Source organism: Hemitrygon akajei, unplaced genomic scaffold (genome assembly GCF_048418815.1).
Source record: "Hemitrygon akajei unplaced genomic scaffold, sHemAka1.3 Scf000145, whole genome shotgun sequence".
NCBI lineage: Eukaryota > Metazoa > Chordata > Chondrichthyes > Myliobatiformes > Dasyatidae > Hemitrygon > Hemitrygon akajei.
Window position 1 is genome coordinate 1,042,971 of NW_027332031.1, and position 144,179 is coordinate 1,187,149.

A 144,179-nucleotide genomic window follows, 5' to 3' on the forward strand; every position below is an offset into this window, starting at 1 on the left:
ATCTGCCTGCCTGACCCGAACTGTGGGATCTGCCTGCCTGACCCGAACTGTGGGATCTGCCTGCCTGCCCCGAACTGTGGGATCTGCGTGTCTGCCCCGAACTGTGGGATCTGTCTGCCTGCCTGCCTCGAACTGTGGGATCTGCCTGCCTGCCTGCCCCGAACTGTGGGATCTGCCTGCCTGACCCGAACTGTGGGATCTGCCTGCCTGCCTCCAACTGTGGGATCAGCCTGTCTGACCCGAACTGTGGGATCAGCCTGTCTGACCCGAACTGTGGGATCTGCCTGTCTGACCCGAACTGTGGGATCTGCCGTCCTGCCCCGAACTGTGGGATCTGCCTGTCTGACCCGAACTGTGGGATCTGCCGTCCTGCCCCGAACTGTGGGATCTGCCTGCCTGCCCCGAACTGTGGGATCTGCCTGCCTGACCCGAACTGTGGGATCTGCCTGCATGCCCCGAACTGTGGGATCTGCCTGCCCCGAACTGTGGGATCTGCCTGTCTGCCCCGAACTGTGGGATCTGCCTGTCTGCCCCGAACTGTGGGATCTGCCTGTCTGCCCTGAACTGTGGGATCTGCCTGCCTGCCTGCCCTGAACTGTGGGATCTGCCTGCCTGCCTGCCCCGAACTGTGGGATCTGCCTGCCTGCCTGATCCGAACTGTGGGATCTGCCTGCCTGCCTGACCCGAACTGTGGGAATTGCCTGCCTGCCTGCACCGAACGGTCGGATTTGACTGCCTCACGGCCCCGAACTGTTGGATCTGCCTGCCTGCCTGCCCCAAACTGTCGGATTTGACTGCCTCACGGCCCTGACCTGTGGGATCTGCCTGCCTGCCTCGAACTGTGGGATCTGCTTGCCTGCCTGCCCCGGAACTGTGGGATGTTGCCTCTGTCGGGCGGATCCGGCGAGACTGCCGCTGCCCGGCGGCGGTTTTGCCCCTTCCTACCCATTGCCTCCGTTGTGCGGATCCGGCCAGTCTGCCGCTGCCCAGCGGGGGTTCTGCCCCTTCCTTCCCGTTGCCTCCATCGGGTGGGTCTGGCCGGACTGCCGCTGCCCCGAGGGTTTTCTGCCCCTTCCTGCCCGTTGCTTCCATCGGGCGGGTCCGGCCGGACTGCCGCTGCCCGGAGGGTTTTCTGCCCCTTCCTGCCCGTTGCTTCCATCGGGCGGGTCCTCATCTCTCGTACCCTTCAAGGCCCTGAAATTCAGCACTCCGCGGTGGAGAAAGAAGCCCAGGCCGTAGTGGAAGCTATTAGGCACTGGAGGCACTATCTCGCCGGCAGAAGTTTCACCTTGCTGACCGACCAGCGCTCAGTTGCGTTCATGTTCAGCAACCAACAGCGGGGCAAAATCAAAAATGATAAAATTTTGAGGTGGATAATAGAACTCTCCACCTACAACTATGACATCCTGTACCAGCCTGGAAGGCTCAATGAGCCCCCTGATGCCCTATAACGGGGAGTGTGTGCCAGCGCGCAGCTCGTCCGTGACCTGGCACCCGCAGGAGCACCAGACCCCTACCCCGAACACTCCACGATGACTATAAACCCTGTACCCACTGATGTATTTATATATACCCACGAGACCCCACCCACACTCCCCTCTCAGCCGAGGCCCATGCGCACACCAAGCCCTACGCAGACTCCTCACGACACTCCCATACCGGGCGCCAGGCACACGCATGAGGGATTACTGACGCCCAACGGGCTGGCACCTCAAGTCAGGCCGGAGCCAGCACAACCACCGTCACCGGTGCTACGTAGATCGCAGCGACAGTCTCGACCACCTGATAGACTTAACCTGTAAATATACTTGTGAGAAACATCGCCCCTTGGGGACTCTCTTTTAAAACAAAGGGGGGGTGAATGTGGTAAACTATGTGTATACCTGTCTGGACACGCCCTTCTGCCGACTGCTCCTATGGCTTCTCCCACACACCCCTGTATAAAGGCGATTGGAGGCACTGCTTCTCCCTCAGTCTCCAAGATGTTGTCACGTTTGCAGCTAATAAAAGCCTATCGTTTGCCTCCCGTCTCCGAGAGTTATTGATGGTGCATCAAGGTTGAAGATGTAAGAGAGTTTTCACATGCCCTAGCCCAAGCTCTAACTTGATACTGAAGCACTCCCCTGATGCCGTGACCAATAAGAGGGTGGTACTAAGAGATCAATTTATAGAGGGGATCAGGGATTCTTCCCTCATAAGAGAGCTCCACGGATTTGTGCAGAACCACCCTGAGTCCTCGATGATAGAAGTGCGAGAGGAGGCTCGTCTGTGGCCCTGGGAAATACAAAGTCTGGAAAGTTAGAGTGTAGCAGTAGCCAGGCACAGTGATTGATTCTTAAAGCTCGGGAATCTGAGTCTGTCACACAAGATGACGTCCTTAAAGTAGTCGCAGAGCAGGGCAAAGCCCTTTGTGAATTGACTCGAGCAGTGAAAGATCTCACTGTACAGAGGGAGCTTACGTGCGCTACTAGCAGCAGACAAAATTTACAGCCTAGGTTCACAGAAAATGGGCAACCAATATGTTTCAAGAGTCAGGTGGGAGGGCATTTGGCCAAGAATTGCCCATGGAAGAGGGGTGCAAGGGAAGTGGAGCCTGCATCCTCCCGCCCTCAAGAGGTTGGGAGTCGGGCAAATCGATGGAACCTCACAGATACAGAGAATGAACCGCTATCCCGTGACCAGTTGCTACAACGCATCATAGGAACATGTCCAGTTGCTGAGCTTGAAATAGCAGGTATAGCTGTCCGTTGTCTGTCGAACACAGGTAGTCAAGAAAGCACCCTGACCGAGAGCAGTTCTTTTGAGAACACTTGAATGGAGAGGACTGCTGTCCTGGCTGTTGTCCACTGCTGGCTGGCTTAGTTTAACAGCTGCAAACGGTCTTGATATTCCCTGCCTTGGGTATCTAGACCTGGAGGTTCAAGCAGTGGGCATGAAGATACCAAATTGTAGCTTTCTAGTAGTCAGGGATCCCGTTGGCACCGAACCACCTATCCTATCTATTGTAGACATGAACATTATCAGCCAGTGTAGGCAACTTGTCTTTGTAGAGTTTGACACAACCCTAGAAGGGAAGCTGGATTCTGATTGCAGAGATGTTTTCCAGAAAGTGCAGATGCACACTACTGAAAAGAAAGCAGTAGTCCGAGTATTGGGAAAAGATACTGAGCACATACCTGCTGGATCTGTAGTAACCATTGCAGCTAGCAAGGCCACTGGCGATGCTGGCAGTGATCATAAAATGTTACTTGAGCCACTTAACAGCCCTTTACCTGGAGGTATTGTAGTCATTCCTGCGCTCATTGAGTCTGCTAATCATATAGTGCCAGTACAGATTTTAAACCTCTCTCGAGGGGATGTATGACGCACACCTAGGACCTAGCTGGGTATCCTGTCAAAGGTGGAGTGCATAGATAGTGATCAACAATGTGCAGTAAGGTTTCAGTGGATCTCAGCTGGCATTGATCACGTGACTGTGGGTTTAAAGGAGCAGTGTAGTAATCACAAGTTGAAGTCAATTCTAGACAAGCTCGACATTGGGGGTAGTGAAGGACAACAAGCTCAGCTAAGAGCTTTACTGGTTAAGTACCTGGATATCTTTGCAGTTGAAGAGGAAGACCTTGGGTACACTGACAAAGTCAAGCATGAAATTCAGTTAATTGATGACAAGCCTGTTTGACAGCCATACCGTCGTGTTCCGCCGAATCAGTACAATGAAGTGAAAGAGCACATCGCAAAGTTGTTGAAGAAGGATGTGATTCAGGAGAGCAATAGTGCATATGCCTCATCTGTGGTGTTGGTCCGGAAGGCTGATGGTAGTATAAGACTGTGTGTAGATTATTGGAGACTGAATCTCAGACCAGAAAGGACACGTTCCTGCTCCCGCGTATTGATGAGAGTTCTGATGTCCTGCGGGGTGCGCAAATTTTCTCGACAATAGACCTCGCAAGTGGTTACCACCAAGTGGTAGTAGAGGAGCGTGATAGGCATAAGACTGCTTTTTTGACCCTGTTTGGTCTATATGAATATCTTCAAATGCTGATTGGGGTCTGCAATGAACCGGCGACTTTTCAAAGGCTCATGCAGGCAACCATGAATGACTTAGTCTTCCAAATCATGCTTCTGTACCTGGATGATATTTGGTGTATTCACAGTGTTACGAACCCCATAACTGGGTTACTTACCAGCAAAGATAGCGATGTCCGTTGGAGTCTGGTGATACTATTTTTAACAGTAAAAATACACAATTTTATTAGTAAAAATACACAAAAATAATATCAATGCAAATATACAGATAATATACGTCGTCAATACTAAACCTAAATGTGCGGGTATAATAATAATAAGAAATAAGCTCTATCGTTGTCTAGGGGATAATGAATTGTCCGATGGAAATATAAAGTTCGCTGCAGTTCACACAGGCTGCCGTCGTTTGTTTGTCGCTGTGTTGCAATTGTTGTGGAGAGAGAGAGATAGGAGAATGGGAACAGTTACCGCTAAGTGTTTTGCCAACCTTCCTTTATGATTTCGATCCGTCGGTGTCTCGTTGTTGTGGCCGTTCAAGTGTGACCTCTCCTTTAGCTAAACCGTTCTTCCGTGATGAGCCCGCCACCCAGGCAACGGAGGATGCACATGAGCTCTCACCGGCTTTTGCTATAAAACGCTGTCCCTGGATCTCTAGCGTTTCTCCTGGTGCATCTAAGGGGTGTTCCCCAGACCCGTCTTTTATCCTCACTCACGGGGTCTCAGATGTCAATCAGGTTGGGATGATGCAATCCCTCAACCAGACCACTCTGGTTGTCCCCTTAGGGGATTCAATGAATAGTACAGTACTCAATACACAATTCCTTCTCCAAGAGACGATAGCCGTTATCAGTGGTTCCGTTCCGCTTATGTCAGGAGACATTCCAAACCTTGTGTATTCTGTGTTGTCTATAACAACTGCCTTTGCTGTTATCCTGTGTCTCCCTCATTACTGACATGCTGTGTATCTCTCTCATTTCCTGGGTCTCAGATCCGAAATAATAGCGATCTTGCGATTCTCAAAAAGGAGGGGGCGACTTTGTACCCTTCGGCCCCTCAGAGTTGCTCCACATTTGTAACAACAGACTTTCCAGGAACACTTGGAGAGGCTCAACACTGTGCTTAAGTGCCTCAAGGAGAATGATCTGAAGGTAAAATTGGAGAAGTGTCATTTTCTGCAGTCAGAGGTCAAGTTCTTAGGACACCAGATATCAGCCAAGGGGATAGGCACAGATCCTGAGAAGGTCTTAGCTGTTCAGCAGTGGCCAGTACCATCTACAGTTAAGGACTTAAGATCATTTCTTGGCTTTTGCAGTTATTATCGATCCATCCACTGCATGATGTAGTGAATTTGTTTACTAATGTAGGGAGTCCAAGTAAAACAAACCGGCTGTTACAACAGTCTTGGATGAAAGTCAAACTGCCTTTGACTTGCTCAAAGAGAAACTGACCAGCTCCCCCATCCTTGGCTTTGCCGATTTCTCCCAGCCCTTTACAGTGGAGACCGATGCCAGCAATCATGGGCTAGGGGCTGTGTTATACCAACAGCAGGGAGAGGCAAAGAGGGTTATTGCATATGCAAGCCGGCGATTAAGGAATGCTGAAAAGAATGATAGGAATTATAGCAGCATGAAGTTGGAGCTGCTTGCACTTAAGTGGGCTGTAGTAGAGAAATTTTGTGGGTACTTGTTGGGCTCCAAATCCACTGTAATCACTGACAATAACCCCCCTTATCCCACCTGAAAACTGCCAAATTGGGAGCAGTGGAGCAGGGATGGATCTCACAGCTGTCAGTGTTTGACTTCGATGTCCAGTATCGTCCGGGTCAGAGCAATACTGTGGCTGAGTCGGGAGGTAGGGTCTCGGACAACTCCAGCCACAGTTCTGGGGACTGCAAACTAGAGCACCATCTCCAAATAACATTCAGAATTGGGTTGAAAACAGTTGTTCACAATGTCCCAGAAACATGCGCACCTTTTTCAATGGGAATTTGCTGCTGAATTCTAAATTGTCAGCTCGTTTCTGTTTGTGCACTTTGTGTCGATTCACCCTGTGACTTCCAGTTCACCAGAGAGTCCGCTAGAGAGCACCGACCTTAGTGTGTGATCTGTGGGATGGTGCATGTGGAGACGGTGAACGCTGAGATGGAGAGCACTGAGTGATAACAGGAGTTAACCCTTGCTAATGGCAGCAGAACAATGCCTCAGGAAACTGAGGCGCAGGGTTTGTAATAGTGTGCTGAAACTCAGAGAATTGAGCTTGCGGTGGTAGACATGATCTGTATTCACACTCTTCAATATAGTCATGTAGAGATACAAAGCAGAAATAGGCCTCACAGAGCTCGCACAATCAGCTGCCCAGTCTCATTAATCGTTAGTTTATTAGAGTTATTGAGTCATACAGCACAGAAAGAGGACAATCTGGCCACCAATTCCACGCTGACTAGTGAGTACCCATCCATATTAAACTCCTCCTCTTGAACTTGGCCTATAGCCTTCTATGCCTGGGCTTGTCCTGACATTTTGGCAATGTTATCAGTGATTCAGCTTCCATCCCTCTCTCAGACAGTGTCTCACTTCTCTCTGGGTGCCAAAGGTCCCCATCTGATCGCCTCTAAATCTCTTACTCCTTACCTTTAATTTATATCATAGAAGCATAGAAAACCTATAGCACAATACAGGCCCTTCAGCCCACAAAGCTGTGCCGAACATGTCCTTACCTGAGAAATTACCTAGTGCTACCCATAGCCCTCTATTTTTCTGAGCTCCATGTACCTGTCTAGGAGTCTCTTAAAAGACCCTATTGTATCCACCTCCACCATCGCTGCTGTCAGCCCATTCCACACACTCACCACTCTCTGCATAAAACAACTTACCCTGATATCTCTTCTGTACCTATTTCTGAGTACCTTAAAACTGTGTCCTCTCGTGTTAGCCATTTCAGCCCTGGGAGAAAGCCTCTGACCATCCATACAATCAATGCCTCTCATCGTCTTATACACCTCTATCAGTCACCTCTCATCCTCCATCGCTCCAAGGAAAAAAAGCCAAGTTCACTCAACCTGTTCTCATAAGGCATGCTCCCCAATCCAGGCAACATCGTTGTAAATCTCCTCTGCACCCTTTTTGTAGTTTCCACATCCTTCCTATAGTGAAGTGACCAGAACTGAGCACAGTACTCCAAGTGGGGTCTGACCAGGGTCCTATATAGCTGCAACATTACTTCTCTGCTTCTAAACTCAATCCCACGATTGATGACAGGCAATGTACTGTATGCTTTCTTAACCACACAGTCAACCTGCTCAGCAGCTTTGAGTGTCCTTTGGACTCGGACCCCAAGATCTCTCTGATCCTCCACACTGCCAAGAGTCTTACCATTAATGCTATATTCTGCCATCATATTTGACCTACCAAAATTAACCTCCTCATACTTATCAGGGTTGAACTCCATCTGCCACTTCTCAGCCTAGTTTTGCATCCTATCAATGTCCCGCTGTAACCTCTGACAGCCCTCCACACTATCCACAACAGTGGGGATGTGCAAAGTTGAGACAAAATGCCACCAAACCACCAGGATGTATTGTTATGCTGGAAAACGTTAGGCTGGATCACATGAGCCAGTAGCATCAAACGGGGTCAAGGACAAAATTGTATGGTTGATTTGACAGCATTTTATTTCATCCATATTCTCTTTCATGGGGTTGTCATTGTACATTCAATAACAAATGGAGGCCAAGTGTTAAATTCCACAGAAATGTCAAAATTTTGAAAAACATTGTTGTATGGGAAAGATGAAAGAGTTGAAAGGCATCTAAGAGCCTGATACTGGCTCCCACTGGTACATCCCTTAAAGCATGAGATTACACAGGGAGCGACACTTGGCAGTGTGTTGAGGGCCTCAGTCATGTCCCAGACAGGTGAAAGGAGCAGCAGAATTAAAACAGTTTCTTCTCATATGCAGTTGTTCCTACAGCAATGGCAGCAGAGTTGGGGACACCTACAAGTGTGAAACGAGGGTATGAGGGGTAGAGAAGAGGCATTATCAACAGTTCCTCTTAGGGCATAAGCCACTGTCATCTCCCTGATGTCACAGAATGGACAGCAGGGTTAACACATCTCATGTGGCGTTTCACACAGGGGCAGATTGCACTATCTCCAAACCTGCAGGGAAGAACTTCCAGGGTGATTTGCAAACTGAGGACAAAACCTGAAGGCATACAAGTGTCATTGTATGGTTTCTGACACATAATTCTAACTGCTCCCCCAGTCCTTTCCCGTCCCCACACAATCAAATCACAATCTTTCTCACATGAGCCACGCCCCTGTGTCCCAACCAAGGAGTGTCTTCTTGCCACAGCACAGTGGGTAGTGTTCCTATCTCCGACGCAGCTGGCCCGAGGGTCAAGCCTCCTTTCAAATCACTTCAGCAGAATGTTAGGTTGGGTGCTGCTGTGCAGTACTGGGGGAGCATTGATCTGTCAGTCACAGCCAAAGAGATGTTGAACTGAAGTTCTGCATGCCCGTCCAGTAACAACGGAAAAGCTCCTGGTTCAAAGCTGAAGAGAAATGAAGTTATTTACAATGTGCTGCGTGATATCTATTCACCTATCAGCACCCTCGACATAGAACTGCTGTCTGTGAGGCACAGGTTGCGTGCTGTATCTCCCGCATTTTAATAGCGACTGCACTTCTAGATGTTCCAAGTTTGTGGAAAGTGCCGTAGTAAAGTCAGTTCTTTCTCTTCCCTTTAATGCTTTCCAAACTGGCGGACTACTCTGGTGCCGTGATCCATGTTAATAGTGTTGTTGCCTGAGCTGAAAGATGCTGATTATAGTGCGATCATGTGGCTCCCATAACCAGGCCGTTCAGCAGAATAGGCCGAGTGATGAAGCTGCAGTGCACCTGGGTTGGATCCGGTTGAAAGGTGCGAGGATGAATCCAAAGACTGAATCTCTGTCACCAACGAAATAGGTGCATGTTGAGGGTGGGGGTGACAAGTAGGTGGTTCTCAAAACTCCTGTAACACTGAAACTTCTTTAGGCTGCCTGAGCATCCTCACTTCCAGTTCCTTGGCATCAGTACTGAATTCAATCATCTCTCTCTCTCTCTCTCTCTCTCTCTCTCTCTCCCCCTCTCTCTCTCTCTCTCTCTCTCTCTCTCTCCTCTCCCTCTCCCTCTCCCTCTCCCTCTCCCTCTCCCTCTCCTCTCTCTCTCTCTCTCTCTCTCTCTCTCTCTCTCTCTCTCTCTCTCTCTCTCTCTCTCTCTCTCTCTCTTTCTCTCCCCCTCTCTCTCTGGTACTTAGCTTATTGAAAGAATTCTGCCAACCAAAGGACCACAGCTTACATCTGTCAAGGGAGTAAAAGCAAACAGGAAAAAAGGAAACGCTTTACTTTTCACAAAGTTCCTGACAAGGATCACAGGCGTGGTCTTGATCACTGCAAAGAGAGAGAGAAAGAGAGATTTGTGAGCAGGTTTGCAATCCAGGCCAATATTATTGAAGACCCTTCGTCAGAACAGGGAAACAAAGAATTTGCTTGTTTTCTCTCTTTCTCAGTTCAATTAGAAGAGACTTCAGCTGAAAAAGCTAAGTCTGTTTCTCATTTTGCAGATGACCTGCTGAGTCTTCCCAGCATTTTCTAGTTTTATTTCACAAGTCCACCAACAGGTAGACTTTTGATTTTCATTAACAATTAGTTGTGATGATTACATTACCGTTGGGGTCTTCCTCCCCCTCTCAGCAGCTCTCCAACCTCTAGCTCCCAAAATTCCCCTTATATCAAAATTATTTTAAACTTCGCACAGTGCTTAGACACATGAATTCCACACAAGGATGACGTCTTTGTTAAAAATATTGACGGCTTTGGAATATGTTGGGCATTTAATGGTCATTCTTTGTTTTTGACCACCTTCTGACTTGCGACCAAACACCATACAGACTAGTGCAATACCCCCAGATGCAACTTGCCTATGGAAGCCAAACACCCGTTTCCCCCCACCACCTCCCAATCCGACCCAAAGACAAAACAGCTGACTTAGCCGTTCCACAGGAAAGTTTGCAGGTACAGGCAGATTGGTGTTGGGATAAGAAAATAGTTATCAGGTGACTGGGGGTGTGGTTGTGCCTGGGCAGGAGACTGGTTTCTGGCAACCCACAGGGAGTCCCCGATTTGCAGTTACATTTGGCGTTGCGTTGAGTGCAGGTTTTGCAGCATGCGGTGACATCTCTAGGCCAGAGTTTGCCTGAATAAACCCACATCCCAACCTGTGAGGATGGAGCTGAAATCAGCCCTGGGTCATGTTGGTGCTGGTGGGCGGAAGGCTCTGCCGACGGAATCAGTAGATCGGATTGTTCTTCACGCTGTCAGTGCTTTTCTTACGGACCTGGGATAGAAACTTGGCCAAGGGAATGTTGGATAGAATTTCTGGCATTGAAACAGGCCACTTAGCCCAGCTAGAGAGTCCGTCTCCTACCTTGTGCCCCTCCTAATCTAGTTCCTGATTAAAATTAATGCATCTTTCGAATTCCATATGAAGGTTGTCTGCAAGTGCCTATATTTATAGCAAACATATCTTACTCACCGAGACACTGGCCTGTTGTCCTACACTTTGGCTGCCGCGTTGCTTGGCTTGACCCATGATCTCTGTGCTATTCCTGTAGTCTTTCAGTGCGTGCTGTTGCTCCAGCACCTTCTGACTCTTGACCGGCAGTGGGGGTCTGTTGGGCAAGGGGGCCCACGTGCTTGGCAGGTTGGCACCTGGCTTGGAAAAGTTAGCTGGGGCAGGAGCTTGTTTGGTCTGCGGATTCTCCTGGGCCGAGCTCTTCACCTCTGCTACGGTGTAGGAGTGATTCCGCACCACTGCTGTCTGGTGAAGCACCTGCCAATTTGACTTGGTCAATTTATTGGCAGAGATCTTATCCGCAGCTGCTGGGGCCTCTTTCCTTGGGGGCCAGGCTGTTCCTGGCTCGCTCCTTAAGCCCGCGTTCGGCCTCTGTTCAAATGTTTCATACAAGGGATTACTAATCACCTCCATTGACCTCTGCTCACACGATGGGGTTGGTGGCCTCCTTTGGGCTTTCGGTGAGTTTATTTTCCAGGAATTTTCAGGCACGCTGCTGTTTGGTTAAGAAGCACAGAAGGTGACATTACAACATGAATCAAAGAATGAGTCAATACACACAAAATGCTGCATGTGCACCCGTACAGGATAGTGATTCAAGATCTGGACTGCAACTCCCAAAGAGATACGTCACAGTCGGCACACTTTGCAGTTTTTGTGCAGTGTGTCTATATATTATATACACACACACACACACATATACTGTAATATATAAAATTATATTATAAAGTTTTGTGTACACAATCAATCAAAACCAGATTTATTATCACCGCCTTGGATGACATGAAATGTGTTGTTTTGTGGCAGCAGTACACTGCAAAGATATAATATTATCATCAATCAACACACACAAAATGCTGGTGGAACACAGCAGGCCAGGCAGCATCTATAAGGAGAAGCACTGTCCCGACAAAGGGTCTCGGCCCGAAACGTCGACAGTGCTTTTCCTTATAGATGCTCCCTGGCCTGCTGTGTTCCACCAGCATTTTGTGTGTATTGTTTGAATTTCCAGCATCTGCAGATTTCCTCGTGTTTGCTCATGTTATTATCAATTACTGTACGGGAGACTTCCGGTGGGTGTAATGGAGTAGGTTGCGGTAGCTATGTGCTCCGAAATTATTTGCTTACTTTGCTGTTTAAACCTATCTCGGTGAGAGCACCATGAGTAGAAAACACTAAAAAAAAGAGACTACTTTAGAGACTTTGACTGAAATGTTTCAACAAATGTCAGAGAAACTCGAAAAATTGGATAAACTGGATGACTTGGAATCCAAGTTTGACTTGTTACAGAATTCCTTCGACCTGGTTAAATCTGAACTGAAAACGCTTAATCGGAAACTTGGAAGTATACAGCAGACTGTGAATGACCACAAAGTTCGTATTAAGCTACACGAAGAATCTCTGCTGGTGTTGCAGAAGGATATCGAAGGTTTCAAGAAAATTTCTAAGGAACAACTTAAAAAATACAACGCGTTACTGAAGAAACTTACAGATTTGGAGACCAGGAACCGAAGGTGCAATATCAGAATTCTTGGACTTCCTGAAAAACTGCAGGGTAATGAACCTATCGATTTTTGTGCTCAAATGCTGAAAGATTTATTCCCTGATATATTATCGGAACTACCAAAACTTGAGGGCGTTCACCGAGTTACCCTGCCTAATTGGGATCCTGCCAAACATCGCTCTGTTATCATTCGCTTTTATGACTATCAGATTAAAGAACAGATCCTTCGTGAATCAAGGAAGAAACGTATATTACAATTTCGTGATCAACAGTTTCGGATCGTTCAAGATTATCCACCGGAAGTTCCAAGAGCTAGACAGGCTTTTAAAGAGGTCATGTCTGATCTTTTTAAGCTTGGCTGTCGCCTTTCTCTCAAAGATCCATGTAAACTCAAGGTTACTACTTCAGATAATAAGGTTTCTTGGTTTGCAAAGCCTGAAGAAGCTACAAAGTCTCCATGCTTAAATTCAACCTTGAGTTGTTTTATGTTAAATGTTTTAATTTCAGGTGTTCAATCAAGTAATTGGCGCTTTGTTGTGTTATGAATGTACCACAGCTCTGAGGGGCCGAAGGGTGAGGGACCAGCCCCCTCCTTCCGGAGAATCGCAAGATCGCTATTAATTCGGGTCTTGGACCCAGGAAATGAGAGACAATGCAACGGATTTGACCATTGTTCTTAGAGGCACCTGTGTGAATTGCAACTCTATAGTACGTGCCAGCTATCAGGGACATGGACACCCTCGGGCAATGTGGGGTGGGGATTGTATCACCCTACCTTGATTGACATTTTCAAATCTGCCAGCCATGATAAAACGGAGACTGCAGGAGGCGGTACTCCAGCGACGCACCAGACGGAGACACCATCGCTCATCGCTCCCGTAAGGACGGGAAGCTGTTCGGGAGCCACGTGTGGTTTGGTTCCCCTAGCTAGGGAATCGAGTGGCTGATAACCCCGAAAAGGATTCCGAACTGACAACGGGGAACTCACGTTGCCGATTCCACGATTTGAGTCCAACAGGCTGGCAAGTTTATTTTCTCTCTCCAACCCGTGAACACCCAGCGGTCCCTCAAACAGCTAAAAGCCTTCATGAACTGGCGAGACTTTTTATATTTCCATCGGACAATGGTTTTACCCCTAGACAAACGATAGAGCTACTTCGAATTGTTGATTATTACTATACCCGTGCTTTAGATTGAGTATTGATGACGTATATTATCTGAATGTTTGTATTAACCTTACTTTTGTGCCCCTTTATAAATAAAAATGTTTAAAAATGGTACCATCAGACTTCAGCGGAACTCTCTATCTTTGCTGGTAAGTGACCCAGTTATGGGTTTCATAACAACGTGGGGCCTCGTCTCGAGATTTGATACCAAATTGGGAGGTCAGTGAATTGGGTTTGTAAGTCAAAAAATTTGTATCTGGTACGCGGGTAGCCAGACGGGAAACCAGCAAAGATGGACGTGGATGAATTTATGAAAGACCCGACTCTGGGGGCGCTAGAGGCGGCTACAAAATTAGACTTGGTAAATCTGGCGAAGGGGTTAAGCCTCACAGAGGTGAGGTCATCAATGAAAATGCGGATGCGGTGTAAAGCGGAGGGCGAACATAAGTGGAGATGTGGAGAAAGCGAACCAGCTGAACAACTTCTTCAACAGGTTTGACAGCTCAATCTCATCCTCACCGCAGAAATCCACACCAGGCTTACTTCCCTCACAGGAAAATAGCCACTCACAGGAGACCTTGCCCAAGCCCAGGATTACGGCTGCACAGGTGGAAGGTCAACTGAGGAAGATCTGTACCAGCAAGGCGGCTGGACCGGATGGAGTTTCCCCACGATTACTGAGGGCCTGTGCTACTGAGTTGGGAGAACCACTACAGCGCATCTTCAACATGAGCCTGGAGCAGAGAAGAGTACCCAGACAGTGGAAGACATCCTGTATTGTCCCGGTACCGAAGAAACCACAACCAAAGGAGTTGAATGACTTCAGACCTGTTGCCTTGACGTCGCACGTGATGAAGACCATGGAGCGGCTGATAATACAGAATCTGAGGCCACAAACCAGGCACGCCCAGGATCCTCTTCAGTTTGCATATAAGGAGAAGGTGGGAGTGGAGGATGCTATCACGTATTTGCTGCACAAATCACTCTCTCACCTAGAGGGGGTCAGTTGTGCTGTGAGGATTACATTCCTTGACTTCTCTAGTGCCTTTAACACCATCCAGCCCAAGATCTTAAGGCACAAACTAACGGAGATGGGAGTAGACTCTCACATGGTGGATTGGATAGTGGACTACTTGACAGATAGACCTCAGTATGTGCGGTTGGGAGACTGTAGGTCTGACACGGTGGTCAGCAGCACAGGGGCGCCGCAGGGAACCGTACTCTCTCCGGTCCTGTTCACCCTGTACACATCAGACTTCCAATATAACTCGGAGTCCTGCCATGTGCAGAAGTTCGCTGATGACACGGCCATAGTGGGGTGTGTCAGGAATGGACAGGAGGAGGAGTATAGGAAACTGATACAGGACTTTGTGATATGGTGCAACTCAAACTACCTGCGTCTCAATATCACCAAGACCAAGGAGATGGTGGTGGACTTTAGGAGATCTAGGCCCCATATGGAGCCAGTGATCATTAATGGAGAACGTGTGGAGCAGGTTAAGACCTACAAGTATCTGGGAGTACAGTTAGACGAGAAGCTTGACTGGACTGCCAACACAGATGCCTTGTGCAGGAAGGCACAGAGTTGAATGTACTTCCTAAGAAGGTTGGCGTCATTCAATGTCTGTAGTGAGATGCTGAAGATGTTCTATAGGTCAGTTGTGGAGAGCGCCCTCTTCTTTGTGGTGGCGTGTTGGGGAGGAAGCATTAAGAAGAGGGACGCCTCACGTCTTAATAAGCTGGTAAGGAAGGCGGGCTCTGTCGTGGGCAAAGTACTGGAGAGTTTAACATCGGTAGCTGAGCGAAGGGCGCTGAGTAGGCTACGGTCAATTATGGATAACTCTGAACATCCTCTACATAGCACCATCCAGAGACAGAGAAGCAGTTTCAGTGACAGGTTACTATCGATGCAATGCTCCTCAGACAGGATGAAGAGGTCAATACTCCCCAATGCCATTAGGCTTTACAATTCTACCACCAGGACTTAAGAACTTTTTAAAAGCTATTATTAATGCTTTTTGAGACGGTGATTTAGATGCATATCATATTTTTTTTTACTGAGTTAAGTATTGTATGTAATTAGTTTTGCTACAACAAGTGTATGGGACATTGGAAAAAAAAGTTGAATTTCCCCATGGGGATGAATAAAGTATCTATCTATCTATCTATCTATCTATCTAAGTGCGAAGGGTCATAACTCAGTATTACATTGGGAAGAAGGTGTTTGCAGCTGAGGAGTTGGAAAATATCCCTGAAAAGGTACTAGCAAGTGGGACGGATCAGTTAGAGTTGGAGAAATTAAGGTTGGAACATGAATTTAAAATAAAGCAGCTGGAAGCAGCTGAGAAGGAGAAAGAACGGGCTGAGAGAGAGAAAGAACGGGCTTAGAGAGAGAAAGAAAGGGCTGAGAAAGAGAAAGAAAGGGCCGACAAACAAAGGGAGCAGGCGTTCCACCTAAAGGAGTTAGAGGTGAAACGGGACCAGGAGCTCCAACTAAAGGGGTTAGAGGTGAAAAAAGAGCAGGACCAAGCTGAGGGGCAAAGACAGCATGAAATTCAGCTAAAAGAGCTAGAAGCAGCCGAGAAAGAGAAGGAACGGGCCGAGAGAGAGCAGGACCGAGCTGAAAAGCAAAGAGAGTATGAGGAGAAAGAGAAACAGAGGGAACATGACTTAGAGGTGGAGAAGTTAAGGAAAGAGCGAAGAGATCCAGGGTTAGATGGAGAGGAGAGGTTTAATGTTAGTCGGGAGTTGAGGGTAGTACCTCCATTCGAAGAGTCGGATGTTGATAGTTATTTCTTGCTTTTTGAAAAGGTGGCAGTAAATCAGAAGTGGCCCAAAGAGCAGTGGGTGGCGTTGTTACAAAGTGAGTTAAAAGGGAAGGCACAACGAGCATATGGGGCATTGTCCGTCGGGGAGGGGGAAGCGGAGAATTATGCCAAAGTAAAGGAGGCCATTCTCCGGAGTTACGAGCTAATACCTGAAGCTTATCGACAAAGGTTCAGAAATTTACGAAAAGGGTGGAATCAAACGTATACCGAGCTAGCCCATGAAAAGGGTGTGCTCTTGAACCATTGGTGCACCGCGGAACAGGTGGACGGGGATTATGGGCGTATCAGGGAGTTATTTTTGATTGAGGAATTAAAAGGGTGTGTTCAGGAGGAGATCCGGATGTACTTGAATGAGAAGCCGAATAAGTCCATCTCGGAAATTGCTAGGTTCGCAGATGAATATGCCCTAACCCACAAGACAAAGTTTCCCTCGAATAAAAGTACCCCGAGAGACCATGGGAATGACCAAGAAAGTCCGCCGGCTGAGGCAGAGGTCCCGCCGGGAGCTAGTGGTAAGGTTGAGGGGGAAAGGCCAGGCGGCCTGAGATTTCCGGGCTTGACCTGTTTTAATTGTGAGAAGGGAGGACATATTGCATCTAGGTGCTTTGCTCCGAGGAAGGAGCCAGAAAAAGGGAAAGCAGCGGTCCCTATCGGGTGTGCAGTGGTAATCAGAAAATCGGCAAGAGGGTCCCGGGTAAGCAGAGAACGCGAGGGGTCTGAGATTTATCTGTCTCACAGAACCGTGTCTGTGAGGGAGGGGGACCCACCAATTCCCGTACGGATTTGGAGAGACACGGGGGCAGAGCTATCATTAATTTGCCGTAACGTACTACAATTCGGACCTCAGACGGGTGAGGTAGCCCTGAGAGGAATAGGAAAATGGACAGAAATGGTGTCCTTACATAGGGTCATTTTGGATTGTGAGCTGGTGTATGGATCAGTTGAAATAGGGGTGCCATCAGAATTCCCGAGAACTGACGTGGACGTCCTCCTTGGGAACGATTTAGCCGGGGGTAGGATTTGGTCAACCATGACTATGACCCGCCGACCGGTGCGTGTTGAGGCCCCGCCCCTAGCGTCCCCGAGCTATACCGCATGCGCGGTCACTCGCAGCCTGTCGAGATCGGCAGCTGAGAACGGGAGCAGTTTAACATTGGCCAGTTTTGATTTGGCCGAGACGTCTTTACCGACCCTGTGCCACGAGGATTTAGAGGGTGGTAAAACGAGGAATAGTAATGTGAAAGAGGGTAAGGGAGAGGAGATAGATCGGCCCTTAGTGAAGAGAAAGGTCCTAGAGATAGGAAATAAAGATGAGAAACGGAAAAAGCTGTTAAAAGGTCCAGAGTTGGACATGGATGATCTGTCGGGGGTGGCAGCCCTGTTTGAAGAAGTTGAGAGTTATCAAGGTGTTCCCGATAATGAGATGAAGGCAGTCCTAGATGAAAAGGATGCCACTACCTTGGAGAGGTCTGCTGGGTTGGCAGATGAGGTTGTTTCAGCCCGCGGGGTTGAGTTTACTCCGGAAGGGAGTTGCCCAGAGAGGAACTGGGAGGATCAGGGGAATTTAGAATTTGAAAAGGGTACGGGTATTGAAAGTCTGGAAGAGGCAGATGTCCTGTTTGAGTGTGTCCAAGATGTGGATGCACGTGGTACTGAACCTAGTAATGGAGCTCAGAAAAAGTCTGAGGTATTTGATTCAGTTGAAAAGGAATGCAGTCCCTGTGGGTCAGATGGACTGGGTTCAGTGAAGACAGGGTTAACCCTGGTAATTGGTGGAAGGGAGGGTACCCAGGTGTTTGTACACGAAGGGGTGGTGAACCTTAAAGTGGAACTCGACCATGTGGGGATAAACATTATTATTGAAGGGAACGGAAAGTTTGTAGTTCCCAAATCGAATGAAAAAATTTAAAACCCGGCAGCTCGCTTACAGAGTAAGTCAAGAGCTGCCAGGGCCCCACACGCTATTGTTATTCAAGGATGTGGAGTGAACAGGCAGTACTTGACAGGCTGTCTGGAAAAAGCAGGATCGCTTGCAGATCTTAAATTGGAAACTAATAACATGACGGGTCCTGAAGAGAAAAATAGCAACTTGCTTAAAACTAAAGAATTGGGTAGGAATGAATTAGGTCTGGGATCCGGTGTTGATACGAGAACTCCTATGAATAAGGCAGACGGAAGTTTACCCTGCCAAACTACTCGAGTTCCTCCCATAGAAACTCACCGAAAAAAAGGTGATGGTTAATGGGGGCGCCATTATAAATAGGAAAACTGGCTGTACGGGATTTTGACAAAGCATGTGAATAACAAAGACAACCCCCTTGGAACCTGCCTGTTAAGTTGAAATCTGATGCTACCAGCCTTTAGTCAGGTACAAGAGAAACAAAAAAATATTAAAGAAAGTGCCACTGTACTCGTTACCTGTTTAGATGCTGAATTAAATGTATAACTGTATAGCTCTGTAGTGACATGGAAAGCTTGTGTATTGTGTTAGATTCTAAAATCCTGTAAGACTCTGTACCACTTCGTTTCACCGCTGGTGAAAACGCTTTGAAGAAAGGGGGTGTTATAAATGTACCACACCTCTGAGGGGTCGAAGGGTGCGGGACCAGCCCCCTCCTTCCGGAGAATCGCAAGATCGCTATTAATTCGGGTCTTGGACCCAGGAAATGAGAGACAATGCAACGGATTTGACCATTGTTCTTAGAGGCACCTGTGTGAATTGCAACTCTATAGTACGTGCCAGCTATCAGGGACATGGACACCCTCGGGCAATGTGGGGTGGGGATTGTATCACCCTACCTTGATTGACATTTTCAAATCTGCCAGCCATGATAAAACGGAGACTGCAGGAGGCGGTACTCCAGCGACGCACCAGACGGAGACACCATCGCTCATCGCTCCCGTAAGGACGGGAAGCTGTTCGGGAGCCACGTGTGATTTGGTTCCCCTAGCTAGGGAATCGAGTGGCTGATAACCCCGAAAAGGATTCCGAACTGACAACGGGGAACTCACGTTGCCGATTCCACGATTTGAGTCCAACAGGCTGGCAGGTTTATTTTCTCTCTCCAACCCGTGAACACCCAGCGGTCCCTCAAATGGCTAAAAACCTTCATGAACTGGCGAGACTTTTTATATTTCCATCGGACAATGGTTTTACCCCTAGACAAACGATAGAGCTACTTCGTATTGTTGATTATTACTATACCCGTGCTTTAGATTGAGTATTGATGACGTATATTATCTGAATGTTTGTATTAACCTTACTTTTGTGCCCCTTTATAAATAAAAACGTTTAAAAATGGTACCATCAGACTTCAGCGGACCTCTCTATCTTTGCTGGTAAGTGACCCAGTTATGGGGTTCATAACAGTTGATAACAAGGTTTTTTTGGTTTTATGAAGTCTTTTGCTGTTTTCTGCCTTTATATGGGTCCTCTGATGTTACTTTTATCGCAGCTCTTTTTAAACAATACGTTATATTCTCTCAGTGTTATGTTGATTTTTACCTTCCTTTTAGTAATTTGACTGAAAGTAATTATGTAGGGTGTACATGTAGTAATTACTGGGGAATGAAACTATAGGGTGTTTTGCTTTACCTTAAATTCACTCAGATTTTTCCTATCTTTTGATTATTTATATACCTTTTGGTCTTTTACTGTTTTTCAATAGTATACAATATTCTATATTTCTTATTGCTGGTTTTTGATTTTTTTCCCATTATTTCCTTTTTTTTCTCTCCCTTGAATACCTTAAATTAGTCATGTAGGAATCTATCTAAACAGCTTCCCTTTTTAATTATCTTCTATTTGTTTCTTTACTCCTTTTTTTTGCACCCGCGAGTTTATGTTGTCTTACTTATTGATTTTCCTTATCTGTCTTTCATTTTTTACCGAGACTAATACGTATATTTTCCCATAGTGTTTTTTTTCGTAATTAGCAAACTTATTTACTTTGATATTTTGTTTATGTATATATAAATATTTACAATTGTTTATTAAGCACAGCTATACATATATATTTTCTGGAGCCACTGGAGTTTTGGGTTGGGAACGTTAGAATTAGTCTTCAGCCTCTCTTGGCTGATTTCTCTCTTGGGGGGAGGGAGGGGGGAAATGGGTTCTTCCAGAAAGCTGATTGGATGTTTTTACTGTTTTATTTATCCACTAACTACATGTCTGTGATTACCTTTTATACATTACTAAAGGATACTTGATGGATTCTTTTATTAATATACTCAATTTTAATGTGAAAGGTCTAAATAACCCTGTTAAACGAAATAAGATTTTCTCTTATATCAGGAAACTTAAAACTGGTATAATCTTTCTCCAGGAAAACTTAATTCGTAACGATTATATTTCACGCTTTTTCAAGGATGGAAGGGTATACATTTTCATTCACCCTCTCAATCTAGATCGAGAGGCGTCTCTCTCCTGTTTGATCAGAATGTATCCTTTATTCAACATAATGTAATTTCTGATACAAATGGGCACTTTGTTATTGTTTCGGGTAGTCTTGAGAATAAACTAATCGTATTTGCGAATGTATATGCTCCAAATACAGATGACTCCTTGTTCTTTGAACATCTTTTCTCTTTTCTGCCTGATTTGAATCGGTATTCCTTAGTGATGGGTGGAGATTTTAATTTTTGGCTTGACCCTATATTAGACCACTCTTCAAGTAAAACCCCTGTCACTAATAAATCAGTCCTACTTTTTAAATCTTTTTTATCTCAATGTGGTATTCTTGATGTGTGGCATTTTTTACACCCCAAAGAAAAGGAATATCCGTATTTCTCTCAGGTTCATCATATGTACTCTCGGATTGATTTTTTTTTATAGATAGAAACTTGCTTCCACCGGTATGATCCTGTGATTATGAGATTGCTTTGTCTGATCATGCACCTGTGCTTCTGGCTTTAAGACTACCTGTTTACTCTGTACCAAATAGAAGTTGACGTTTTAACTTATCATTGTTATCTGATAAAAATTTTCTAAAGTTTTTGGAAAACCATATTACCTTTTTCTTTAAAGAAAATTTTAAATGAGATACTGCTGGTAATATAGTCTGGGATACTTTTAAAGCATATATTCATGGAGAAATTATCTCTTACTCTACCTATATAAAGAAAAAAGCTGACAAAGGAAGGTCTGACTTAGCGGCGATAATAAAAGATCTTGATCGAAAGTATGTCCTATCTCCAGATCCAAGCATATATAATAAGCGTATTGAAATCCAATCCAAGTATAATCTTCTGCTGACTTACCCAATTGAACGACAGCTGTTGAGAGATAAAACTCAATTTTACATTCACGGGGATAGAACTGGTAGTTTATTAGCCAATCGCTTAAAATCTTTTACAGTTAATCGTCAAATCACAGAAATGTTTAAAGATAATGGAACTAAGACATCCGACCATTCTGAAATTAACAATGTATTTAAAGACTTTTACCTTAAGTTGTATCAGTCTGACTCTTCTTCAGATGATACCTATATGAATGCTTTTTTCAGTAATATCAACATTCCTACATTGTCTGCTGATAGTCTAACACAGTTAGATCAGCCTATTTCCAATGAAGTTGTGGCTGAGGCTATACATGCTTTACATTCTGGTAAGACCCCAGGACCTGATGGCTTTCCTGGGGAGTTTTATAAAACTTTCACTACGTTACTTACACCTTATTTATCCTCTGTTTTATCAGAGTCCTTTATATCAGGTAAACTCCCTCAATCTTTTTATGAAGCTTTTATTTCTCTTATTCTTAAAAAAAAATAAAAATCCAGCTGTATGTTCTTCATACAGACCGATTTCTTTATTAAATGTTGATGCAAAAATTTTATCCAAAATCTTAGCTCGAAGACTTGAAAATATTCTATCATTTATTATATCACATGACCAAACAGGATTTATTAAAAATCATTACTCACATTTTAATATATGTCGGTTATGGAATGTGATATATTCACCATCCAAAAAAAAATCAGAGTGTATATTATCCTTAGATGCAGAAAAAGCCTTTGACCGGAGTGAGTGGAATTATCTTTTTAAGACCTTAGAAAAGTTTAATTTTGGGCCTAATTTTATTCTTTGGGTTAAATTAATCTATTTGTCTCCTACCGCTCAGGTTATTACTAACTCCCAAATTTCTAAGCCCTTTAAATTACAGCGGGGAACTAGACAAGGTTGTCCTCTTAGTTCTTTATTTTTTGCTTTAGCTATAGAACCCTTAGCAAAAGCACTTCGAGAATCTAAGGACATTTCTGGTATACTAAGGGAAGGTATGTTTCATAAAATTTCATTATACGCTGATGATATTTTACTTTTTATCTCAAACACTGAAACTTCTTTACCTTTGCTTCTTTCTTTAATCTCCCAGTTTAGTTCTTTTTCAGGATATAAACTGAACATACATAAAAGTGAGCTATTTCCTTTAAATGACCTAATGTCATCAAATGCCAAATTTCCGTTCAAAGTTGTTACAAGTCAATTTACATATCTAGGTGTAACAATTACTAAAAACTTCAAGAATTTATTTAAAGAAAACTTAAACCCCTTATTGAATTATGTGAAAAAGACGCTTTCTAAATGGTCCCTTCTTTCTTTATCCCTAATTGGCCGAATTAATTCGATTAAAATGAAGATTCTTCCTAAATTTTTATATCTTTTTCGGGCCTTACCTATTTTTATTCCTAAGACATACTTTGATTCTTTAGATTCAATTTTAACCTCTTATATTTGGAATAATAAACAAGCTCGTTTAAGTAAAGTTTACTTACAAAGAAATAAAGAGATGGGTGGACTAGCCCTACCCAATTTTAGGTTTTACTATTGGGCTGCAAATATAAGGAATATTACTTTCTGGTTCTATTATTTTTATCGTAAAGATTGCCCATCATGGGCCTCCTTAGAAGTTAATTCTGTAAAAAATTCCTCTATTGTCTCTCTTCTTGGATCATATTCTTCTTTTTCAGTAAATAAAACAACAGATAACATAATTGTTAAGCAAACTTTAAGGACCTGGTCTCAATTTAGAAAATGTTTTGGTTTAACAAATTTTTCATTATCATCTCCCATTCTCCTTAATTTTTTTTTTATCCCTTCCATGACTGATAAAGTCTTTAAAGATTGGGATGAACTAGGTATTAAGTGTTTTTGGGACCTGCTTATCTCAGGATCTCTTGCTTCATTTGACCAATTGTCAAATAAATTTGCATTCCCAAAAACACATTTTTACAGATACCTTCAAATTAGAGATTTTCTATGTTTCCAATTAGCTACTTTTCCTATAGGTCCTGATAAAAATTTACTGGACGATCTTTTAAATTTAAAACCTTTTGTTAATGGTTCTATTACCAGTATCTATAACTTGTTGATTGATTCTAGACAAGACTTTTTAGATAAAATAAAAAAAGCTTGGGAGGATGACCTAAATTGTCAGATTTCTGATGATAGATGGAATAAAATTCTTAAACAGGTTAATAAATCATCTTTCTGTGCTCGTCATTCTCTTCTACAATTTAAAGTGGTTCATAGAGCTTACATTTCTAAACAGAAGCTCTCCAGTTTTGACCCGAATGTTTCTTCACTTTGTAATAAATGCAACTCTGCTGATGCCTCTTTAATTCATATGTTTTGATTTCGCCCTACAATTGAAAAGTTTTGGCGGGAAGTATTTCATACCTTCTCACAACTTTTTAGGGTCCAATTTGACCCAAATCCCCTTACTGCCTTGTTTGGTATTATTGCAAATGAAGAGGTAACTTTAAATACTCCTAACCTACAGGTTTTAGTTTTTACCTCTCTTTTAGCAAGAAGAGCAATCTTGCTCAAATGGAAGGAGTCTACCCCTCCTACACATCTTCAATGGCTACGTGATATTATGTCTTATTTAAATTTAGAAAAGATCCGCTGCTCAGTCTTAAATTTGAAACAATCTTTTTATGATATTTGGGGACCTTTCCTAAATTACTTTTCCAATTTATAAAGTTTAACAGTGCATAGACTTTTATGTATATTTTTATCTTCCCTTCTTAAGTGAATATGTCTTTTTTTTCTAATTATCCATTGTCATCCTTCAGCTTTTTTCTTTGGTAGTTGGTAGGGGGTTGACTTTTTTTATATTAAAAATGTCTTTTATGATGTATGACTTTAAATTTTTGATTACAGAGTGCTATTCCTTTAAGTGTTATGCTATAGCATTTTGATCAATTTTATTACAATATATGAAGGTACACAAGTTATGTTGAGATGTATCAATGTGTTGCACTCTGTAAATCTTGTTTTTTTTTCTTCTGAATAAAAATATTGTAAAAAGAAAAAAGAAAAGAATTACTGTACAAAAATATAAACAAGCACAAAATAACACATACAGGAGAGCATTACAAGGTACACAGAGGTTTGGAATAATACAGAGCTATATAGCACATTGTGCACAGACATTATCTAAACACTTGCACAGTTATTTATTGAGATAAAGCATGGAGTAGGTTTTCCCAGCCCTTCAAGCCACACTGCCCCACAATTGACCGATATGATCCCACTGTGGGAGGTCCAAGCACATCTTTCCCCTCCTCCCACTTTTCGCTTTCCACCGGTATCACTCCCTATGCGACTCCCTTCTCCATTCGTCCCTCTTCAATGATCTCCCTCCTGGCACTTATCCTTGCAAGCGGAACAAGTGCTACAGCTGCCCCTACACCACCTCCCTCACTACCATTTGGGGCCCCAAACTGTCCTTCTAGGTGAGGCTGTGGGTCTGTTGGGATCATCTGCTGTATCCAGTGTTCCTAGTGTGACCTGTCTATCAGTGAGACCCGATGTAGATTGGGAGACCGCTTCGCCAAGCACCTATGCCCCATCCGCCAGAAAGAAAAGGGATCTCCAGGTGGCCACCCATTTCAACTCTACTTCCCATTACCACTCTGGTATAAGCCAACACTCCAATCTGCCAGAGGCACACCTTGCGTCAATGAAGTTCGGAACCTTCATCCCCCTGGACACACGGTATCCTGACTAACCCTGAAACTACAGTCTCTCGAAACCTCATCATGTTCTGCACACCACCTTTAACAAAGGAAAACATCCAACGAGTTTTCACAGAAGTGTGGACAGATAAAAGAAGTGACTTTGCTAGGATTTAACATTTCCATTCAAAGAATGTGAGCACCACTCAGACATGCTGGAGGAAGTCAGTGGGCCAATCTACGTTTCAGGGGAACAATCTACGTTTTGGCTGAGATCTTTCATCAGGACTGGAAAGAGAGAGGAAGAGAGTCAATATAAAAAGGTGAGGAGGGGGTGGTGAGTGGGAATGATGCAAGAAGCTGGGAAATGATAGGTGGAAATGACCAAGGGCTGAAGAAAATGGAATCTGCTAGGACAGGGAACCATGTAATAAAGGGAAGAAGATGAGAGAAGGAACTGGTAGTAGGGGTGTCTTGATGATGGGCAGGTGGGGGTGAAGGGAGGGGAAACAGATAGGGTGATGAGGGCCATGAACATCATTTCCCTAATTTCTAATAACCATTCTTCTTGTCCCTTCTATTTTTCCATTATCCCACTAGTTCCTATTACCCTATATTTTTCTTCTCCCTGACTCACGCCATCTGTCCATTACCCAGAGACACCTCCCACCAGTTCCCCTCCTTGCCCCCTTCTATGGTCCACTTCTCTGGCCCTTCGTTACTTACACCCATCTTCTACACCCTTAAGAGTCTCCCTCACCTTCATATCATCCTCCTCTCACCCAGCCCCTTCATCCAGATTTTAACACTGGCTACCTTTCTTTCCAGTCCCAATGAAAGGCCTTGAGCTGAAAAGCCAGCAGTCCATTTCCCTCCATGGATGCTGCCTGACCCACTCAGTTCCTCCAGCATTTTGTATGTTGCTCCCGATTGCCGACATCAGATATTTCTTGTGTCTCTTGCAGAGTACTTGTGCTCTTACAGGACTAGCGTGAGCCTGCTTGCTAGGTTCATGTGGTTAAAACTGCACGAGGTTAACATAGACATTCACACAAAAACAACCAGGAACTTAAAGTTTAGAATTTACAGTCTGAATAAATGATTATGATGGAATTTCGGATTCTGGGCTTAGCAATTCAGCCACTTTGTGATGGTCTTTTATACAGATATTGCTTTTGGCTCTTTTGTCTGTCTTTATGTTTCCTTCTGATCCACTCAATGAATACAATCAAGTGTAAGAAGAAATACGAGATGAGCACGGCTAGGCAATTCAAGATGCACAGCTGCACAAGTATACTAATGTGGAATAGAATCTGTACAACGCTGTGTTCACAAGTACACTCATGTGGGATAGAATCTGTACAATGCTGTGTTCACAAGTACACTAATGTGGAATAGAATCTACACAATGCTGTGTTCACAAGTACACTCATGTGGGATAGAATCTGTACAACGCTGTGTTCACAAGTACACTCATGTGGGATAGAATCTACACAATGCTGTGTTCACAAGTACACTAATGTGGAATAGAATCTGTACAACGCTGTGTTCACAAGTACACTCATGTGGGATAGAATCTGCACAATGCTGTGTTCACAAGTACACTCATGTGGGATAGAATCTACACAATGCTGTGTTCACAAGTACACTCATGTGGGATAGAATCTGTACAATGCTGTGTTCACAAGTACACTCATGTGGGATAGAATCTGCACAATGCTGTGTTCACAAGTACACTCATGTGGGATAGAATCTGTACAATGCTGTGTTCACAAGTACACTAATGTGGAATAGAATCTGTACAACACTGTGTTCACAAGTACACTAATGTGGGATAGAATCTGCACAACGCTGTGTTCACAAGTACACTCATGTGGGATAGAATCTGCACAATGCTGCGTTCACAGGTACACTAATGTGGGATAGAATCTGCACAACACTGTATTCACAAGTACACTAATGTGGGATAGAATCTGCACAACTCTGTGTTCACAAGTACACTAATGTGGGATAGAATCTGCACAACGCTGTGTTCACAAGTACACTAATGTGGGATAGAATCTGTACAACACTGTGTTCACAAGTACACTAATGTGGGATAGAATCTGCACAACGCTGTGTTCACAAGTACACTCATGTGGGATAGAATCTGCACAATGCTGCGTTCACAGGTACACTAATGTGGGATAGAATCTGCACAACACTGTATTCACAAGTACACTAATGTGGGATAGAATCTGCACAACTCTGTGTTCACAAGTACACTAATGTGGGATAGAATCTGCACAACGCTGTGTTCACAAGTACACTAATGTGGGATAGAATCTGCACAATGCTGCGTTCACAGGTACACTAATGTGGGATAGAATCTGCACAACACTGTGTTCACAAGTACACTAATGTGGGATAGAATCTGCACAACTCTGTGTTCACAAGTACACTAATGTGGGATAGAATCTGCACAATGCTGCGTTCACAGGTACACTAATGTGGGATAGAATCTGCACAACACTGTGTTCACAAGTTCACTAATGTGGGATAGAATCTGCACAATGCTGTGTTCACAAGTACACTAATGTGGAATAGAATCTGTACAATGCTGAGTTCACAAGTACACTAATGTGGGATAGAATCTGCACAACGCTGTGTTCACAAGTACACTCATGTGGGACAGAATCTGCACAGTGCTGTGTTCACAAGTACACTCATGTGGGATAGAATCTGCACAACACATTGTTCACAAGTACACTCATGTGGGACAGAATCTGCAGAGTGCTCTATTCACAAGTACACTAATGAGGGACAGAATCTACACAACGCTGTGTTCACAAGTACACTAATGTGGGATAGAATCTGCACAACGCCGTGTTCACAAGTACACTCATGTGGGATAGAATCTGCACAATGCTGCGTTCACAGGTACACTAATGTGGGATAGAATCTGCACAACACTGTGTTCACAAGTACACTAATGTGGGATAGAATCTGCACAACTCTGTGTTCACAAGTACACTAATGTGGGATAGAATCTGCACAACGCTGTGTTCACAAGTACACTAATGTGGGATAGAATCTGCACAACACTGTGTTCACAAGTACACTAATGTGGGATAGAATCTGCACAACTCTGTGTTCACAAGTACACTAATGTGGGATAGAATCTGCACAACTCTGTGTTCACAAGTACACTAATGTGGGTTAGAATCTGCACAATGCTGCATTCACAAGTACACTAATGTGGATTAGATTCTACACCAATGCTTATTTGAATATATACAGGCTTTCAGTCCAGCTGTGGAGTCTGACTTCGGCAGACTGAATCCATTACGAGTGTGCAAAGGCCTCTGAATGACAGTCTACCCAATTTTTCAGCGTAGAGAGTTGCCATATATGGGGATCCTTTGCATTGTTATACAGATCAGGTCAGGTGAAGTCCTGAACTGGGTTTAATTTTTGCCCTGAACATGGATGTAATTGCTTTATTTTATATCTTCCTGATAAATATGAAACATTTTTGAAAATTTGGCGCCCTTATTTACAAAAGACAGGATTAAATATATAGGTGCTCCGAAGATGAAATAATTGGTTATTTGGGGAAAGAAATATATATAGTAAAGTTATTACAAACTCCATGGAGCATGTGGGGATCTTCCGATATCCAGGCACTCTTTCTTTTTTTTTCTTTCTTTCTTTTTTCTATAGGGGTGTTAGGGGGGAGTGGTTAAGGGGAGGGGGGAAGGGTATATACATTTTTTGTTCATATATTTTCTTTTAATTCTGTAATTATTTGAAAACTCAATAAAAAAGTTTATTAAAAAAAAAGAATGAGATATATTCATTGGTACAGAATTCTGTTTTATGCATCTCCTGCCAGCAATTAGAAGAGGGCACTAATTATAAAACTGCACTGTTTATAAATGTGTGCTACCATGAATGACCAGGCTACTATGTATGTAGATTCAATTGTCAGTGATAACTTCACTTGTGAGTTATCAGATATTAATATAAAGCTTGTGTATTTATATACTCCGAGGCCACTTTATTAAGTATACCTGTACACCAGCTCTGTAGTACAAATATCTAATCAGCCAATAATAGATGATGTGAGGAGTTAATTATAGTCCATAGGCTTGGTTATTAATGAACTATAAGAGCTACTAAAGGAATAAGTGAATAATTATTAATGCATTACATGGAAAGTTAATGATAGATTTCAGGGAGAGATATTGGATGATAGGAAAGGTATGGGTTACAGAGAAAATTAGTTTTAGACTAAAAGAAAAGTTCTTTTTATAATATATGAAATTATTAAGGGGCTATAGAAAGAGTTAGTACTGATCTAAAGGGAGGTTTATTAATTGGCAATAAATGCATTATTAGGCACCACAGTAATTAATCGTCTACAGGCAAAATTGCAAATGAACTGCAAGGATAGTAGTTACTGGCTAAATGGAAAACAATGAATGGATTATAAATTGGATTATTATTGTTTATAAAGAGGGTTATTGATTGACTATATAGTTGTTAATGTGTAATAGACAGAATTGTTAATAGCATTGTCAAAAGTATTATCGGGCTATTGGGAAATATATTAATGGGCTACAAGGAGTTATTAATAAACCAAAGAGTTCATTGAACTATACTGAGTTATTAAGTGCCAATTAAATGGCTATTCATGAATTACATGATAACCTGTTAGTGGGGTACATTGTAAGATATTAAAGAGAGTTCATAATGGAATACATGAAGAGTTATTAATTGACCAGAGCATTAATAACAATGAACTAAAATGAGAATTATTAATGAATTACTGGGTTGGTTATTAGTAACTAAAGGGCAAGTTGTAAATGGATCTCATGGACTATATGTTGTGATATTAATGGTGTGCAGTGATATTTATTAATAGACTATAGAAAATGTTATTAATTGACCACATGACAAGTTTTTTTTGGACAATAGGGAGGGACATGAACAGATGATTAGGTGAGTCATTGCTCAACTAAAGGCAGACCTATAAGTAGCCTAGAGGAGAGGGTTCTTAATCAACTACGTGACCATTTATTAATTAAATTCATGGACTGTTATTAATGGACAAGAGGGTGAATGTTATAGTCACATGGATAGCAGGGAGAGTTACTGACAGACTACACAAGGAGTTATTAATAAACTACAGGAAAGATTATTTATAAATTAATTGTTTAATTATTGGGAGGGTAATTCATGAACTACATAAAGAACTATGAATGGGCTACAGGAATAAGTTATGAATGGGATACTTTGAGTGTTATTAATGCACAATGGAGAGAGGAATTAGAGGGAGTAACTAATCAATTGAAAAGGAGATTGTAATAAATAGACTATGTGGATTGCAGAATTGCATGGGGAGTCATTAATCGACAAACGAGATTTATCAATGGATTTTAGGAACAGTCATAATGAATCATGAAGAAATCTTTACCAATTACTTACTCAAAGTCCTTTTTTCATATACTACATGAAAAATTATCACTCAGATGCAGAGTATCATATACAACATGAAAAATTATCAAACACGAGGAAATCTGCAGATGCTGCAAATTCAAGCAACACACACAAAATGCTGATGGAACACAGCAGGCCATGCAGCATCTATAGGAAGAAGCACTGTCGACGTTTCGGGCTGAGACCTTTTGTCAGGACTAACTGAAAGGAAAGATAGTAAGAGATTTGAAAATAGGAGGGGGAGGGGGAAATGCGAAATGATAGGAGAAAACTGGAGGGGAGGGGTGAAGTTAAGAGCTGGAAAGGTGATTGACAAAAGGGATACAGAGCTGGAGGAAGGAAAGTATCATGGGATGGGAGGCCTCAGGAGAAAGAAAGGGGGGGAACACCAGAGGGAGATGGAGAACAGGCAAAGAGTGATGGGCAGAGAGAGAGAAAGAAGGGGGGGAACTAAATATGTCAGGGATCGGGTAAGAAGGGAAGGAGGGGCATTAACAGAAGTTAGAGAAGTCAATGTTCATGCCATCAGGTTGCAGGCTACCCAGACAGAATATAAGGTGTTGTTCCTCCAGCCTGAGTGTGGCTTCATCTTGACAGCAGAGGAGGCAGCACTCAGATACAGAGTATCATTAAATAGTCAGAGAGAGGATCTGAATGAATTATAGATACCGTTATTTCCTGGCTAATGGCTGACTACAAGAGTTAACGATAGGTCTTTTAGAAGGTTACTCATAGATTATAGGGAGGAATAGGAATCTTTATGCAATCCTTTACAACCTTGGCATATGAACCTTTTATGACTTCTTGTGGCACACTGATATTTCATATGGTAGGTTGTTTTTTCATCACTGTTATAATTAAGAATGATCAAATGGGGAGTAGTTAATAGGCTAAAACAGAGCATATAATCCACTATATGGGATTATTGATGAACCACAGGGAAATTACTGGTCGTCCACAATAGAGAGCTATTAAAGGACTACATAGAGATTTATTGAGCGGTTGAGCAGAGAACTATCAAATGACAGTAGGAACTTAAGAATATGATTTTGAGAAAGTCCATAAAAGTGAGTGTCTAGATAGTTCTGGACAAAGAGCTGAACATTCCTGGACACATGAGGTGTTATTAATGGAGAGAAGGGAATGTTATTCACAAATAGCATTGGAATATGTTATTTAACTACAGGGATAATTATTACAAAATGACACAGAGAACTATTAAATGATGATAGGGTTAAATATTAAGAGACACTAATAATACTTAGTAGGGATATAGGGATAGGTATTATAGACTGAAAGGAGAGTTATTAGTGAAATACAGGCTATGGATTATGTTATTAATGGACCAATGGTTGGGGGGGTATTAATTCATAATTGAGAGATGATTAATGGGGTATCTATAAAGTTACTACTTATCTATAGGGGATTATTAATGGATTGCATGGGTAGTTATTAATGGTATATTTGGGGAGTCACTAATTGGCTATAAATGGAATATAAGAAGAATTATTAAAATGCTATATTTAAAGTTATTAATGGAATAGATGGACAGTCCTTAATCATCAATAAGGAAAATTATTCATGATCAAAAGGAGAGTTGATTTATAAATTACATTTTGGGTTATTAAGAGACTGGAGCAATCAATATAGTACAGGTACACTTATAAATGAACAACATGGGAAGTTAGTAATTAGTTATGCAAAGATTATTATTGTCTTAATGAGGTATTAATTGACAGAAGGAGTGGAATGTATATTAAGTTATTATTGGGCTACTGGGAAACACTAATGGGCAGCAGAGAGTCTGAAAATGTTAACTGAGTATACAGGGAGTTATGTTTAGGTTGCAGCAAGATTTATTAATGAAGACCCATAGAATTAGATAGAATGCAGGGAGGGAATGTAATAGATCACTTAGAGTGTAATTAATGGATTACATGGGTGTTATGTAAAGAACCGGAGGTGATTAAGGAGCTTAAGGTAAATGAGTCCTTACGAGCCAGAGATCACAATGTGATTGAGTTCAACTTGAAATTTGATAGGGAGAAAGTAAAGTCAGACATGGCAGTATTTCAGTGGAGTAAAGGAAATTACAGTGATATGAGAGAGGAGTTGGTCAGAGAAAATTGGAGGGAGCTGCTGGCCAGGATGACAGCAGAGCAGCAATGGCATGAGGTTCTGGGAAAAATGAGGAAGGTGTACGACAGATGTATTCCAAAAACAAAGAAATGCTCAAAACAGACAAGTTAGGGAAACATTTAATTGTAGTAAGGGGAAATATGAGGCTATCAGGCAGGAACTTGGAAGCATAAATTGGAAACAGATGTTCTCAGGGAAACGTTCAGAAGAAATTTGGCAAATGTTCAGGGTATATTTGCAAGGGGTGCTGCGTAGGTACATTCCAATGAGACAGGGAAAGGATGGTAGGCTACAGGAACTGTGGTGTACAAAGGCTGTTATAAATCTATTCAAGAAGAAAAGAAGAGCTTACGCAAGGTTAAAAAAACTAGGTAATGATAGAGATCTACAAGATTATAAGGCTAGCAGGAAGGAGTTTAAGAATGAAATTAGGAGAGCAAGAAGGGGGCACGAGTAGGCCTTGGCAGACAGGATTAAGAAAAACCCCAAGGCATTCTACAAGTATGTGAAGAACAAGAGGATAAGATGTGAGAGAATAGGACCAATCAAGTGTGACAGTGGAAAAGTGTGTATGGAACCAGAAGAGATAGCAGAGGTACTTAATGAATACTTAGCTTCAGTATTCACTTCGGCTGAAATGGCTAGCACGAGAGGGCATAGTTTTAAGGTTCTTGGATATAGGTATAGAGGAGATGTCAGGGGTAAGTTTTTTACTCAGAGTGGTGTGTGCATGGAATGGGCTGCCAGTGGAGGTGGAAACGATAGGGTCTTTTAAGAGACTGCTGGATAGGTACATGGAGCTCAGAAAAATAGAGGTCTATGGGTAAGCCTAAGTAGTTCTAAGGTAGAGACATGTTCCGCACAGCTTTGTGGACCGAAGGGCCTGTATTGTGCTGTAGGTTTTCTATGTTTCTAATGTTTGATGGCTCGGGGTCTGTACTCGCTGGAATTCAGAAGGATGAGAGGGGATCTCATTGAAACCTTTCTAGTGTTGAAAGGTCTAGACAGAGTAGATGTGGAAAGGATGTTTCCCATGGTGGAAGAGTCTAGGACAAAAGGACACAGTCTCAGAACAGAGGGGAGCACCTTTCAAAACTGAGATGCAGAGAAATTTCTTTAGCCAGAGGGTGCTGAATTTGTGGAATTTGTTATCATTGATAGCCGTGGAGGCCAAGTTGTTGGATACATTTAAGGCAGAGATTGATAGGTTCTTGATTGGACATGGCATCAAAGGTTACAGGGAGAAGGCCGGGAACTGGGGTTGAGGAGGGGAAGAAAGGATCAGCCATAATTAAATGGCAGAGCAGACTCAATTGGCCCAATGACCTAATTCTGCTCCTATGTCTTACAGTCTTATGATTAGATATTATTCACCTACGGAGAAGACTATAAATGTCGGAACAGACTACATGGGCAGTTAGTAATGGAAATACAGAGATTTGTTGATGGGTTGCAGGAAATGTTCTTAACAACTTACATTTGGAGTTATTAATGCTACTTCAGAAGTACCATTTATGACTGCATGGAGAGCTTATAATTGACGGCAGAAAGGGTTACTAACAGATTACACAAAGAGTTATTAACGGGTGAATTACATGATGGATTATTAATGGAGAATGGAGTGTTATTACTTTAACACATGAAGTACTGTATTATTAACGGACTGTAGAGACAATTAGTAGACCACATAGAATGTTAGTAACGGTCTATAGAGAGGGTTATCTGTGAATCACATGGAGAGCTCTTAATAGATTCTGTGGAGTGTTATCAATGAGCTACAGTGAGTTATTTATTGGGTACATTGGGAGTTATTAATTGGCAGAAGAGTTAGTTATGAACTATGTGGAGAGTTATTAGTGAATCACAGTTGTACAGAGTCATTAATGAATTGTAAGGAAATTTAATAAGGGAATGCAGTTATTGAAGGATTTGGAAAGCATTTAGTGGACTATTTGGAGAATACTTGAAGTACAGAGAATGTTATAAATAAATAGTTATTAATGACCTACCAGTAGAGTTACTGATGGATCATAAGGAGTGATATAAACAGGATATGGAGGAGCTGTTGATGGACAATGAGAGCTAATAGAGAGATTTATTGATGCATTATTAGTAAAGCTATTAACAAAAATTATTAATGGACTATGAGAGAGTTGTTACAAAAGTGCAGTACAACATATAAATAGATTACAATGGAGTTATTAAAGGACTGCACAGCCATTTCTGGGTGTATTGAGTGCCATGAAGAATTATACAGACAGATGTTAATGTGTTTCATGAAGAGTTATGATGCACCATCAATAACTCACGCCGAGACGTAGGAAGCGAGGTATCGGCTTTTATTGACTGGAAGAATGAACAACACTACATCCTGGGGAATGAGGCAGGGCAACAGGGCTCAGTCGCCTTTATACAGGGGTCTGTGGGAGGAGCCACAGGAGCAGTCAGCAGGGGTCTGTGGGAGGAGCCACAGGAGCAGTCAGCAGGGGTCTGTGGGAGGAGCCACAGGAGCAGTCAGCAGGGGTCTGTGGGAGGAGCCACAGGAGCAGTCAGACTGGTATATCTAGTTCACCACATTCACCCCCCCCCCCCCACCCCTTGTTTTAAAAGAGTCCCCAAGTATATTTACAGGTTAAGTCTATCAGGTGGTCGAATCTTTCGCTGCGATCTACATAGCTCCGGCTGCAATTGCACAGGTGCCGGAGGTGGTGATTGCACCGGAGACGGAGATTGGGCTGGTTCTGGCCCAACTGGAGGTGTCAGGGATCCCTCATGTGTGTGCGAGGCCCCCGGAATAGACGCGTATGAGATGCCCGGTACATGAGCATCGTGAGCAGTCTGGGTGTGGCACGGTGTGTGCGGTGTCACCTCGGGTACAGGGTTCATAGTTACCGTGGAGTGTACGGGGTAGTGGTCTGCTGCTCCGGCGGGCGCCAGGTCGCGGACAGAGACCGTGTCCTCCCGCCCATCAGGCAAGACCACGTAGGCATACTGGGGGTTAGCATGCAGGAGGTGAACCCTCTCGACCAGCGGGGAGTAATTATTACTCCTCACATGTTTACGTAGCAGCACTGGTCCCGGGGACGTCAGCCAAACTGGTAGGGTGGTCCCAGTGACAGACTTCCTGGGAAAAGAGAATAGGCGTTCATGAGGGGTGGCATTAGTGGACGTACACAACAGGGAGCGGATAGAGTGGAGTGCCTCAGGGAGGACCTCCTGCCATCGGGAGACCGGCAACCCTTTTGACTTAAGGGCTAAAAATGTGGCCTTCCACACTGTGGTGTTCTCCCTCTCCACCTGTCCATTCCCCCGAGGATTATAACTCGTGGTTCGACTAGTAGCAATGCTCCTAGCTAGCAGGAACCAGCGCAACTCGTCACTCATAAAGGAGGACCCTCTATCACTGTGGATATAGCAGGGATATCCGAACAGAGTGAAGAGTTGGCGCAGGGCTTTTATGACGGATGTGGTAGTAGTGTCGGGGCAGGGAATGGCAAAGGGGAATCGCGAGTACTCGTCAATAATACTGAGAAAATAGACATTGCGGTCGGTGGAGGGAAGGGGGCCCTTAAAGTCAACACTCAGTCGCTCAAAAGGGCAGGTGGCCTTGACAAGCTGCGCAGTGTCAGGACAGTAGAAGTGCGGTTTGCACTCAGCGCAGATCTGGCAGTCCCTGGTCATCGTCCTGATGTCCTCCAGGGAGTGCGGCAGGTTCCGGGCTTTAACGAAATGGTAAAATCGGGTGACCTCCGGATGGCAAAGATGTGCATGAAGGGCATACAGCTGGTCGAGCTATGCGCTAGCACACGTTCCCCGGGATAGGGCATCAGAGGGCTCATTGAGTCTGCCAGGCCAGTACAGGATATTATAATTGTAGGTGGAGAGTTCTATTCTCCACCGCAAAAATTTATCATTTTTGATTTTGCCCTGCTGTTGGTTGCTGAACATGAACGCAACCGAGTGCTGGTCAGTCAGCAAGGTGAACCTTTTGCTGGCGAGATAGTGCCTCCAGTGCCTAATAGCTTCCACTATGGCCTGGGCTTCTTTCTCCACCATGGAGTGCCGAAGTTGAGAGCCTTGAAGGGTACAAGAAAAAAATGCCACTGGTCTGCACTCCTGATTGAGGGTAGCAGCCAGCGTGAAGTCAGAGGCGTCACTCTCTACTTGGAAGGGAATGGTCTCATCCACCGCATGCATCGTTGCTTTGGCAATGTCCCCTTTAATGCAGCTGAAGGCCGCGCAGGCCTCAGCAGAGAGGGGAAAAGTGGTAGACCGGACCAGGGGGCGGGCCTTGTCTGTGTAACGGGGGACCCATTGGGCGTAATAGGAAAAAAAACCCAGGCACCGCCGGAGGGCTTTGAGAGTGGTGGGAAGAGGGAGTTCTAACAGGGGGTGCATACGGTCGGGGTCAGGGCCAATGACCCCGTTCTCCACGACATACCCAAGGATAGCGAGTCGGGTGGTTCTGAACACACACTTGTCCCTATTATAAGTAAGGTTCAAAGCTTCGGCCACTTGGAAAAATCGTTGTAGGTTGGCGTCGTGATCCGACCAGTCGCGACCACAGATGGTGATGTTATCTAGATAGGGAAATGTGGCCTTCAGTTTGTACCGGTCCACCATCCGGTCCATCTCCCTCTGGAAGACTGAGACACCATTTGTGACACCAAATGGGACGCGCAGGAAGTGATAGAGCCTGCCACCCGCCTCGAAGGCAGTGTAGGGGCGGTCCTCTGGGCGGATGGGGAGCTGATGATAAGCGGATTTCAGATCTATCGTCGAGTACACCTTGTACTGAGCTATCTGGTTGACCATATCCGCGATGCTGGGTAGGGGGTACGCGTCAAGCTGCGTGAACCTATTGATGGTCTGACTATAGTCCACAACCATCCTATTTTTCTGCCCAGTCCGAACAACAACCACCTGGGACCGCCAAGGGCTTGTGCTTGGCTCAATGATCCCCTCCCCGAGCAGCCGCTGCACCTCTGACTGAATGAAGGCCCTGTCCCCCGTGCTGTACCTCCTGCTTTTAGTCGCCACCGGTTTACAGTCGGGGGTTAGGTTGGTGAACAGAGAAGGGGGAGGGATCTTGAGGGTGGAGAGGCTGCAAGTAGTGCCAGTAGCACAGCTATCGGCATGGTGCTGGGCGGGATGTGTGGTTCGGTGTGTACGTGTGTGTGCTAACGGAGTATATGGCGAAGTCCCACCAAACTGAGGATTCCTGACAGTGAGTGGTGGGAGGGGCCCGTCATATGCCATAGTCACACTTTCGAGATGGCTCTGGAAGTCCAGGCCCAATAGCACAGGTGCGCACAGTCGAGGCATGACCAGTAGCGCAAAGTTCCGATATTCTGTGCCCTGCACCACCAATGTCGCTACACAACCCACCTGGATGTCTCTGGAATGCGACCCAGAAGCCAAGGTGATCCTCTGACTTACCGGCCGTGTCACGAGTCCACAGCATTGCACTGTGGCCAGGTCAATAAAACTCTCAGTGCTGCCTGTGTCAAACAGGCAGCTAGTCCTGTGTCCCTCCACCAGGATGTCCATCATTGACCTTGCGAGCTGATGCGGAGCGCTTTGATCGAGGGTTACGGTGGCCAGAGTTGAAATGCCGTCTTGGTGCCCGGTAATCTCCGGTGAGTCGGGGGCGGGGCATGGTTTACGCCGGCAAAGATGGTTGTTCACATCCGGGCATGCAAGATGGCGGCCCCCAGGTCTCAGACACAGCGCTGCTCGACCCCGCGCGCGGTTTAAACTTACAGACCTTGGCGAAATGGCCCTTTTTCCCGCAGCTGGAGCAGGTCGTTTCGCGAGCTGGACAACTGTTTCTAGAATGTTTCCGGAGCCCACAAAAGTAACAAAGTTTACTGCCTGACGAGGTCGGGGAGTTCGGGATACCGCGACTCGCAGCGGCGCTGGCGAATTCGCTTACGGGAACCGGTAGCGGCAGGGCCGGAGATGTCCACGGACCTGGCGGGGAATCGCGCGGCTGGACCGCATCGGCGTAGAGCAGAGCAGCCTCCAGCGTATCAGCCGTCTCGATCGCTGAGAGTAAGGTCAGATCAGCTTTTTCCAGCAGCCGCTGGCGCACATACACTGACCTGATTCCGGTCACAAAGGCGTCTCGGACCAAGAGTTCCGCATGCTGTTCCGCTGTGAGTGTTTTGCAGTCACAAGTCCGCACGAGTGTCTGTAGAGCTCGGAGAAATTCAGCGGTCGACTCCGTAGGCCGCTGTTTGCGGGTGGCCAAGCGATGTCTGGCATAGACAGTGTTCACCGGCCGCAGGTACTGTCTTTTGAGGGCATCAAGCGCCCCTTCGTAGGTCGAGAAGTCCCTGATGAATGAATAAACTTTTGGGACGACTCTCGAGAGGAGAAGTCTGTGCCTAACAGCGGGATCAGTTGCACGAACCTCCTCCAAGTATGATTGGAAGCATGCAAGCCAGAGTTCAAAGGCAAGAGCTGCTTCAGGGTCCTGGGGGTCCAAATCCAAATGTTCCGGGTGTAAAACGGTTTCCATGCTTTAACTTCCAGTCAATAAAATTGATGCACCATCAATAACTCACGCCGAGACGTAGGAAGCGAGGTATCGGCTTTTATTGACTGGAAGAATGAACAACACTACATCCTGGGGAATGAGGCAGGGCAACAGGGCTCAGTCGCCTTTATACAGGGGTCTGTGGGAGGAGCCACAGGAGCAGTCAGCAGGGGGTCTGTGGGAGGAGCCACAGGAGCAGTCAGCAGGGGTCTGTGGGAGGAGCCACAGGAGCAGTCTAGACAGGTATACGTAGTTCACCACAAGTTAATAATGGGCATGAAGGAAAGGTAATGGGTGTAACAATAGGTGGCACCAATCAACATTTTAGTGAGTTATTAGTGGGTTTGGGGTGAGGGTTTCTAAAGGACCAGGGAAGTTTTAACATTTTATTATTGTTATTAATTGCTTAAGATGGCTTTAATAGGCTACTGAGAAAGTTATTATTAGGCCGTCAGGAACAATATTAATTGGCAAGTTTGTTTTATTAAAGGATTATAAGATTATAAGGATTATAACTGGAAACAGGAGGATTATCAATAGACATACTGGCAGGCTATTAATGGACAAGTAGATAGGATTATTTGCACTGATGTCTTTAAGTTATAAATTCATTAAGTCAACACTTGCCACATATCAATGTGCTCTTAATTTGTAGGCCTTAATTGTGTGTAAATTTGGCTGAAGCATTACGTCAATAATTTGATCCATTGTTGTTAATTGATGGTAAAGATCTTTGACAGATACAGAAGACTCTACCTATCTGTACGTTCTTTCTTCTTTTAGGGCCAAAATCCACACAGCTGGGGCTTGGAGCAGAAATCCTGGTTTTCAGAGGATGATCTCTGAACAATTTCAGTATTCTCTTCGTATTCCTGGAATTACTAAAACTCCACGTCTGAATGGACTCTTAACTCATTTGTTGGTACCTCAGCAATTTTTCACATCAGTTTTTGTCACTGGAATTCATTCCCACTCATTTGTCTAATATTCATCACGAGTCCCACCATTACAACAGGACCAGGATCTGCCCTCCAGGTTTTACATTTTCACCATTTAATGAGATTATAGTTGATCTAAAATCCAAACTTCCCTCAGATACCTTGATTACTTGCTATCAAGGTTATGTTGATTTGTGATGTGAATGTGTGCCATGTATGAACATGTATAACTTTCCATGGTAGATGATCCCAAACATTCACAACCTTTAGAGCTTTTCTTTATTTTGGCCCTAGTGAGTGATCCATTATTCTAATGTTCTGACCAATAGATTCAGGATCTCCTCACTGGTAAAGCATTATCTCAAGTGGCTTGGTCAAACGATATACCAGAAATACAGTATACATTTCAATGGGGTCACCTCACTAGGGGAAGAAGCTTCATGCATCTTGTCTCTCTTCAAAAGACAAAGCCCTCATCCCAGTCAACATAGCTCCACTAACTTTGGGGTCAAGTAATATCCACGCTTAGGTATAAGATCAATAATGTATTCCAAGTATAGTCTCATCAAAAGTCAGTTAGTCTTCTACTTTGTTGAGCACTTAGAAGTGGAACTTGCTGGTGGCCAAACATTTCTATTTCCCATTTCTATGACCTCCTCTTGTGCCGAGATGAGGCCACCCACAGGGTGGAAGGGCAACACCTTATATTCCATCTGAGCAGCCTCCAATCTATTAGCATGAGTATCAATTTCTCCTTCCAGTAAAAATATTTTTCCCACCTCCTTGACTTCTCTTCTTTTCCCCACACTGACCTCTTACTTCTTCTCACCTGCCTGTCACCTCCCCTCCTCCTTCACCCCTCTTATCAGGTTCCTTCCTCTCCATCCCTTCATCATTCCTACCCACCTAGCTTCACCTAGCACCTTTAGCTGTCCTCCTTCACAAACCCCCCTCCACCACCTTTTTATTCTGGCACCTTCCCCTTTTATTTCCAGTCCTGAAGAAGGGGCTCCGTCTGAAATGTTGGCTGTTTATTCATTTCCATGGATGCTTCCTGGCCTGCTGAGTTCTTCCAGCGTTTTGTGTGTGTTGCTTTGGACGTCCAGCCTCTGCAGACTTTCTCCTTTTTATTATTAGACCCTTGCACTCCAATTTACTTGTAACTGAAGGGCAGTGACTTAGCTAACACACGTGTGAGGAGTATGCATGACCTCTCGGTGATTCTGGGGAATTTCCTGTGGTTGCTCTGGATTCTTCCCACATTCCATACAAGTGTGGTTCATTGTAAAAACTCCTTGGGTTCTAAATGCTCCGAACTAGAGGTACTTTCTTACCTTATTTCATGGTTTGTTGCAGAGGAAAAAAACTCAATGATAATTATTCCCAGGTTTGCCCTCTCCTAATCTCTTCTCAAGTGTCACTCTTCTCAGAATGAGGTGGGTTATTTTTGCTCACAACCCAGGCTGACACTTTAATCCAGTACTGAGGGCATACCGCAGTTTGAAGTGCTATTTTTGACTGGGACATAATAAATGAGAACTTCACTGTTTGTACAGGGTCCAATAATAGGTTCTCCCTGCATCATGAGAAGCAGCACTGGGTATTCTTCTAAAGCAGGGGTTTCCAACCCGGGGCAGCACAGATCCCTTCCTTAGTGGCACCGATCCATGGCGTAAGGTGGCTGGGAACCCTTTTTCTGATGGCATGGCTATTATTCTGCAGAAATCATCAACACCTTGTGACGCTTTATCCACCATTAGCGGAGTAGTCTGCAGAATTGCTTCAGAGCCCCTGTAAGTGTTTTTGTAAAAGTGTAAAGAAATGAAAGGCAATCCAAGTTCCTTTTCTGAACCTGTCAAAGCATGAATAATGTTCAGATATGACTGTGGCCAATTTGTTAACTTGAACCTAGATGCCTGAGATGCTGTCCCAGTGAAATTTGCATTGATTCTGTTTGATTTGCAATGCAAATTAATTTCTTCATGCTTATACTTTATTATATCTTAAATGAGTATTTTTCATCAATGGAAAAAAACTCTTAATGTATATTTGCTGAATCTTAACATTGTTTTCAAGCTTCATTTTCCAGATTACCTTCAAGTTGTACATGACTCGCCTTTGATCAGCTTCTGGGCATCAGATTCACCGTCACACTGACCCATTTTATTTTTATTCATTTGTTCTATATTAGAAGTATTTCTGCCAGTACAACACATGAAGCTAACTGACTTTTCCCAGCTTCTCCTCCATTTCCTGCCAGCTCCTGTTCCATCACCGTTTGCACTGCCCTCTCGTCCCTACGCACATCTCTATTACCGACATGGTCCTCAAGTCCTTCCTGTTTCATTGAGACCTCCTGACCACTGCTGTTGCTCTTCTTTATGCTTCAGGTTTCCTGGTGTGATTAACACCTTCTGTGTGCTCTTGGTTGGCCTTCCAGTGCCTCTACTTTGCCTCTGACTGAAGCGGCTCTGTGGGCACTGAACATGTCAAACATATCCATTTGTAAGAATGAATGTTATAAACCATTCTCAGTCCCAGTGTTACTTTGACAGTGATGCAGAAAAATACATTAGTTTAGCACAGCATACATAAACAGAACATACAGTAATAAAGCTTCCAAGACATAAGTATTATAGAAGTACAGCACATATAATATTAGGGTACACGGGGACGGAAAAGGCAAACAAGTATTTACAAACAGGAATGAAATACAATTAAAGGAATGCAGAGTGAAGAGCCCAAGATACAAATACAAAAACATCACATACACAGCAATATATCATTGAAAAAACAAAAAAACGTATATGCTGGAGATTTGAAATAATGGAAGTACTCCACAGGCCAGATGGTGACAGAAATGGAGTTAATCTTTCAGCTCAGCCGCACTCATCAGAACTGATAGAGGGCCACGAATCTGAGGGGTTAACCCAGTTTCCCTCTCCACAGGTGCTGTCTGACCTGCTAAGTATTTTAGGCATTTGCTGTTTTTTGTAGATGTATACAGTGAATTACATAGATGACGCGGAATGGAAACAACTGCTCCACGCAGGTGCTTATGATTCCCTGAAGCCTCCATTCACTCTACACTAACAACACTGTTAGTTTCTCTTTCACGAGTTTCTCCAGGTTCCTGTGAAATGCATCAATGGTATTTTCCTCAATGCTGTAGCGAGTTCCACGTTCTCAGGATGAAGAGGATTCTACTGAATTTCCTGCTGGATTAAATATTCACTCCCTAATATTCATTGCCCTTGGTTTGGTCTCCTCAGGTAGAAACCTTGCCTCCACCAAATACTCTGAAAACAATGGATTCCGATTAATTGAGTCATCGGTTAATTGGGGCAGCCGCTTATTTGGACAACTCTTAAAGAACAAAAAACAATTGAAAAAAATAGCTGGGATTCCCTTTGTTTATTTGGGAAATTATGATGCTTAATTGGGACAGGAGACTAGGGCAAACAGTTTTTAAATAGCTTCAGTTGAGTGTGTGTTCAAAAAGCAGTGAATGTTGGCAAGATACAAGCAGTAAGACAACTCAAAACTGGTTTGCTCACTGCGGTTTCAAGCATTCAGAATTGAAGATGCCAGAGACGACCGGGGGTGAAAATAAAACAATTGCATTACTTCAACAAGCTTGGGACCAGAAAGAATTTGAAGGTATTGACAATCATTTTGAATGTTACAATGAAAATGAAGATTTGAAGGATGCAATCATCAAAAAGATTGTATGAAGGCTGTCCATTATACGTACTCTGAATCTGCATTGATTTTGTTCATTTACAAGTCAATCAAAAGAATATGGCAGCATACACTGAGTAACTATTCCAATAACTATAACTAGAAGGTTATCCATACATAACCATTGGGAAATACAGTTTTATAGTACTGTAGTAGCACTGTTACTTTCTAATTCATTCTATACTTCTCTTAAATGCATAATTTATTAGTTAAGTGGTAGGTTGTTCTTTCTTATATGTTTTTAGCTATTTCCAAGAAACTTCAGCTAATGAGGTCGCCTCTTAATTAGGACAAAATGTTCTGGTCCCGGTGTATCACGATTAACAGGAATCCACTGTAAATACAACAGTAATGGCAAATAAATCTCTAAGCCATGAATATGATCTGAAAGCAGTGCACATAGAGGATAAAAATTAAATATAAATATTTGTAAATAGAAGATAAAGGGTGATGAGTACACATTCAAAACTGAAACAAACATTCAGAGATACATTCTGTAGATGACAGGAAACTAATTAATACGAATGTGCCACTAAATACAACAATATCTGAGAAAATCAAGAGTTTGAAGGTGGGTCTACACTGGGACAGAGATACAAATATATAGGAAAACATTAATCTGCAGGAATATAACTCTATCATTAATAAACTTATATAAGCTTAATTTATTAAAGGCAATACAAGTTCTTTTTGAACCTTTTCAAAGCACGAGTAATATTCCGATTACTGCGGTCAATTTATTAGGTTGGTATTAGTTGCCTGAGATGCTGATCCAGTACCAGTGACCCAGGTTCAATTCCCGCCACTGCCTGTAGGGAGTTTGTACATTCTGCCCATGACTTTGTGGGTTTCCCTCGGGTGCTCCAGTTTCCTCCCACAGTCCAAAGACATGCTAGGTCAATTGGTCATTATAAATTGTCCCGTGATTAGGCTGGGGTTAAATTGGGGGTTTGCTGGGAGGCATGTCTCGATGAGCTGGAAAGGCCTGTGCCGCACTGTATCCCAATAAATAAATAAAACTATACTTTCACATTAAGTAAACAGAATAAAATAATTGTTAAAAAGGACAGAAATGAATTACTTTCTGTCACTAAATGCTAGTTATGTTCCCTCGCACTATCTGGTGCCTGTGAGTCTTATGGCAGGCAAATACGACCTGGGGCTGGGACGCGTCCACATTTAGCACAGCTACTCAAGAGTTGCATTCCATCATCGAAGTGTCCAGTAACAGAACACAAAAGGGCTCAGCACAGAGACACAGCGGATCGAAGGAATATCCCCCTGCAAAGCAGGGCCAGGGAGAAAACAGATCTAGCCTGGGAAACATCAGAATGAAAAGCTGACAAGTGAAGTTATCATTGAATAATGGGTGGCCTTTAAAACAGGGATGCTCCAGCTGCAGTGTGGCCCTGTTCCTGAGAGAGCGAAGGATGAGCGAAGCAAAGATGCAGCTCCCTGAGTAACCTGAAAGGATTTGTTCTGCTAAGGGAGGAGCAAAAGGATGTGTAGCATCTGCATTAATCTTGCATAGTACTGGTACAGGCACGGTGGACAGACTGAATTCCCGTGCTATAACCGTTTTGTAACTTGCTGATACAGCTTATTAACTGTCTACCCTGAGGCTTCTCATCACACTATTCTCACATATTAAGCCACCCCTATACTGCCACAGAAGACCTTATAGTTGATCAAAAGCAGTTGCAACTCCAAATTGTTTAGGCAAATCCTAGGCGGAACTCTGCATTGTAACATTGACTTGTGTCACAAATCCAGTCCAGTTCCAGAAAATGGAACCATTGCCCTTGCACACTCTGGGTCTACAATGAGGATGGTCTCACGTTTGAGTTGATTTTGTTCAACACCAACCAGTGCTGACTCACTTTGTAGGCTTGCTTGCCTATAACAGGGTCAGACTATGCAGTGAATGCACTGTATTGTTCTATGCACTCATGCTTGGCAAGGACTGGGCTAACGGAGCTCAGATTATGCTTTTAACAAGGCCCTAGACAGGTATGAAGTCATCACAAGTGCTGAGTTTTTCATCCTTTGAATTTGATCCTAATCCAGAGTTCACAGGGAGAGGCCCACATGAACTAACGCCTTTCCTCTTTTTGGGTTCTCAGCTATAGTACCTTGAGGGCTTGGCATCATCCTTGGCGGTGCTGTCTGGTAGGCACGGTAACGGCACTCAGTCTCGAGCCTTGGCAGCTGCTTTTTCTGCTACCACATTGGAGGACGATCTTGTTGCTAACCTAATGCAATGGTGAAAGGACACATCATTTCCAAGAAAATATTATTTCCTGTTCACACCAACTCAACATCAACTGTGCCCAGTATCTTTGTTGAGAACGTTCCGATCAGAATATTCAGCACATTTTATACACTGCCTGAACTGGAACTAACAGTTGTGTGACAAGACTTCCTCACCAATTTCATTCGCATGTAGGCAGTGCAGATAACAGCAAACTGGAGCACAGTGTTGGATTGGGAGTGACTGAATGGATTAGACAATAAAAAACAGATGAACTAGAAGTCTCTGGGTTCAATTCTCATTCCAAAGCATTGAGTGTATAAATCTAGGCTGACAATTTTGATAGGATGCTGGAGGTGCCATCTCCTAGACACAACCCTGGAGGCACATAGAGAGCATCCTATCAGGTGCATCACAGCTTTGTAAGGCAGACATCACGAAACCAGCTTCCCCTGATGAAGGGTCTCGGCCTGATACATTTACTCTTCATTTCCCTCCATAGATGCTCCCTGACCTGCTGAGATCCTCCAGAACTTTGTGTCTATTGCTTCCCTCTATTAATTTTGTACAATTAACACTAACCTTTTAAACGGACCTCTTGTATAACAGGGTTAACTCATGGTTACAACCCCGGCACTGTATTTGTCTACCTGCACGACACTTTCTCTGCAACAACAACTCTGCATTCTGCATGGTTTGTTTTTGGCCCCTTTTATACCACCTCGGTGTATCCGTGTAAGGAATGATCTGCCGGGAAGGCATACAAATAGAGCTGCATCTCAGTCGGTGTGACAAAAATAAACCAATCACCAAATACCAAACAAAATTATGGAACCATGACAATCTCTTAGAAATAGAACTTATTCCTTAATTAGTGCCAAATCCATCCATAAAACAACATAACCAAACAAATCCCTGGTTATCCTCACATTTTTGCTTGCGGGAGCTGGCTCTGCGCAGGCATTTCCTATAAGAGATCACATAGCTGATTAAGTGCTTCGGGAAATCGCAAATATAATGACTTGCACAGTATAAAATGCAGTTGTCTGTCTTTAACTAATAGGCATATATTGTTTTGTGAGACCCCACTTCCAACATTTTTGTAGTACCATTGCAGTGGTTCCTAGTGGGTCCTCAGGTGGTTGAAAAGGCCAATCTGCAGACACGAGTAAGTGGTGGCAGTGGCTGATGATTGGGTCTTTTCGTTGTTCATTCTTTCCTTTCTCAGCTGCCCAGCAGAGGTGAGTCTCATGTAGCACTGCTCCCTCTTGAACAGATTTCCTGCAGGTGCATCTATTGAGTGCAATGTCTTCCCACTTTTTAGATGTCATGTTGAATTTGTTCATGCTGATTCTTATGCTATTTTTGAAGCAATTTCTTTGCCCACCGGGGGCTCACTGACCTTCCTTCAACTGGGAGTCAAGTACCTGTTTGAGGAGATGTGAGTTTGGCATCCAAATGTCATGACTTATCTATTGGAGTTGGTGTTGTTTTATTGTGAAGGAGATGCTGTTCCTGTGGCCTCCTCCAGTACACCAGCATTAGTACGTCTGTCCTTCCAGCTGATCCTCAAAACCTTTCATAAGGTTCTTTGGTAGGATTGTTCCAGGGTTTTCAGGTGGCCACTGTAGGAGGTCCATACTCAGATCTAGGAAGATCTGAATGTAGGAAGGACTACTGCTCTGCAGATTAAAAGTTTTGTTTGGGCCTGTATGTCACAGTCTTCAAAGACTCTTTTCCTTAATATTACATGGGCTGCACTAACATTGCTCAGGCGGTGGTTGATCTCTGAGTCGACGTCTGCTTTTGAGGAGAGAATGCAACCAAGGCAGGGAAAGTGAACTATATTTTCAAGGATAAATGACTGGCTTGGTGGTGGCTGAGAAAGGGATTGTGTCTTTTTAATATTTAAACCAAGACCCAGGGCACAATATGTCTTGCAAAGGTATTGGGGATACACTGGAGTTCTCTTTCAGAGTGTGCTGTGATGGCATCGTCATCTGCATAATGATGCTCCATGATAGTGGTTGTGCTGACCTTGTTCTTGGCCTGGAACTGGTTGACAGTGTTTTCCGTTCTGTGCACGATTGGGATTCCCTAAGTCAGGCCTTGGCCAATGAGGTGAAAGATAGATAGATAGATAGATAGACAGATACTTTATTCATCCCCATGGGGAAATTCAACATTTTTTTCCAATGTCCCATACACTTGTTGTAGCAAAAACTCATTACATACAATACTTAACTCAGTAATAATATGATATGATGACAGCAATAAAAATGGCAAATAGGGTGGGTGCAATGAGAAAGTAAGGAGGCATGGGACCCAAGGGGATATTGCATTGTAGATCCAGAACTGGCTTGCCTGCAGAAGGCAACAATTGGTTGTAAATGGGTCATATTCTGCATGGAGATCAGTGACCAGTGGTGTGCCTCAGGGATCTGTTCTGGGACCCCTACTCTTCGTGATTTTTATAAATGACCTGGATGAAGAAGTGGAGGGATGGGTTAGTAAATTTGCTGATGACACAAAGGTTGGGGGTGTTGTGGATAGTGTGGAGGGCTGTCAGGGGTTACAGAGGGACATTGATAGGATGCAAAAATGGGTTGAGAAGTGGCAGATGGAGTTCAACCCAGATAAGAGTGAGGTGGTTCATTTTGGTAGGTCAAATATGATGTTAGAATATAGTATTAATGGTAAGACTCCTGGCAGTGTGGAGGATCAGAGGGATCGTGGGGTCCGAGTCCAAAGGACACTCAAAGCAGCTATGTAGGTTGACTCTGTGGTTAAGAAGGCATACGGTGCATTGGCCTTCATTAATTGTGGGATTGAGTTTAGGAGCCGAGAGGTAATATTGCAGCTGTATTGGACCCTGGTCAGACCCCACTTGGATTACTGTGCTCAGTTCTGTTCTCCTCACTACAGGAAGGATGTGGAAACTATAGAAAGGGTGCAGAGGAGATTTACAAGGATGTTGCCTGAATTGGAGAACATGCCTTATGAGAATAGGTTGAGTGAACTCAGCCTTTTCTCCTTCAAACGACGGAGGATGAGAGGTGACCTGATAGAGGTGTATAAGATGATGAGAGGCATTGATCATGTGGATAGTCAGAGGCTTTTTCCCAGGGATGGAATGGCTAGCACGAGAGGGCACAGTTTTAAGGTGCTTGGAAGTAGGTACAGAGGAGATGTCAGGGTAAGTTTTATTTACACAGAGAGTGGTGAGTGCATGGAATGGGCTGCTGGCAACGGCGGCGGAGGTGGATCCGATAGGGTCTTTTAAGAGACTCCTGGATAGGTACATGGAGCTTAGGAAAAGAGGGCTATGGGTAAACTTAGATAGTTTCTAAGGTAAGGACATGTTTGGCACAGCTTTGTGGGTCGAAGGGCCTGTATTGTGCTGTAGGTTTTCTTTCTATGATGCACCCAATTTGACTCCTGAGTTGCCGGTGAATGGTTCCAATTCAGCGCCAGTATTACTGAGTACTGTGGCTGACATGTCATCACACAGCAGTCTCAGTATTTGTAAGTACTTGTCAGGATAGCCAAGATTTGACAGTATATGCCAGAGAGCTTGACAGATTACTGTATCAAATCTATGAAAGCCAAGTACAAAGGTTGCCTTTATTCACGGCAATTTTCCTGTAATTGGTGTGCTGGGAATATCATGTCTATTGTACCTTTTGGTTTGCACGTGGCCAAGTGGTTAAGGCATTCATCTAGTGATCTGAAGGTTGCTAGTTCGAGCCTTGGCTGAGGCTGCATGTGTGTCCTTGAGCAAGGCACTTATCCACACATTGCTCTGCGACGACACCGGTGCCAAGCTGTATGGGTCCTAATGCCCTTACCTTGGACAACATCGGTGGTGTGGAGAGGGGAGACTTGCAGCTTGGGCAACTGCCGGTCTTCCATAAAAAAAAACTTTGCCCGCCCAGGCCTGCGCCCTGGAAACTCTCCAAGGTGCAAATCCATGGTCTATCGAGACTAACAGAGACCTACTACCTTTTGGTGGGTGGAAACCACATTGTGATTCAGGGAGTACTTCAGATAGCGGATGGAGTCAATTAACAAGGATACATGCATATGTGCAAGCACTTTGTCTGTTGCTGATATGAGGGAGACGCCTCTGTAATTGTCGCAATCTGCCTTGTCTCCATTCTTGAATGTGCTCATTATTAGAGAATCTCTGAGCTCTGAGTTCCTTTTCCCAGACCTTCAGGAGAAAGACATGTGTGTGGTGCAGGTCAGCTGGCCCACCTTCCTTAAGGATCCCATCAGGTCCAATGGCATTGTTGCTCTTCAGACTCCTGATGACATCACAAGCCTCTTTCATACCAGGAGCTTCCCCCATCTTTCCCCTCACAGGTCTCTGGAGGACTTGATTAGTAACCTTTGGTTCAGCAGTGTTGTTACGGTTAAGAAAGAAGACAGCTATCAAGCCCAGCATCCATGGCATTGGGTTTGCCAGCTCGTCAGTCAACTCTCTGAACTTCTCGTGGGGAATCAGTGAATGTCTCACGATGATCCATTTGGCACTTGCCAACAACCAGATAGCAACCATCATCAGTGCTTATGCACCAACTCTGGACTTGCACGAGTATGAAAAAGAGGCCTTCTATGCTTGCCTAGATGTGACAGTATCAAACATCCCCAAGGATGAGGTAATTCTTTTAGGGGTTGGGACTTCATGCTTTGGAAGTGTAGCGTAGGAAAGGAAGGAATTGGTAACTTCAACTTAATTGGAGTACTGCTTCTCTCCACATGTGCTGAGCACGATCTGATCACCAAAACTCTTTTGCATCAGAAAAACAAATTCAAGGCATTGTGGCAGCAGCCCCGATCTGGGCAGTGGCATCTCATTGACTGTGTCATTGTCCGAGTTAGGGATCGGCACGATGTGAATATCACAAAGGCCAGGAATGGCCCCGAAGACAGCTGGACAGATCATTGACTGATCCGCTCCAACAAGCGCCGGGCCGGATCAGGAAGACTGGGTGCAGGTTGAATCCAGGCAGCGGGGTCCAGGCCCCATTGCGTATCAAAGCGACTGAACCCTATGTTTGGATGATGATTTAGGCACTGGGCTGGATTGAAAAGGTCAGGGTGTCAGGGGCCGAGGTTCAGCTTGCTGCTCCATGATGTTTACTCGGCTCTGCACTGAACTAAGGGTCTGTGCACGGACTCTATTTGTGGACTTCAGTTCTGAATGCTATTTGCTTGCTTTTATTGTTTACAAGATTTATTTTTTCCCCCTGTGCATTGGGTGCTTAATAATCTTTTTTCCAAAAATTGGTTTTTTTGTGTTTCTTTGTTCTGTGGCTGCCTGTAAAGCGGTGAATCTGAAGGTTGTATAATGTTTATATACTTCGATAATATATGTACTTTGAACTTTGTACTGTCCTTTTATATTTGACCTCCCAAAGTGCAACACATCACATTTCTCTGTGTTAAACTCCATCTGCCACGTCTCTGCCCACACGTGCTTTGATGACAAATCTACTTTGAACTTTTTGAACTTTGAATCGTGTCCATCAGACTCATGAAAAAGAGAAATGTTCATAAGAAGAGACCAGGCCAAGACTAAAACTCAAGAGCCTGGTTGACACTGCCACCCAAAAGCACCTTCAGGCCTCATTTGGGGAAAACCTCCAACCGGATTATCTGGAAGATATCGAAGAGCATTGGGGTCTGCTTAAGTCCACCACCTTTCATACCTGCAAAAACATCCTTATGGTACAAGTCCAGGAAACATCAGGAATGGTTTGATAATAATGACAGGGAGATAGAACAATTTATCTCCAAGAAACAGAAAGCCTTTTCTGCCTTGGCAGAATGACATTGGCAGCAGAGCCAAAAGAAGACTTTACTCCAGGGCCAAGCCAAATGTCCAGCACCGGGCGAAGGAGCTAAAAACTTCTTGGCGGAGTAAGCAAGCCCTGGAAATGTAGAAAATGGCAGATTCTGGTGACACAAGAGGCTTTCATGGTGCTGCCAAGGCAAGGCAGTCTATGGACCAGCGGTGGGGGGAGTGGAGGGAGGTAGAGAGGTAGAGAGGGGTGGAGAGAGGGGAGGTGGAGGGAGGTTTGGATGAGGAGGTTGGGGGGGGGGGTTGGAGAGGGGGACAGTGGAGGTCCGAGGGTCCAGGGGGGAAGGGCTATAGGGACGGGGGACAGAGAGGACAGGGGGATTAATCAGAATGAGGTTCAAAATCACTGAAGTACCTGAGTGGGAGGTGGAGAGGGAGTTTTGGATTTGACAGAATTTTTTTTATTATTTAGCTTTTATTATTTAGACATACAGCATAGTAACAGGGTCTTCCGGCCTAACTACACCCATGTGACCAATTTCACCAATTGACGAGTATGTCTTCGTACCATCGAAGGAAACCCATACGGTCACAGTGAGAATGTACAAACGGCTTACAGGCAACAGCGGGAATCGTTATTGTTGACCCTTCTCTGCTGTTATTTTCTATTTTTCTTTTACCATCATGACATCCTGTGGTGGGTATTTCTCAGAGATAATGATCATACAAGGTGAAACGTCAGGCATCCCATATTTATCGTTGAAAAGATCAACTCTTCAAGGTGCTAGGTGTTACTACAATAATCTGGGCATTGAATGAAGCAAGTGTTGTGGGCAGATCAGTTCTCACCCAGAAACTGAAAGTGTCTTTTATGGTTTTCTCAAATGGAATCCTAGAAATCTCACCAATAGGTCAACTGCAACACAATGATTTAACAAGATCTTACGTTTCAACACTGAACGCTGGGACATACTGGGTTGACCTTAAAGAGCTGGCATGAATTTATCAGTGTGCTCCCTCCATGCAGACCCCTTATAAATCAATCGCCCAGTTTAAAGTGGGGAAAATTCAGTACAACTAGCTAACCGTAGGATAATGCACCAGCCATCTTGTTATTTTTGCTCTGCCTTCCTGAGCTACTGAACAAGAGAAGTTGTAAAAACTGCTGATGTGGGCAGTGGCCTGATCTGTTATAACAGCTAGTGGAATACTGTGATGTACCATTGAAACAAAGATACAAATTCCATTCACACTTCTATTCCCAAGTGCAAATTTCATTACCAAACACATCTTTAGCCTCAATGCCAATTCGAAACAAATCCATCGAAACAATTTGATTGCTATCCCAACCTTAATGCCAAGTTTACTTCAATCACTATCGCAGCCTAAACCTTAAATCCACCCTAACACCCGAATTCCAGTCCCAAATGTATTTCTATGTGTCCAAACTCCAAATGGTTGGCCTGGTGGTGTAGTGGCATCAGCACCGAACTTCGAGGTGAGTGGTCCTGGGTTTGAATCTCGCCGGCTCCTGCACACTTTCCATCTGTACTGGGTTGAGTGTCGAGCTTGCAACTCGGCTTTGTGGAAAACACACAAAATGCTAAGGTAGCGGCAATGGTTGCCACCTGATGTGCCACAAGGCACAAAGAGGACCAGCTAACTCCAAATGCCATAGCAGCCATTGCTTGAATCTTAGGGTTCCCATAAAATATAGGAGCAGAATTAGGCCATTCGACCCCTCAAGTCTCCTAAAATCCATCTTATATCTCAAATCCACCATGTAGCCATCCCAGCGTCGACTCAAATCTAAAACAAATGTAATCTTATATTAACTAAACGGAACTTACCTTGCGAACCTGTCTCCGGTTTTTTGAGGTTCTGCATAAGTATTTGTTTTGTTTTGTTTAACTGAAATCATATCATCTTTTTCCAACTGTATAAAATCTGCAATTAAGAAGCAAATTAAATGAAATGCCAACTGAGTGAAAGAAATATAAAAACAAGGTTAACGTTACAACTGTTTAGAAAATCCCATGCACAATTTAGAACATGATATTCTCAATGTAATATTATCCATTACAATCACACCTATCATGCATACTGATGACTTGGCATATAAAGGGATTGCCTATGTAGTAATGAGCCATGGAACACATTCAATGTGGGGCACCTATTCAGTCAGGATGTAATACAATCTATATATTGCTCTGAAAATATTGAGTTCTCGCTATGGATCATAAAGCTCTGTGCACCAGCTCCTTTGTCCTCTTAAACCCTATACTTTGAATATCTGTACCACACAGGTTGGTGTAGGGGAGTTTCCTGGAATCCCTGTGCTCTCACAACATTTCGATGGGACTAATGCTGGAACCTGCACCTTTTGTTGTGGATCTCAAGTACAATAACAATGTAACATGAGCAACCAAATGCAGCCTCGGGGTGCTCAGATCAACTGGCCAACATACAAATGTATATACATACAAATAAAAGAGAAAAAAGATATATATAGTGAGGTAGTGTTCTTGGGTTCAATATCCATTCAAAAACCTAATGGCAGAGGGGAAGAAGCTGTTCCTGAATCATTGAGTGTGCCTCTTCAGGCTCCTGTACCTCCTCCCTGAAGGTAGCAATGAGATATTTGTGAATATCTTTGGTGACATACCAAATCTCCTCAAGCTCCTAATGAAATATAGTCACTGTTGTGCCTTCTTTGTAACTGCATCTATACGTTGGGCCCAGGATAGATCCTCAGAGATGTTGTCACCCAGGAACTTGAAAGTGCTCACTCTTTCCACCTCTAATGTCTTGATGAAGACCATGTGTTCCCTCGGCTTACCCTTTCCTGAGTCCACAATCAATTCTTTGGTGGGACTGATGCTGAGTGAAAGGTCGTTGCTGCGACACCACTCAACCAGCTGATCTACCTCACTCCTGTACACCTTCTCATCATTTGAGATGCCGTCAGCAATAGCAGTGTCATCAGAAAATGGCACTTGAGCTGTGCCTAGCCACACAGTTACAAGTGTAAAGACAGCAGAGCAGTGGGCTAAGCACTCTTCCTTGACGGGTCATCTGTGTTGATTATCAGCAAGGTAGAGATATTATTACCAATCTGCATAGACTGGGGTCTTCCAGTCAGGCCCAGGTTTTTGACTAGATCTGTGGAATGATTGTGTTAAACCAGCTAGTTAATGTTGAAGTGTAGACCACTTCTGAAAGAATTAGCTCTCTCTTTCAGCTAATATCACCTGGACCTAAACTCTCCAACCAATGGAAGTTTATTGTTTCCATTTATCCCATCAACTCCACTCATATTGCCAGCAGCACCAAAGGAGTCACTGGTTTTGTCCTCTGTAGGTTAGCACACCTTGAAACATGCACAGTTAAAAGGCATGCTTGAGGTCAGACACTGGTGCACCTGAATGTTCACTGATTACCATCGAGCACAGTGACACAACACTGGCTTACTACAGCCAGGGTGAGGGAACAATTTCCATTTGGTCCTTCAGCCTTATACCCTGGAGGACTGGTGTGTGGATGGTGATCACCTGCATGAGATCACTGGTGGTTCAAAAGGTCAGTGCACGTGACGCTTAAAAACTCACTTTACATTTACGATGTCATATTTTGATGCGTTTCTTGATTTACTTCTACATTTTAAATATTTATTTTGTAATTATTGAAATCCACCTGAATAGCTTTTAAATGTTTAACCATTATACAGAGTTAAAAATCCTTTGACAATGGCAATTAGTAGTGTGGATGAAGAGGTAAAGATCTAGGATCCAATGATTGAGCCTGGCTTGCTGCTCAGACCCCATCCATTTCATGGACCCCTGTTGTAGAGGATCAGCTTGAAGTGGCCACCATTTCTAGAAGATGGCTGCCCTGGTAGAGACCATGGCAGTGAGTCCAGGGAGAAGGCCTGCTTGATTTAGCCCAATACTTTGAAAACTTTTACTGTCATCCTCAAAAGTGACAGTAATCTCACCCTGCAAGTGGAATCCATGTATCATTCTGCAACGTTCACGCTGCACTCCTTCCAAAGCCCAGAAATTCTCACCGAACCCCAAGACTAATTAGGAGTTTGTTTAGATTTAAATTAATGATGGCCCCCTTTGTAAAAGTCCTGGAGTATGTAATATGTTTTAACATGTATATCCATGACATTTTACAGGACCGTCTCTTTATGTTACCACTCTTTCTATTTTTTTAATTGATTTTTAATGCATTTTCTCCAACACTACAAATAAAAAAAACCCAAACCAAAATAAAAAATTAATACAGTGCAAAATAAACATACAATAATAATATAATACAAAAAAGATAATTGAGAAAGCACCCAAATTGAAGTCATGTAAAGTTAGTATCCTCCCCAAGTCCCACAACAAAAAAAAACTCCAGACCAACCACAACAAAATATAGCGGATATAAATCAGGACATTCAAACCCCCAAAACTGTAAATACACTTGAAAACAGAAGATAATAATGCCTACTACCAAAAAAAAAGAGCTGAAAGTAAGGGATTGAAAAAAAAACCTTAATTAAGAGGAAAGTTATGAAAGTACTCAATAAAAGGTCCCCAGACCTTATGAAACTTTATATCCGAATTAAGAATTGAATAATGAATTTTTTCAAGGTCTAAACAGGACATAATATCATTAAGCCATTGAGCATGCGTGGGCGGGACAACATCTCTCCATCTAAGGAGGATTAGATGTCTAGCCAGGAGAGAAGCAAAAGATAATATTCGACACTTAGTCGAACTCAACCGTATATCTGTCTCACCCAAAAAACCAAACAGAGCAATTAAAGGGTTAGGTTCTAAGTGGTGATTCAGAATACAGGATAAAGTTATAAAAACATCTTTCCAAAATTTCTCTAAACTAGGACAGGACCAGTACATATGAATAAGAGAAGCCTCGCCCCTTTTGCATTTATCACAAAGAGGACTAATATTAGGGTAAAATCGAGATAATTTAGATTTGGACATACGGGCTCTATGAACAATCTTAAACTGTAAAAGGAAATGGCGAGCACAAAGAGAGGTTGAATTAACCGATTTGAGAATCAAGTCCCAAATCTCATCAGATAAAGAGATATTTAAATCATGCTCCCAAGCCATTCTAATTTTATCCACAGGGGCACGCCGTAAGAATGCTGATTTATCACAAATAAATGATATTAAACCTTTACCCAGTGGATTAATAGAAAGAAAGAAATCCATAACATTTTTCTCGGGCATTCCAGGGAAGTTAGGAATTAAAGGATTGATAAAGTGTCTAATTTGGAGATATCTAAAAAAATGGGCATTAGGCAGATTGAACTTAGCAGAGAGCTGTTGAAAGGATGCGAAGCGATTATCGATAAAAAGATCTTCAAAATGTCTACTGCCCTTCCTATACCAATCATAGAATGTTGAGTCATACATAGTAGGTAAAAAAAGATGATTATGTAAGATAGGACTAGAAAGGGAAAAACCATAAAAACCATAAAATTTCCTAAACTGGGCCCATATTCGCAAAGTGTGTCTGACAAGAGGATTAACAATTAGTCTAGACAAACTACTAGGGAGTGCAGAGCTAAGAAGTGCAGAAATAGATAAATCTTTAGTGGAATTCAACTCCATTGCCACCCAATTAGGGCTCTCGGGTTGGCTATGAAAAAAAGACCAAAATGCAGTGCAACGTATGTTAGCTGCCCAGTAATATAAATGAAAGTTAGATAAGGCCATGCCACCCTCTTTTTTAGATTTTTGAAGATAAACTTTATTAATTCTAGAATGCTTATTCTTCCACAGATATGACAAAATAATAGAGTCTAAGGAATCAAAAAAGGTTTTAGGAATAAAAATTGGGATAGATTGAAATAAATATAAAAATTTAGGGAGAACATACATTTTAACAACATGAATACGACCTACCAAGGACATAGATAGAGGTGACCATTGTGACAGACTCTGTTTTGTAGTATATAAAAGATTAGCAAAATTTTCACAAAAAAGATCTTTCAACTTCCTTGTAACTGTAATCCCAAGGTAAGTAAATTGATTATGAACTACTTTAAAGGGGAGGTCACAAAATGCTAATATAACTCGGAGTCCTGCCATGTGCAGAAGTTCGCTGATGACACGGCCATAGTGGGGTGTGTCAGGAATGGACAGGAGGAGGAGTATAGGAAACTGATACAGGACTTTGTGATATGGTGCAACTCAAACTACCTGCGTCTCAATGTCACCAAGACCAAGGAGATGGTGGTGGACTTTAGGAGATCTACGCCTCATATGGAGCCAGTGATCATTAATGGAGAATGTGTGGAGCAGGTTAAGACCTACAAGTATCTGGGAGTACAGTTGGACGAGAAGCTAGACTGGACTGCCAACACAGATGCCTTGTGCAGGAAGGCACAGAGTCGACTGTACTTCCTTAGAAGGTTGGCGTCATTCAATGTCTGTAGTGAGATGCTGAAGATGTTCTATAGGTCAGTTGTGGAGAGCGCCCTCTTCTTTGTGGTGGCGTGTTGGGGAGGAAGCATTAAGAAGAAGGACGCCTCACGTCTTAATAAGCTGATAAGGAAGGCGGGCTCTGTCGTGGGCAAAGTACTGGAGAGTTTAACATCGGTAGCTGAGCGAAGGGCGCTGAGTAGGCTACAGTCAATTATGGAAAACCCTGAACATCCTCTACATAGCACCATCCAGAGACAGAGAAGCAGTTTCAGCGACAGATTACTGTCGATGCAATGCTCCTCAGACAGGATGAAGAGGTCAATACTCCCCAATGCCATTAGGCTTTACAATTCAACTGCCAGGACTTAAGAACTTTTTTTTAAAGCTATTATTAATGCTTTTTGAGTTAGTGATTTAGATGCATATCATATTATTACTGAGTTAAGTATTGTATGTAATGAGTTTTTGCTACAACAAGTGTATGGGACATTGGAAAAAATGTTGAATTTCCCCATGGGGATGAATAAAGTATCTATCTATCTATCTATCTATCTACTTGTGCTTCTTTATTAATCGGGAAAAGTTCACTCTTATGTAAATTAAGTTTATAGCCAGAAAACTGGCTAAATTGATCAAGAAGTGAAAACATTGGAGGTAACGATGTGGACGGATTTGAAAGAAAAAGTAATAGATCATCAGCATAAAGAGAAACATTATGCTCAAAACCCCCTCCAGATCCCGGTCAGTTCAGGACAGCTTCGGAATGTTATCGCCAGAGGTTCTATAGCCAAATCAAAGAGAAAGGGACTTAAAGGGCATCCTTGACGGGTGCCACGTTTGAGGTTAAATAGCTGAAAATTAGTCAAAACAGAGGCGGTAGGACACAGATACAGCAATTTGATCCAAGAGATAAAACTTTGACCAAAGTCAAATTTTTCTAAAACTGCAAAGAGGTAGTTCCACTCTATACGATCAAATGCTTTCTCCGCATCAAGAGAAATAACGCATTCAGGAATCCCAGTTGAAGGTGAATATCAAATATTAAATAAACGCCGAATGTTAAAAAAAGGAAGACGGTTTTTAATAAAACCAGTTTGATCATCAGAAATAATAGAGGGAATAACAGTTTCTAATCTATGAGCCAAAACTTTGGCCAAGATTTTAACATCAACATTAAGCAAAGAAATCGGCCTTTATGAGAAGCACTCTGTTGGGTCTTTACCCTTTTTTAATAAAAGAATAACAGATGCCTCATTAAAAGAGGGTGGCAATTTACCATAATTAAACGAGTCAGATAGTACTGAGAGTAACTGAGAAGCAAGGAGTGAAGAGAACGATTTATAAAACTCTACGGGGAACCCATCAGGTCCAGGAGATTTTCCTGAAGACAATGCAGAAATTGCAAAAGATATTTCTTCTGATGATATAGGCTCATTCAGTTTTTCTTTAAAATCAGATGAAAGTGAAGGAATATTCAGATTATTTAAGAAAAGATCAACAGAAATATTCTCATTCAGAGATTCAGAGGAATAAAGCCAAGAGTATAAATTTTTAAATACGTCATTGATTTCTAAGTGATCCGATGTAAAATCCCCATTCTCCTTCTGGATCTTTGTAATATGTTGTTTAGCTTTAGAACGCCTCAGCTGATTAACTAGAAATTTACCAGATTTGTCACCATGAATATAAAAGCGACTCTTACTTTCAAGAAGTTGGCGTTCAACAGGTTGAGTAGACAGAAGATCAAATTTAGTTTGAAGTTCTACACGCTTCTTGTATAATTCAGGATTATTACTTTGAGCATACAATTGATCTAATTCTTTAATCTGATTAATTAGGTCTAATCAATCTATACGGGACTTTCTATTAAGATTTGCTGTATAAGAGATTATTTGACCCCTCAAATATGCTTTCATGGCATCCCAGACATTCTGGGATGACATTTCAGATGATGTATTAGTGTTAAAATAAAAATTTATCTGATCCTTAATAAATTTTAGAAAGTTATCATCCGATAATAAAGTCAAATTAAAACGCCAGTGTTTATTCCTCTGAGGGAGACCAGGAAAGTTTAAAGACAAAGTAATTGGGGCATGGTCAGAAATCAGTATACTCTGATAATCACAGAATAGACAAATGAAATAAGTTGATTATCAAGTAAAAAATAGTCAATTCTAGTAAAGGTATGGTGAACATGTGAAAAAAAGAATAAGCTCTCTCAGTAGGATGAAGAAAATGCCATATATCTGAGATACCATAATTAGAAAGAAAAGAGTGAATAGCTAAAGCAGACTTAGTCGGTGATCTAGTAACAGAGGACGATCGATCCAAATTAGGATCTAACCAATAATTAAAGTCGTCAACCAGTATAAGAGAATATGAATTTAAATCTGGTAGTGAGGAGAAAAAACATTCAAAAAAATTAACTTAATCAAAATTGGGAGCATACAGGTTTGCTAGTATAACTTCAGTATTATATAATTTACCAGAAACAATAATAAAATGGCCATTTGTATCAGATATCTTATTATGGAGTTCAAAAGGAATATTTGAATTAATAAGGATAGAAACCGCCCCCCCCCCCCAGCTTTGGCGGCAAAGGATGAATGAAAATGTTGACCCACCCACTTTGACAAAAGCCGAGAATTATCAAAACTATGAATATGAGTTTCCTGAAGGAAAGCAATGTCAGCTTTGAGTTGTTTAATATGAGAGAAGACCTTCCTTCTTTTAACAGGATGATTCAATCCCTTCACATTCCAGCTCACAAATTTAAGTGTATTAACCATTATCAATTGCTAGTGCATAGAAGGTAGTAGGCATATAAAAAATCAAACAGTACAATAACAGTCTGGGAGCAAAAATGTAAACATAAATCAGTAGAATCAGGACACAGACATGTCCTGAATAACAAGGGAAAACAAAAAAAACAGTGAGTAGTGTTGGAACTGGAGAACCCACCCCACCCTCGCAACCCAAAACTAGATGGCTACCCAAAAAAGCAGCTAGCTCTACGAAAAATATTAACCCAAAAATGACTTCCAGTTCCGTATCGTTGACAAAGGTTCCGTATACACAATATAGCAAATAATAGCTAATTTATGCACTAGAGAGCAAAATTACAAATAGGAACAACTTCATCAGAAAAGGTATAAAACTTATATTAAAAAAATCAGAAAAAAAACTAACCTACCCGCGAGAAACTATGAAAAATTGAAAGAAAAAAAAATAAAAAGGGGGGGGAAGGGGGAAATTATAAATTTAAAGAGAGTACTTATCAGCCGTTTACAAAAAAAAAGCAAATCTTATACTATAAATCAACCAACAGGGAGGCCTTCAATAAAAAACTCCAAGCCTCCAAAACAAATTAAGATCAATTGTAGTTCTCTATAGATAACATTATACAGAAGTAAAATAAATTACACAGGTAAAATCTAAAAGTCCACAGGGAAACATTAAATTTAAATCATCTATTTAGGAAAAACGCACCAAGTCCAGGGAGAGATTAACTAGAGCCCTTAGAATCTCAATAGTTAATGTCTGAATTATTCAATTAGAGTCTGAGTTCGGAAAAAAGAACCTTACTTCGAAAAGTACTTATCAGCCATTTTAGAAAGTCAGACCGGTTCCGAAGAAGTCAAGATGGCTGGAAGATTTCCAAAAAACAACTCAGCCTCCTTCACTGATTTAAACCACTTATTTTCTCCAGTAGTAAGCGTAATTCGAAGATCGGCTGGATTACGGAGAGAAGGTCTGAATCCACGATCAAAAAGCACTTTTATTACACCTTTAAGCTCAGCACGCATCTTCAGAACCTGGGGGGCATAATCTTCCACAAAACGAATATTCGTGTTTTGAAAAGCAAAAGTACCTCTGCGGCGTGCCTCCATAATCAAACGGTTTTTCACCTGGTATCGATGAAAGCATAAAATAATTGGCTGTGGATGGGAACCCAAAATTGCACAAGGAACATAAATCCTGTGAGCCCTTTCTAGCTCAGGTGGAGTCGGAAGAAATTCTTTCCCGAAAATCTCACAGAGAAAAGAAGAGAAAAATTCAACAGAAGAGCCCTTTTCGGTGGCCTCCGGCAAACCGAGAATTCGCAGATTGCAGCGTCTGCTCCGATTTTCGAGATCCACCATTTTGGAAGTAAGTTTACTGTTCTCCTCCGCTAGGTTGGAGCAGAAAGTTTCAAGATGTTGAACACAGTGTTCTAAATCTTCAGAGGTTAGGTCGATGCGAGATAAATGTTCAGCATGGTCATCCACTCTGGCATTAATCTGATCCAATTTTGATTCCAGCTGATTGATAGAAGTTCTCAATTCAGTCTTGATATCCGTTAAAGTATCTTGTCGATGTTGTTCCAAAATAGCGAGAATCTCAGCCGACAGAGCCGTGGAAGTTTCTTTTTTCTCGATTTTAGTACCTTTTGTAGCCATTATGAGATAGGTGTATTCGCAGGCAGATAAAAGAAAACTAATAAAATAACAAACTAAGGTTTAAAAAGGGAGACACATAGCGCAAAGATAGGAAATATAACGGAGCAAAAGTTTGAAGCGACTAAACAATCGCCATCTTACCAGAAGTCTTCACTCTTTCTATTTTATCATCATACAAAAAGTTCTCAATTCTATCCCCTTTAGGTCCAAAGTTGCTGATCTCAAATTTTCCTACATTACATTGGATTTACCACCATTTTCCTATTCAAAAAATAGGAATTTTTCACGTTACGTTGCCATTATCATACTTTACGTCCACAACATATCTGCAGCCCTTGGATTCAGAGAGTACCTCTGCTCCTAATCATTGTCCTAATAAATAATGTAGTCTAGATATTGTCCGAAAGAGGATCAAACCCAGTGGTTGGGCCTAACCTGATTATTGAATAACCTACTCTCTCCTTAGCATTATGGGGGCAGCCATTAGGACCATCACAGGGGCTGCTGAGCGAGCCTCCAGATGACTAACGATCAAGAGGTGTGACCCGTGGACCAACGCAGCTGGGACACAAGCCAGAGCCTGATCAACCCTGGCTGGGTGGCCTGGGTGAGAGTGTCTGACATCGAAGCATCCGAAACACCTGATGACCCCGGGTCACATCCCTCTTGTGTCCCAGCATACACCCTCGGATGTACCTCAGCATCAAAGCAGGCCTCAACTCCTCCTTTAGAATCAGCATCAGTACTCCAGGCCTGTGCCAATCCCAGCCCAGCACCTTCTATTATATGCATGGAGCACACCGATAAAGAAAGAATGCCTTCCTACCATACAAAGTACCTGCTTGTGTTTGAAGATCGGTGGTTGTAATGTTACATGATATAACAGAATATTTTATGTCTATAATTGAGAAATAAGACAATCAGTACAAGGAGTCCACACTACAGATTGTGTTGAATTTTGTTTAACTTCACCTCTATTCTTCTCTGTGTTGATATTATTTCCACATCCATAATCCATACCACTCAGCACTGTGGCTCCTTTTGATAGCAAACTCTACTCCACCAGCCTCCGGGTTGTTTCTCCTGAATTATTTACTAGATTATTACCATTTACTTAGAGCTATCAGCTTAATGGTCTCGAGTTTTAAACTCTCCCACATGCAGTAATTTTGTTACCTCTATCTTTTTCTACTTTTAACAGGCTGTATTGGGTAACATCATTCCTCTTTAGATTTACAGAAAAAGGCTGTAATTATTATACTCTTGAAGTTCTGGTAAATATCATTTACACCTTCTCCAGTGCCTTTATCACCCCTCGTAATAAACTCAGGAGGTTCTGCAGATGCTGGAAATCTTGAGCAATACACACAAAATGCTTGAGGAACTCAACAAAATCAGGCAGCATCTGTGGAGGGAAATAAACCGACAACGTTTTGGTCCAGGATCCTGCATCAGGACTGGGAAGGAAGGGAGAGGAAGCTAGAATGAAAAAGTAGGGGAGGGGAAAGGAGTACAAGCTGATGTGAAATCAGGTGATTGGAGACGGGGGAACAAAGTGAGAAGCTAGGAGTGATAACCAGAAAAAGTAAAGGCTGAAGGAGGAATCTGAAAAGAGAGGAAAGTGGACCAGGAGAAAAGGAAGGAGGAGGGGTATCAGAGGCAAGTGATGGGCAGGTGAGGAGAAGAGAAGGGTAAGAGGGAAGCCAGAATGGGGAATGGAAAAAGCGATAAGGGGGAGGATCCCAAGACTGGCTAAAAGATCTCAGCCCAAAAGATTGACATTTTATTCCCCTCTACAGGCGCTGCCTGACATACTGAGTCCCCTCAGCACTTTGGGTGTGTTGGTAAGGAGTTCCAAACCCTGTCCATCGATGGTCCCTTGGGCAGACCCAGCTCTCCACTTGGAGTTAGACCACCCTCCCTGTCCCAATATATCAACCACTGAAAATTACTGTAAGTCTTCTCTCGCTGTTTCCCCTCTGACATGATCAGTTTATAGGAGCCGCTGAACTTCCCTGTCTCCTCTCCACGGTGTTCCAACGGGACCTTGAACGTTATCTCATTGGAGCCGGCTTGCAGAGCAATGCATCCCTCACCTGGGTAACAAAACACAGGGCAAATCCCCAGGGTTAAATGCAGCAGAGTGGGATGGAAGATTCACTTTGGGGAGATCGCAAGGGAGTGGCTCTTTCAAAGGAGCAAGAATATGTGATAGATCAAATGGCCTCGTTCTATGCTGTACAGTTATACAAGACCTGAGCAATTTGCACAAATCATATCAATGATTGCTATTTGTATTGATAATCAACAAGGAGGCCACCCAGTCCACCTTGCAAATGATCTAATATTCATTTCACTCCCTTGCTCCTCTCCCTGCACTTCTAAGATGCATTTACCCAATTCCTCTCTGAAACCTCCTTTTCCATCTCCTTGCTCCACTCTTTGTTCCAAGTTGTTGTGAGGAGGAGGTTTCCTTTCTCTTTTCATTTAAATATTGGATCTTTGGATGCACACATATACCTGTCTGGACACCCCCCCCCCCCCCCTGTTGTCTGCTCCTGTGGCTCCTCCCACAGACCCCGGTATAAAGGCGATTGAGACCTGAGCCCTGCCCTCAGTCTCCAGGATGTAGCATGGTGGTCAATCGCTGCTTGTTCCTTCTTCCAGTCAATAAAAGCCGATATCTCGCCTTTACGTCTCAGAGTGAGTTATTGATGGTGCATCAAGGTCATCAAGTTAAGTCAAGTTTATTGTCATTTCGACTATAAACTGCTGGTATAGTACACAGTAAAAACAACGTGCCTCCAGGACCCTGATGCTACATGAAACAACACAAAACTACACCAGACTATGTGAGACAGCACAAGACTACACTAGACTATGTAAAATGATGTATGATGTAGATGTCAGTCTAGACTCTGAATATTGAGGAGTTTGATGGCTTGGGGGAAGAAACTTTTACATAGTTTAGTTGTGAGAGCCCAAATGCTTCGATGCCTTTTGCCAGATGGTAGGAGGGAGAAGAGTTTGTGTGAGGTGTACATGGGGTCCTTCACAAAGCTGTTAGCTTTGTGGGCGCAGCGTGATGTGTAAATGTCTGTAATAGCGGGGAGAGACCACGATGTTCTTCTCAGCTGACCTCATTATCTGCTGCAGGGTCTTACGATCCGAGACGGTGCAATTCCCGAACCAGGCAGTGATGCAGTTGCTCAGGATGCTCTCAATACATCCTCTGTAGAAGGTGGTGAGGATGGGAGCGGGTGAGGGGGGGGTGTGAGATTGACTTTTCTCAGCCTTCACAGAAAGTAGAGACGCTTCTGGTCTTTCTTGGCTATGGAGGTGGTGTTGAGGGACCAGGTGAGACTCTCCACCAGGTGAACACCAAGAAACTTGGTGCTCTTAACGATCTCAATGGAGAAACCGTCAATGTTCAGTGGAGAGTGGTCGCTCTGTGCTCTCCTGAAGCCAACAACCATCTCTTTTGTTTTCTTCACATTCAGTGGAATGGGGATGGTTCTCACAGGGCATGATGTCTACCCTGTTCACCCTCTTGCTAAGCCCACCCTCCCAAGTTTCCACAGTGTATGTGTTGCCTAGTACCTCTGCCATCCTGTAGACGGTCGAGTTCCAAGCATCCTGGATCCTATTACAGCCTAATGGTCTGTTCCCCAGGTAAACAAGCGCATTCACATCAACTTTGAGACAGGAAACTTTGTTCTCCTGCCAGACAATGCATTCTGCCGGCTTCTGTTCGGAGTATTCTTTTGCCCTCAGTTGCTGTGGTGTACAGCTAGTTAATCATGTTTCCAGTCCACAGTCTATTCTTGTCCCAGCAGAGCATCCACGGGCAAGTTGGGATCCACCACAAACAACAGATAGTAAGGTGAATACCCGGCAGTGGCATGAGGGGTCGTATTATATGCATTCTCCAACTTGGGTAGATGTTCTGGCCACCTGCGCTGCTTTCCTGGAGACAACGTATGCAACAAATCATGCATGGTCCAGTTGAAACGCTTGCACTATGCGTTGCCAATAGGATGATGAGGTGTGGAACGGCTTTTCTTTACCCCGTATAGTTTGCAGAGCTCAGCTATGACCTCACTTTCGAAGTTATGGCCCTGGTCACAATGCAATCCCTCAGGAACACTGTACTTCATGAACCATTCCCTCAAGGGCACTGTTGCTGTGGTATCTGCCTTTTGATCCCGAGTCGGAAACGCTTGGGTGAATTCAGTGAAAACGTCCGTGACCACTAAGACATTCTCACGCCCGTCAGTCACCAGCTCCAACACAGTGAAATCTACAGCCTCAACTTCAAGCGGCCTAGAAGCCAGAAACGACTTCATGGGGGACGGATCCTAGGCTGCGGCATCTTAGTTAGCACACAACGTGGACAATTTTTGATCCACCATGCCACATCCTCGTGTATGCCCACCCAAAAGCATCAGCTTCTCAACAACAAAGTTCTATGCTTTGATGTCATGTACATATTCTAATACTTTGCTCCTCAAACTGATAGGTACCAGAAGCTGGTAACACTCCCCAAGCTTTTCATCCTCAACTACCCATACAGCAACCATTTATGCTCCCTGATACTGTCCCAGTGCTTTAACAGAGATGAAACAGGTTTAGGCAGAGTTTTACGCTCCTGGCAACTCAGCTTTCTTTTCTGATTCCATAACTCTCTTAGGACACTTAACACAGGGTCTTGCTGCTGAAAAGTATGCAAGTCCCTATTAGAATAAACCTGGGAGGGTTGGAGTGTTCCCTTGCATTGGACCACTTACATCACTTGTACCACTTCCCAGGTTTGAATTTGCTTAACCCTACAGCTTTTGAGACCAGCAGTAACCAGTGCCAGGTCAAGAGCAGTGCCACGATTGATCAAACTACAGATCACCACAGACCCATCAAACTCTCCATCCGCTGAGACAGGCTCAGGCTCCCCTGCAAATGGCTGCCTCGAGAGTGCATCAGCCACGGTTTGGCTCTGACCCGGACGATACTGGACATCAAAGTCAAAGATACTGACAGCTGTGAGATCCATCTCTGCTCCACTGCTCCCAATTTGGCAGTTTTCAGGTGCGATAAGGGGTTATTGTCAGTGATTACAGTGAATTTCGAACCCCACAAGTATCCATGAAACTTCTCTACTTCAGTCCACTTAAATGCAAGCAGCTCCAATTTCATGCTGCTATAATTTCTATCATTCTTTTCGGCATTCCTTAATCGCCGGCTTGCATATGCAATAACCCACTTTGCCACTCCCTGCTGTTGGTATAACACAGCTCCTAGCCCATGATTGCTGGCATCGGTCTCCACTATAAAGGGCTGGGAGAAATCGGCAAAGCCAAGGATGGGGGAGCTGGTCAGTTTCTCTTTGAGCAAGTCCCCAAGGGCAGTTTGACAGTCTTCTGTCCAAGACTGTTGTAACAGCCGGTTTGTTTTACTTGGACTCCGTACATTAGTACACAAGTTCACTACATCATGCAGTGGACTGAAATCTTTGAGAATCCCTGAATCCATCGATAATAACTGCAAAAGCCCAGAAATGATCTTAAGTCCTTAACTGTAGATGGTACTGGCCACTGCTGAACAGCTGAGACCTTCTCAGGATCTGTGCCTATCCCCTTGGCTGATATCTGGTGTCCTAAGAACTTGACCTCTGACTGCAGAAAATGACACTTCTCCAATTTTACCTTCAGATCATTCTCCTTGAGGCACTTAAGCACAGTGTTGAGTCTCTCCAAGTGTTCCTGGAAAGTCTGTGAATACACCATAATATCATCTAGGTACACACGCATGATTTGGAAGACTAAGTCATTCATGGTTGCCTGCATGAGCGTTTGAAAAGTCGCCGATCCATTGCAGACCCCAAACAGCATTTGAAGATATTCATATAGACCAAACAGGGTCAAAAAAGGAGTCTTATGCCTATCATGCTCCTCTACTACCACTTGTGAGGTCTATTGTCGAGAAAATTTGCACACCCCGCAGGGCATCAGAACTCTCATCAATAAGTGGGAGCGGGAACGCGTCCTTTCTGGTCTTAGATTCAGTCTCCGATAATCTACACAGTCTTATACTCCCATCAGCCTTCTGGACCAACACCACAGATGAGGCATACGCACTATTGCTCTCCTGAATCACATCCTTCTTCAACAACTTTGCAATGTGCTCTTTCACTTCATTGTACTGATTCGGCGGAACACGGTATGTCAAACAGGCTTGTCATCAATTAACTGAATTTCATGCTTGACTTTGTCAGTGTACCCAAGGTCTTCCTCTTCAACTGCAAAGATATCCAGGTACTTAACCAGTAAAACTCTTAGCTGAGCTTGTTGTCTTTCACTACCCCCAATGTTGAGCTTGTCTAGAATTGACTTCAACTTGTGATTACTACACTGCTCCTTTAAACCCACTGTCACGTGATCAATGCCAGCTGAGATCCGCTGAAACCTTTCTGCACATTGTTGATCACTATCTATGCACTCCACCTTTGACAGGATACCCAGCTAGGTCCTAGGTGTGCGTCATACATCCTCTCGAGAGAGGTTTAAAATCTGTACTGGCACTATATGATTAGCAGACTCAATGAGTGCAGGAATGACTACAATACCTCCAGGTAAAGGGCTGTTAAGTGGCTCAAGTAACATTTTATGGTCACTGCCAGCATCGCCAGTGGCCTTGCTAGCTGCAATGGTGACTACAGTTCCAGCAGGTATGTGCTCAGTATCTTTTCCCAATACTCAGACTACTGCTTTCTTTTCAGTAGTGTGCATCTGCACTTTCTGGAAAACATCTCTGCAATCAGAATCCAGCTTCCCTTCTAGGGTTGTGTCAAACTCTGCAAAGACAAGTTGCCTACACTGGCTGATAATGTTCATGCCTACAATAGATAGGATAGGTGGTTCGGTGCCAACGGGATCCCTGACTACTAGAAAGCTACAATTTGGTATCTTCATGCCCACTGCTTGAACCTCTAGGTCTAGATACCCAAGGCAGGGAATATCAAGACCGTTTGCAGCTGTTAAACTAAGCCAGCCAGCAGTGGACAACAGCCAGGACAGCAGTCCTCTCCATTCAAGTGTTCTCAAAAGAACTGCTCTCGGTCAGGGTGCTTTCTTGACTACCTGTGTTCGACAGACAACGGACAGCCATACCTGCTATTTCAAGCTCAGCAACTGGACATGTTCCTATGATGCGTTGTAGCAACTGGTCACGGGATAGCGGTTCATTCTCCGTATCTGTGAGGTTCCATCGATTTGCCCAACTCCAAACCTCTTGAGGGCGGGAGGATGCAGGCTCCACTTCCCTTGCACCCCTCTTCCATGGGCAATTCTTGGCCAAATGCCCTCCCACCTGACACTTGAAACATATTGGTTGCCCATTTTCTGTGAACCTAGTGTGTAAATTATGTCTGCTGCTAGTAGTGCATTTAAAATCCCTCTGTACAGTGAGATCTTTCACTGCTTGAGTCAATTCACAAAGGGCTTTGCCCTGCTCTGCGACTACTTTAAGGACGTCATCTTGTGTGACAGATTCAGATTCCAGAGCTTTAAGAATCGAGCACTGTGCCTGGCTACTGCTACACTCTGACTTTCCAGACTTTGTATTTCCCAGGGCCACAGACGAGCCTCCTCTCGCACTTCTATCGTTGAGGACACAGGGTGGTTCTGCACAAATCCGTGGAGCTCTCTTATGAGGGAAGAATCCCTGATCCCCTCTATAAATTGATCTCTTTGTACCACCCTCTTATTGGTCACGGCATCAGGGGAGTACTTCAGTATCAAGTTAAGAGCTTGGGCTAGGGCATGTGAAAACTCTCTTCCATCTTTACCCTCACGTTGGTTGCAACTGTAGAAGCTATGACCACAGCTGGGGTGCACTACGCTTGTCTCTAAAAGCTTCCCTGAGATAGGTGAACAAGTCATCAGCCGGTCTTCCTCAGCATCACTGCGCATACGTGCTTCCTCTAAGGCTGCACCCCTGAGCAGGGACATGACAAAGTCATACTGATCCTGGTCAGACTAATTTCTGCTATGAAGTGCACATTGTACTTCTTCAATAAAGTCATCAACAGGCCTCCCATCTTTCTCAACAACCCCCATCAATGGAACGATGTGTCTTTTCCCTTGGGCCATATACATAGGACCTTTTGCTTAATGTATCTATGGTTGCCATGGCTTCATCAAACCTACTACGCAATTCCCTAATTTGCTCATTTAAATCAAATTCAACTGGTGTGTCCTCTGAGCGTAACATAGTAAAAGCTCAAGTCTTTAAAGTTTTCACAATAAGCATGCAGATGGATGCCTAAGTACGCTTTTAACGATAATGAATAAGATTCGACGGTCACCCAGTTACATAAGACTTAGATAGACAGAGTTTTGCATAGCAGGGGCTGTGGGGAAAAGGGTGGTAAGTGGAACTGAGTTCATGGCCAGACCAGCCATGATCTTATTGAATGGCAGAGCAGGTTCAAAAGGCCAGGTGGTCTACTTGTGCTCTTAGTTCTAATGTTCTTGTGTTCATCACACCCTTGGTCCAAAGAGGCACTGAAAAGCTGAATTCCATAGGAGGGTCAGGAAAAACTGTCTTTGATATTGGCAGAATTTGACCTAGTTTAGACAATAGGAGCTGGAATACTCAGAGGAAGTCTATATGGTCACAGTGAGAATGCAGAAACTCCACAAGGACAGCGCCTGAGGTTTATAGGATTAAACCTAGGGTCTAGGATTGTGAGATTGTGAATGAGCTACCAGGATTATCCAAATCTCTCAGGCATCCCCACTCCCCTGCCTTCTCCCCATAACCTGTGATGCCCTGGCTAATTAAGAACCTATCTGTCTCTGCCTTAAATGCATCCAATGACTTGGCTTCCAGAGCCACTCATGGCAAGAAATTCCACAGACATACCACCCTCTGACTAAAGTAATTTCTCCACATCCCTGATCCTTCAATCCTGAAGTCAGGTCCTCTTTTGCTAGACTCCCCTACCATGGGAAATAACTGCCACATCTAATCTGTTCAGGCCTTTTAACATTTGGAATGTTTCAGTGAGATCCCTCCTCATTCTCCTGTACTCCAGGGAATACAGTCCAAGAGCAGCCAGACGTCCCTCATATGGCAACCCTTTCATTCCTGGAATCATTCTTGTGAATCTTCTCTGATCGATAGGAGAAGGTAGCTTAGTTAGGCATGGACTAGATGGGCTGAAGGGCCTGTTTCTGTGCTGTGCTTTGCTCAGATTCTATGACACTGTCTAAGAACCTGCCTAAAAAGCTAGTTTTATTTTTACATGTATATTTAATATTGATACTTTTTCACGTGAGATTACACCAGTGAGGAAATGCTTTTTTCCTGACAGTTAAAGACTGATACAAAAGGTGAAACTATTTTTGAAAAACAAAATTCTGCTGGAAAATATCATAGCTTGTGTAAGGAAGCATCCTTCTTTGATGGTAGGATGACATAGAGGATTCATTACTCATTTAAAATGCAGTGCTTGTTGTATTTTGCAAACAGGGTTTCATCCACCATCAGCATTGGTTATAAAAACAAAATATTGTGTATTTTTGTTGATGATTGGAAGAATATTATATCAATAAAGTATCTCATTCAGAGCTTTAAAGTAGTTTTATATTTCATAAACACCTATAAAATTAAGTTTAGCCTATAATACCTATAACATGTTAAAACCTAAAGATTGACTATATATTAAAATAATACTGAAAAAAAATTAGTAACTAATGGAATCTGTGGAGGCTGAGGGCCTGAGGGAACTAAAGGTCACATAGGTAAGTAAACAGAAAAGTATTGTAAGATGGAGAGGTGCCTTTGACCTTCCACATGGGGTCGGGGTGGACTTGATGCTCTGCCTGGCGCTCTCTCCCTGGCTCTGTGCTGTGGCACACTGCTGGATAAATGCTTCAGCAGCCATTGTCTCCTCTTCATGAGGTTGTTTCTCTCCATTAATTTTGAAATGCCACGGATCCAATGCCCGGCCTCGTCGGCGTTGGTGGCCACCAGATCTAAGTTCTTTCGGCTGCCTTTAAATACAATGCTGAAGCATTGGTCGGTTGGTCTGTCTGTGGCATTCCGCTGCATTCCCTGCATCTGATGACCAGCTTTCAGCTCCTTGATATCATTAATTGAGACTGCAAGGGAGGGAGCAAAACAGCAGCAGAGATCAGAACAAGAGATTCAGACACATTCATAAGCACAAGAGATTCTGCAGAAGCTGGAAATTCAGAGTAACACACACACAAAGTTATTTATTCACAGTACTCTATCTATTTAGAGATACTCTGTAGAACTGGCCCTTCTGCCCCAAAAAGCTACATTGCCCAACACCCCACCTATTTAACACCAGCCTAACCGCAGGAAAATTTCCAATCACCAATCAGCCTTTTTTGAACTACAGGAGGAAACCCACATGGTCACAGGGAGAATATACAAACTCCTTACACACAGCACTGGTATTGAACTCTGAATTATTACCTGCCCACTCCCTGCCCCCCATCCCTGACCGAGCAGCAACAGCATCGCACAAACCCCTCTGCTATTGTAGTGCCCTAAGATGCCGGAGGAACTCTGCAGGTCAGGCAGTATCTATGGAGAGGAGTAAAGAGTCAACACTTCAGGCCAACATCCTCCATCAGGATGAATGCTGCAGACAGGTGTGTGTGTGTGTGTGTGTGTGTGTGTGTGTGTGTGTGTGTGTGTGTGTGTGTGTGTGTGTGTGTGTGTGTGTGTGTGTGTGTGTGTGTGTGTGTGTGTGTGTGTGTGTGTGTGTGTGTGTGTGTGTAAAAGGAGCTTTGGAGGAGAATATTGCAACATGTGGGTCATATCGTCTAAAAGTTCTTCTGCCTGTGGAATGCTGAAGGAATTGGGAGAGTTGTTATCCTGAGCAGTACGCACGCACGCACACACACACAATGCTGGAGGAACACAGCATAGCTGGTGGCTTCTATGGAGGGAAATGAACAGTTGATGTTTGACGTTTCGGGTCGAGACCCTTCATCAGGATTGGTGGAGATTGGGTCAGTGTGTTCCTCACTGTGGTGTGGTGAATAACACTGTTGCTGCCTTAGCCAGTTTTAACTGGGCCCGAGTGCACCCTGACAAGAGCCTGGGGCTGGAGTAACTCTGACCCTCGGACACGAGGCAGGAATCGGTTCTACAAGCACCTGTGTGAGCCTACAGCCTGGAAGGGCACCCTTGCTCTCACTTTCTCCCCCGGATGTTCCAGTCCACCAGGCAGGTTGCACAACCCCCAGGCTCACGGATATTAGCGCATGCACATTGCCACCCTTCCACCCCACCCATGGGTGCTTCTTGCACCACTTAATGAGCTGTGGATGCTTGATGACACAGAAGAAACTGCTTAAGCTAATATTCTTTCTTTGTCGTCAGAGAAAGCACACTGAGCGTTGAAGTTGGGGCATTCTGTTGCAGTGGGAGAGACTGCATTTGCAGTACTGTGTACAGTTTAGGCAACACCAGTGAATCTGCAGATGCTGGAAATAAATAAAAACACAAAATGCTGGCAGAACTCAGCAGGCCAGACAGCATCTATGGGAGGAGGTAGTGACGACGTTTCGGGCCGAAACCCTTCAACAGGAGTGACTCCTGATGGACAACAGTATTGTGCCAAATTTCTAACCTGTTCTAAGATCAATATAACCCTTTCCCCAGATAGAGCACTCCCTTTTTCTATCATTCATGTGCTCTGTACAGGTATTTCTTAAATGTCCCCAATGTATCTGCCTCTACCACCACCCCTGAGGTGGTTCCATACACACACCACTCTCTGTGTACACTCCCTGGTATTAGCTATTCCCACCCTGGGAAACTATCTCTGGCTATCCACTCGATCTATGTTTGTTATGAACTTGTACACCTCTCTCATGTCTCCTCTCACCCTCCTTCACTCCAAAGGGAAAAGCCCTCACGTGCTCATCCTCTCCTCATAAGACTACATGAGGATGGGTTAAACTAGTCCAAGTAGCATCCTAGTGAATCTCCTCTGCACAGCCGATACCAGGAAGGGGGGAAATTGGAAGCTTCTGATTGAACTTGGAGGAAATCCATGGTGTCTTGAGGAGAATGTACAAACTCCTCACAGAGAGCAGTGGAACTGTATCCTGATTGGTGATCGCTGGCACTGTGGAGTGTTGCACTAATTGCTTCTCCACTGCCCCGTACCAGAGGCAAGGGGCAGTTAGATAATGAAGGTGGGTGGGAGACTACAGGTAAACAAAGGTTCTGTGATGTCATGACATGTCATCGAGAGATCTGCACAGAATCAGACCCCATGGACCCATCATTTCAATGATGTCATCCATACTAGCCCCAGTTATCAGCATTTGATCAGTAGCCTTCTACAACTTAGATATTCTAGAGCCCCAAAGTCTTTGGAACACAGACCCCTTTACATTAAAAACTTGATACAGCAATTGTGCCTATACATTTATTCTCAAACTCTTACAGGTACACACAGACAGATCTATTTAAACTAATAGTTTTACCTTCATTCTCTTCACAGTCTTCTGTGTTCCTGCTAGGGCCAAAGGATTGCTCTTTCCATTTTCCTTTCATTGACCGAGCCTCAGGCACAGGTTCACTAAACCTGAGAACTCTTCTGCGAGTTCTCCATTGTCCCCTTCTACTTCTCTGACCTAGAAAGACCTGTTCCCTTTGAAGTTTTGTCTTCCACCTCCTCATTTTCTTCCCCTCTCCAACTATCTTCTTCGCCAGGGATCTCTTTCTCTTGTTCAATTTTATTCCCCTTCTCCTGCCCACTTGGACATTGGTGGAGTCACCCCACACACCCCCCAGTCTCCCTTCATTGTTTTTTCCCTCCTGATCTCTGATGGTTCGTTTGTCGTTTTCCTCCCTCTCCTCCTCTCGTTTCTCAATTTCATCCACTGATTCAGTCGCCTGTTTGGGTAAGTTCAGGACTTCGATCTACCAGTCCCTGTGACGACATCCCCTGCTCATTTCCTCCATCCTCTGACTGAATATACCCTTCCTCCATACTCTGGCTTCTAACCTTATGGCTTCAGATCCACAGTGTTAATTTTATTGACTGGTAGTCCAGAGTGAGCAGCACTGCCCCCCGGCTCCACTTCCTCAGTGCTGGAATCTAGTGTCTGCGCTATGCCGACTGTGGGCTTGGCTGTCACAGCTTGGGGGCGCTTCTTGCCAAACCTCAGGCAGCCCACCAGCTGAAGACGGTGGCAATACCACCAAAGACCACCAGCCTATATAGTTTATGAAACTCTGTTAGCTTTGTGAGTTATTCCGAGAAAATGTTGTAAAAGCATCTCAGCACATCAAGGAAAGTATCCTCTCCTCGTGTACTGCACTCAACCTGCAGTTTCTTGTGGTCAGGTACTGCTCCGTAACCACTTCACAATCTACCTCATGATGATCAAACACGTGACTACAGGAAGATGCAGGTTGTTATGCAATTGGTCGATGCCGTCTAAGCTGGTCCCATTTGCCTACATTTGGGGGATGTCCCTCTGAACATTTCCTATCCGAGTTCCCATCCAAATGACTTTTAAATGTGGTGGTCCCCACCTCTACCACTTCCTCTGGCAGCTCAGTCCATGTAATCACCTTCCCCTCTGTGTGAACAGCTGACCTCATGATGTTATCCTGTCAACCCCTCGACCTTCTGTGCTCCAAGCAAAAAAATATGTCCAATCCTATCCAGTCATTCCTTATAACTCTAATCCTCCTGTTCTGGTCACAGTAACTTCCTTGTAACTTGAATTTAATGACTTCCTTCCCATTGCAGGATGACCAGAACTGTATACAGTACTCCAAATGTGGTTTTCCCAACATCTTCCACAGGTTTTACAAATGTTTGTGTTGATTTAGAGATACAACACGATGATGGGCTCTTCCACCCAATGAGTCCATCAGAATCAGAATCAGGTTTATCATCTCCAGCATGTGACGTGAAATTTGTTAACTCAGCAGCAGCAGTTCAATGCAATACATAATCTAGATAAAAATAAAATAGTAATAAATAAAATAAACAAAATAATAAATAAACAAGTAAATCAATTATATATATTGAACAGATTTTTTAAAATGTGCAAAAACAGAAACACTATATACTAAAAGAAAAGTGAGGTAGTGTCCAAAGATTCAAAGTTCATTTTGGAATCGGTTGGTGGAGGGGAATAAGCTGTTCCTGAATCACTGAGTGTGTGCCTTCAGGCTTCTGTACTTCCTCCCTGAAGGTAACAGTGAGAAAAGGGCATGCCCTGGGTGCTGGAGGTCCTTAATAATGGACGCTGCCTTTTTGAGACACCACTCCCTAAAGATCTCCTGGGTAGTTTGTAGGCTAGTACCCAAGATGAAGATGACTAGATTTGCAACCTTTTGCAGCTTCTTTCGGTCCAGACTGCCCAATCAGACAGATGTCACACATAATGGCCTTTGCAACTGATATTGAAAAATGCTCTGCCTGACATACTTTGTGTCATCCATCTTGTGAAAATATTCGGAGAATGTTTATAAGACAGCCTTGCTGTGTGATAATGGCTGTCAACTTCATCACATTCAACACACTTCATATCGTCTTTTTCAACAACTTTGTGAGGAAAGTGAACAAGATATTGAATGGCTACTAATACACATTGAGGTACGATGGTTATCAAAAGGTAATTGTCTTTGTTGGTTTGTTGAAATTTGTGTGGCATCTGTGCCCCCAATTTAACCCCGTTCATCTAGGGTGAACCGCCGTCGCCCTGCCAGCAGTGCAATACTTCGGTGTAAATACGGTGTAATGCCCCCCCCCCCCCCCAGTACACGCTCACAACACAAAAATCAAACAATACACCAAAGGCGAGTAAATAATTACAATTTTAACTATAAAGTTAGTGATGGGTTAGTAGAAACAGATAACCTAAAGGCGCCAAATCAGTAAGTTTATCAGTTTGTGCACCTAATATGTTAATACATTGGAGCTCACGCCTCCAGTTCCATCCACAACGACCTTCCAAGCCTTTAGCCACCGTCCAAGCTGCTGACTTCCAGTATCCGCCGCCCTGGAACCGCTGTCTGCTCCTCACACGTCCGTCCTCCTCACTCATCTCCCTGAATAAGATCACGAATACCTGCTCAGCTTACGCATACAAGATAGCATAACAATTCTCCATTGGTTAGTTCCCTCCTTACCTGCAGTCATAACCCAAACATTCCAGACACAAAAACACATTACAGCATTAAGTAACATTACAGAGAAGCCATTCTGTTAGCCTGAATAGTTAACACCACAGTTAATGGTACTGACAGCCCTACATTTGGGACAGTATTGTAGTATTTCTAGGAGAACAAATTGTCACTGCTAAGTCTGACATATTTTACCTGTCAGATATAGTTGAAAAACTGAATTTATTAAACAAGGCAGTTATGGGGAAAAACCTGCAAGGAGGCTCTTACTGTTTTCCATGGAAAACTCAAATGTCTCAGCAGTAATATTGGATTTCACAAGTTTATGCCCTTTCCTTCCCAGGCCACTTTTATAATGCAATTACAAGATGATGATCTATAGACCATTAGACATAGGAGTAGAAATAGGCCATCTGGCCCATTGAGTCTGCTCCGCCATTCAACCATGGCTGACCCTTTTCTTTATCTCCCCCTCAACCGCAGATCCCGGCCTACTCCCAGTAGTCTTTGATGCTATATCCAATCAAGAACCGATCAATCTCCACCTTAAACATAACCAATCACCTGGTCTCCACAGCTGTACGTGGCAACAAATTCCATAAATTCACCACCCTTTGGCTAAAGAAATCTCTCAGCATCCGTTTTGAAAAGGCGCCCCTCTATCCTGAGGTTGTGCCCTCGTGTCCGAGACTCTCCCACCATGGGACACATCCTTTCCACATCTGCTCTGTCTAGGCCTTTCAATATTTGAAAGGTGGCAATGAGATACCCTCTCATCCTTCTGAATTCCAGTGTGTACAGACCCTGAGCAATCAAACATTCCTCGTATGATAAGTAAGCACAAAGTACACTGTAGATGCTGTAATCAAATCAACACGGACAACACCCTGGAGGAACTCAGCAGGTCAGGCAGCATCCATGGAAACGATCAATGTTTCAGTCCGAGACCCTTCATCAGGACTGAAGAAGGAGGGGGCAGGGGCCCTATAAAGGTGGGGGGAGGGTGAGAAGGAGAAGGCTGGTAAACCACTGACTCTCAGAACACCCTCGACTATACCTCTTCCGACCCTGCCAAATATAAAAATGCTATTCCCTATTCCATAAGACAAAGGAGCAGAAGTCGGCCATCCGGCCCATCGAGTCTGCTCTGCCATTTCATCATGAGCTGATCCAATCACCCCTTTAGTCCCATTCCCCCACCTTCTCACCATAACCTTTGATGTCCTGACTACTCAGATAACTATCAATCTCTGCCATAAATACACCCAATGACCCGGCCTCCACTGCCGCCCGTGGCAACAAATTCCAGATTCACCACCCTCTGGATAAAAAACTGTTTTCGCATCTCTGTTCTGAATGGGCGCCTTGCAATCCTCAAGTCATGTCCTCTCATAATAGACGCCTCCACCATGGGAAACAACTTTGCCACATCCACTCTGTCCATGTCTTTCAACATTCGAAATGTTTCTATGAGGTCCCCCCTCATTCTTCTAAACTCCAAGGAGTGCAATCCAAGAGTGGTCAAATGTTCCTCATATGTTAACCCACTCATTCCCGGAATCATTCTAGTGAATCTTCTCAGAACCCTCTCCAACATCAGCACATCCTTTCTTAAATATGGAGCCCAAAACTGCACACAGTATTCTAAGTGAGGTCTGACCAGTGCCTTATAGAGCCTCAACATCACATCACTGCACCTATACTCTATTCCTCTAGAAATGAATGCCAACATTGCATTCACCTTCTTCACCACCGACTCAGCCTGGAGGTTAACCTTAAGGGTATCCTGCACGAGAACTCCCAAGTCCCATTGCATCTCAGAACTTTGAATTTTCTCATCATTTAAGTAATAGTCTGCCCATTTACTTCTTCTACCAAAGTGCATGACCGTACACTTTCCGACATTGTAATTTATTTGCCACTTCTTTGCCCATTCCCCCAATCTATCCAAGTCTCTCTGCAGACTCTCTGTTTCCTCAGCACTACCGGCCCCTCCACCTATCTTTGTATCATCAGCAAACTTAGCCACAAAGCCATCCATTCCATAATCCAAATCGTTGATATACAACGTAAAAAGAATCGACCCCAACACGGACCCCTGCGGAACACCACTGGTAACTGGCAGCCAACCAGAATGGGATCCCTTTATTCCCACTCTCTGTTTCCTGCCAATCAACCAACGCTCTATCCACGTATGTAACTTTCCTGTAACTCCATGGGCTCTAATCTTGTTTAGCAACCTCATGTGCGGCACCTTGTCAAAGGCATTCTGAAAATCCAAATACACAACATCCACTGCATCTACCTTGTCTAGCCTACTTGTAATATCCTCAAAAAATTGCACTGGGTTTGTCAGGCAGGATTTTCATTTAAGGAAACCATGCTGAGTTCTGCCTATCTTGTCATATGCCTCCAGGTACTCCGTAACCTCATCCTTGACGATCGACTCCAACATTTTTCCAACCACTGATGTCAAGCTAACAGGTCTATAATTTCCCTTTTGCTTCCTTGCCCCCTTCTTAAATATTTAATCATCCCAGCCCTTCGAGCTTCAGGAATGAGTTGTTCTTTATCGTGTACGTAATGAAATCGGACGATTACCACCGGGGGCTTATCTGAAACCGTCGGTGATCGACTCCAAATTCTATGTGCTCGGTCAAGTAGCGGAGGGTTTACTGGAAAAACCGACGGAAACGCATCTTTTAGAAATTGAGCAAAGAATTTCGAAGGATCGCCTTGTTCTATGCCGTCTGGGAGACCAAGTATGCGTAGGTTCTGTCTTCTGGACCGATTCTCCAAATCGACACTCTTGGCTTTAAGTGTCTCCACCAATTTAATAGTCGAAATTAAATCCTGTTGCAATTTTTCAATTGTCAAATCTCGTTTCCGCGCTTCCTCTTGCAGCAATGTGATAAGCGCTTGCTGCTGGTTAATTACTGAATCCGTCTTAACCATATAATCTTGGAAAACCTTTATGTCTCGTTGAAAAGCCTGACGTTGTTCCTCAAATTTTTTATCCAAAAGCTCCATAAGCAGTTCATAAGTTAACTCAGTGCGTTGCGGTTGAGCTGGCTTCTTTCCATTACCGTTCGGGTTTCGCCCCGGTTCTCGTCCTTTGGATCTAAGAGCCATTTCTGTTTGCATATCTTCCAAAATTCACGATAAAATCTTAACAATAAGCCCGAGAAAGTAGCAAGAGTCTTTTGGTGTAGGTAACAATAAGTTGAATAAGGGTGATCAAAGGTTAAAATAAGTAAAGATTATGGAGCGGATCTGAAACAGTACTCACTCCATGAGCGTCTCCCGCTGACTCCGCCCCCTTCTTAAATAGCGGAGTGATATTTGCGATCTTCCAGTCCTCCGGAACCAGGCCTGAATCTATCGCCTTTTGAAATATCATTGCTAATTCCTCCTCAGTCTCCATTGCTAGTTCCTTCAGAACACGAGGGTGCACTCTATCTGGTCCAGGAGACTTATCTACCCTTAGACAATTATTCCCAGTTCCTCCGTCTCTGCCGCATCTGCTCCCAGGATGAGGCTTTCCATTCCAGGACATCTCAAATGTCCTCTTTCTTTAAAAATCATGGTTTCTCTTCTGCCGTCATCAGTGATGCCCTCACCCGCATCTCCTCCATTTCCCGCACTTCAGCCCTCACCTCATCCTCCTGTCACCACAACAGGGACCATGTTCCCCTTGTCCTCACCTACCACCCCACCAGCCTCCAGATCCAGCATATTATCCTCCACAACTTCTGCCACCTTCAATAGGACCCCACCGCTAAGCACATCTTTCCCTCTCTACCCCTCTCCGCTTTTCCCAGGAATCGTTCCCTCCGCGACTCCCTGGTCCACATGTCCCTCTACACAGATCTCCCACCAGGTACTTATCCCTGCAAGTGTAAATGCTACACCTGTCCCTACACCTTCTCTATTACCACCATTCAGGGCCCCAAACAGTCCTTCCAGGTGAGGCAACATTTCGCTTGTGAGTCTGTTGGGGGTCATCTATTTCATCCGGTGCTCCTTGTGCTGCCTCCCCTACATTCGGCGAGACCCGACACAGATTGGGGGACCGCTTCGTCGATCACCTCCGCTCCGTCCGCACCATCAGACAGGATCTCCCGGCTGCCACCCACTTCTATTCTGCTTCACATTCCCATACGGGTATGTCTATACATGGCCTCCTGTATTGCCAAGATGAGGCCAAACTCAGGTTGGAGGAGTAACACCTCATATTCTGTCTGGGTAGTCTCCAGCCCCTTGGTATGAACATCGAATTTTCCAACTTCCGGTAATTTCCTCCCTCTCCCTTCCCCTATCCCACTTTCACTCTGCCTCCTCTTCCAGCTGCCTATCACCTCTCTCACGATTCCTGCTTCCTCTCCCCCACCCCTTGATCTTTCCTCTGATTGGTTTTTCACCTGGCACCTACCAGCCTTCTCCTTCCCACCCTCCCCCCACCTTCTTTATAGGGCTCCTGCTCCCTCCTTTCTCAGTCCTGACGAAGGGTCTCGGCCTGAAACATTGACTGCTCATTTCCACGGATGCTGCCCGACCTGCTGAGTTCTTCCAGCATGTTGTCCTCGTATGATAACCCTTTCATTCCTAGAATCATCCTCGTGAACTTCCTCTGAACCGTCTCCAATGCCAGCACATCTTTTCTAAGACGAGGGGCCCAAATTTGTTTACATTACTCAAGGTGAGGCCTCACCAGTGATCCGATTATGTACATTGATCACTTGAACAACTGCACACTGATATGGAATTTTGGTTCCAAGACCTGCTGGAAATGCATTTTCCAAGTGGGTGATGGATGCATTTGGACTGAATGTGAACAACGTTGACTCCAAATTGCAAGAATGTCTTATTGAGCTGCAGAGCAATACAACAGCTCAAGCAAAATTCTGACACAGCAAACAATGTTTCAGAATAACTAGTGATATTTAAAATAGCTTTCCACAGCTCTGGATGAAAGCAATGTTGTTTATAATTGGATTTCCCACCTCTTATTGAGTTGAATGTTGCTTTAGTCAAGTTTTTGCAGCTCGTTGGAAGAATATTGTAAAAGAATATTTATATATTGTAAATAAAGAATCCTATTCAGAGCTTTAAAATAGTTTTATTTTTCATATACACTTGTAACATATTTAACATAAAATAATACCTGTAACCAGTTAAAACATAAATATTGACTGTGTATTAGAATAATTAGTATAATGTATGGATGCATTTTGTTTATCACAATGACTCCCCTTGGCACCTCTTATTGACGGATAACGTACCCATGCACATTGACCTGTTGGATTGCGCGCATGTCTTGCACTGTTCGCTGTCTTGCTCCAAGATGGCGGTGCAACGCAGCTTGCAGCGGCCACTCTGGAACTGATTATCTGCTGTTTGTGAAGTAGGGTGCCGTGTGCAATCATAATTGATTGAAAACAGACGAGGAAGCACGGAGAAACATCGGGAAATTCCAGGAAGACCTTCTTCGATGCTGCTGCTGCTGTGAGGTCCGGGACTCTGCTGGGAAGAACAGCCCCCAGTCCTTGGGGTCACATTGCCGATGGCCATTGGCAGGGCTGTCTTAATACGCTCGGCAGAGGATGGTGCTCGGAGAAGCTGTGCCGGAGGGGATGGTTATCGGCTCGGAGGTTTGACGGACTCGGAGTGCTTTCAACGGACTCAGGTCGCTTTCGGTGTGTGCTGCGTCTGTGAGGCTGAGTTGGGCGACGCCTTGGAAATCCATAGTGGGGGTACTTCCTTCTTCCGCCAGCATGGGATGGTGAGTCTGTCGGGACCCTGGGGACTTGTGGAAACTGTGGTGATTTCTTTTGAACTTACAGTCCTTTAACATCTTGGACTATTTCTACTGTGCTCATAGTCTTTTTTTTATCAATTATGCTATTGCTTGCACTGTTGTAACTATATTTTGTAATTATGTGGTTTTGTGCAGGTCTTGTAGCTTTAGTTTTTGGTCTTGTTTTTGTCTGGTGGATTTGGAGCTCCTTTCCGAGGAACGTGCTAGACGGTAGCGCGATATTAATACGCAGCAGCCTCTCCAGACTCTGGATTGGGGGTTGCCAAATGTTACGTGGATTTTCTGGTGTAGTCTGTTTTGTCATATGCTTTTGTGATATCATTCTGGGGGAACGTTGTCTCATTTTTTAACTGCATTGCATTTGTGGTTTCTAAATGACAATAAACTGAATCTGAATCTGAATCTGAACTTAGTAACACATGAAAAGCCAGCAAGCAAGACATTCAAGAAATTGTTGCAATTTTACAAAATCATTTGAGCCCTGAACTGCTGGTAATAGCTTAGAGATTTAGATTTCACAATAGGAACCAGTCAAAGGTTGAAAGGTGGAGGGCAGCACGTTTTGGACATGAATGGTTGAGAAAAATCCCACTAGACTGGCACGCAATCAAAGCTCTTAGTGTAGCATCACAGGCAACTGCAGCCCTCCTGGGAGCACTAACCAGAGACTGTCATAGCTGCTTAATGCTAATGAGAAGGTGTTTGAGAAGGGATTGGTAAAATCAAAGCCATGAAGGCCAGAATTGAACTGGATGAAGGAGCAACACCAAGATTCCATTAAGTGCATCCATTGCCTTATGCACTATGTCTTCGGCCTCACGATCAACCCGGCCAAATGTCAGTTCGGTCTTGATACCATTGACTTCCTGGGCCGCAGGATTACCAAAGACGGGGCAACAACTCTGCCTGCCAAGGTAGACGTGATCCGCCACTTTGCTCGGCCCAACACGGTCAAAGGCCTGCAGGAGTTCGTTGGTATGGTGAACTTCTACCACCGTTTCCTCCCCTCAGCAGCCCGTATCATGCGCCCTTTGTATACCCTAATGTCGGGTAAAGGCAAGGACATTACTTGGGAGGAGGAGGCCACGGCCGCTTTCGTTAAAGCCAAGGAAGCCTTGGCAGATGCCGCGATGCTGGTGCACCCCAGAACGGACGTTCTGACCACACTCACGGTGGACGCATCCGACACAGCAGTCGGTGGGGTGCTGGAGCAGTTCATCGAGGGGCGCTGGCAACCCCTGGTGTTCTTCAGCAAGCACCTACGACCACCCGAACTCAAGTACAGTGCTTTCGACCGGGAGCTGTTGGCACTGTATCTGGCAATCCAGCATTGCAGGTACTTCTTAGAAGGCATTCATGGACCACAAACCACTGACCTTCGCGTTCACGAAGGTGTCCAATCCCTGGTCGGTTTGCCAGCAGCGATATCTATCCTACATCTCCGAGTACACGACGGACATCCAGCATGTCTCGGGAAAGGACAATGTCGTGGCGGACACACTCTCCAGACCAGCTGTCCAGGCTCTGTCCCTGGGGGTGGACTATGCAGCACCGGCGGAGGCGCAGCAGGCAGACAACGAGATGCCCAGCTACAGGACCGCAGTCTCGGGTTTGCAGCTGCAAGACTTTCTCGTAGGCCCAGGTGAGAGGACCCTCCCGTGCGACGTGGCTACCAGCCAACCTCGCCCCATCATCCCAGTGGCCTGGAGGCGGCGAGTTTTTGACTCCATACACAGTTTGGCACACCCATCTATCAGGACAACCATCCGGATGGTCTCCAGCAGTTTGCATGTCATGGACTTCGCAAGCAGGTCAGTGAATGGGCCAGAACGTGTGCGCAGTGCCAAACAGCCAAGGTGCAGTGGCACACTAAAGTCCCGTCGTGGCAGTTCGAATCCACCCACCGGAGGTTCGACCACATTCATGTGGATATCGTGGGCCCCCTACCAGTGTCCCGAGGAGCGTGGTATCTCCTAACTATGGTAGACCGGTTCACGAGGTGGCCAGAGGCGGTCCCGCTCACCGACACATCTGCCGATTCCTGCACCCAAGCACTGATTGCAGCCTGGGTATAACGCTTTGGGGTACCGGCCCACATTACCTCCGACAGAGGCGTCCAGTTCGCCTCCAGCCTGTAGTCGGCTGTGGCCAGCCTGTTGGGAATGCAGCTACACCACACTACTGCCTACCACCCACAATCGAACGGACTAGTGGAACGCTTCCACCGTCACTTGAAGTCGGATTTCATGGCCCGCCTGAGAGGACTTAACTGGGTGGAGGAGCTTCCCTGGGTCCTGCTTGGAATTCGCACAGCACCCAAAGAGGATCTGCACGCCTCGTCAGCCGAGTTGGTGTACGGCGCACTCCTGGCTGTCCCAGGAGAGTTCATACCAGCCCCAAGGGGGCAAGAGGAAAACCCGCAGCAGTCCTGGACAGGCTACACGAAAGGCTCAGCAACCTAGCCCCCGTACCGACTTCACAGCACGGATGGACCCTGACCCATGTACCAAAGACCTGCAGAACTGTGTTTGTGTTTGTACGAAGGTACGGACACCGGGCACCGCTACAGTGGCCATACGAGGGGCCGTTCAAGGTGATTAACTACAACGGGTCTACGTACATTCTGGACATTGGGGGGAAAGTGGAGGTTTTCACAGTGGACCGACTCAAACCAGCCCATGTGGACTTGGCGCAGCCGGTCGAGGTTCAGGCACCGCGGCGCAGAGGAAGACCTCCCAAACAGAGGCTGATCCAGACTGTGGACATTGGGGGGTGTATCGCCAGTTCTGGGGGGGGGGGGGTGGTCATGGGGCAACCCACTTTCTGTGCAGACGAACAGCCTCACAAATAGCCAGCGCGTGGGGAGAGACTTTGGTAATGCACCTCTGATGTCATTTCCGCCTGGAGAGGGCGGGCGCTAGGGATTAAATGCCAGCGCCGCGAAGTTTGAATAAACTAGTCTGGAAACGACTTACCGACTGCGTGTCATTGTTTCAGCGCTGTGTATAGCACATCACTACAATATATTTTAAAAAATGTATAAAAAGTTCGAAGTACATTTATTATCAAAGTATGTACAAATTATACAACCTTGAAATTTGTCTCTTTTCAGGCAGCCACAAAATATGAAACCTGAAATAATCCATTTAAAAAGACCAACAAATCAAAGAAAAGCACAGAACGTGAAAACAATAAATGCAAGCAACAGCATCTGGAACAAAAGTGAGTCCACAGGCACGAAGCACAGAGCAGCCAGAGCAGGCCCACCCCTCAGTCTCAGATCACCACACAATGGAGCAAAATGTCGTGGAGCTTGCAGACGTGAAGCCTGGAACAGTAGAGGCCCTTCAATCCATGATGTTGTGCCAACCTTTTAACCTTCTCTAAGAGCAATCTAACCCTTCCCTCCCACAAAAGTCACTATTTTTCTTTTCATCAATGTGCCTATGTAAGAGTCTTTTGAATGCCCCTAATGTATCTACCCTGGCAGCACATTCCAGACTCTCTGCAGAATTATTACTTCTCTCAGTTTTTTTTGTAGTTTAACTTTCTATGCTTTATGTATTTTATATAGTCCTCTATTTTTGTGTAATTCTTCAATGAATTGTCAAGTAAATGCAGTTGACAATGGACTCTTTGCTGCAGGGGATTCCTCATGTAGCAGTGTATCTTGATGATATTTTGATTACGGAAGCCACGGAGGGGGAGCATCTGGCTAACTTAAGACAGGTGATGAAGAGACTCCGAGATGCAGGAGTGCGGTCGAAACACAGAAAATGTGTCTTCCTGGCTCTGAGTGTGACCTACCTGGGACACAAGATTACAGCTGAGGGGCTTTGCCTAGCGGAGGAAAAAGTGAGAGGTATTAAGGAGCCCCCAAGCCCCAAGAGTGTCACTGAACTCGGATCAATTTTGGGCATGGTGAATTATTATGGCAAGTTTCTTCCGGACCTCTCAAAGGTTTTGGCCCCATTGTATAAGCTGCTTCACAATGACACTAAGTGGTGGTGGGGTGAAGAGCAGGAGGAAACTTTCAAGAAAGTGAAAGCATTGTTGCACTCAGTGAAGCTGCATGTCACTATGACACAGACAAGGAGATCACCCTTTCATGTGACGCTTCACCCTATGGAGTCGGGGCAGTTCTCTCACACGTAATGGAGGACCGTTCAGAGAAGCCTATTGCTTTTGATTCACGTACCCTGACGGGTGCTGAGAAGGGATATTCACAGCTAGACAAAGAAGGTCTGGCCATTGTTTTTGTGGTAAACCGTTTTCATCAGTACCTCTATGAATGTGCATTCACAATTTATACGGACCATAAACCACTGATGAGCCTTTTTAGGGAGACCAGATGCATCCCACAGCTAGCCTCAGCCAGGATACAGAGTTGGGCTCTCACATTTTCAGCCTAACAGTATACTATTGTGTACAGAGCGGGTGGAGATAATGCAAACGCTAATGCGCTGAGTCGACTCCCTTTACCTGAGACAGCTGTTACTACATATGAGACTGTTTTTTCATTGGAGAGGCTGTCCGCGACACCTGTAGAAGCGACCCAGATCAATCAATGGACAGAGAGGGACCCAGTCCTGTCTGAAGTCAAGATTTTTCTTTGATAAGGTTGGCCCAGAGTTGTGGAAGGAGAGGAACTGAGACCTTATGCCAAACACAAGACCAAACTGAGTCTGCAGGATGGTTGTATTTTCTGGGGGGGGGGGGGGGGTGGAGGGGAAGGTCATCGTACCTCCCTCTGGCCGTTCATAGATTGTGGAGGAACTATATACAATGCATACTGGGAGTAAAAGAGTGGAAGTAAAGACCCCGCCAACCCCAGTAGTATTAACTTACTTTTAGTAATACTCACATTACAACACTTCTCCCCCTTTAAAATCCAACATTTTCCAAATATAGAAGAACTGGGAAATAAAAACAGTGGTATCATTAGCAACAGGTTACCAATACAAAAACACCTAAAAAACATGGCAAATTCAACATTCAATCTAACAACAGAAGGAACTATCCAATCAAAGATTCAGTCTGTCAGGAGGTTTGCGAGGGTGTTGCGATCTACGCACTACTCCCGGTGACCAAGCATGCACCGCTGGTGAGGATGTTTTGGGTGGATCTAGAGTTGTGGATACGAGAGGGGCCTGTGTGTCCGCGTGAGAATGGTCTATCCTTTTCAGGGGACTCTGCCCCCTCTGCCAGTGTCTCTCCCTCTAGCAAAGTCACTGGTGGACATGCTTTCCTGGTATGCATTAAGTGGTCATTGCTCCTTAACTGTTTTGGACTACTGAGCTTCTTTGAAATTGGTGGCAAGCTATTCTCAGTATTATTGGGAGAAACAGCATCTGCAGGTTTGCCACCTAGCTTGGAACGCACTGAATAAGGAACTTTGTTTTTTGAACTTTTGGTTTTTGACTGTGGCTCAGAATAGACCCAATTGCAAATTTTTCATGGTGTTCCTTGTTATAACTTGGAACTATCTGGAGTTCAACAGCAGGAAATCGCAATGTGTTTCGGAAAACCTCTTGTGCTTGAACAAAGGTCTTTTCTATTAAATCACAGTCATTGATTTTGATGATGCATTCAATCACCTGCAGCAGGTTCTTTTTTCTTGAACAGCTGTTCTCTTCAATACCACAAATACTCAGACCAAGGAATCTTCCACTCAGGGTAGAGTTAAAAGGCACCACATGGATTCCCAGGGGGCCACTGCCTCCAGAAAATTCTTCTTTCTTTGTCAAATCACTTAGAGTGCTTTCTGAATGCTTGTCTGGTGGTCCTGGAGGCTCTGTTCTTACATCGTCTGCGGGTGCCCCGTCTGCTACTGTTATGATTGCCTTCACATGCAGGTTCCTGTTAGCGAGATCATCAGGCTGAGATGCAACTTGCTGTAACTGGGCAGGTGGTACAAGAGCTGGGTCACTCACATTGCCATTGGTGACTTATCTGCACGCTGCACCTCATGCTCTTCCGTCATGTGTGCATATTTAAATTCATGCCAGTTGAGCCAGATTTTACGAAGCCAATTGCGGACCAGAAGACTGGGCCCACTGCCCTTAGCTATCACCAGCCTGGCTTCAGCTTTCTGGCCCCCAGCCGAAATATCCACATATAACATTCCTAAATGAGGTATGGGCTGCCCGTACAGGTCCTGAGTTAGAGTTCAGATGGTCTGATGGGAGGCAGGTTGGATCCCCATGTCCTGTAGGTCTCTTCACTAATGACCAATGCAGTAGCCCCTGAATCAATCTCGCACTTAATGTCCTTTCCCTTGACAGTGACTGTGGCATAATAGGGTTCAGGTGGTCCCTCATCTGTTTCCAGCCCAAACATGTTGTAGGCAGACTGCCTGTCCAGGTAGACCTATTGTCTCAGCTTGCTCCTGCCCCACCAAACTCATTTCTGCATACCTTGACACTGTCTTATCCCCCCTTGTTCAACCTCTTCCCACCTATATTCGTGACACTTCTCACATTTTGAATTTTTTCAATGATTTTAAATCCCTGGTCTCCACCGCCTTATTTTCACCTTGGACGTCCAGTCCCTATATACCTCCGTCCCCCACCGGGACGGTCTCAAAGCTCTTCACTTCTTTTTGGATTCCAGACCTAACCAATTCCCCTCTACCACCACTCTCCTCCGACTAGTGGAATTAGTTCCTACTCTCAATAATTTCTCCTTTGGCTCCTCCCACTTCCTCCAAACCAAGGGTGTAGCCATGGGTACCCGCATGGGTCCCAGTTATGCTCGCCTTTTTGTTGGCTTTGTGGAACAGTATATGTTCCAAGTCTATATGGGTATCCGTCCCCCCCTTTTCCTTCACTACATCGACAACTGCATTGCCGCTGCCTCCTGCACGCATGCTGAGCTCGTTGACTTCATTAACTTTGCCTCCAACTTTCACCCTGCCCTCAAATTTACCTGGTCCATTTCTGACACCTCCCTCCCCTTTCTTGATCTTTCTGTCTCCATCTCTGGAGACGGCTTATCTACTGATATCTACTATAAGCCTACAAGACTCTCACAGCTACCTGGACTATTCCTCTTCCCACCCTGTCTCTTGCAAAAATGCTATCCCCTTCTCACAATTCCTCCGTCTCCGCCGCATCTGCTCTCACGATGAGGCTTTTCATTCCAGGATGAAGGAGATGTCTTTTTTTAAACAAAGGGGCTTCCCTTCTTCCACCATCAACTCTGCTCTCAAACACATCTCTCCCATTTCCTGCACATCTGCCCTCACCCCATCCACCCGCCACCCCACTCGGGATAGGGTTCCCCTTGTCCTCACCTACAACTCCACCATCCTCCAGGTCCAGTGTATAATTCTCTGTAACTTCCGTCACCTCCAACGGGATTCCACTACCAAGCACATCTTTCCCTCCTCCCCCTTTCTGCTTTCCATAGGGATCACTCCCTACGTGACTCCATTGTCCACTCGCGCCCCCCCCCCATCCCTTCCCACCGATCTCCCTCCTGGCACTTATCCTGTTAAGCGGAACAAGTGCTACACCTGCCCTTACACTTCCTCCCTCACCACCAGTCAGGGCCCCAGACAGTCCTTCCAGGTGAGGCGACACTTCACCTGTGAGTCGGCTGGTGTGGTGTACTGCGTCCAGTGCTCCCGGTGTGGCCTTTTATATATTGGTGAGACCTGACGCAGACTGGGAGATTGTTTCACTGAACACCTACTCTCGGTCCGCCAGAGAAATCAGGTTCTCCCAGTGGCCACACATTTTAATTCTACATCCCATTCCCATTCTGATACATCTATCCATGGCCTCGACTGTCAAAATGAATCCAAACTCAGGTTGGAGGAACAACACCTTATATACCGGCTGGGTAGCCTCCAACCTGATGGCATGAACATTGACTTCTCTAACTTCCGTTAATGCCCCTCCACCCCTTCTTACCCCATCCCTGACATATTTAGTTGTTTGTTTTTTCTCTCTCTCTGCCCATCCCTCTGCCTGTTCTCCATCTCCCTCTGGTGCTTATCCACCCCTCCCCCTTTCTTTCTCCCGAGGCCTCCCATCCCATGATCCTTTCCCTTCTCCAGCTCTTTCACCTTTCCAGCTCTTAGCTTCATCCCACCCCCTCCGGTCTTCTCCTATCATTTCGCATTTCCCTCACCCCCACTACTTTCAAATCTCTTACTATCTTTCCTTTCAATTAGTCCTGACAAAGGGTCTCAGCCCGAAACGTCGACAGTGCTTCTCCTTATAGATGCTGCCTGGCCTGCTGTGTTCCACCAGCATTTTGTGTGTGGTAATGGAAGATGGAGGGTTGGAGTAAAGGGTTGTTTTGACTGAGGACATGCTGGGGTAGCATGACCCAGCAAGACCACAGTTTACTAATCCTAACCCTAACCCATATGTACTTGGAATGTGACAGGAAGGCAGAGCACTTAGAGAAAACCCACACTGTCATGGGGAGAACGTACATACTCCCTACAGGGAGTGGCAGGTTTTGAACCCCGAGCACTGTAAGGTATTGTGCTAACCGTTATGCTACCATGCCACCACACAAGAGAATACAAAATATTGTTGGATGTGGTCACTGTAGAAAGTGTGCAGGGGAGATTCACCAGGACGTTGTTAGGGATTGACCCTTTCAGTCATAAGGAGACACTGGAGTGGATGTGTCTGTTTTCTCTGGTGTGGAGGAAGTTAAGCGAGGACATGATTGAAGTATGCAAATGTATGTGGGCTATATAGGGGTAGACTGAACAAATCTCTTCCCCCTTCTTCTGGAATAAAAGGACATAGAAAGAAAGAGATTTTGATGGGAGTTGAGGGGTCCTTTTTCACCCAGATAGCGGTGAGTACTTGGAAAAGACTGCTGGAGAGTGGAGGAAGCAGAGTCACTGAGAACATTTAATGGGACTCCAGAGGTTGATGGTGTTGTAGATAGGGTAGAAGATTGCTGTAGGATTAAATGACACATTGATAGGATGCACAGCTGGGCTGAGTGGCAGATAAGAGTTCATCCTGGAAAAGTATTAAATGATTCACTCTAGACGGTTGAACTTGAAGGCGGAATACAGAGTAAATGGCAATTTTTTTGCGGTGTGGAGGAACAGGGAAATAGGAGGGCACATCCAAAGATCCTTAAAGTTGTCATGCAAGTTGATTGGGTGGTTAAGAAAATGTATGGTGTGCTGGTCTTCAAATGGTGGGGGATTCAGTTCAAGAGAAGTGAGAAAATGTTACACCTTTATAAATCTCTGGTTAGACTACCTTAGGAGTATCGTGTTTGGTTCTGCTCACCTCATTGTAGGATGGAATTGAAAGCTTTAGAGAGGGTGCAAAAGAAATTTACTAGGATGCTGCCTGGTTTAGGGAGCACATCTTATGAAGATAGGATGAGTGATTTAGGGCTTTTCTCTTTGGAGCAATAGAGGATGATAAAGGATGAGAAATGTCTTGAGGAGGTGTACAAGATGAAAAGGGGCATAGATCGAATGGCTAGCCAGTGACTTATTTCCTGAGAGCAAATGGCTAGTACAAGAGGGCATAATTTTATGGTGATTGGAGGAAAGAATCCACTTTTGACAAACTGTACATATGCTATCAGCAACACCTTGTTATCTTGCACAGTTGACTAATCCAGATGGATCCCAAATTCTGTGTTTTGTAGCTCTGTGCATAGTTGATACTCAATGTCTTCACTCATTTCCTCAATAGGATAAGCTGCAGAGTTACTACTCAAAGGATTTGATTTTAAAATACTGGTATCCATTTTGCAAACAGTGATGAGCACTTCTGATACAGCAGGCATTATTAATCTTTCACTGATTGTGTGAGATTTTCCACACTCTGCAAACATTTTTGTAATGTTATAAGAAACAATGACACCATTAAGAACAAGATCATTTTTAGCTTTCTTGGCATCAACACTTTTCAAATGCTTCTTTCACCATCTGGAACTGGGTAATACCACAAGCAGCTTTATCAGGGTGCCTTTTACGAAAGTGTTCCTGCCATCTTGACAGTTTCATGGCTTCATTAGACAGTACAGTATAACAAATAAGACACATGGGGCATCTCTATAAAAGAGAGGTACCACCTAGCAGAGCGGTCATCGTGTGTGCGGTCATCGGAGTCGACTGAGGCAGAGTTGTAAGGCCTCGCTCAACAAGGCTTTGGCGAGAACAGGCAGAGGCAAGGTAAATAGGTAAGTTAGTTCCTTATTTCTTATTCTGTATTAACTTCAGAGAGAATAGGCAGTATGTTTACAGAGCCAGTGTTCTGTTCTGGGTGTAAGATGTGGGATTTCCAGGAGACTTTAGAAAATTAGATGCATCCTCTAGATTCTGGCAACTTAAATTAGATAAACCAGGTCACCAGGAAACGCTCATGGAGTGAGCACTATTTTAGATTCGCTCCATAACCTTTACTTTTTTAACCTATGATCACCCCTATTTAACTTATTTTTACCTACACCAGAAGATTCTTGTTACCTTCTTGGACTTATCTTTAAGAGTGTACTGTGAATTTTGAAGAAATGAGTACAGAAATGGCTTTAAGATCTAAAGGGCGAGACCCTGGGGAAGATTCTAACGGCAATGGAAAGAAAAAAAAAGACTGATCCTAAATGTACTGAATTGACTTATGATACGTTTTTGGAGCTCTTAAATGAAAAATTTGAAGAACAATGCCAAACTTTCAAAGAAGATTTAAAGGCTTTCCAGGATTCTCTGGATAAGATTGGTCATGAAGTTAAACAGCATCAAACTTTAATCGCAACTCTGCAAGAGGACACTCGGAAGCGAGACTTGAAAATCGAGAATCTGGAGCAGAAATTATCTTTGGCGATTAAAAAGTTGGAAATACTTAAAGCCAAGAGTGTCGATTTTGAAAATGGATCTAGAAGACAGAACTTACGCATACTTGTTCTCCCGGAAGGTATCAAACAAGGAGACCCCTCAAAGTATTTCGCTCAACTTTTAAAGGATGCGTTCCCTTCTGTTTTCCCAGGTAGTCCTCCGTTACTTGATCGTGCCCATAGAATTATGTGCCGATCACCAAGTTCTTCATCTAAACCACCTGTTGTAATTGTTCGATTTCACTATGTGCATGTTAAAGAGCACCTTATTCGTTTGGCTCGTCGTTTAGGGATGGTTAAATTGCGAGAATTCCAATTCCAGCTTGCGGAGGATTTTAGCCTAGAAGTGATGAAGGCGTGGCTCGCTTTTAAACCTTTGATGTCTAAATGTTATGAGAAAAGCCTAAAACCAGCGCTTTTATACCCTGCGAAACTTAGAATCTCGCCTTCGAATGCACCATGACATGTTTTTCTCTCCACATCTGATGCTCAAAGCTTTCTGGATGAGAATTATCCTACTGCTTCAGTTTCTCGTCTCTAATAAATGTATGGTTTTGATCATTACAAGATAATCTTTGTTTCCAAAGCCAGATTTTGTTTCTGGTTATTGGTGTAGGTTTACTCTACATTTTATATTCCTATTAAAGCTTTTCTTTATCAACGTACTAATTTTTAAAATTTATTTACTTTAACCATTGTATTTCATTTTTTGGTCATTATTATATTAATTCTCTGAAGGTGAATTTTTTTAACGTTTTGATATATATCTTTTTTTCATTTTTTTGTGTAACTAAGATGGCGGTTTCTTTTTTAAAATACTTCTTGCTTTCTTTTTGATTTTGCCATTTTTTTTGTCTTCTTCTTCCTATAATGCCTTTCTTATCACATCCTAACTTTTATTTGTTCGGGTTTTAACCCGATTTATAAGTTACCAGTGTTCATATTCTTTTTAGGATTTTGGGAGGATTTTTTTCTCTCCTTTATATATTTGGAGTCGCCTTCTGGAGACATGGGGGTAGATTTAGTGTCACGCTTTTTTTACCTTGCCTCCTTTAGGCTCAGGAGAGTCTCTTTTTTGTGGGTGGTGGGTGGGGGATCTCTTTCTAATTCTATTGGTCCTTTTATTAGTTTTTCTAGTTTTTTCATTTGGGCTGATTTCAAACTACTAAAATGTCCGATGTGTCGTCATTTCCAGTTCCTCCACTTATTTTTGTTCCTCTTCTGGGTGCATGAGTTCATACTTTGGTTAACTCTTTATATACCAAAGGGTTGATTTTAGAAATATGGCTCAGACCATTAATTTTGTCTCTTGGAATACTAATGGCTTAAACCATCCAATTAAACAGAAAAAAGATTTTTAAAGTATTCCAAAGACTGAAAGCGCATATTATTTTTGGACAAGAAACTCATGTGAGGAAAGAGGACAATCAACTTTTTTTAAGCTTTTGGAGGAGTCAACAGTACCATTCGAATTTGAATGCCAAAGTAAAAGGAGTTTTAATTTTTATTGACTCCTCTATTACATTTGTTCAACACGATAATATTTTGGATCCGAATGGTAGATTTTTGTTAATTACTAGGTTACTTTTCAATAAGAAGTTTGCTATGGTTAATGTTTAGGCTCCAAACGTGGATTATCCTGATTTCTTTAAGTCTTTATTTACTTCTCTACCTGATCTAAATGAATATATGTTAATAATGGGTGGCAACTTCAATTGTTGTTTAAATCCTTTGCTGGATAGATCTATATCCATTCAGACTTTACCAAATAAGTCCGCCACTTATATCAACTCTTTTTTGACTGATACTGGAATTTTCGATATTTGGAGATTTCTACATCCTAAGGACAAAGAGTTTTCATTTTTCTCACATGTCTATCATTCTTACTCGAGAATTGACTACTTTTCATTGACTCTCATTTTATTCCATCTGTAACTGGTTGAAATTATGACGTTATAGCCATCTCTGATCATGCTCCAATGAAACATTCTATTAAATTAATGGACACAGCTCCCAGTACTAAGCAATGGCGATTTGATTCTACCTTACTACAAGATCCAGATTTCATTAAATTTATAAAGGAACAGATTGATCTTTTCAACTAATTCCACGGATGAAATCTCCTGCGGAACACTTTGGGACACTTTTAGAGCATATATACGTGGACAGATTATCTCCTATTCTGTTGGGTTGAGAAAACGTATTAAGAAGAAAACTCTTTTATTGGTTGATAAGATTAAAGAAATTGACAAGAAATATTTGATTGCTCCTAGTAAGGAGCTTCACAAACAAAGGGTTGAGCTTCAAATGGAACACAGTTTATTACTTACATCTTCGATTGAAAATCAATTAATGAAAACCAGAAGTGATTTTTATATACATAGTGATAAATCGGGTAAACTGTTAGCTAACCAATTGAAGAGTGCTTTGGTTAAACGTCAAATTATTAAGATTCGTCAACAGAATGGTGAACTGACAGTTAATCATGGTGAGATAAATAAAGCTTTTCAAGATTTTTATACCTCCCTGTATCATTCTGAATTTCCTCATGATCATAATACCATGCATGATTTTTTAGGGAAATTGAATTTTCCAAAATTATCATCTGAAGAACTTTTAATATTAGAAACTCCTATTACGGATGCAGAAATCAAAGGTGTAATTGATGTAAAAAATTATATTGTATTAATCTAAGTCGAACATTTATTGTATTTCTCATACTATCAGAACATAATCTTGACCAGTTTTTCCATCAATTTTAACATTCAAATCAGATTCCCATTTTTGTCTTGATTTATGAATTCCTGATTTAATTGTCTGTTTTTGAATCAAATTATACATACAAGATGTAATTTTTTTTTAATTTTTCCTTTCTGAATTAATATTTCTATTTCACTAGGTTTTGGTATCAACATTGTTTGACCCAGCTTTTCTCGTAAGTAAGCTTTTAATTGAAAATAACAGAAAATAGTGTTATTTGATATATTTATTTTTTAATTGATCAAATGACATCAATATACCTCCTTCAAAACTATCACCTATATATTTAATCCCCTTTTGGAACCAATTATGTAAAAATTTATTATCCATTGTAAAAGGAATAAGCCTATTTTGAATTAAAGTTCTTTTTGCTAATAAATATTTCTTTATCTCATCGTCCATATTTACCTTATTCCATAAATCAATCAAGTGTCTTAATATAGGAGACTCTTTTTTTTCCCGTATCCATTTGGATTCCCATTTATATATAAAATCTTCCGGTATGTTTTCTCCTATCTTATCTAATTCTATTCTAATCCATGCCGGTTTTTCTTCAGCAAAAAAAGACGCAATAAATCTAAGTTGATTTGCTTTATAACAATTCTTAAAATTTGGAAGTTGTAACCCTCCTAAATCAAATTTACATGTCAATTTTTCCAATGATATTCTTGACATCTTTCCTTTCCAAAGAAATTTCCTTACATATTTATTCAGTTCTTGAAAAAACTTCTGAGGTAATTGCATTGGTAAAGTTTGAAATAAATATTGCAATCTAGGAAATATATTTCATTTTTATATATAACACCACAGAAAATAAATAGATTAAATTCAAATATGTCTGACAAATGTTTTCGATGTAATCAAGAAATTGGTACTTTTTTACATTCTACTTGGTCTTGTTTTAAAATTCAACCATTTTGGATAAATTTAAGACTTTTATTGGAACAAATTACTGGAGTACAACTCCCACATAGTCCACTATTATTTTTATTAGGAGACATTGAAGGGACAATACCGAAACTTAAATTGAATAAGTATCAGAAAAAATTTATAAAAATTGCATTGGCAGTAGCCAAAAAAGTTATCGCAGTTACTTGGAAATCTGATTTATATTTAACTATGGATCGTTGGAATAACGAAATACATAGTTGTATTCCACTTGAAAAAATTACGTACAATCTAAGAAATGAATATGATATATTTTTGAAAATTTGGTTCCCATACTTACAAAAGATAGGATTAAATACATAGGTCCTTTGAAGATAAAATTATAAAATAATGGGGGAAAGTAAAAATAAATATCAAAATTATTTTGAACTCCATGGAGCATGTGGGGATCCTCCGATATCCAGGCAATCTTTCTCTTCTTTCCTTTCTTTAGATAAGGGTTAAGGGGGGGGGAGGGTTAAGGGGAGGGGGGAGGGTTAATATTATTTTTCTTACTATTTTATCATCACATTTATTCTTTGTAATTTCTAAAATTTAATAAATAACTAATAATAAAAAAAGAAAAGAAATTAAAGGTGCTATTTCCTCTATGAATTCCGGGAAAGCACCAGGTCCAGATGGGTATACAGTGAAATTTTTAAAGTTTTTTTCCTCTACTCTTTCTCCTTGGTTATGCAGGGTTTTTGAAGAAATAATTAGACTAGGTAAACTACCACAATCTTTTTATAGAGCTTCCATTTCTTTAATATTGAAAAAAGATAAAGACCCTACTGACTGTGCATCCTATAGACCAATATTTCTATTGAATGTAGATTCCAAGATCTTTTCCAAGTTATTGGCAACCAGGCTGGAGAAGGTATTACCTCAAATTATCTCGGAGGATCAAACTGGTTTTATTAAAAATTGTTATTCTTTTTTCAATATTAGGAGATTATTGAATATTGTTTATAATCCTTCACGCAGTACCTCAGAATGTGTCATTTCATTAGATTCGGAGAAAGCATTTGATAGAGTTGAATGGCCATATTTATTTACTGTGCTTGAGAAGTTTAATTTTAGTCCGACATTTATATCCTGGATTAAATTGATATATCATACTCCAGTAGCCTCGGTTTTTACTAATAATCAAAGACCCTTTTGTCGTTTATTTCGGGGTACCAGGCAAGGCTGTCCTCTTAGTCCATTAGTATTTGATATTGCTCTGGAACCTTTGGCAATTGCTATTAGAGAATCACCTAACATTTTTGGCATTACTCAAGGGATAGATATACATAAGTTATCATTATATGCAGATGATCTGTTATTATACATTTCTGATCCTGAGAAATCCATTCCTGCAGTTATATCATTATTGGCTCAGTTTAGTCATTTTTCCGGGTATAAATTGAATCTTAATAAGAGTGAATTGTTCCCCTTAAAGAGACAGGTTCCAATTTACAAAAATTTACCTTTTAAATTAGTTAATGACTTTTTTATATACCTAGGGATTAAAATTACAAAAAATCATAAGGAGTTATTCAAGGTTAATTTTTTACCCTTAATTGATCAGATTAAATGTTTGTTTACTAAATGGTCACCATTGTCTTTATCTCTGATAGATCAGATTAATGCTATTAAGATGATTATTTTACCCAAGTTCTTATATATATTTCAAGCGGTACCAATTTTTATTCCAAAATCCTTTTTTGACAATGTTGATTCAAAAACTTACTCATATATATGGCAGAATAAAAATCCTAGATTGGGTAAAAGATATTTACAGAAGTCAAAGAAGGAAGGTGGATTGGCATTGCCTAATTTTAGATTTTATTATTGGGCAATTAATATTCGATATTTGAATTGTTGGTTAAGGGATTTGGATTTATCTCCTAGCCCTCATTGGGTAAATCTGGAAACTAAATCTGTACAAGGATTTTCTTTGGGTTCTATTTTAGGGACTTCTCTTCCCTTTGCTCTTTCTAAATTGCATAAACGAATTGACAATCCGATAGTTAAGTACACTTTACGTATATGGTTTCAACTTCGGAAACTTTTTGGGTTGAATCAGTTTGTTTTAGCAATTCCTATTGTATCCAATTTCTTTTTTCATCCCTCTATTATGGACCAAGCTTATTCAGCTTGGAAGACTGAAGGTATACTATGATTTTCTGATTTATTTTTGGATAATTTTTTTATGTCTTTTGAACAATTATCTAATAAATATAATTTGCCTACATCTCATTTTTTTAGATATTTACAGATTAGGAATTTTTTAAACACTGGACTTCCTACCTTTCCAAATCTTGTTTCTTCGGGTATTTTGGAGAAATTGTTACAACTAAATCCTTTTCAGAAAGGTGTAATATCAAATGTTTACAATATAATTATGAAAATACATTCAGAGGCCTTTTATAAGATCAAAAATGATTGGAAAAGAGAACTTAACCTTACTATCCCTATTGAGAATTGGGATAAAATTCTTCAATTAGTTAATTTAGCCTCTATATGTGCAAAACATTCATTGATACAGTTTAAAGTAGTGCACAGGGCTCATATGTCCAAGGATAAATTGGCTCATTTCTATTCCCATATAAATCCTATATGTGACAGATGTCATTCTGAAATAGCTTCTTTAACACATATGTTTTGGTCATGTCCACTTTTGAAAAAATATTGGAAAGACATTTTCGCTATTATTTCCACGGTATTGAACATTGACTTACAACCTCATCCTATTACTGTAATCTTTGGTTTACCAATGATAGTCAATTCATTTATCTTCTTCGGCTTGTCGGATGATTGCATTCCTTATATTAATGGCTAGAAGATCTATTTTGCTGAATTGGAAAGAAATTAATCCCCCTACCGTATTTCATTGGTTTTCTCAAACTATGTTATGTCTAAATTTGGAAAAAATTAGAAGTGTCATATATGACCCTTCTATTGAATTTGAAAAGACTTGGAGGCCATTTATTCAATATTTTCACATGATGTAATTTGACCCTGTTCCAATCCTATTTGTTTTTCCGGTTTTGATTATATGTTTGTTGAGAGGATCAGGGTTGGGGGACACTGATAATTCTTTGTCTTTTTATAGATATTATAAACAGCCCATTTTTTTTCTTCCCTTTTTTCTTTTTTTTCTCTTTATTAGTTAGTGGTTAGTTTTGTTAGATTAGTTTTTCTTAGGGCAATATTTTTTTTCTCTTTTCTTTTTTTTCTCAACATGATATACCCAGTTTTTTTTTGTTGTTTCGTTTATATGATAGTTGTATCATTCATGATTTGGGAACTTAACTATATTGTACTTATTGCTTGTGTATCCTTTCATGTTCATTTTAATTTTGTAATCCCAATAACTATGTATTAATCTTATCATGATGATATTAATAAAAAGATTGAAAAAGAAAAGAAAACTAGATAAACCGAGTTCAAAGTTGTGTACCTTTAACACTCCTTTTTCTGGATACTGTTTTCTTAGGCTTCCATTTGGAACGGTATCAGCTCCTGAAGTGTACCATAAAACCATTCACATGCTCTATGAGCACATTGAGGGTGTGGATACTTCCATGGATGATGTTATTGTTTGGAGATTATCTAAAGAAGAGCATGACACCAGACTCAAGACAAGTCTTAGGGGCAACACGCAAGGCAAGCCTCAAGTTGAATAAAGACAAATCTCAGCTAGGAGTGACTTAACTTACCTTTGTGGGTGATATCATCAGCAAAGAGGGTGTGCGTCCTGATCCACTGAAGGTTTCTAGTATCGAGAACATGCCAAGACCACAATATAAAAAGGATGTTCAAAGGTTTATGGGAATGGTCTACTACATGGGAAAATTCTTTTGGAATAGAATGCTCCACCTAGGCAGCTAACAGAAAAGAAAAACAAATGGAGCTGGAATCATGAACAGAAGGCATGGCAAAATCTCAAGAAAGTGCTTGCCAAAGAACCTGTGTTGAAATTCTATGATGCTGACAGACCCATCAAAATCTCATGTGATGCATCTCAAGCAGGCTTAGGGGCAGTATTACTCCAGAAACATGATCAGGAATGGCTACCAGTGGCATATACATCTCGTGCATTATCCAATCCAGAAACAAGGTATGCCCAAATTGAAACAGAATTGCTCAGCATTATGTTTGCTTGTGAGAGATTTCATCAATTTGTGTCAGGGCAATCTATTGATGTTGAAACTGAGTATAAGCCTCTGATTGCATTGTTTAACAAACCTTTAAGTGACTGTCCTTTGCAAATTCAGCGAACGATGAACAAATTGCAAAGATACGCATTGAATGTGTCATACACACCTGGAAAATTCATGTACACGGCTGACACACTTTCCAGCGCTGTGGATCCAACAACAAAATACAGTCACAGGGACGCTGATGATGTTCAGGCATTTGTTGATGTGATCATAGAGACTGTACCTGTTGCTCCCGGAAAGTTGGAACTGCTGTGCCTTGAGACAGAGAAGGACATAATTCTCAGTCAGGTAATACAAGTGGTGATGGATGGATGGCCAGATAATAGGCATGACTGTACCTCAGTAGTACAAGATTATTGGAACCATAGATCAGAACTGTCTGTTGTGCATGGGATATTGTACAAAGGTAGTAGAATTGTGATACCTAAAAGTCTCCGAAAAGAAATGCTTGGGAAAATTCATGAAGGCCACCTAGGTATTGAAACGTGTAAGAGAAGGGTGCGGGAAGTGATGTTTTGACCCAGGATGAATCAAGAAATTGCAGAATTGGTGTCTTCTTGTTGAATATGCTTTAAATACCAACCTAGCAACCTGAAGGAGCCACTGCTTCCACATCCTAGTCCTCAGAGACCTTATCAGAAGGTAGATGTTGATCTTTTTGTAAATGACAACAAAGATTATCTATTAATAACAGATTACTACTCATTGTATCCTGAAGTGTGTGGTTTTGAGCAGAACAACAGCAGAGAACATAATTACATGCAAGAAAACAGTTTTTTCCAGACATAGTATATAGTAGACATAGACATAGTATACCTGATGAAGTTTTCACAGACAGTGGTCTACAATTCAATGGTGAATGTATGAGATATTTTGCTCATGAATGGGGCTTTGTTCATACAACATCTAGTGCATTTTCCCCTCAATCCAATGGATTAGTTGAGAAGTCGATAGGAATTATCAAGAAACTAATGCACAAAGTAAAAGATAGTGGAAGTGATTTTAATAAAGCTTTGTTAGCCTACCGTAGTACTACACTTGAATGTGGATTTCACCTGCTCAGCTCTTGATGCCACACCGTTTGAGATCCAATCTGCCAATAGGTGAGAGCCTCCTGCGAACAGAGAGAGGTGAACAAGTGAAAAGATGGAAAGATGAACACAAAGCAAAGCAGAAAACATACTTTGACAGATGTTCTCGTCTATTACCTGAACTGCAGCAAGGAGATGAAGTGAGGATACAAGACAAAATGAACAGATGGACATAGAAAGCTACAGTACAGGAGTCCCCCATTTTTCTAACGTTCGCTTTACGTCAACTCGCTGTTACGAGAGACCTACATTAGTTACCTGTTTTAGGTAACAGAAAGTGTTTTCACCGTTACGGAAAACGGCAGCGCGCGGATAAGGGCAGCGCGCGGGTAAACGGCAGCGCGCGGATAAGGGCAGCGCGCGGATAAGGGCAGCGCGCGGGAAAAGAGCAGCGCGCGGGTAAGGGCAGCGCGCGGGTAACGGCAGCGCGCGAGTAACGGCAGCGCGCGGGTAAAGGGCAGCGCGCGGGTAAAGGGCAGCGCGCGGGTAACGGCAGCGCACGCGCCGTGCAGACTAGCTCCTCCCCCGGAACCGGATTCTAGCCGCCATTGCTTAAACACGTGCCTGTGAGCATCTGTGCTTCATGTCGTTTTATTTTGTACATCCATTAGCAAGATGAGTTCTAAGGTATCGGAAAAGCCTAAAAGAGCGCATAAGGGTGTTACACAGCGTAAAACTAGAGATAATAAAGCGTTTCGATCGTGGTGAACGAAGTAAATATATAGAGAGTTTGGCTAAGGGTTTGTGGAAATTGACGAAGATGATGTTGAAGAGGTTTTGGCATCCTGAGACCAAGAGCTGATGGATGAAGAGCTGATGAAGAGGAAAGGATAACAATTGAAGCCGAACGCAGTAGCGAAAGTGAAGACGTCCAGGAACTGAACGGGAAGCAATTGCGTGAGATTTTCGCTGTGATTGACAACGCTGCAAAGATTGCAGAAAAGTTTGACTTTAATTTTGAAAGGGTATGTAGGTTCAGGGCAGGTTTGCAGGATGGTTTGATTGCTTACAATGAATTGAATGACAAAAATGTGCGAGGCTGAGCAGTCAAGCATACTGTCGTTTTACAAGCCTTCCAGATGAGCCACATCAGACGACGAAGCTCGACCTTCGACATAGAAGAAGGTGACCTGCCTGCCCTGATGGAAACAGACGATGATGAGATGACACCCCAGTGTCCCACCACCCCAACCTCCGACGACTCGGCCTAGCACACCATCATCAGTGTGCTCGCTGTCTTACCGATTTTCAGTAAGTTAACTACGCTGTATATACATTATATCAACTTTATATAGGCTCTGTATTTTTATGTGTTATTCGGGAGCTTCATAGCTTAAATTTAAGGTTCCTGGAAAAAGTGCTTCTGCCGGGAAGGCTTGCGCTCATGTTTCCGCCGGGCGCGCCTGCGCCGTGTGTTCCTGCCGGGCCGAGCGCGCCTGCGCCGTGTGTTCCTGCCGGGCCGGGCGCGCCTGCGCCGTGTGTTCCTGCCGGGCCGGGCGCGCTTGCGCTGTGTGTTCCTGCCGAGAGCGTTTGCGTGAGATTTTCGTTGCGGGGGTGGGGGGGGGGGGGGGTGGTCAGTGCTGCAATAATTGTAGAAAAGTATTCCTACATTACATCGGCTGTGTATTCATCAGATCATTCCTGCTTTTACTATATGTTACTGTTATTTTAGGTTTTATGAGTTATTTGGCATGATTTGGCAGGTTATTTTTTGGGTCTGCGAACGGTCACAGATTTTTCCCATATAAATAAAAGGTAATTGCTTCTTCACTTGACGACATTCCAGCTTACGAACCATTTCAATCTCCTACCTGTCACATCTCCAAAACATGAAGCTCATTCAGGGCAACATTTCTTTCGTGGCATGATTTGTCTTTTGCTACAGCAAGTGTATGGGACATTGGAAAAAAGTTGAATTTCCCCATGGGGATGAATAAAGTATCTATCTATCTATCTATCTATCTATCTATCTAAACATGTTAAGCTTTTCCAACTGTCCTGTTGGCGGTCCTAATAATGAACTCCAGCATTTTTCTGACAGCTGCCCTGAAGATAACTGATACGTTTACTTCCCCCTTTTTCTTGAATAAAGGTATTACGTTTATGGAACAGTGCTGTAGAGCTTTTGTCTCATAGCTCAGTGGCATGGGCAGACCTAGGTAGTGACTTCAGGCACTGTCTGTGCAGAGTTTGGATATTCTCTCCACAGTCACATGGGTTTGCAGCCATTTCCTCCTACATCCCAGTAGATTAACCAGTAAGTGAACATGACCACCTGCCTTCCTGTCGCTGAATCAATTGAGCATTCAAACCATCACTTTTTCCTTGAATTTATAACCTTCCTTTAACCTTCCTTTGTACAAGCCTCTTGCTTGGGACCTTATCAAAGTCATTTTCTGCTGTACATCAGTTAACCTTTACCTCAGAGAATTCAGTCATCAGTAAATGGCAATAAAAAGTTTCAAAGAAGAATGCCAGAGGTGTGTGAGACGATAAATGACAAGGGTGAAGAGTATGGGATGAATGGACTACTGTCCCTGGCGAGGGGGGGGGGAGAGGAACCATGCACTTAATGGACCTTCTGTGTCATTATAAGCCTAAGATAAAATCTCTAGAAGTACTCTACGTTCGAGGGATTTGTCATAGGATATGGGATGAGACCAGGAATGTGGTTTATTGTATTGCTCTGGTTGTTCCATGAATTCACCACACTCTCTGTGAAAAACCTGCCCCCCAGGTGCTCTTTAAATTATTTTCCTCACCTTAAAACTCTCCCCTACCCTGGGAAAAGGACTGTGACTAACCTCCGTGTGTGCCCTCAAAATTCTATACATTACTGTCAGCCCCCTCTCCTTATAACTGAAAAATCTCTAGTCCAGCATCTTTGTGAATCTTTTCTGTATCTTATCACAACCTTTCTTGAAAATTTAAATAAAAACAGAAGCTGAAATAAAAACAGGAAGTTCTGTCAATGCTCGCAACATCTTTTCGTGTAATAGAATCACAGAGTCACAGAGCCTGGAACAGGGCCTTTGGCTCAATTTCTCTGCAGCACAGAATCAGAACCTTTGGCCTACCAAGTCCTCACAGATCATCAAACACCATACATATGAAACCATAAGACCATAAGATATAGGAGCAGAAGTAGGCCATTTGGCCCATTGAGTCTGCTCCACCATTTCATCATGCCTGACCTATTTCCCTCTCAGCTCCAACCTCCTGCCTTCCCCCATATTCCTTTGTGCCCTGATTAATCAATAACCTATCAATCTCTGCCTTAAGTATACCCGATGAGCAAACACGAGGAAATCTGCAGATGCTGGAAATTCAAACAACACACACAAAATGCTGCTGGAACACAGCAGGCCAGGCAGCGTCTGTAAGGAGAAGCACTGTCGACATTTTGGGCCGAAAGCCTTTGTCACGACTAACTGAAAGGAAAGATAATAAAAAATTTGAAAGTAGTGGGGGGAGGGGGAAATGCAAAATGGTAGGAGAAGACCGGGGGGGGGGGGGGGTGGGATGAAGCTAAGAGCTAGAAAGGTGATTGGCAAAAGTGATACAGAGCTGGAGAAGGGAAAGGATCATGGGATTGGAGGCCTCGGGAGAAAGAAAGTGGGGGGGAGCACCAGAGGGAGATGAAGTACAGGCAGAGTGATGGGCAGAGAGTGAGGAAAAAAAAACAAACAACTAAAAATGTGAGAGGAAGGCAGAGCACTTAGAGAAAACCCACACTGTCATGTGGAGAATGTACATACTACTTACAGGGAGTGGCAGGTTTTGAACCCTGAGCACTGTAAAGTATTGTGCTAACCGTTTCGCTACCATGCCACCACACAAGAGAATACAAAATATTGTTGGATGTGGTCACTGTAGAAAGTGTGCAGAGGAGATTCACCAGGACGTTGTTAGGGATTGACCCTTTCAGTCATAAGGAGACACTGGAGTGGCTGTGACTGTTTTCTCTGGTGTGGAGGAGGTTAAGGAAGTACATGATTGAAGTATGTAAACGTATGTGGGCTATAGAAGGGGTAGACTGAATGAATCTCTTCCCCCTTTACCCTCACGAATCTTCTAGAATAAAAGGACATAGAAAGAAAGATATTTTGATGGGAGTTGAGGGGTCCTTTTCCATTGCCTTTCAGAACTGCCCAGCCTTGCTTCTAGATAGGTGGCTGCACCATACCTAGGTCAAGTCTATGGAGAGAATACTAGGAGAAGAACCATGCAGGAATAGTGTTGGACCATTAGTCGCAAGACCAGGAATCAAATGCACAGAAGACTTGGAAAAAAGGTCATGCAATTACAATTATATCAATGGCCTGTTACGCTGATGGCATTTAGGACAGCGATGATGGTCCTCCATCTCAGTCCATATCATCGAACACAGATACAGAAGAATTTGTCATTGGCTGTTTCGGTAACAATTTTTGTTGTTAGTCCTGAGCTGAACCCACAAACCTGAAGGACTGGTGGACCACTCTAAGTCTGGCCTCTACCCTTTGACCTATTTGGCATAGGTGACATTACCAAGAGCCAAAGCACAAGGCCCTGACTCCAGCCAACATAGATCTCTGGGTAATTGAGACTTGAAACCCTGTGATAAAGTTGTGGTACTCTTGGAGGATTACAATTATGATTCCACAGAATGACTAGTACAAGAGGGCATAATTTTAAATGATTGTAGGAAAGTATGGAGGGGGGTGAGTGGCAAAGGTAGTGTCCTGCTGTTTTTTTGCAATCTAGAGATTCAGAAGTCAAGAATAATTCCGATTCAGATTTATTTATCACACGTACGTCGAAGTGAACAGTGAAATTCATTGCTTGCATTAACAGCCAACACACCTGGGGGCAGCCGGCATGTGTCGCCACAGGTTCCAGCGCCAACATTGCACGCCTGCAGTGCTCAGCGGAACGACACAGAACACAACAAGCAACAAAACAACAATAGCCACAAGGTAACAGCAGCAATGAGAAATGTCACAGCAATAAAGAGCAGACAACTGAAGAAAAAGGAGAAAGCAAAGAAGTTGTGGTTGTCTTTTCTTATAAAAATATTGCTCTGAGTGAAATGCTAACAACTCTCCAGTGATAACAAATAACCTTTAAAATAGTGGTACGACAATCGTTACAGAAAAACGGAAAAGCTAGAAAAATACAGAACCAGCTTTACTACTGTTGTAATGTGAGTATTATTAAAAGTAAGTTTAAACTACTGGGGTTGGCGGGGTCTTTACTTCCGCTCTTTTACTCCCAGTATGCATTGTTGTCGACCCATGCTGCACGAGGTACCTGGAAGCCTCCGTATTGTAAATATCATTTGCCGTCCCAGATAAAGATGCTCTTTTGGCCATCAAGCTGTCGAGTGGTCTTTTTGTAAAGTAGAAATTACCACATGTAACGGGGGTTTTTTCTTTTTCTTTGTTACTGTGTATGTAATCAAAATGGCGTCTTTGTTTTGTTACAAGTAGGAATCCTGGCGCCTGAGTTAATAGTAGGAATGCTAGGTTCTTTGTTATGATAAGTGTTGGAAGCTTGTTTGGGACTATAAACTGATTGTTGGTGGGGGTTTTGGGGAGTCGGCGCGATGGAGTGAGAGAGAGAGGACGGGGTGCTGGAAGCTGGGCGACGGTACGGACCCCGAGCGGGGGTCCCCGGCCCAAGGTTTTCGGTGATGAGAGGAGACGGAGACAGAGGAGTGTGGAGCGACTGGTCGACCACCGTGGGGGTCCCAGGAGGCGGGTCGAGGAGTTCGGAGGGGATCGAATACCAGAAGACTTCAGTAATTGAGCTCCAACGATTGTGCACGAAGTGGTTTGGACTTTGATAAGTTTGGCGCCTTTTCTTTTTTTTCTCTTATTCATATATACTGTATCGTTAGTAATCGCTTAGTTATAGTACTCTTTATAAATTGTACTCATTTAATCGCATAAGGTGTACTGTCTGTTTTTGGGCGAGGCGGGGACATCACACAGCATCCACACCAGCTGATTACCCAGTTGGCGGGGCCGAAGGCTGCTCCCCCTAGACTAGAACGAGTTTGAGCGATGCCTGAGGTGACCCAGGGGTTACATTGTGGGTGCGATCGTCCGGGATTGATTTCTGTGGAAGCTGTGTGATCGCCCTCTTTAAATTGTGTCTGCGGCGAAGAGCTGGTGTGCCTTTGTGGGTGTGCGATTGCCGGTTATCTCTGCATGTGTGTTGGGTGGGGTGGCTGCTGTTGGTAGCCCGGGGGTCGTTGTTCGAGTTCCGACTAGCGCTGACGAAATGGTGTTGGTACCATGGGTTGTCCGTACTGTTTGGAGAGTGAGGAGTGACAGGTTGGGATGTTTCAGCTATGGTGGGCTCCGCCCGGTTGTTGGAATAATGTCCAGCACTAAAGGGGTGGAGGCGTGGGCGGAGCAGACCTCTCAGTTGTTGGGTGAGTGGCAGTGCTTGACTGAGGGAAAGCGACAGGGATTGGTTGAAAGTTTGAGTAGGCGGGCTGGTAGCGTTGTTAGAACTGTCGGGCGCAATTATCTCGAAGGGACAGCTGCCAGTTCTGGGAAAGTGTGGGAAAATGCGTGTAGTTCGACTGGAAGTCAAATGCAGCAGCTGGGGGGCTTATCATATCCGTGGCAGGAGATTGGTGGGAAGTTTTTAGGGTATCCCTTTTGGTTAGGAGGGCAGATAAATTGCTTGCGGAGACAGGGGGATCTGTCAAGGGGATCATTTGTTCCGTTGATCCGAGAGATGTCGGGAAACTTAGAGGAGGCCCAGTGGGGGAACGGCTTGGGGTCTCTGGGGGAGCACGTTCCCAGCCATGTACCAAGGAACTCCAGCAAGGAACAGACCCTATTCCTGAAGGCTTAGAGGGACCACGCACTCAGGTGTTGTTACGGATGGATGGAAGTCAAGTTAAAGCCATCCTCGGCACCGGGGCACCGGTTAAGTTGCTGTACAGTTTGTTTTATAACCGCTTTTGGAAGCCTTTACCCTTGATGACATTGACGGCACTGGAGATTTGGGGTACCAGTGCCGGTGATTATAAAGACGACGGTTGTTGGTCAGTGAAAATGGAGTTCTTAGAGGCAAATGTGGAGGTGACTGAGGTTCGTGAATCGTTAATGCTGATGTGTCCGGACCCTGTTGAGACGGGCAGCGTTTCGGTTATGGAGAGAACCAATATCCTGTTGGTGCGCTTGGGGGCCTGCCCGGAGGAGGCGGGTGAGAGCTGTTTGGAGGCATTATCGATGCACCCAGAGTTTCGAGCTGCTTGTGCGGACGTGTGTAGCAGCATTGGGCCAATACCGAATTCCAACGAGAGCCGGTGGTGGTATGGCCTGGAGGAGTATCTGAGGGTGAGACCCTCTTAGTGGACGCTGCGAAATACCACCAGGGAGGGGAGTTGACTGCTGAAGACACCTCGGTGAGGCAGAGGTTGCGGCGACTGGCCCCTACAGCGTGGCAGACGTAGGCAGCGTGTGTGTGGATTATATTGGGCCATAGAGGCGATGGCCTATCTGAGTAGTGCGAAGAGGTTTAAGGTGCTGGATCTGAGGAGTGGATGTTGCCAGATCCCGATGAGTGAGGCTGCCAAGGAGAAGACGGCGGTTAAGTTTCCTAGGAGTCTTTCCGGTCCGAAAAGATACCACAGGGTATCTCCTGAGCCCTTGCAACCTTCCTGCAGGGCATGTGGAAGACCATGGGGGTGTGGAGGCGTTTGGAATTTTGACGTATGTGGATGATCTCCTGGTATTTGGATTTGCCTCAGGAGAATATGAAGTGAGGTCGTTGCTGGAGCGGCTGAGAACTACAGAGTTGAAGTGTTTTCTGGACACGTGCCAGGGCTGGCGAAGGTCACAGCTCGTGAGTGTCTGTCTCTACGGAATCAAGTTTGAAATGAAGACTGAGAGACCGGAGAGAGTGATCTGGAACCATTTGAAAGACTTACAAGTTGGAGAGAACGAAGAAAGTTGTTTGACTGAGGGCCACAGCAAACTGAGAGCCTGGAGAAGGGAGTTTGCGGAGGTGAAGAAATTGCGGACAAATCTTGGAAGGGGGAAGCGGTAGCTTGAAGGGAACCTGAAGATGACCATCAACAGTTCAAAAGAAGTGCAGTGAATACTGAACTGGAGGGTGACCAATCTTTAACTGCTGCTTTTCAGGTCGGGGTGGAAGAAGCTGTTGGAGTAACTGCATTCCAGATTGAGATGGCCGGGATGCAGGAGTCAGAACTGCTGAGCCAGGGGCCAGAGAAGATGATAATCTCAATTGCAGGAGGCTGAAGAGACTGCAGGAGCAGTGCAGGTCACGTGTTTCCGTTTGGAGAAGATCAAACAACTACCGCTCAAAGAAATGAGGATGAATACGGATTCAAAGGCTGATGGCTGGATGTGTGGTACATGCTGCCTTTTGCTGACTTTCCCTCGATTGAAGAAGAGACCTTTGGCCCTTCTTCCACTGAGTCAGGTGTAGTGGGGAGGCTTAGCTGTGTGCAGTGTGGGGTATGAGTGAGAGATTGAAAGAGGAGTTGGTAGTGGACCCAAGGTATCCCCAGCTGTGTCCTAGCCTAAGGGTTTAGGTGAGGGGGGTACGGAGGTCTCAGAAGGGTTTGGGAACGCCCAGATAGTTGGCCTATATAGCGCCTAAGGAACAGGGCGTGAGGTTTACTGTGTGGGGAGGAGATGTCACTGCTGGTGTTTGGGTTATGGTGTGTTGGCAGGAAAGGTGACGAGTTATCTAATAGTCATGAGGACATGACTTTTATTTGGTGGGGGGAGAGTGTAACGGGGGTTTTTTCTTTTTCTTTGTTACTGTGTATGTAATCAAAATGGCGTCTTTGTTTTGTTACAAGTAGGAATCCTGGCGCCTGAGTTAATAGTAGGAATGCTAGGTTCTTTGTTATGATAAGTGTTGGAAGCTTGTTTGGGACTATAAACTGATTGTTGGTGGGGGTTTTGGGGAGTCGGCGCGATGGAGTGAGAGAGAGAGGACGGGGTGCTGGAAGCTGGGCGACGGTACGGACCCCGAGCGGGGGTCCCCGGCCCAAGGTTTTCGGTGATGAGAGGAGACGGAGACAGAGGAGTGTGGAGCGACTGGTCGACCACCGTGGGGGTCCCAGGAGGCGGGTCGAGGAGTTCGGAGGGGATCGAATACCAGAAGACTTCAGTAATTGAGCTCCAACGATTGTGCACGAAGTGGTTTGGACTTTGATAAGTTTGGCGCCTTTTCTTTTTTTTCTCTTATTCATATATACTGTATCGTTAGTAATCGCTTAGTTATAGTACTCTTTATAAATTGTACTCATTTAATCGCATAAGGTGTACTGTCTGTTTTTGGGCGAGGCGGGGACATCACACAGCATCCACACCAGCTGATTACCCAGTTGGCGGGGCCGAAGGCTGCTCCCCCTAGACTAGAACGAGTTTGAGCGATGCCTGAGGTGACCCAGGGGTTACACACATATTTTTGGTGACGAGGTAAACTGGTTTTGTGGATGGGTCGGCCCCGTTTTCAATCAAGAGCTGTGAGCGGGCAAGGAGCCTCATGTTCGGATGGCTGCGTTAGGAACGGTCGGTGTGTTCGACAAGCAAATCGAGGAGTGGCCAGAGTACGAGGAAAGGTTGGGCCACTTTTTCTGTGCTAATGGAATCACTGAGGAGGTTAAGAAGCACTCTATTCTCCTGAGTGTGTGTGGGGCAAAGACATACAAGCTGATATGGAACTTGGCTACGCCGCAGAAACCGGGAGAAATTCCATATGACGAACTGGTCATGCTTGTGGGGAACCACCGCAATCCGAAGCTTTCGGTGATAGTTCAAGTTTCACAGCCAGGTCAGCTTGCGGGCGATTTTGTGGCCAAGCTTCGGCAGCTGTCGGAACATTGCGATTTCAGAGCCGTGTCGGATGACATGCTCCGTGATAGATTAGTATGCAGCAATAATAATGACACCGTACAACGCCACTTGTTGGGGGAAACCCCACCGTTGACTATCAAGACAGCCCTAGAAATTGCTCAAGGCATGGAGTTGGCTGTTAATAATGCCAAGGATATACACAAAGCATATGGGGTGGGGGGGGGGGTCGCAGTGGACGGCGGTGCTCCAAGTCAGAAGGGAGACCGGTAAACAGGCATAGTGGGTGGAATGTTTTCAGTGTGGAGGAACGCACTATGCAAATGTTTGTAAATTCAAAGATGCTGTCAGCCGTGCTTGTAGCAAGAAGGGACATTTAGTTAAGAAGTGCAGGAGCATAAAGGGTAAGGTTAAGCCTGGGCAGGGGAAAGCTCAATAGACTCAGGCAGCCACACACCACCTAGGGGAAGCAGACGAAGAGGCAGCATGTGCCTACAACATGTTTGGGCTGGAAACAGACAAGGGACCACCTGAACCCTATTATACCACAGTCACTGTCAAGGGAAAGGACATTAAGTTCGAGATTGATTCAGGGGCTACTGCATCGGTCATTAGTGAAGAGACCTACAGGACATGGGGATCCAACCTGCCTCCCATCAGACCATCTGAACTCTAACTCAGGACCTGTACGAGCAGCCCATACCTCATTTAGGAATGTTATATGTGGATATTTCGGCTGGGGTCCAGAAGGCTGAAGCCAGGTTGGTGATAGCTAAGGGTAGTGGGCCCAGTCTTCTGGGCCATGATTGGCTTCGTAAAATCTGGCTCAACTGGCATGAATTTAAATATGCACACATGACGGAAGAGCATGAGGTGCAGCGTGCAGATGAATTCGCCGATGGCAATGTGAGTGACCCAGCTCTTGTACCACCTGCCCAGTTACAGCAAGTTGCATCTCAGCCTGATGATCTCGCTAACAGGAACCTGCATGTGAAGCCAATCGTAACAGTAGCAGACGGGGCACCCGCAGACGATGTAAGAACAGAGCCTCCAGGACCACCAGACAAGCATTCAGAAAGCACTCTAAGTGATTTGACAAAGAACATAGAATTTTCTGGAAGCGGTGGCCCCCTGGGAATCCTTGTGGTGCCTTTTAACTCTACACTGAGTGGAAGATTTCTTGGCCTGAGTATTCGTGGTATTGAAGAGAACAGCCATTAAAGAAAAGAGAACCTGCTCCAGGGGAATGAATGTATCATCAAATCAATAACTGATTTAACAGACAAGACCTTTGTTCAAGCACAAGAGGTTTTCCAAAACGCATTGCGATTTCCTGCTGTTGAACTCCAGATAGTTCCAAGTGATAACAAGGAACTCCATGAAAAATTTGCAATTAGGTCTGTTCTGAGCCACAGTCAAAAGCCAAAAGTTCAAAAACCAAAGTTCCTTACTCAATGCATTCCAAGCTAGGTGGCAAACCTGCAGATGTCGTTTCTCCCAATAATACTGAGAATAGCCTGCCACAGATTTCAAAGAAGCTCAGTAGTCCAAAACAGTTAAGGAGCAATGACCACTTAATGCATACCAGGAAAGCATGTCCACCAGTGACTTTGCTAGAGGGAGAGACACTGGCAGAGGGGGCAGAGTCCCCTGAAGAGGATAGACCATTCTCACGCGGACACACAGGCCCCTCTCATGTCCCCAACACTAGATCCACCCAAAACATCCTCACCAGCGGTGCATGCTTGGTCACCGGGAGTAGTGTGTAGATCGCAGCACCCTCGCAAACCTCCTGACAGACTGAATCTTTGATTGGATAGTTCCTTCTGTTGTTAGATTGAATGTTGAATTTGCCATGTTTTTTAGGTGTTTTTGTATTGGTAACCTGTTGCTAATAATACCACTGTTTTTATTTCCCAGTTCGTCTATATTTGGGGAATGTTGGATTTTAAAGGGGGAGAAGTGTTGTAATGTGAGTATTATTAAAGTTAAGTTAATACTACCCGGGTTGGCGGGGTCTTTACTTCCACTCTTTTACTCCCAGTATGCATTGTATATAGTTCCTCTACAATCTATGAACGGCCAGAGGGAGGCACGATGACCCTCGCCCCCCCCCCCCCCCCCAGAAAATGCAACCATCCTGCAGACTCAGTTTGGTCTTGTGTTTGGCATAAGGTCTCAGTTCCTCTCCTTCCACAACTCTGGGCCAACCTTATCAAAGAAAAATCTTGACTTCAGACAGGACTGGGTCCCTCTCTGTCCATTGCTTGATCTGGGTTGCCTTTACAGGTGTCGCGGACAGCCTGTCCAATGAAAACAGTCTCTGGAGGCACATACGTAGTAACAGGCTTCTCAGGTAAAGGGAGTCGACTCAGCACATTGGTGTTTGCATTATCTCCACCCGCTCTGTACACTATAGTATACTGTTAGGCTGACAATGTGAGAGCCCAATGCTGTATCCTGGCTGAGGCTAGCTGTGGGATGCATCTGGTCTCCCTAAAAAGGCTCATCAGTGGTTTGTGGTCCATTTAAATTGTGAATGCACAACCATAGAGGTACTGATGAAAAAGTTTGACCGCAAATAATGTCCAGACCTTCTTTGTCTAGCTGTGAATATCCCTTCTCAGCAGCCGTCAGGGTACGTGAAGCAAAAGCAATAGGCTTCTCTGAACGGTCCTCCATTATGTGTGAGAGAACTGCCCCGACTCCATAGGACGAAGCGTCGCAAGAAAGGGTGATCTCCTTGTCTGGGTCATAGTGAACGAGCAGCTTCACTCAGTGCAGGAGTTCTTTCATTGTCTTGAAAGTTTCCTCCTGCTCTTCACCCCACTGCCACTTAGTGTTATTGTGAAGCAGCTTATACAGTGGGGCCAAAACCTTTGAGAGCTCTGGAAGAAACCTGCCATAATAATTCACCATGCCCAAAAACGATCTGAGTTCAGTGATGCTCCTGGGGCTTGGGGCCTCCTTAATAGCTCTCACTTTTTACTCCACTGGGCAAAGCCCCTCAGCTGTAATTTTGTGTCCCAGGTAGGTCACACTCGGAGCCAGGAAGACACATTTTCCGCGTTTCAACGGCAGTTCTGAATCTGAGAGTCTCTTCATCACCTGTTTTAAGTTAGGCAGATGCTTCCCCTCCGTGGCTTCCGTTATCAAAATATCATCAAGATATACTGCTACATGAGGAATCCCCTGCAGCAAAGAGTCCATTGTCAACTGCATTTACTTGAAGAATTACACAATAATAGAGAACTATATAAAATACATAAAGCATAAAAAGTTAAACTACAAAAAGAAATGAGAAAAGTAACAATTCTGCAGAGAGTCTTTGGAATGTGCTGCCAGGGTAGATACATTAGGGGCATTGAAAAAACTCTTACATAGGCACATTGATGAAAAGAAAAATAGTGAATTTTGTGGGAGGGAAGGGTTAGATTGCTCTTAGAGAAGGTTAAAAGGTTGGCACAACATCGTGGATTGAAGGGCCTCTACTGTTCCAGGCTTCACGTCTGCAAGCTCCACGACACTTTACTCCATTGTGTGGTTCTAGAGGAGTTCTGGAGGAATAGAGTATATTAGCCGGGATGTGATGTTGAGGCTCTATAAGGCACTGGTAAGACCTCACTTGGAATACTACGTGCAGTTTTGGGCTCCTTATTTAAGAAAGGATGTGCTGACATTGGAGAGGGTTCAGAGAAGATTCACTAGAATGATTCCTGGAATGAGAGGGTTAACATATGAGGAACATTTGACCACTCTTAGACTGTACTCCTTGGAGTTTAGAAGAATGAGGGGGGATTTCATTGAAACATTTTGAATGTTGAAAGGCATGGACAGAGTGGATGTGGCAAAGTTGTTTCCCATGGTGGGAGGAGTCCAGTATGAGAGGACGTGACTTGAGGATTGCAAGGCGCCCATTCAAAACGGAGATGGAAAAAAATTTTTTTAGCCAGAGGGTGGTGTATCTGTGGAATTTGTTGCCACGGGCGGCAGTTGAGGCTGGGTCATTGGGTGTATTTATGGCAGAGATTGATAGGTATCTGAGTAGTCAGGGCATCAAAGGTTATGGTGAGACAGCGGGGGAATGGGACTAAAGGGGAGATTGGAGCAGCTCATGATGAAATGGCAGAGAGACTCGATGGGCCAAATGGCCGACTTCTGCTCCTTTGTCTTATCGTCTTACGGAATAGGGAATAGCATTTTTATATTTGGCAGTGTCGGAAGAGGTATAGTCGAGGTAGTTCTGAGAGTCAGTGGTTTACCAGCCTTCTCCTTCTCTCCCTCCCCCCACCTTTATAGAGCCCCTACCCCCTCCTTCTTCAGTCCTGCCGAAGGGTCTCGGCCCGAAACGTTGATTGATCGTTTCCATGGATACTGCCCGACCTGCTGAGTTGATTTGACCACAGCATCTGCAGTGTACTTTGTGCTTACTTATCATACGAGGAATGTTTGATTGCTCAGGGTCTGTACTCACTGGAATTCAGAAGGATGAGAGGGTATCTCATTGCCACCTTTCAAATATTGAAAGGCCTAGACAGAGTAGATGTGGAAAGGATGTGTCCCATGGTGGGAGAGTCTCGGACACGAGGGCACAACCTCAGGATAGAGGGGCGCCTTTTCAAAACAGGGATGCTGAGAAATTTCTTTAGCCAAAGGGTGGTGAATTTATGGAATTTGTTGCCACGTACAGCTGTGGAGACCAGGTGATTGGGTATGTTTAAGGTGGAGATTGATCGGTTCTTGATTGGACATGGCATCAAAGACTACTGGGAGTAGTCCGGGATCTGCGGTTGAAGGGGAGATAAAGAAAAGGGTCAGCCATGGTTGAATGGCGGAGCAGACTCAGTGGGCCAGATGGCCTATTTCTGCTCCTATGTCTAATGGTCTATAGATCATCATCTTGTAATTGCATTATAAGAGTGGCCAGGGAAGGAAAGGGCATAAACTTGTGAAATCCAATATTATTCCTGAGACGTTTGAGTTTTCCTTGGAAAACAGTAAGAGCCTCCTTGCAGTTTTTTCCCCATAACTGCCCTGTTTAATAAATTCAGTTTTTCAACTATATCTGACAGGTAAAATATGTCAGACTTAGCAGTGACAATTTGTTCTCCTAGAAATACTACAATACTGTCCCAAATGTAGGGCTGTCAGTACCATTAACTGTGGTGTTAACTATTCAGGCTAACAGAATGGCTTCTCTGTATTGTTATAATGAAATGGCTTCTCTGTAATGTTACTTAATGCTGTAATGGGTTTCTGTGCCTGGAATGTTTGGGTTATAACTGCAGGTAAGGGGGGAACTAACCAATGGAGAATTGTTATGCTGTCTTGTATGAGTAAGCTGAGCGGGTGTTTGTGGTCTTATTCAGGGAAGCGACCGAGAAGGACAGACGTGTGAGGAGCGAGCAGCGATTCCAGGGCAGCGGATACGGAAGTTGGCAGTTTGGATGGTGGCCAAAGGCTTGGAAGGTCATTGTGGAAGGAACTGGAGGCGTGAGCTCCAATGTATTAAAATATTATGTGCGCAAACTGATAAACTTACTGATTTGGCGCCTTTAGGTTATCTGTTTCTACTAACCCATCACTAACTTTATAGTTAAAGTTGTAATTATTTACTCGCATTTGGTGTATTTGATTATTGTGTTGTGAGTGTGTACTGGGGTGGGGGGCATTACACCGAAGTATTGCACTGTTGGCAGGATGACGGCGGCTCACCCTAGGTGAACGGGGGTAAATTGGGGGCACAGATGCTACACAAATTTCAACAAACCAGCAAAGACAATTACCTTTTGATAACCATCGTACCTCAGTGTGCATTAGTAGCCATTCAATATCTTGTTCACTTTCCTCACAAAATTGTTGAAAAAGACGATATGAAAGTGTGTTGAATGTGATGAAGTTGACAGCCATTATCACACAGCAAGGCTGTCTTATAAACATTCTCCCAATATTTTCACAAGATGGATGACACAAAGTATGTCAGGCAGAGCATTTTTCAATGAGTAATGAATCCTCTGTATCTGATGCACCATCAATAACTCACGCTGAGACTTAGGAAGTGAGATATTGGCTTTTATTGACTGAAAAACAATACTACATCCTGGGAAAATGAGGGAGAGCAGCAGACCACAGTCGCCTTTATACAGGGGTCTGTGGGAGGAGCCACAGGAGCAGTCAGACAGGTATATCTAGTTCACCACATTCACCCCCCCTTTGTTTAAAAAAATCCCCAAGTATAGTTACAGGTTAAGTCTATCAGGCGGTCGAATCGTTGGCTGCGATCTACGTAGCTCCGGCTGCAATTGCACAGGAGCCGGAGTTGGTGATGGCACAGGTGCCGGAGGTGGTGTTTGCACCGGAGGCGGAGAGTGGGTTGGTTCTGTCCCAACAGGAGGTGTCAGGGATCCCTCGCGTGTGAGCGAGGTCCCTGGAATAGACGCGTACGAGATGCCCGGTACATGAGTGTCGTGAGGAGTCAGGGTGTGGCACGGTGCGCGCGGTGTCACCTCGGGTACAGGGTGCATAGTTACCGTGGAATGCTCGGGGTAGTGGTCTTCTGCTCTGGCGGGCGCCAGGTCGCGGACAGAGACCGTGTCCTCCCACCCATCAGGCAAGACCACGTAGGCATACTGGGGATTAGCATGCAGGAGGTGAACCCTCTCGACCAGCGGTGAGTACTTATTACTCCTCGCATGTTTACGTAGCGGCACTGGCCCCGGGGACGTCAGCCAAACTGGTAGGGTGGTCCCACTGACAGACTTCCTGGGAAAAGAGAATAGGCGTTCGTGAGGGGTGGCATTAGTGGACGTACACAACAGGGAGCGGATAGAGTGGAGTGCCTCAGGGAGGACCTCCTGCCATCGGGAGACCGGCAACCCTTTTGACTTAAGGGCTAAAAGTGTGGCCTTCCACACTGTGGCATTCTCCCTCTCCACCTGGCCATTCCCCCGGGGATTATAACTCGTGGTGCGACTAGTAGCAATGCCCCTAGCTAGCAGGAACCAGCGCAACTCATCACTCATAAAGGAGGACCCTCTATCACTGTGGACATAGCAGGGATATCCGAACAGAGTGAAAAGCTGGCGCAGGGCTTTTATGACGGACGTGGCAGTGGTGTCGGGGCAGGGAACGGCAAAGGGGAATCGCGAGTACTCGTCAATAATACTGAGAAAATAGACATTGCGGTCGGTGGAGGGAAGGGGGCCCTTAAAGTCAACACTCAGTCGCTCAAAAGGGTGGGTGGCCTTGACAAGCTGCGCAGTGTCAGGACGGTAGAAGTGCGGTTTGCACTCAGCGCAGATCTGGCAGTCCCTGGTCATCATCCTGATGTCCTCCAGGGAGTACGGCAGGTTCCGGGCTTTAATGAAATGGTAAAATCGGGTGACCCCCGGGTGGCAAAGTTGGGCATGAAGGGCATACAGCCGGTCGAGCTGGGCACTAGCACACGTTCCCCGGGATAGGGCATCAGAGGGTTCATTGAGCCTGCCAGGCCGGTACAGGATATCATAATTGTAGGTGGAGAGTTCTATTCTCCATCGCAAAATTTTATCATTTTTGATTTTGCCCCGCTGTTGGTTGCTAAACATGAACGCAACCGAGCGCTGGTCGGTCAGCAAGGTGAACCTCCTTTTTTTCTTCTTCACACACACTCATTTATAAGGAAAGGGACATGGCTGTTGCAGGAGGGTTATTCCACCATGGGATGCCACAACTCGACCACGGGGTCCAGAGCGAAACCCAAATCGCGGAGCTGTGCAGGAGTTTAGAAGTGGGCACCGTCATCACTCTGTACTTCTCCAAGAAGTCGCAGAGGCCGGAGAGGAGAACCCCGAGCATTCCACGGTAACTATGCACCCTGTACCCGAGGTGACACCGCACGCACCGTGCCACACCCTGACTCCTCACGACGCTCATGTACCGGGCATGCAAGATGGCGGCTCCCAGGTCGCACATGGGTAGGTAGGGGCGGCAAAGATGGTGACGCCGGCAAAGATGGTTGTCCACATCCGGGCATGCAAAATGGCGGCCCCCAGGTCTCAGACGCAGCGCTGCTCGACCCCGGGCGCGGTTTAGATTTACAGACCTTGGCGAAATGGCCCTTCTTCCCGCAGCTGGAACAAGTCGCGTCGCGAGCCGGACAGCTGTTTCTGGCATGTTTCTGAAGCCCACAAAAGTAACAGTGTTTTATACACGGCGAATTCGAGGAGTTCGTGATACCGCGACTGGCAGCGGCGTTGGCGAATTCGCTCGGAACCGGGGAATCGCGCGGCTGGACCGCTTCGGCGTACAGCTGCGCAGCCTCTAACGTATCGGCCGTCTCTATCGCGGAGCGTAAGGTAAGATCAGCTTTTTCCAGCAGCCGCTGGCGCAAATACACTGACCGGACCCCAGTCACAAAAGCGTCTCGGACCAAGAGTTCCGTATACTGTTCCGCTGTGAGCGTTTGGCAGTCACAAGTCCGCACGAGTGCCTGTAGAGCTCGGAGAAATTCAGCAGTCGACTCCGTAGGCCGCTGTTGTCGTGTTGCCAAGCGGTGCCGGGCATAAACTGCGTTTACCGGCCGCAGGTACTGTCTTTTGAGGGCGGCAAGCGCCCCCTCGTAGGTGGAGAGGTCCCTGATGAACGAATAAACTTTTGGGGCGACCCTCGAGAGGAGAAGTCTGAGCCGAACAGCCGAGTCGGTGGCACGAACCTCCTCCAAGTATGACTGGAAGCACACAAGCCAGTGTTCAAAGGCAAGAGCTGCTTCAGGGTCTTGGGGGTCCAAATCCAGGCGTTCTGGGCGTAAAACGGTTTCCATGTTGTAATTTTCAGTCAATAAAATTGATGCACCATCAATAACTCACGCTGAGACTTAGGAAGTGAGATATCGGCTTTTATTGACTGAAGAACAACACTACATCCTGGGAAAATGAGGGAGAGCAGCAGACCACAGTCGCCTTTATACAGGGGTCTGTGGGAGGGGCCACAGGAGCAGTCAGCAGGGTCTGTGGGAGGAGCCACAGGAGCAGTCAGACAGGTATATCTAGTTCACCACAGTATCTTCTTCTCATCGAAGCAGCACTATTATCAGTTGCAAAGGCCATTATGTATGACATCTGTCTGATTGGGCAGTCTGGACCGAAAGAAGCTGCAAATCTAGTCATCTCCATCTTGGGTCCTAGCCTACAAACTACCCAGGAGATCTTTAGGGAACGGTGTCTCAGAAAGGCAGCGTCCATTATTAGGGACCTCCAGCACCCAAGGCATGCCCTTTTCTCACTGTTACCATCAGGGAGGAGGTACAGAAGCCTGAAGGCACACACTCAGTGATTCATGAACAGCTTATTCCCCTCTGCCAACCGATTCCAAAATGAACTTTGAATCTTTGGGCAGGACCTCACTTTTCTTTTAGTATACAGTATTTCTGTTTTTGCACATTTAAAAAAATCTGTTCAATATATGTAATTGATTTACTTGTTTGTTTATTATTTTATTTTTATCTACATTATGTATTGCATTGAACTGCTGCTGCTGCTGAATTAACAAATTTCCCGTCACATGCTGGAGATGATAAACCTGATTCTGATTCTGATGGACTCATTGGGTGGAAGAGCCCATCATCGTGTTGTATCTCTAAATCAACACAAATGTTTGTAAAACCTATGGAAGATGTTGGGAAAACCACATTTGGAGTGCTGTGTACAGTTCTGGTCATCCTGCAATGGGAAGGAAGTCATTAAATTCAAGTTACAAGGAATTTACTGTGACCAGGACAGGAGAATTGAGAGTTATAAGGAAAGACTGGATAGGATCGGACAGTTTCTTTTGCTTGGAGCGCAGAAGGTCGAGGGGTTGACAACATAACATCATGAGGTCAGCTGTTCACACAGAGGGGAAGGTGATTACATGGACTGAGCTGCCAGAGGAAGTGGTAGAGGTGGGGACCATCACATATAAAAGTCATTTGGAAGGGAACACGGATAGGAAATGTTCAGAGGGACATCTGCCAAATGTAGGCAAATGGGACCAGCGTAGACGTGCAGCTTTGTTGGCATGGACCAATTGGGTCCAAGGGCCTGTTTGTGTGCTGTATGCAACCATGACTGATCTGCCATCTTCCTTGTCCCCAGTAGAACAAGGTCTTCCATTATCAGCGTTGCCTCAGTGTCATAGTCAAGGGAGAGTGAGGGGCACTCACAGGAAGTGTGGCCAGAAATAACCATGATGAAATTAAAATGGACATCTCCTCACCCCTTCCCAAAATGACCACCAGTCTAGACCTCAGGCTTCATTCTTTACTTTCACTATTTGGTGTTGGTTTATTATTTTCTCATGTACTGAGATACAGTGAAAAGCCTGACTTGCAAACTGTTCATACTGATCAAATCATCACACACGGAACTGAGGTAGAACAAGGTAAAACAATAACAGAATGCAGAGTAAAGTGCAGCAGCTACAGAGAAGTGTAGTGTTGGTAAACAGTAAGGTGCAGGATTGTAGCAATTGACATTGTGAGATCAACAGTCCACATCAAGAGGACCATTCAATAGAACATTACAGCACAATACAGGCCATTCAGCCCACTATGTTCTGCAAATATTTTATCCTACTCTAAGATCTATGTAACCCTTCCCTCCTACATAGCCCTCAGTCTCTCCCCCATCCATGTGCCTATCTAAGAGTTTAATTGTTCCTACTGTGTCTGTCCTAAATTCAATGGCAGACAGGGTAGAAGCTCTCCTTGAGCCTGTTGGTTTGTGTTTTTGGGCTTTCCTATCTCCTGCCCGATGGGAGAGGGGATAAGACAGAATATGGGAGGTGTCTTGGATTGTGCTTGCTGTTTTACTGAGGCAGTGAGAAATGTAGACAGAGTCCAAGGAGGAAAGGATGATTTCTGTGATGTGCTAAGTTGTGTCCATATCACCCTGCATTTTCCTGTAGTCACATCTTGATCATCATGAGGTAGATTGTGAGGTCATTATGATCCAGTACCTGACCACAAGAAACTGCAGGCTGAGTGCAGTTCATCCAAGTACACGAGGAAAGGGAACTCTTCTCGATGTGCTGAGCTGCTTTTACAACAGTTTCTTGGAATAACTGACAAAGTTAACGGAATTCCGTAAACAATACAGGCTGGTGGTCTCTGGTAGTATTGCCACCTTCTTCGGCTGTTGGGCTGCCTGAGGTTTGACAAGAAGCACCCTCAAACTGTGACAACCAAGCCCGTGGTTGGCACAGCCCAGACAATAGATTCCAACACTGAGGAAGTGGAGCCGGGGGGCAGTGCTGCACACTCTGAGAATTAATACTGTGGATCTGAAGCCACAAGGTTACAACGAAAGTATGGAGGAGGGGCATATTCAGTTAGGGGATGAAGGAAATGAACATGCGATGTCATCACAGGGACTGGCAGATCGGAGCCCTGAAGATACCCAAAAAGAGGCGACTGAATCAGTGGACGAACACGAGCAACGAGAGGAGGAGAGGGAGGAAAACGACAAACAAACCATCGGAGATCAGGAAGAGCCAAACAATGAAGAGAGGCTGGGGGGGATGTGGGGTGACCCCACTAATGGCCAAGTGTGCAAGCAAAGGAGAATAAAATTGGGCAAGATAAAGCGATCTTTTGCAAAGAAGTTGGTTGGCGAGGGGAAGGAATTGAGGAGATGGAAGAATAAACTTCAAAGGGAGCAAGTCTTTCTAGGTCAGAGAAGTAGAAGGGGGCAACGGCGAACTTGCAGAAGAGTCCTCTGGTTTAGTGAACCAGTGCCTGAGGCTGGGTCAAGGAAAGGAAAATGGATAGAGCAGTCCATTAGTCCTAGAAGGAACACAGAAGACCGTAAAGCGAATGAAGGTAAAACTATTAGTTTAAATATATCTGTCTGAGTGTACGTGTAAGAGTTTGAGAATAAATGTATAGGCACAATTGCTATATCAAGTTTTTAATATAAAGGGGTCGGTGTTCCAAAGATTTTGGGGCTCTGGAATATCCAAGTTGTAGAAGGCTACTGATCAAATGCTAATAACTGGGGCTAGTATGGATGACATCATTAAATGATGGGTTGAATGGCCTGATTCTGTGCCGATCTTTCGATGACACATCATGACATCACAGACCCTTTGTTTACCTGCAGTCTCCCACCCACCTTCATTATCTAACTGCCGATTGTCACTGGTACAGGGCAGTGGAGAAGCAATTAGTGCAGCACTCCACAGGGCCAGCGATCACCAATCAGGATACAGTTCCACTGCTCTCTGAAAGGAGTCTGTACATTCTTCCCAAGACACCATGGATTTCCTCCAAGTTCAATTGAAATCTTCCAATTTCCCCCCTTCCTGGTATTGATTGTGCAGAGGAGATTCACTAGGATGCTACCTGGACTAGTTTAACCCATCCTCATGTAGTCTTATGAGGAGAGGATGGGATCCGCCATTTTGCAGCGCATGGAGTAAGTCGCATTTCACAGCGGCGCCACTTTTCTTTTTACATCCCACTGACAGATTCCTTTTAAGTTTGATGATTTATTACTTCTACTGAAGGAATTACGATGGCCGTAAGTCGATCTGGTATTGAACTGAGAAGCGGCAAGACTTTTCCTGAAACAGACCAAACTGAACAAGTAAAGAAAGCGGAGGAACCTGTTACTTCAGCGGGAATATTTTCTTCAATAGAAAACATGAAGTTGGAATTTGGATCGCTCAATACTAAGATTGATAAGCTGACGGACACCAACGGGAAGCTTGAAAAGTCTATCTCTAGTGTAAGAATCTCTGAAGAATTTGGACTTTCAATTTCAGACGCTTAAGCAGACTACAAATCGAATTGAGAACGAACATGATGAATTCAGGCAAACTATTAAAGAACAAGGAGTTAAGGTGTCTTCGACGGAAAAGAAAATGAATGAAATTACCTTGGATCTATCTAAAATGAAGAAAAAATGGTTGATTTAGATAGTAGAGCGCGACGGAGGAATTTGCGTATACTAGCATTGGCTGAAAATACTGAAGCTGCTGATCTGTTAAAGTTCTTCTCAGACATGCTGTACTCACTTTTTAGTGAGACCCTGGAAGCTAGCCCTTTAATCGATAGAGTCCATAGAATTCTATTTCTCAGCGTTCATCTGAATTACATCCTCGACCAATTGTACTTTGTTTGCATTATTATACAACCAAAGAAGCCGTACTTCGAGAGGCCAGAAGAAAGCGAAAGATAATCTTTAAATCAACAGAGATTCGTATAGTCGAAAATTTTCCTCCTGAAATTTTTGCCGAAAGAAGGAAATACCGAGACGTCATGAGTGAAATGTATAAGCTAAATTTACATCCATCACTTCGGCATCCAGCACAGCTGATAATCTTTCCGGAAGGGTCTCAGTCACTGAGAATCTACTCTCCCCAGGAGGGATGGGAGTACATTAAAAATCTTGATGAAGGGTCTCTGCCCGAAACGTTGGCTACTCTTTTCTCACGGATGCTGCCTGACCTGCTGAGTTCTTCCAGCGTTGTATACGTATTCTTTGATCCACAGCATCTGCAGTTGTATTTTTGTGTTTTGACATTAAAAATCTTAAAGTTAAGCTGATTGCTGAATAGGTAATTCTGATGTATGAGATGTTTACAGATGCCCTGAGTTAAGTTTATTCTATGCTTTTTGAGTCTCTGGTATGGGATGTGGCTGATCAAACTTTTTTTTTACTCATTAATAATTAGTATATATATATCAAATTGTTTTGGAGGGAACTCTTACAGTATTATACTATAAAGGTCTGTATAGGACCTGCCGTGTATTACTTTTTTTTTGTTTGCTTCAACATTGATATAATTTTAGGTTTGTTTTATATATATATATATATATATATATTTTCATTTTTTTCTTTTTGAGAGAAAGAACTTTGTAATATTATTTGCTTGGATTTACTTTTCTTTTAATATGTGATTAATATACTGTAGATGAATTAAAGATGGCCATCGCCAATTATGTTTTTATTACTGTTAGACATAACATTGCAGTATTTGAAATTTGTTTGTTCCTTTTATTATGGCTATATTGAGTGGGATTAATATTTCAAATTTAATATATGTAGCTGCAAAATGGAGGATGGAGTCAAGAGTCACTAGGTTAGCATGCGACCAGCCTATTGGTTGCTGTCTTTCTGGCTTTGCAGGAGGGGGCTATTAGAGTAGATTTCTTTTCTCGATTGGGCTGTTCTTTGGATGGATTTTTTTTCGCAAATACGTCATTCCTTCTAGTCATATCCGTGCCTTTTGGATTTATAAAATATTAAATGAAATTTTAAACATGGATGTTAATAACATTAATATAATCTGTTGGAATCTGAACGTGTGAATCATCCTAGTAAGCGTAAAAAGATTTTTAAGAAATTAAAAACATTTAACGCAGATATTATTTTTGCGCAAGAAGATCATATACGGAGATAGAATGAGAACTGGTTTTTCAAATTTTGAAAAGGTTCCTTTATTTCATTTGTTATCGACTAATAAAATTAGAGGTGTATCTACTTTTTGTTACCTCCAAAATTCCTTTTGTACATTTTAATACTATTACTGATTCGACTGGAAGATATTTAATTGTTACTTGTTTATTGTGCAAGTAAAAGGTAGCTCTGGTGTGTATATACGCACCTAATGTAGATAGTTCTGAATTTTTTAAGAAGCTTTTTTCTGAGCTACCGAATCTGAAGTAATATAAGTTGATCATGGGCAGTGACTTTAATTGTTGTCTGAATCTGGCAATTGACAGGTCATCAACCAATCCGTCGCTTCCTAATAAAGCGGCGGCGTGTATTAATTCTTTTTTACTAGAATATGGCCTGGTCGATATCTGGAGATATAAGCACCCTAACGACAAAGATGTCTCTATTTTTTCACACTTTCATCATAAATAGTCTAGAATTGATTACTTTTTTCTAGACACACTTTTGCTACACTTTGTTGTTGAGTGTGCGTATGGCATCATTGTAAAGTTGGATCACGCGCCTTTGAAGTTAACCCTGAAGTTTTTGGATAGCTTTTTGAAAATGTCACAGTGGAGATTGAATCCCGTATTGTTACAGGATCCCGCTTTTGTTAGTTTTATTAAGGAGCAAATTTCTATATTTTTTGAATTTAATACAACTGAAGGAATATCAAACCTAGTTATATGGGACACGATGAAATCTTTTCTTAGGGGACAGATAATTTCATACTCAGCAGCTTTAAGAAAGAAAACTAAAGTGGAACTGTCAGTGCTTACTAATAAAATTAGAGAGATAGATAAAGCGTATTCAGTTAAACCTACTGAAGACCTATATAAAGAAAGGGTCGAACTTCAATCACAATATGATTTGCTTTTGACCTTTCCTATCAAACAGCAAATTCTTAAATCTAAAAGTTTATTTTATATACATGGATGTAAATCTGGTAAACTTTTGGCTGGTCAGTTAAAGGCTGGTATGGTTAGAAGACAGATTTTAAAAATTCGTAGACCAGATAGAATTGAAACCTTAGATCCTTGTGAAATTAAGAAGATATTTATGGATTTCTATTCTAATCTGTATAAATCTGAATTCTCTGATAATACTATTATTATGAATAGATTTTTGCAAAAGTTAAATATACCCAAAATTTCGACTCAAGATGTTGATATATTAGATGCACCTATTAAACAAGAGGAGATAGCTAAAGCTATATCCTCTATGCAATCAGGGAAAGCTCCGGGACCAGATGGTTACACGGTGGAATTTTACAAGACTTTCCATGAAATGCTTATACCACATCTTCATCAAACTCTTATTGATTCTATACCGTCTGGGAATCTTCCGAAAATTTTTTATGAGGCATTAATTTCATTGATTCCTAAAAAAGGACAAGATTTACTGGAATGTGTATCCTATAGAACTATCTCTTTACTGAATGTAGATTTTTAAATTCTCTCTACGATTCTAGCCGATGGACTTGAGAATATTTTGCCTACTGTTATCTCAAATGATCAAACAGGATTTAATAAAAACAGATACTCACATTTTAATATTTGACGACTGTTAATATCATTTAATTCCCCTCGGTTAAAGAATCTGGATGTATTGTGTCTCTGGATGCAGAGAAAGCTTTTGATAGGGTGGAATGGCCTTATTTGTTTCAGATTTTGAAGAGGTTTAATTTTGGTCCGGGAATTATTTCCTGGATTAAACTGATTTATCAAGCCCCGGTGGCTGCAATTATAACTAATAATCAAAAGTCTCCTTATTTTAGATTATATAGAGGAACCCGTCAGGGCTGTGCTCTCAGTCCTTTATTATTTAATTTGGTTTTAGAACCACTTGCAATCTCTCTTAGGGATTCTAATTCTGTGCAGGGTATTAGGAGAGGGGATAAATTACATAAGGTTTCGTTATATGCAGATGATGTATTAGTTTACATTTCAGACCCTAGGAAATCTATTCCTTTTATGTTTTCTATAATTACGGAATTTAGTATTTTCTCTGGATATAAACTTAACTTACATAAAAGTGAACTATTTCCTATTAATAATTATTCTGATTATTATGATCAAATACCTTTTAATATTGCTAAAAGCTATTACACATACCTTGGTATTAAAATTATTAAAACTTTTAAAAGACCTATATAAGTATAATTTTTCCCCTCTAATTGAATATACTCAACAAGCGCTTTCTAAATGGTCGCCTATGTCGATGTCATTGATTGGTCAAATAAATGCTATAAAAATGGTTATTTTACCAAAATTTTTCTATACATTTCAAGCAGTTCCATTTTTTGTTCCAAAAACATTTTTTGATAAAATTGATTCTATGATCTTGCCTTACATTTGGAATAATAAAAGCTCCAGAGTGAGTAAATTTTTATTGCAAAAATCAAAAAATGAGGGAGGACTGGTGCTACCAAACTTTAGATTTTATTATTGGGCAATTAATATTTGTTATATCACCTTCTGGATTCATGGTATAGATAACCAGGATTACCCTTCATGGTCAGATTTGGAGGAGAATTTGGTAAGGGGGTTTTCTTTAGCTTCCTTACTAGGAGCTCCCCTTCCTTTTTCGTTCTCCAGAATAGGTAGACAATGTCTTAGTTCTATTGGTAAACATACTTTAAAAATTTGGTTTCAGTTTCGTAGATTTTTTGAATGTTTTGTACTCTCTAGTAATATCTATTCTAACTTTTTTCTTTAAACCATTAACTCTGGATAAGGCTTTTTTAATATGGAAAACTAAGGGAATAAAAAATTTTTTAGATTTATTTTCAGAGGATTGTTAATGTCTTTTTCAAAGTTAATGGATAAATATGATATACCCAGTACGCATTTTTTTTAGATATTTACAAGTTAGGAATTTTTACGTGATTTTTTACTGAATTATCCCTTGGCTTACTCACCAAATTTGGTTTATGCTATTTTTCAGCTTAAACCATTTCAGAAACGATTAATAGCTATTTATAAACAGTCAAAGAATGCACATATGACGCCTAATGATAAGGTTAAACGTACTTGGGAAATAGAATTTCAACATTCACTTTCAGATGATCAATGGAGTAAAATTTATTATCTACTTAATAATTCATCCATCTGTGCTCGTCATTCCTTAATTCAGTTTAAGATAGTACACAGGGCCCATATGTCAAAAGATAAATTTGCACATATTTTTTCTAATATAAGCCCTATTTGTGACAGATGCAACACAGAGGTGGCTATTCTAACTCATATGTTTTGGTCCTGTGTAACGATAAATAACTTTTGGAGGGATGTATTTAGGTTATTATCAAAAGTTATAGGTGTGGATTTACAACCCAATTCACTCACGGCAATTTTTGGGATTATTCCAGAGGAAACCTTTTCAACTTTACTGGCTAGGAGAGCTATCTCGTTACACTGGAAAGAGTCTAATCCACTTAACGTTTTTCATTGGCTCTCCTCCATTATGTTCTGTTTAAGTTTGGAGAAAATTAGAAGCCAGACGTTTAACTCATCTTTTAACTTTGAGCAAGTCTGGTGACCTTTATTCAATATTTTCATACGATTTAATTTTATTTATTTATTTTTTTTATTTCTTTAAGGAAAAATTTTCCTCGTCCCTGACCGTTTGGAGGTGACTGGAAGGATGCTTTCTTTCTTCTTTTTTCTAATTTTATCCTCAAATGGACTGCCCAATCTTTCTTTTTTTTAGGCTAGTTTAGCGGGTTTTATTTTCTTCTTATACAATAAAATTTCCAATCTTTTTTTTCTTTACGACCTGCCAAGAGGAGTTGTGGTTTCTTGTTTATATATTATATACAACAGCGTAATATTATATTTAATTGACTTCGACATTATATTGTTGTTTATATGTTTTTTGTATTATGTTTTTGTTAAAACTTCTCCTCTGATCTGCAATTTTTTCTCTGCTGGAAAATCAATAAAAAAAGATTGAAAATGAAAAATGAGGAGAGGATGAGCACGTGAGGGCTTTTCCCTTTGGAGTGAAGGAGGGTGAGAGGAGACTTGAGAGGGGTGTACAAGTTCATAACAAACATAGATCGAGTGGATAGCCAGAGATAGTTTCCCAGGGTGGGAATGGCTAATACCAGGGAGTGCACACAGAGAGTGGTGTGTGTATGGAACCACCTCAGGGGTGGTGGTAGAGGCAGATACATTGGGGACATTTAAGAAATACCTGTACAGAGCACATGAATGATAGAAAAAGGGAGTGCTCTATCTGGGGAAAGGGTTATATTGATCTTAGAACAGTTCAAAATTTGGCACAATACTGTGGGCTGAAGAGCCTGTAGTGTGCTCTAGAGTTCTATCTCACTCATTGCAATACCTGCCCCTCTCCTACACATTAACACCGTTCCTCTGTCCTCCACTGCTCTCCTCTACCTTCCTAACTCCTGAACTCCTACCCCTACCTCACCAGATCCTCACTCACTCTCCTCTTGTGTGTTCCATCACTCCTTCCCTCCATTCCACTTCTCCTTCACTACCCACTTTCCTTCTGCCATCACTCTGACTGACGTGTCCTCTCTGTGCTCCTCCCAAGGCCTCGCCAAGGACAAGGATATTAAAGCCATGCTCGAGGGTAGTCACATGCAGAAGCTCAGATCCAGATCGTGGAGGAAGACCCGGTTTTACAAGCTCCAGGAAGACTGTCAGACGGTGTGGTACAATTCCAAAAAGATCCTGAAGTCAGCCAGGAGCCAAACGTGTGAGTGTTGCTCAAAACTTGGAGGGATGGTGTGATGGCAAACATACTTTAAATGAGTTTTAAAAAATTGTCTTGGGCACCAACAATTGCAGGTGTTAGTCCTTGATTCCTGGTATGGCACCACTCTCAGGCCAGTAGAGTTACTGCTTCACTGCACCAGTGACCTAGATTCTGTCTTTCATTGATTCTATTTTGTTTGGAGATAGAGTACAGACAGGTCCTTCTGGCCCAATCAGCCACACCACCCAGCGGTCCACCAGTTTAGCGCCAGCCAAATCACAGGACAATTTACAACGACCAATTCACTTACTAACTGGTCGGTCTTTGGACTGTGGGTGGAGTCCAGAGCACCCGGAGGAAACCCCCACACTCACAGGAAGGACATGCAGACTCCATACAGACAACACTGGAATGGACACACTGCGGTGGGTGCAGAGGCTGCCAGGGGTGGTGGCGAGAAAAGATCAAGATCAGCTTCATTTGTCACACGTGCATTGAAAGTAGAGTGAAATGCATCAAATCAAATCACCGAAGGTTATGCTGGGCAGCCCACAAAAGCATCACCATGTCCTGGTACCAACACGGCATGCCCACAACTCACTAATCTTACCTGAATATTTGCAATGGTAGCACCAGGAGCATGGCAACATTTGCAGGCTGTGTCCGGCACGTCCTCCAATCGCGTTGCTCGTTGATGCAAATGAGATGTTTCATTGTTCGCTACGATGTACATGAGACACATAAAGCTCATTTTACCTTAAATCCCAGAGGTTGGATTATAATCTGCCAAACAAGAGGAGCGAACTGGGGCGAGTCTCAGCAACTCTGCCAAAGTCACATGACTCCTGAGAGTCAATGCCACAGCCACCATCCATTCAACCACAGAGTCCACCAAGCTCGTCCCGTTCGCTCACTTTTGGCCCAAATCCCTCTGAGCTTTTCCTAAACATGCACTTAACCAAAGGTCTGAAATATTATTATTCAACCTGCCACAACTCCATATGACAATACCCTGATGTCCCTTTTAAATCTTTCCCCTCGCACCTTAGACCTCTGTGCCCTAGTTTTTGGTTCCATGTCCCTGGGTAAAGAATATGTGTATTCGCCCTGATCATTTTCCTCACTTCAGTCTCCGGGCATTCCAAGGAATAAAGTTCAAGTTTGAGTTTATTGCCATGTGACAGTAATTATCTACAACCAAACGAAACAATGTTACTCCAAACCACAGTGCACCGACTAAATATATATCACTCTTGACACATAGACAAAAGGCGAGAGTCTGAGCCTGCCCAACCTCTCCCTATTAACTCAGACCCTCGGGTCCTGACTGCAGACAGGAAAATCTTCTCTCAACTCTTTCCAGTTGAATCATGCATTTTGCAAAACAGGGCTAAACTGTACACAGTACTCCAAACACAGTCTCTGCCACTGCAACAGAATACTCCAACGTCAACACTCACTGTGCTTTTTCTGACGACAAAGAAAGAATATTAGCTTAAGCAGTTTCTTCTGTGTCATCAAGCATCCACAGCTCATTAAGTGGTGCCAGAAGTACCCATGGGTGGGGTGGAAGGGTGGCAATGTGCGTGCGCTAATATCCGTGAGCCTGGGGGTTGTGCAACCTGCCTTGTGGACTGAGCCAGCCGGGGGAGAAAGTGAGAGCAAGGGTGCCCTTCCAGGCTGTAGACTCACACAGGTGCTCGTAGAACCGATTCGCGCGCGCGTGTGTGTGTGCCTGCGTGCGTACTGCTCAGGATAAGAACTCTCCAATTCCTTCAGCATTCCACAGGCAGAGGAACTTTCAGACGATATGACCCACATGTTGCAATATTCTCCTGCAAAGCTCCTTTGTCTCTCAGCTCTTGGTCCATTTCCATTTCTCTGTTCATCCAGGTTTCCCACAAACATGACATGAGGCATATCCATCAGGCAGGAGCTAGGGAAACCTGAAGCCCCACACCACACAGCCCTAATTTCTGCAGCTGAGCAACAAAATGATGCCTTTGCACAAGAGATTCTGCAGATGCTAGAACAACACACACAAAATGCAGAATGAACTCAGCAGGCCAGGCAGCATCCACAACTGTTTACACGCACGCACACACGCGCACACACACACACACACACACACACACACACACACACACACACACACACACACACACACACACACACACACACACACACACACACACACACACACACACACACACACACACACACACACACACACACACACACACACACACACACACACACACACACACACACACACACCTGTCTGCAGCATTCATCCTGATGGAGGATGTTGGCCTGAAGTGTTGACTCTTTACTCCTCTCCATAGATACTGCCTGACCTGCAGAGTTCCTCCGGCATCTTAGGGCACCACAATAGCAGAGGGGTTTGTGCGATGCTGTTGCTGCTCGGTCAGGGATGGGGGGGCAGGGAGAGGGCAGGTAATAATTCAGAGTTCAATACCAGTGCTGTGTGTAAGGAGTTTGTATATTCTCCCTGTGACCATGTGGGTTTCCTCCTGTAGTTCAAAAAAGGCTGATTGGTGATTGGAAATTTTCCTGCGGTTAGGCTGGTGTTAAATAGGTGGGCTGTTGGGCAATGTAGCTTTCTGGGGCAGAAGGGCCAGTTCTACAGAGTATCTCTAAATAGATAGAGTACTGTGAATAAATAACTTTGTGTGTGTTACTCTGAATTTCCAGCTTCTGCAGAATCTCTTGTGCTTATGAATGTGTCTGAATCTCTTGTTCTGATCTCTGCTGCTGTTTTGCTCCCTCCCTTGCAGTCTCAATTAATGATATTAAGGAGCTGAAAGCAGGTCATCAGACGCAGGGAATGCAGCGGAATGCCACAGACATACCAACCGACCAATGCTTCAGCATTGTATTTAAGGGCAGCAAGAAGAACTTAGATCTGGTGGCCACCAACGCCAACGAGGCCAGGCAATGGATCCGAGGCATTTCAAAATTAATGGAGAGAAACAACCTCATGAAGAGGAGACAATGGCTGCTGAAGCATTTATCCAGCAGTGTGCCACAGCACAGAGCCAGGGAGAGAGCACCAGGCAGAGCATCAAGTCCACCCCGAACCCATGTAGGAGGTCAAAGGCACCTCTCCATCTTACAATACTTCTCTGTTTGCTTCCCCTACATCACCTTTAGTTCCCTCAGGCCCTCAGCATCCACAGATTCAATTAGTTATTAAAGTTTTTAACCCAGATCTGTCTGCCTGCCTACCCCGAACTGTGGGATCTGTCTGCCTGCCTGCCCCGAACTGTGGGATCTGCCTGCCTGCCTGCCCCGAACTGTGGGATCTGCCTGCCTGCCTGCCCCGATCTGTGGGATCTGCCTGCCTGCCTGCCTGCCCCGAACTGTGGGATCTGCCTGCCTCCCTGCCTGCTCCGATCTGTGGGATCTGCCTGCCTCCCTGCCTGCTCCGATCTGTGGGATCTGCCTGCCTCCCTGCCTGCTCCGATCTGTGGGATCTCCTTGCCTGCTCCGATCTGTGGAATTTGCCTGCCTCCCTGCCTGCCCCGATCTGTGGGATCTGCCTGCCTGCTCCGATCTCTGGGATCTGCCTGCCTCCCAGCCTGCCCCGAACTGTGGGATCTGCCTGCCTCCCTGCCTGCCCCGAACTGTGGGATCTGCCTGCCTGCCTGCCTGCTCCGATCTGTGCGATCTGCCTGCCTCCCTGCCTGCTCCGATCTGTGGGATCTGCCTGCCTCCCTGCCTGCTCCGATCTTTGGGATCTGCCTCCCTGCCTGCTCCAATCTGTGGGATCTGCCTGCCTTCCTGCCTGCCCCGAACTGTGGGATCTGCCTGCCTCCCAGCCTGCTCCGATCTGTGGGATCTCCTTGCCTGCTCCGATCTGTGGAATTTGCCTGCCTCCCTGCCTGCTCCGATCTGTGGGATCTGCCTGCCTGCTCCGATCTGTGGGATCTGCCTGCCTCCCTGCCTGCTCCGATCTGTGGGATCTGCCTGCCTCCCTGCCTACTCCGATCTGTGGGATCTGCCTGCCTCCCAGCCTGCTCCGATCTGTGGGATCTCCCTGCCTGCTCCGATCTGTGGGATCTGCCTGCCTCCCTGCCTACTCCGATCTGTGGGATCTGCCTGCCTCCCAGCCTGCTCCGATCTGTGGGATCTCCTTGCCTGACCCGAACTGTGGGATCTGCCTGACTGCCTGCCCCAAACTGTTGGATCAGCCTGCCTGCCCCGAACTGTGGGCTCTGCCTGCCTGCCCCGAACTGTGGGATCTGCCTGCCTGCCCCGAACTGTGGGCTCTGCCTGCCTGCCCCGAACTGTGGGATCTGCCTGCCTGCCCCGAACTGTGGGATCTGCCTGCCTGCCCCGAACTGTGGGATCTGCCTGCCTGCCTGCCCCGAACTGTGGGATCTGCCTGCCTGCCTGCCCCGAACTGTGGGATCTGCCTGCCTGCCTGCCGCGAACTGTGGGCTCTGCCTGCCTGCTCCGATCTGTGGGATCTGCCTGCCTCCCTGCCTGCTCCGATCTGTGGGATCTGCCTGCCTCCCTGCCTGCTCCGATCTGTGGGATCTGCCTGCCTCCCTGCCTGCTCCGATCTGTGGGATCTGCCTGCCTCCCTGCCTGCCCCGAACTGTGGGATCTGCCTGCCTGCCTGCCCCGAACTGTGGGATCTGCCTGCCTGCCTGCCCCGAACTGTGGGATCTGCCTGCCTGCCTGCCGCGAACTGTGGGCTCTGCCTGCCTGCTCCGATCTGTGGGATCTGCCTGCCTCCCTGCCTGCTCCGATCTGTGGGATCTGCCTGCCTCCCTGCCTGCTCCGATCTGTGGGATCTGCCTGCCTCCCTGCCTGCTCCGATCTGTGGGATCTGCCTGCCTCCCTGCCTACTCCGATCTGTGGGATCTGCCTGCCTCCCAGCCTGCTCCGATCTGTGGGATCTCCTTGCCTGCTCCGATCTGTGGGATCTGCCTGCCTGCCCCGGAACTGTGGGAAGCGCCTGCCTGCCTGCCCTGAAATGTGGGATCTGCCTGCCTGCTCCGATCTGTGGGATCTCCTTGCCTGACCCGAACTGTGGGATCTGCCTGACTGCCTGCCCCGAACTGTGGGATCTGCCTGCCTGCCTGACGCAAACTGTGGGCTCTGCCTGCCTGACGCGAACTGTGGGCTCTGCCTGCCTGCCCCGAACTGTGGGATCTGCCTGACTGCCTGCCCCGAACTGTGGGATCTGCCTGCCTGCCCCTAACTGTGGGATCTGCCTGCCTGCCTGCCGCGAACTGTGGGCTCTGCCTGCCTCCCTGCCTGCTCCGATCTGTGGGATCTGCCTGCCTCCCTGCCTGCTCCGATCTTTGGGATCTGCCTGCCTCCCAGCCTGCTCCGATCTGTGGGATCTCCTTGCCTGCTCCGATCTGTGGAATTTGACTGCCTCCCTGCCTGCTCCGAACTGTGGGATCTGCCTGCCTCCCTGCCTGCTCCGATCTGTGGGATCTGCCTGCCTCCCTGCCTGCTCCGATCTGTGGGATCTGCCTGCCTCCCTGCCTGCTCCGATCTGTGGGATCTGCCTGCCTCCCAGCCTGCTCCGATCTGTGGGATCTCCTTGCCTGCTCCGATCTGTGGGATCTGCCTGCCAGCCTGCTCCGATCTTTGGGATCTGCCTGCCTCCCTGCCTGCTCCGATCTGTGGGATCTGCCTGCCTCCCAGCCTGCTCCGATCTGTGGGATCTCCTTGCCTGCTCCGATCTGTGGGATCTGCCTGCCTGCCCCGGAACTGTGGGATCTGCCTGACTGCCTGCCCCAAACTGTTGGATCTGCCTGCCTGCGCCGAACTGTGGGATCTGCCTGCCTGCCTGACGCGAACTGTGGGCTCTGCCTGCCTGCCCCAAACTGTGGGATCTGCCTGCCTGCCCCTAACTGTGGGATCTGCCTGCCTGCCTGACGCGAACTGTGGGCTCTGCCTGCCTGACCCGAACTGTGGGATATGCCTGCCTGCCCCGAACTGTGGGATCTGCCTGCCTGACCCGAACTGTGGGATATGCCTGCCTGACCCGAACTGTGGGATATGCCTGCCTGATCCGAACTGTGGGATCTTCCTGCCTGCCTGCCCCGAACTGTGGGATCTGCCTGCCTGCCCCGAACTGTGGGATCTGCCTGCCTGACCCGAACTGTGGGATCTGCCTGCCTGCCTGCCCCGAACTGTTGGATCTGCCTGCCTGACCCGAACTGTGGGATCTGCCTGCCTGCCCCGAACAGTGGGATTTGCCTGCCTGCCCCGAACTGTGGGATCTGCCTGCCTGCCCCGAACTGTGGGATCTGCCTGCCTGCCCCGAACTGTGGGATCTGCCTGCCTGCCCCGAACTGTGGGATCTGCCTGCCTGCCCCGAACTGTTGGATCTGCCTGCCTGACCCGAACTGTGGGATCTGCCTGCCTGCCCCGAACAGTGGGATTTGCCTGCCTGCCCCGAACTGTGGGATCTGGCTGCCTGCCCCGAACTGTGGGATCTGCCTGCCTGACCCGAACTGTGGGATTTGCCTGCCTGCCCCGAACTGTGGGATCTGCCTGCCTGCCTGCCCGAAATGTGGGATCTGCCTGCCTGCCTGCCCGAAATGTGGGATCTGCCTGCCTGCCTGCCCCGAACTGTGGGATCTGCCTGCATGCCCCGAACTGTGGGATCTGCCTGCCTGCCCTGAACTGTGGGATCTGCCTCCCTGGCCGAACTGTGGGATCTGCCTCCCTGCCCTGAACTGTGGGATCTGCCTGCCTGCCCCAAACTGTGGGATCTGCCTGCCTGCCCTGAACTGTGGGATTTGCCTGCCTGCCTCGAACTGTGGGGTCTGCCTGCCTGCCTGCCCCGAACTGTGGGGTCTGCCTGCCTGCCTGCCCCGAACTGTGGGATCTGCCTGCCTGCCCCGAACTGTGGGATCTGCCTGCCTGCCCCGAACTGTGGGATCTGCCTGCCTGCCCCGAACTGTGGGATTTGCCATCCTGCCCCGAACTGTGGGAACTGCCTGCATGCCCCGAACTGTGGGATCTGCCTGCCTGCTCCGAACTGTGGGATCCGCCTTCCTGCCTGCCTCGAACTGTGGGATCTGCCTGCCTGCCCCGAACTGTGGGATCTGCCTGCCTGCCCCGAACTGTGGGATCTGCCTGCCTGCCTGCCCCGAACTGTGGGATCTGCCTGCCTGCCTGCCCCGAACTGTGGGATCTGCCTGCCTGACCCGAACTGTCGGATCTGCTTGCCTGCCTCGACCTGTGGGATCAACCTGTCTGACCCGAACTGTGGGATCTGCCTGCCTGACCCGAACTGTGGGATCTGCCTGCATGCCCCGAACTGTGGGATCTGCCTGCCTGCCCCGAACTGTGGGATCTGCCTGCCTGACCCGAACTGTGGGATCTGCCTGTCTGCCCCGAACTGTGGGATCAGCCTGCCTGCCCCGAACTGTGGGATCAGCCTGCCTGACCCGAACTGTGGGATCTGCCTGCCTGCTTGCCTGCCTCGAACTGTGGGATCTGCCTGCCTGCCCCGAACTGTGGGATCTGCCTGCCTGCCCCGAACTGTGGGATCTGCCTGCCTGCCCCGAACTGTGGGATCTGCCTGCCTGCCTGCCCCGAACTGTGGGATCTGCCTGCCTGCCTGACCCGAACAGTGGGATCTGCCTGCCTGCCTGCGCCGAACTGTGGGATCTGCCTGCCTGACCCGAACTGTGGCTTCTGCCTGCCTGCCCCGAACTGTGGGATCTGCCTGCCTGCGCCGAACTGTGGGATCTGCCTGCCTGACCCGAACTGTGGGATCTGCCTGCCTGCCTGACCCGAACTGTGGCTTCTGCCTGCCTTCCCCGAACTGTGGGATCAGCCTACCTGCCCCGAACTGTGGGATCTGCCTGTCTGACCCGAACTGTGGGATCTGCCTGCCTGCCCCGAACTGTGGGATCTGCCTGCCTGACCCGAACTGTGGGATCTGCCTGCCTGCCCCGAACTGTGGGATCTGCCTGTCTGACCCGAACTGTGGGATCTGCCTGTCTGACCCTAACTGTGGGATCTGCCTGTCTGCCCCGAACTGTGGGATCTGCCGTCCTGCCCCGAACTGTGGGATCTGCCGTCCTGCCCCGAACTGTGGAATCTGCCTGCCTGACCCGAACTGTGGGATCTGCCTGCCTGCCTGCCCCGAACTGTGGGATCTGCCTGCCTGCCTGCCCCAAACTGTGGGATCTGCCTGCCTGCCTCGAACTGTGGGATCTGCCTGCCTGCCTGCCCCGAACTGTGGGATCTGCCTGCCTGCCTGATCCGAACTGTGGGATCTGCCTGCCTGCCTGACCCGAATTGTGGGATCTGCCTGCCTGCCCCGAACTGTAGGATCTGCCTGCCTGACCCGAACTGTGGGATCTGCCTGCCTGCCTGCCTGAACTGTGGGATCTGCCTGCCTGCCCGAACTGTGGGATCTGCCTGCCTGACCCGAACTGTGGGATCTGCCTGCCTGACCCGAACTGTGGGATTTGCCTGCCTGCTCCGAACTGTGGGAATTGCCTGCCTGCCTGCCCCGAACGGTCGGATTTGACTGCCTCACGGCCCCGAACTGTTGGATCTGCCTGCCTGCCTGCCCCAAACTGTCGGATTTGACTGCCTCACGGCCCTGACCTGTGGGATCTGCCTGCCTGCCTCGAACTGTGGGATCTGCTTGCCTGCCTGCCCCGGAACTGTGGGATGTTGCCTCTGTCGGGCGGATCCGGCGAGACTGCCGCTGCCCGGCGGCGGTTTTGCCTCTTCCTACCCATTGCCTCCGTTGTGCGGATCCGGCCAGTCTGCCGCTGCCCAGCGGGGGTTCTGCCCCTTCCTTCCCGTTGCCTCCGTCGGGCGCGTCCGGCCGGACTGCCGCTTCCTGGCGAGTTTTTTGCCCCTTCCTGCCCGTTGCCTCCGTCGGGCGGGTCCGGCCGGACTGCCGCTGCCAGGTGGGTTTTCTGTCCCTTCCTGCCCGTTGCGTCCGTCGGGCAGGTCCGTCCGGACTGCCGCTGCCCGGAGGGTTTTCTGCCCCTTCCTGCCCATTGCCTCCTTCGGGTGCATCCGGCCGGACTGCCGCTGCCCGGAGGGTTTTCTGCCCCTTCCTGCCCGTTGCCTCCGTCGGGTGCGTCCGGCCGGACTGCCGCTGCCCGTCGGGTTTTCTGCCCCTTCCTGCCCGTTGCCTCCGTCGGGTGCATCCGGCCGGACTGCCGCTGCCCGGTGGGGTTCTGCCCCTTCCTACCCATTGCCTCCGTCGGGCGGGTCCGGCCGGATTGCCTCCCGGCGTGTTTTCTGCCCTTTTCTACCCGTTGCCTCCGTCGGGCGGGTCCACCCGGACTGCCGCTGCCCGGCGTGTTTTCTGCCCCTTCCTTCCCGTTGCCTCCGTCGGGCGGATCAGGCCGGACTGCCGCTGCCCGGTGTGTTTTCTGCCCCTTCCTACCTGTTGCCTCCGTCGGGCGGATCCGTCCGGACTGCCGCTGCCCGGCGTGTTTTCTGCCCCTTCCTACCTGTTGCCTCCGTCGGGCGGATCCGGCTGGACTGCCGCTGCCCGGTGGGTTTTCTGCCCCTTCCTACCTGTTGCCTCTGTCGGGCGGGTCCGGCCGGACTGGCCTCTGCCCGGCGGGTTTTCTGCCCCTTCCTACCCGTTGCCTCCGTCGGGCGGCTCCGGTCTGACTGCCGCTGCCCGGCTGTGATTCTGCCCCTTCCTACCCGTTGCCTCCGTCAGGCGCGTCCGGTCAGACTGCCGCTGCCCGGCTGGGTTTTCTGCCCCTTCCTTCCCGTTGCATCCGTCGGGCGCGTCCGGCCGGACTGCCGCTGCCCGGAGGGTTTTCTGCCCCTTCCTACCCGTTGCCTCCGTTGGGCGGCTCCGGTCAGACTGCCGCTGCCCGGCCGGTTTTCTGCCCCTTCCTTCCCGTTGCCTCCGTCGGGCGGATCCGGCTGGACTGCCGCTGCCCGGCTGGGGTTCTGCCCCTTCCTACCCGTTGCCTCCGTCGGGCGGATCCGGCCGCACTGCCGCTGCCCGGCCGGTTTTCTGCCCCTTCCTGCCCGTTCACTCCGTCGGGCGGATCCGGCTGGACTGCCGCTGCCCGGCTGGGGTTCTGCCCCTTCCTACCCATTGCCTCCTTCGGGCGCGTCCGGCCGGACTGCCGCTGCCCGGCTGGGGTTCTGCCCTTTCCTACCTGTTGCCTCCATCGGCGCGTCCGGCTGGACTGCCGCTGCCCGTCCGGTTTTCTGCCCCTTCCTACCCGTTGCCTCCATCGGGTGGATCAGGTCAGACTGCCGCTGCCCGGTGGGGGTTCTACCCCTTCCTGCCCGTTGCGTCCGTCGGGCGGGTCCGGCCGGACTGCCGCTGCCCGGAGGGTTTTCTGCCCCTTCCTGCCCATTGCCTCCGTCGGGTGCATCCGGCCAGACTGCCACTGCCCGGAGGGTTTTCTGCTCCTTCCTGCCCATTGCCTCCATCGGGTGCATCCGGCCGGACTGCCGCTGCCCGGAGGGTTTTCTGCCCCTTCCTGCCCGTTGCTTCCATCGGGCGGGTCCTCATCTCTCGTACCCTTCAAGGCCCTGAAATTCAGCACTCCGCAGTGGAGAAAGAAGCCCAGGCCGTAGTGGAAGCTATTAGGCACTGGAGGCACTATCTCGCCGGCAGAAGTTTCACCTTGCTGACCGACCAGCGCTCAGTTGCGTTCATGTTCAGCAACCAACAGCGGGGCAAAATCAAAAATGATAAAATTTTGAGGTGGATAATAGAACTCTCCACCTACAACTATGACATCCTGTACCAGCCTGGAAGGCTCAATGAACCCCCTGATGCCCTATAACGGGGAGTGTGTGCCAGCGCGCAGCTCGTCCGTGACCTGGCACCCGCAGGAGCACCAGACCCCTACCCCGAACACTCCACGGTGACTATAAACCCTGTACCCACTGATGTATTTATATATACCCACGAGACCCCACCCACACTCCCCTCTCAGCCGAGGCCCATGCGCACACCAAGCCCTACGCAGTCTCCTCACGACACTCCCATACCGGGCGCCGGGCACACGCATGAGGGATTACTGACGCCCAACGGGCTGGCACCTCAAGTCAGGCCGGAGCCAGCACAACCACCGTCACCGGTGCTACGTAGATCGCAGCGACAGTCTCGACCACCTGATAGACTTAACCTGTAAATATACTTGTGAGAAACATCGCCCCTTGGGACTCTCTTTTAAAACAAAGGGGGGGTGAATGTGGTAAACTATGTGTATACCTGTCTGGACACGCCCTTCTGCCGACTGCTCCTATGGCTTCTCCCACACACCCCTGTATAAAGGCGATTGGAGGCACTGCTCCTCCCTCAGTCTCCAAGATGTTGTCACGTTTGCAGCTAATAAAAGCCTATCGTTTGCCTCCCGTCTCCGAGAGTTATTGATGGTGCATCAAGGTTGAAGATGTAAGAGAGTTTTCACATGCCCTAGCCCAAGCTCTAACTT

At 44.8% G+C, this 144,179-nt stretch overlaps 1 protein-coding gene across 1 annotated transcript; it reads right to left on the minus strand.

Moving 5' to 3' along the window:
* Nucleotides 1-9,325: 9,325 nt before the first annotated feature.
* Nucleotides 9,326-62,012, minus strand: LOC140723903 (phosphatidylinositol 3,4,5-trisphosphate 5-phosphatase 1-like). The gene is made up of 5 exons (XM_073038443.1): nucleotides 61,934-62,012; nucleotides 53,846-53,942; nucleotides 46,071-46,190; nucleotides 10,602-11,136; nucleotides 9,326-9,457 (listed from the first exon to the last, which is right to left on the minus strand). The coding sequence occupies exons 4-5, from the start codon at nucleotides 11,052-11,054 to the stop codon at nucleotides 9,455-9,457; spliced, it is 456 nt and encodes a 151-aa protein (XP_072894544.1). The 5' UTR covers nucleotides 11,055-11,136; nucleotides 46,071-46,190; nucleotides 53,846-53,942; nucleotides 61,934-62,012; the 3' UTR covers nucleotides 9,326-9,454.
* Nucleotides 62,013-144,179: the final 82,167 nt, after the last annotated feature.

Bases quoted from the DNA above. Each gene is read 5' to 3' on its own strand.
- LOC140723903 (XM_073038443.1), bottom strand. From the start codon at position 11,054: ATGGAGGTGATTAGTAATCCCTTGTATGAAACATTTGAACAGAGGCCG.